Raw genomic sequence first — 117,686 nt, forward strand, 5'->3', positions numbered from 1 at the left:
CATAATATATAAGAAAATTTCAAGTGACATTTAAACACTGATTACATGAATAGATTTCATAATATGCCAAATAGATTCATTACTTTTTTCCTTTATTGTGGATATCTAGGAAGTAAATTTTTCCCTGAGAACAGGATAAAGGTCATTCTGGTCTAGGTGATTTGCACAATCTAATTTAATCTGGAAATAATATATACTTATACATCATTCATCTCCAGACAAATCTATATATAGTATCTTTTGTCTAGATTACTAGTTTATATAGGGACCCCCAAATTTAACTACTTCCCTGATCAGGGATTACTTCCAGTATTATAAACAATGCTGTGGTGAACAAGCATTCACACATATTTTTGTTCATTTGTCCCAATTTTCCTTAGGATAACTTCTTAAAAGTTGAATCACTGGCCTTTGAGACATGTTACTAAACAGCACTCATGAGTATGGCTGTTTTCCACTTCCATGCCTACCTTGGTATTCTACATCTTTTAAAATTTTCTCTTCCTAATTAAAAAAATTCATTTTAACTATTTCTTTTGAGATATTTCTTCTCACTAACTTGATTAAATTTGTGTGTTTATTAGCAGCATTTTTTCTTTTATTAGTTGCCTATTCATATCCTTTTTCCATTGCTATGTTCAACTGTTTGTTATTGCTTTCTTTCATTGCATTAAATAATATGTGAAAATTTGCAGTAAAGATACGAATACATTTGCAATTTCTTTTTTTTTTTTTGGCTGCGCATTGTGGCTTGAGGGATCTTAGTTCCCCAACCAGGGATCCAACCTGTGCCCTCGGCATGAAAGTGCAGAGTCCTAACCACTGGACCGCAATGGGAATTCCCTGCAATTTCTCATAGACTTTGAAGTCACTAAGAGAATGCCTTGTCCTGCCAGTCCTGAGTAGCACTTCACACTCAGAAACATCCCTGCTCATGGCAACAATGATGATGGAGAGTAAGTGTGATATTGTGATTTATAATAAGAAACATATATTTGGTCTTTTTCCTGTTTCTGGCACCAGAGCTCCTAAAACCCTTGGAATATCCTGTGCTGAAAGTGATCAAGATGTCTCTTGGTATGTTAATGAGGTAACTTATGGACCACACCTAAGGCTGGAGGCTGGTTGCCAGAAGAACCAACCATGTGATTAGTGGGTCAGAACTTTCAGTCCCACACCCCTGACCTCCAGGGAGGGGAGAAGGGCTGGAGGTTGGATCAATCACCAATGGCCAATGATTTAACCAATCATGCCTGTGTAATGAAACTTCCATAAAAACCCAAAAGGATGGGGTTCAGAGAGCTTCTGATTTGGTGAAAACGTGGAGATACAGGGATAGTGGTGCAAGAACACATGGAGATTCAGAGAGGGCATGGAAGCTATGTGCCCTTTCCCTATGCATCTCCTTCATCTGGCTGTTCCTGAGTTATATCGTTTTATAATAAACCGGTAATCCAGTAAGTAAAATGTTCCTGTGAGTTTTGTTAGCTGATCTAGTAAATTAATCAAACCCAAGGAGGGGGTTGTTCGAACCTCCATCTATAACCAGTTGGTCAGAGGCACAGGTGATAACCTGGATGCCAGATGCCTGCAACTGGCATCTGAAGTTGGGGGTGGGGAGGTGTAGGGCTGAGTCCTTAACCTCTGGGATCTGACACTATCTCCAGGTACACAGAGTCAGAATTGAGTCCAATTGCAGGACACCCGGCTGGTGTCCGAGAATTGCTTGGTGGTGTGGGGAACACACACACACACACACGCACACACACACACGCGCACACACGCACACACTGAAATTGGATGCAGAACTCTTTAGTACGCAAATATGAGGTTTAGTCTAGGCAATCTACACCTAAGGAGTGACCAGTGCAATAGTGCCCTCCCTCCCTGGACAGGGACCAGTAGAAATCCATTTGAGGATGCACACAAACTACCAGCACATCTTCTGTAATCAGAACTCATTCACCCAGCTATTGCCCAGCTTTGGAAAAGCTATTCTCTGGGCACCTTGTTTGCACCAATGCAAGTGGCACTATGAGTGTCAAGGCTCTGTAAAGAAGCAGAAGTGCTGGTCAGCAGCAGGCAAGGCAAACATTAAGCATTGGGAAAAATCAGATAGAGACTGACTTCAAAGAAAACTCAGTATTGCCTGATAAATTGTGTTATAATATTATCCTACCAATGGCTAGCCTTCATGCCATGAAGATGTATCCATTTTAACAATGTCACTATCTTACCTAACTGCAGATGATAGGTGACATGAGAGAAGACAACAGAAATGAATGTGAACTTAAAGGAAAACATCATACTATACAAAAATCTTCATCAAATCCAAATATTGTAAATGTACTTGAAGCAGAGTTCACAGCCATGTAAAACAAACTTATTAGCTGGCATTCTTCTTTTTCTCTTGTTTATGGATTTTAATTTATTTAATGGGTTATAATTAATTACGGAATTTATTGATGGCACAGGAAAAGAATTATTTCAAGTAGTTTTTAAACACTCTATAATTAAGAAGGATATACTCTAAAACAGGAGCCAGCAAACTTTTTCTGTAAAAGGCCAGATAGTAAATGCAGTCTATCTTTATTATTTGCAGATTCCATATTTGCAAACTAACCTACTTGCTAAAATTCATTTGTAACCCCAGAGTCAATACTCCCAGCACCTTTTTGGTCATTCGTTGGCATGTGAAAATCGATGACCAATGAGTCTCCCGACACACATGTTCTCAGCTGAAGTCAAATAGGGGACCCTCTGCCTTCTTGTTTCTGTTCTTTTTTTTTTTTTCTAATTAATTTATTTTATTTTATTTTTGGCTGCATTGGGTCTTCGTTGCTGAGCGCGGGCTTTTCTCTGGTTGCGGCGAATGGGGGCTACTCTTTGTTGCGGTGTGTGGGCTTCTCATTGCGGTGGCTTCTCTTTTTGTGGAGCATGGGCTCTAGGCGCGTGGGCTTCAGTAGTTGTGGCACACGGGCTCAGTAGTTGTGGCTTGCGGGGCCTAGAGTGCAGACTCAGTAGTTGTGGCACATGGGCTTAGTTGCTCCATGGCATGTGGGATCTTCCCAGACCAGGGCTGGAACCTGTGTCCCCTGCATTGGCAGGTGGATTCTTAACCACTGCGCCACCAGGGAAGCCCTTGTTTCTGTTCTTATACCATAAATACATATCCTTTTCTCAGTGTGGTATTACTTTTTTCCTCTCATTTTTGTGCTTTTTAAAAAATATTTATTTATTTATTTATTATTATTTTTGGCTGTGCTGGGTCTTAGTTGTGGCATGTGGGATCTTTAGTTGTGGCATGCATGCAGGATCTAGTTCCCCAACCAGGGATTGAACCCTGGCCCCCTGCATTGGGAGCACGGAGTCTTACCTCCTGGACTACCAGGGAAGTCCCTCATCTTTGTGCTTTTTGTTGGTGATTTTGCTGTTTAAAATGGCCCCCAAGTTTATGCTGAAGTGCTGTCTAGTGTTCCTAAGGGCAAGAAGGATTACAGAGATGTGCCTTACAGAGACAATACATATGTTAGATAAACTTCATTCAGGAATGAGTTATGCTGTTGTTGGCCTTGAGCTCAATGTCAATAAATCAATAACATATAAAAAGTGTCTTTAAATAGAAACACATAAAACAATGTTATGTATTGACTGGTTGAGGAAAATGTTGTAACCAGATGTTTATAGGAAACTAACTTTATATCTCTGCTAGGAGCAACAGTTCACTAATTCAGTGTTTGCAACAACTTTATAGAATATAACTACCATGAATAATGAGAAGCCACAGGCCATTCAGTCTACACTAACTACTCAATTCTGCCCTTGTAGTTCAAATGTAGCCATAGACAATACATAAAGGAGGATGGCTATGTCCCAATAAAACTTTGTGTAGGACACTGAAATTGAAATATATAATTTTCACACCTCATGAAATATTCTTCTTCTTGATTATTATTATTATTGATTTTTTTAAACCATTAAAAAAACAGACACCATAGACACTCACTAGCTATACAACAGGTGGCAGGCCAGATTTGGCCTGCAGGCTATAGCTTGCCAACCCCTGCTTTAAAAGAACTACAGTCTAAAATTATATTTACAGGCTTGATTGTTAGTAATAATATTGGTATTACAATTTTAAACTATTTTATAGCAATTCTAGGCTAAGGGAAATAAATAAATATGTTAATATTACTAGGAACTAGGATTTCTGTTAGAGAAAAGAAGCAGAAATATAAAATAAAAGGTAAGAATAAAACCCTGTAATGTTAAATTTGAATTAGTAATGTCAGTATGAACTCATGCTTTGAGTCTTAAACGAGTTTCTTGCCCTCCTTTAACAAAGGGAAAATAGTGTCTGATCCAGAACTCAAGATATCTGACTTCCTAATCCTGGACTGTCTGCTCTAGCCATACTGCTTCTCTTCTGTGTAAAGATGTTTTTTCATAGACTAGGGCTTCTTAAATCTTCCTAACAAAATCCCCTTAACACTATGAGAGAGGAAAAGCCCACTCATGGGAATTTGGGGCAGAAGCAAATCAACTACTCTATGCAGGAATTTCCTTTGAAATCTTATTTTTAAAGTAATGCTTATTTGCATTTTTCTCCATCAGAAACCTGTGATTAAATGTGAAATTATTTCCCAGAAAAGTCCGTTTTTGCACTAAATCCTTCAGTAAAGTTGATGCTCCTTGAAGATGCAATATTCCTTTCTCTGTTTCAGAGCTGAAGAGAGTGAGGCTCTTGGTCACATCCAATCATCCAGAGAGCCACCTCCTCACAGTCTTGCAGGAACATACCAGAAGCACACACACTCGCCACACAATCAGGCAGGTCGTTTCTCAGACACACACTGAGTGACTCACATCCAGGGTCTGCAGAGAAGGCCCAAGGAAAACGAATCTATCAAAACCGAGCCACATAAATGCTCAATTACAGACACGTTCACAGAAACGCAACCTCATGCACTCACAGTCAGCCCCACGATCTCACAGGCCCTCACAACATTCTCAGTCCGGCACAGCCCGACACAATTCCAGTCATAAAATCTTCATAAACCGCATTCCAATCCCAGCAGTCGCACCATCTCAAACACAACCAGCCACATTCAATGAAAAAAATCGCACCCAGAACCACTCCAAAGACAGATACACAAGCGCTGTCCTTGGTCACAGACCTCTCCGGTTGGCCCCACGGAGAGTCCTATTTTCGCATACACATCCCTCTTTAATGCGCCTGTCGTCCGTCCCCGCCCCGCTCCAGGCCCTGCCGCGACTTCCTCAGGACAAAGAGCCGAGAACCCCGCCCCGCTGGGGAGCGACTGGATCTCGGGCTCAGTCGACACATCCCACTCAAAGCAGCTCACTCACTGATGCCCCGCCCACTGGGGCTCGGCCGCGCCTGCGCACTCAGTGCGTGCAGCCTGCGCTCCCAACAAGCCCCGCGCGCGGCCCGTTAGGCCCCGGGGGCTGTGGACTTACCTGGGCTGTCGCGCGCTCTCTTCCACTGGGCATCACCGTGAGACGGGTTCGGCGCCCCAGGTGAGCAGTCCTGGCTCGGAGCATTTGTTCTGGCCATCGGTAGGAAAGGCGTTGCGGCCCGGCGATGAGGGAGAGGGAAGGGAAGCGCTGCAGCATCTCAGCCCCGAGTGGGCGTGAGAACCGCGAAGGTGTAACGGTGTGGTGTGTCTGTGGGCGTGACTGCACCGGGGTATGGCATCGGGACTATGTGCGGTTGTGAGGCAGGAACTAGTGGGTGATGGCGTTTGTGTGACTGAACGGGGTGCAGAGCCTCTTGTGTGACCGTCGGTTGCCGTGGACTGGGTGACTCCGACCCTAGCGTCACGGCTGAATCTTCTGCCAGCCGCAGAGAAATGGCCCCCAGTCAGATAACTGAGAGCCAGAGAAAAGACTCCCAGCAAAAAGACTCAGACCCGTCTTGGGATAAGAATGCTAGAACTGAACGTGCCCCCCAGGCTGGCTCCTGGGAGTATTCCCAGCGCACTACATCCTCCGGCGGGCGCGCGCGGACACACACGCACGGTTGCTCACACAGCTCCGCGCTTTCCACCTGCAGGTTTTGGAGCCACGGAATTCCCTCTCTGAAGTCCCAATTCCAGTCCCGCACAGCCGTGACCCTGGCTTTTCTCTAATACTGGGAAGAGTCAGTACTCTTCCTCTTGCTTACTCTGGGCGTGCGTGGGTGGTGGTTGGTGGGGACAGATGTGGGCGTGGCGTGCCGTAATTTAGCCGGCGTGGGAAGGGCTCCAAGAAAGGCCTATATTGTCTTAAGATTCCCTTCTTCCTCAGTCTTGTCAAACTAAGAAAAGGGCTCTGATGAGGAGGAGGAATGAATTGCTATTGCCCACTTCAAAGTCAAGTTCAAGACGAGTGGGTATTTCCTCTTGTTCTGTGAAATGCATTTTTATTTTTTAGGACCTGGGAACATTTGCTTCCTTCTGCTTAGTATGACCTGTCCATTAACTTGATATCTAGTTCCCCTCTCTAGTGCCTATATTGCATATATCCATGTGGCAGATACTTCCCCTTACTTCTGAGAGCTTTCTTTTTTTTTTAACTATGTGTAAAGGTCTTATAACAGTGCCTGATACTTCATAAGTACTTAATAAACATTAGCTATTTGTTGTTAAGTGGTGGTTTGGAGCAATTCCCCATCGGCCTCCAATAGATCAGGAAAAATGGAAATACCATGCTAATTGTGTTGAACATTTCCTAGTTTAAAAAAATGAGGTGCTCCAGGGAACTCTACTCAGTGCTCTGCGGTGACCTAAATGTGAAGGAAATCCAAAAAAGAGGGGATATGTGTATAGGTATAGCTGATTCACTTTGCTGTACAGTAGAAACTAACACAACATTGTAAAGCAACTATACTCCAATAAAACTTAAAAAAAAAAAATGAGGTGCTCAAATGGTTTGAATAGGAATTCTTAACTAGTGGTAATTTAAATCCATTTGGGGCTTTCACTTTACCAGAAACCCCTTGAGATTGTATGTAAAATTATAATAGTTGTTAATATGCCATTTTTCTGGGAAGGAAGTCCATAATTTAATGAGATTATCAAACATGACCCAAAAAGATTCAGATCCATTGGCCTAGAATCAAAGACTGTAATGTCTGAGAATGTTCTTTGAAATAAGAACTATATAAAATTAGTATCTATGGGAATTCCCTGGGGGTCCAGTGGTTAAGACTCCGCATTTTCACTGCCATGGGCCACTGGGTTCAGTCCCTGGTCAGGGAACTAAGATTCTGTAAGCTGCGTGGTGCAAACAAAAATAAATAAAATAAGGTAAGATAAGATAAAATGTGTCTAATAATAGGAAATTATTAAATAAATCACATTCCATCCATGTGATGCGATTTTATGCCGTTGGTATTGACTCATGGGAAGGAAAAGAAGTAAAATGATCAATTTTAAGCAATAGTTACAGTTTTGAACAAGATGACTCAAGACATTTTTAGTTATGTATGAATTCCTTTTAATAAACTAGGGATTTGTGTGACATTTTGCAAGGATATATCTAATATGAAAATTTAGTTATTGAGTGGAGAAAGGAGGAGATAAAGCATCTGTTGTATACCAAATACTGTTCTGTCTGCTTTGGTATACTCTTTCTAAATTTGGGAATGCTGTTTACCTTCATTGTGTTCAGTAACAGGAGAAGGATTGTGAAGATAGCTTATCGTTTTGATGAACAGTAAAAGAACAGTTATTTATTTCTGCCATACTAATTTGTGTGTGTGTGTGTGTGGAACCCTCTCAGTCACAGGCCTATGACTCACATTTCTCTAAACAACTGGAAGGTACTCCCTCTCCCAACTCTATTTCATTTATATGGAAATAGTAATTTAATTTTTGTTTCTGATGATAGAATTCATGCAGGTTTATTGTAAAAAGAAAAAAATACAGGAACCTAAGGAAGTTTTAAGAAGAAAATTTTAAATGCCCTTAGTCCCATCATCCAGAGTTAATGAATATTACAATTTTGATGTTTGTTTTTCCAAATATTTTTTTTGTGCACTTGTGTACGTATGTTTGGTTTGCAAAATAGAATCATAAAAATTGGTTATTTAAGGAGATAAAGACTCTCCAACACTTTGAAAAAGCAATCCAGTGCAGTCATAAGATTTATTATATTGTTATGCCTATGCAGGGTAAAGGGGAGTGCAATGGTTCCCCTCTAATTTGAAAAACTTTTCAAGAATTTACACTTCTTAGTTATGGAGATATTGATTTTTGTTAATTACTTTCTCAAGCCTAGTTCTAAAATTTATTGATGTTGTAAGAAAGACCAGTTGTGAAAATCTCAAAAAATTTACTGTTAAGAAAAAAGAGAAAGGGCATTCTAGTATTAAAATTATTAGAGGACTTCCCTGGTGGCTCAGTGGTTGAGAATCTGCCTGCCAGTGCAGGGGACACGGATTCGAGCCCTGGTCCGGGAGGACCCCACATGCCGCGGAGCAACTAGGCCCATGCGCCACAGCTGCTGAGCCTGCTCTCTAGAGCCCGCTAGCCACAACTACCAAGCCCGTGAGCCACAACTACTGAGCCTGCGTGCCACAACTACTGAAGCCCGCGCGCCTGGAGCCCATGCTCTGCAACATGAGAAGCCACCGCAATGAGAAGCCCGCGCACCGCAACGAAGAGTAGCCCCCGCTCACCGCAACTAGAGAAAGCCTGCATGTAGCAACGAAGACCCAATGAGGCCAAAAAATAAATAAATAAATGTTCCTAAAAAAAAAATTATTAGAGATGATTTATCAAAAATTTAAAATTTTTAATTAAAAATTATTAAAGATAATTTTTCTTTAATAAATAGAATGAAGGACATGTCATGTTTTTCATTTTATTCAGTGCTTATAATAAGCTGCTTTAAGTTCTTTATATGTATTATATTAACGATTCACAACAACCCTATAAGATACTGTTATTTTTTTGATGTGGTCCGTTTTTAAAGTCTTTATTGAATTTGTTACAGTATTGCTTCTGTTTTTATGTTTTCGTTTTTTGGCTTCCAGACATGTGGGATCTTAGCTCCCCGACCAGGAATCGAACCTGCACCCCCTGCATTGGGAGGTGAAGTCTTAACCACTGGACCACCAGGGAAGTCCCCTAGATACTGTTTTTTTTTAAAGAGATTGGAGTTTATTTATTTATTTATTTATTTATTTTTGGCTGTGTTGGGTCTTCGTTTCTGTGCGAGGGCTTTCTCCAGTTGCGGCAAGCGGGGGCCACTCTTCATTGCGGTGCGCGGGCCTCTCACTATCGCAGCCTCTCTTGTTGCGGAGCACAGGCTCCAGACGCGCAGGCTCAGTAGTTGTGGCTCACGGGCCCAGTCGCTCCGTGGCATGTGGGATCTTCCCAGACCAGGGCTCGAACCCGTGTCCCCTGCATTTGCAGGCAGATTCTCAACCACTGTGCCACTAGGGAAGCCCGATACTGTTATTATTCTCCAGTTTGTCTATGAGGGAACAGAGGCACTGAAAATTAGTAACGTGTCCAAAGCCTCCTAGCTGATAACTGTCAGAGCTTAGATTCACATCCTGGATCCTGACAGCAAAGCCTTTGTTTTTCATATGTGAGAGTCAGTCACCTCCCAACATTGTGCATATTCTTTTTAGTCTGCCTAGTGTACTTGGCAGTTTATCATGGATATCTTTCTTCATTAATTAATATGAACCAGTATCATCATTATTAATAATTGTATAATATGCCATCATACAGTGGAACATAATTTATTTAGCTTGTTGACTATTGTTAGGTATTCTTTTGGTTATAAATTATTCTTTGAAGAACTTCCTTGCATATACTTCTTTGTGTATACTTTTACAAATATTCCCTAAGGATAAATTCCTAGAATTGGAATTTCTAGGTTAAATTATCAGACATTTAAAAAGAACTCATATCATGCCAGATCCTGTGCTAGTGCTTGGGGAAAATACAGTAACTAAAATCCTTAAGTTGCTTTTTATCTATCAAAGTAGATAAACCTCTACAGGAGTAAGACTAAAATAAAGTCAATGAAGAAGTCTGATGGCATGGCTTGGGAGTTCCTGGAAAGGAGACATCATCTGATTATAGCAAGCACTATCAGGTTGTGACCAAATAGTACCAAACCCATCAGATTTCTGTGGAGGTCAATGGATTTTATGTAATAAGCTTTTTCTCACAGTTTATTTTTTCCTCATGATGTTGATGCAGGGCGAGACCAACAGAACAAAGACAATTCATTAGCTCTTTGGAGGGCATCGTGACTAAAATGACTAATTCAGAACCAAGATAAATTCATCAGTCAAAAAGTTATGAGAAGCAGCAGAAACTTAGAAATCATAGAGTTGGTTCAGATATTGGGAGCTGAAATAAATAAAAAAATAGCAGCTTTTTTCCTCCAAGTTCAAGGGATGACTGCTTTAAAAAATCCCTTTCACCTACTTGAAGAAAAACTTCCTGTTTATAAAATTTTAGAATATATATATATTTCAAGGGTATATATGGCCATATAAAATTATGAAGTAAATGTAAGCAAAAAGAAGAAAATTAAGATCACAATGTAGAAATAAGCAATCTTTGCAGATTTTTTTCTGTCGATGCCTGTTAGTACCTCTTTATGCCAATATATATGTATACTTTACAAATATAATTATAATATCCATTTCATTTTATTTTTCTAAAGACTGCATATCTTGAATATTTTGTATGTCTGTGTATTTTCTAAAGCTTAAACTTATATAATATTTTACATCAACTATGCCTCAATCGAAAAAATTATTTTAATAATAAAGGTTAGCATTTAGTGATTACTTTGCACATACATGAATATATAAATACATATAGGTGTTTTTACCTGCCATGACAGTATCACAGTACTCACAACTGTTGTTACCTGCATTCTTCACTCAGCAACATGTAGTAAACATATTTCCATCTTTCCTATTAAAGATCTACATCATAATTTTTATTTTTTTATTTTTATTTATTAAAATTTTTTTAAAAAATTTTATTTATTTTATATTGGCTGCTTTGGGTCTTTGTTGCTGCACGTGGGTTTTTCTCTGGTTGTGGCGAGTGGGGGCTACTCTTCATTGTGGTGCGCAGGCTTCTCATTGCGGGGGCTTCCCTTGTTGTGGCTCGCGGGCTCTAGGCATGCAGGCTCAGTAGTTGTGGCGCATGGGCTTAGTTGCTCTGGGGCATGTGGGATCTTCCCGGACCAGGGCTTGAACCCGTATCCCCTGCATTGGCAGGCGGATTCTTAACCACTGCGCCACCAGGGAAGCCCTACATCATAATTTTTAAATGGAAAGTTTTTTCACTCTATGGATGCTTTATAATTTATTAAATCTATTCCTACTGAAGGATGCTTCAGTTCTGGAAAGCTTTTTTCCCCTAGGAATAATGTCTGTCAGCACACTTTTACATTTTTGTCCATATATACAATTATTTAATATTTTCTTTAATCCCATAAGTTAGAATTTCTGCATCAAAGGGTTTTCATGGTTTAAATGCTGCTTGTACCTACTTTAAATTTTGTGCAGTCTACAGGTTAGAATGTTCATATCCTTACAAACTTGCTAATATAGGCATCAGTACTCTTAAAATGAGGTTTAATATCTTTAGGTAATTTGATGTGCTATTTCTATTTTTTAGTGAGTCATACCTGCTCATGTTTCTCTCACTGGGACAAGAGATTCTGGGTTTCAGGGGCAAGAGCTAGAGGTGAAAGAGAGCTGACTTTGTGGTTACAAAAATAAGGATTCCAAATGCAGCTTTGCTACTTATTAACTGAATTTCTGCAAGTGATTTCACTTCTTTTAGTGTGAATTTTCTGATCCATTGCATAGATAGGATAATTACAATACTACATAGCAATCCTGCAGATACAATTAACATATAAAATACCTATCATATAAAAGTCGTTTTTTTCTCTTCTTTTTTTTAATTGATGTATAATTGACATAGAACACTGTTTTAGTTTCAAGTGTACAACATAATGATTTGATATTTGTATATATTGCAAAATGATCACAGTAAGTCTAGTTAACATCTGTGGACATACATAGTTACAATTTTTTTTCTTGTGATAAGAACTACTCTCTTAGCAACTTTCAAATATGCAATACTATATTATATATATATATATTAACTATATCACCATACTATACATTACAACCCATGACATTAATTTTAAAACTAGAAGTTTGTCCCTTTGCCCCCCCTTCAACCATATCACCCTCTCCACCCCTCCCATCCCCCCACCTCTGGAAGCTACTAATCTGTTCTTTGTATCTGTGAGCTTGGTTAGAGCTTGTTTGTTTGTGTTTTTTAGATTTTACATATAAGCAAGATTATACAGTATTTGTCTTTCTCTGTCTGACTTATTCCGCTTAGCATGATGCACTCAAAGTCCGTCTGTGTTGTTGAAAATGGCAAAATTTTATTCTTTTTATGGCTGAATAATATTCCTGTGTGTGTGTGTGTTTCACATTTTCTTTATCCATTAATCCATCGATGGACATTTAGGTTGTTTCCATAATTTGGCTGTTGTAAATAATGTTGCAGTGAACATGGGGGTGCATAAATCTTTTCAAATTAGTGTTTTCATTTTCTTCAGAAAATACCTAGTAGTGCAATTGCTGGATCATATGGTAGGTCTATTTTTAATTTTTTGAGAAACCTCCATACTGTTTTCCATAATGGCTGTACCAATTTACATTCCTGCCAACAGTGCACAAAGGTTCCCTACTCTCCACATTCTTGCCAACATTTGTTATTTCTTTTTTTTTATAATAGCCATTCTAACAGGTGTATGATGATATCTCATTGTGGTTTTGGTTTGCATTTCCCTGACAATTAGTGATGTTGAGCATCTTTTCATGTACCTGTTGGCCATCTCTTATGACTTCTTTGGAAAAATGTCTATTTAGATCTGCCCATTTTTTAATCAAGGTTTTTGTTTTTTGCTATTGTATGGGTTCTTTATATATTTTGGAATTGATCCCTTATCAGATATATGATTTGCAAATATTTTCTCCTATTCAGTAGGTTGCCTTTTCATTTTGTTGATGATTTCTTTGCTGTGCAGAAGCTTTTTAGTTTGATGTAGTCCCACTTGTTTATTTTTGCTTTTGTTGCCTTTACTTTTGGTGTCAAAAAATCATCACCAAGACCTATGTCTAGGCACTTACCTCCTGTGTTTTCTTCTAGGAGTTTTACGGTTTCAGGTCTTAAACATTCAAGTCTTTAATCCATTTTGAGTTCATTTTTGTGTATGGTATGAAATAGTGGTCCAATTTCATTCTTTTGCTTGTGGCTGTCTGGTTTTCCCAACACCATTTATTGAGGAGACTGTCCTTTTCCCACTGTATATTCTTGGCTCCTTTTTGTAAATTAATTGATCATGTACACATGGATTTTATTTCTGGGCTCTCTATTCTGTTCCATTGACCTATATAGCTGTTTTTTTTTGGGGGGGGTCGATATCATATTGTTTTGATTACTGTAGCTTTGTAATATATTTAGAAATCAGGAAGCATGATACCTCCAGCTTTTTTCTTCTTTCTCAAGATTGCTTTGGCTATTTGGGGCCTTTTGTGGTTCCATACAACTTTTAGGGTTGTTTGTTCTAGTTCCGTGGAATATTCCAGTGGAATTTTGATAGAGATTGCATTTAATCTGTAGATTGCTCTGGGCAGTATGGACATTTTAACAATATTAATTCTTCTAATTTATGAACATGGAATATCTTTCTATTTATTTGTGTCATCTTCAGTTTCTTTCATCAGTGTCTTCTAGTTTTCAGTGTGCAGGTCTATTTAACCTCCTTGGTTAAATATATTCCTAGTTATTTTATTCTTTTGATGCAATTATAAATGGAATTGTTTTCTTAATTTCTCTTTCTTATAATTCATTATTAGTAGATGTAAATGCAACTGATTTTTATAAATTGATTTTGTATCCTGCAACTTTACTGAATTCTTTTATTCTAACAGTTTTTCTGTGGGGTCCTTAGGATTTTCTATATATAATATCATGTCTGCAAATAGAGATAGTTTTACTTCTTCCTTTCCAGTTTGGATGCCTTTTGTTTCATTTTCTTGTGGAAAGTCTTGACAAATAGATATGTGTTATTGTCTAACTGCTGAGAACATGAATCCACACCTCTTCAGCCTAAGTTGTAAGAAGCAGAATGACAAATGAAGTCATCCAGGAAAGCAATGTGGATGATTCTGATTGAAAATAGTGATGAGCCCAGAGGATTCTGGAAGTTATTGTTCTGACTGCAGGCAGGCAGGGCTGCCAGTGTAGTAATTTCTCAGTGGTAATGGCTGCTAGCATTAGTCCTATGAATTTCTCTCTTTGTATCTGTTTAATTTAAGCAGGCTTGTGAGGTTTTGAAAGAGATTCTGGTTTAGATGATGTGGTCCCTTATCAGCCCTGAAATTTATAAGTAGGGATTAGATTTGTCCATACTTCCTCAAATTTCCGTGTGTGTGTGTGTGTGTGTGTGTGTGTGTGTGTGTGTGTGGTGGGGAGGTCCAGGGAGGGGAAAGAATATATTAAACTGAGTCATTTTGAGAGTTCTGAGGCCTATCTCATGGCCCCCTTTTTCTCCCCCTAGCTCTGGCCTCTGTGAACTGTGCTTCTCCAGGCAAGTAAACCCCAAGGAGGACTGACCAGTTCTTGAATTTCTAAACCATGGCCCATGTAAGTTGCTGTTTCTTTCACCTTCTGGAAGTTAAGGTCCTATAAACTTTTCTTTATCCTGAAACTTTTTACTTATCAGAGCCCCATCTAAGGACCCATTTCCTCCAGATCCAGTGAGAGATGAGGCCAAATAAATAGTACAATGCCCTTCTTGTGAGTCCTCTTTTTTCCAGTCATTGTTCATGTATTCATTGAACAAATCGTTCAGCATCTCTTATATGTGCTCAGTCTTCTGCTAAAAGCTGCAGTGGAGCAGAAATGAAATCCCTTTAGGGAGACGTTTCACCATCTCTTTTGAGTAGTTGAGAGAGTATGGGCCCATTTGACTGCTCATGGGAAAACGCTAAATTTTTCCAAACTTGAGTTTTCCAAGTAGGTGAGATTTGCTGTTGGTTGACCTCAGCCTCAGTACATGGTGAGATCTCATGTTTTATGAGGCTTTTGGGACTAGGTAGGATTATGGTTGGGTCTTGCATGCAGAGAGTTCAAGTGTCTTCTCTGGAAATCCCTAAGAGTTGTATACCATTTATATTGGAACAGGATGAGCTAGTCTAGAATGACATCTTTGTGATTCTGGATCACCAGTATCCAGAATCTACATCAGTATCCTCTAACTCAGGAACAAGGAATGCATACAGTGAGGGATGGAAAATGATAGATAAGAAGATCATGCAGATATCTATTGCATAGACTATTATACAACCAATTTTTAAAATTTCATTAAAGAATTTGTCATAAATGGGGAAATGCTTATGATATGATCTGATTCAATGATGAACTTGGAAGAAATTTTTAATTGTATTTGGATCCTTTTCCAACATAGAGATATCATAGGAAAACTTTTTTAACAAAATCTGTTCTTTAAGGGGAAAGGGTAGAACACATTTTTTGAGAATTTGTGAGGGAGACATATAACAGGCAGAAGACTTATACACAGTATTTCATTTAATTAGAAAACTGAGGGACTTCCCTGGTGGTCCAATGGGTAAGACTCCACGCTCCCAGTGCAAGGGGCCCGGGTTTGCTCCCTGGTCAGGGAACTAGGTCCCGCATGCATGCCGCAACTAAGAGTCCGCATGCTGCAACTAAGAAGTCTGCATACTGCAACTAAAGATCCCGCATGCTGCAACTAAGACCTGGCACAGCATAAATAAATACATACATACATACTGATTATTTTTTTTCCCAGATGTGTTTGGATAGTTAAGATATGCTAGAGTATACAAGAGGCTGTATCTGTAACAACAGGATCCTTCAGGAACATATAGGCATCCTGCTTTAAGCACACTCATTTCCTAACTACTGTGTTACAGGCTTCCAGCCCAAGCCTGTTTGCTTGCTCTATGATCCATTTCCTGCAGTATCTCTTCCATTTTTTTCTCTTTCCATCTTAAAACAAATTTTCTTTAATTTCAGTTGTATGGTTTGTCATTTCAGGGATCAGTGATGTTCAGTGATGTGTCCATAGATTTCTCTCAGGAGGAGTGGGACTACCTGGACTTGGAACAGAGGGATTTGTATAGAGATGTAATGTTGGAGAACTACAGCAACTTGGTCTCATTGGGTAAGGTTATCTGCCTCCAGAAATTTAGACTCTGTTCTCTGCAAAATTAGCTTTCTTCTCTGGAAATTTCAGGAATATCTTTCAAGAAACTATCTAAATTTCTGCTCCCTGTTCTCAAGGGAATGGTTTGAGCTTTTTTTGTTTGGAAGTGAACACCTTCACTAAGCATATTCATCTTTCCCATCCTTATGTGGCCTTCAGGCCTTCCTTAATGATGAAAGGACTGGGTTTGAAATCTGGGTGATTTACAACCTTACCAGTGTCAAAGAAAGCAGGCTTCACTTTGTATCTGAACTCAGAATTGCTATAGGTGTTTTGTTGTTTGTTGGTATACCTATAAGGAAAATAGCTAGACCTTATATCTTGGTTTTTCTCTGACTCTCAGATGAACACATAATTTTTTTAGTGGTAAGTTGTATCAACCGGATTTATTTACAGTTCAAGAGAACTCATGTCTTATATTAATAAACAAACATATTCACTCCAACCTACTTTTATGATTAAAAGTTAAAAATCCAAGAACTTTGCATGTAACATTGTATGAATATCCTAAGAAAAAACAGTAAATGCCTCAGGAAACTTCTTATTTTCCTCTCATTAAAATAGCAATTATATGATACAGCCACTGTGGAGAACAGTATGGAGGTTCCTTAAAAAACTAAAAGTAGAACTACCATACAACCCAGCAATCCCACTACTGGGCATATACCCTGAGAAAACCATAATTCAAAAAGAGTCACGCACCACAATGTTCATTGCAGCACTATTTACAATAGCCAGGACATGGAAGCAACCTAAGTGTCCATCGACAGATGAATGGATAAAGAAGATGTGGCACATATATACAATGGAATATTACTCAGCCATAAAAAGAAATGAAATTGAGTTATTTGTATTGAAGTGGATGGACCTAGAGTCTGTCATACAGAGTGAAGTAAGTCAGAAAGAGAAAAACAAATACCGTATGCTAACACATATATATGGAATCTAAAAAAAAAAAAATAGAAAAGGTTCTGATGAACCCAGGGGCAGGACAGGAATAAAGATGCAGACGTAGAGAATGGACTTGAGGACACAGGGAGGGGGAAGGGTAAGCTGGGACGAAGTGAGAGAGGAGCATTGACATATGACACTACCAAATGTAAAATAGATAGCTAGTGGGAAGCAGCTGCATAGCACAGGGAGATCAGCTCGGTGCTTTGTGACCACCTAGAGGGGTGGGATAGGGAGGGGTGGGATAGGGAGGGTGGGAGGGAGATGCAAGAGGGAGGGGATATGGGGATATAAGTATACATATAGCTGATTCACTTTGTTATACAGCAGAAACTAACACAACAATGTAAAACAATTATACTCCAATAAAGATGTTAAAAAAAATAACAATTATAGTAAATAATAGCTAATAAAATATATGTAGCACTTAGTGTATATTCTAGGCAATGTTTAGGTATGGATATATATTAATATAACCTGCACAACAATCATGTATGATAGGTACTATAATTATCCCTATTTTATAGGTGAGGAAGATAAAGCATAGTGGTAACTTGTCCAAGGTCGCACTACTGGGTTATGGCAAAGGCAAAATTTGAACCCAGATGTCTATCAACCACTGTTGCTCTCAAGAAAAGGAGTACTTGTGTGAATATAAATGAAAATAAGACCTTTTCCCTCCCTCTGCAATCTCCATTTCTTATGTAATATTAACATGATGTTTTTTAATCATCTCACTTTTCTTTGTTCTGAAGGCTTTATCAATTACCATTTGACCTATAGTTTATTAAAAATTTAACCAAGACTGAATCAAAGTAATTTTGAATTTATTTTTTATTTCCATGTTACCTTACATTTCTTTTCTTCTGTCCAGGATGCTTCGTTTCTAAACCAGATGTGATTTCCTTATTGGAGCAAGGAAAAGAGCCCTGGAAAGTAGTGAGGAAAGGAAGAAGACGATATCCAGGTAAGTGAGGGCTAATAGGATAGGGGAAACCATCACCAGAGAAAACTGCCCTGCTAGTTAGGGAAGAGGCACACCCTTCTGATGTTGTTTAGAAAGCCCACTTTGAAAGACCATGGCCTAAGGAGAAAAGGTCTGAGACCCTGGGAGCAAATTAAGGACTTAGCTGGGGTTACTAATAGTACTACTGTATCCTATTTACCACTCTCCTTTTTTTATTGTTGTTGTTCTCTCTAATTTTCCTCCCCTTTGAAGGGGGCATGAGGTATGGAAAGGTGCTCTCTGTTCCCAATATTATTCTATCTATATTTTGATTTCTTCTTTTGCATGTATAGATAGATAGGCAGACAGACAGATAGATCGATCAACCAACTGGGCTCTGAGCCAGGCACTATGCTGGACACCATCAATACAGTGGTAAATAAAACCACTAGAATCCCTGTCCCTATGAGGATTTACCCTGATTTACAGAAACATAGTAACTGTAAGTAAATAGAAAATATGTTAGGTAATAAGGGAGTACTATGAATAAAGGTAAGCACAGTATGGGAATAGAGAATGGTATGGGATGGGAAGGCTGTTTTAGTTATGGTCAGGAAAGCCTTTCTTCCCTAACTTTTCTCATAAAATTTAAAATGGGAAATAGAAGACTATGGAGATGAGTGTGCTTGATGTGGTAATAATATCATACGTTTTATCAGCAACTGAAGTTTCATGTGAATTACTCTAGAAGATAGATCCTTAGTTTACAGAATATCATTTTTATTTACCTTTTTCCATGTATGTGTATATCTACCTTCATGTCAGGAAGAAACGTGAATGTAATAGACTATAGGGAAAATGATCCCTTGGTTTAGCTTCTACCTCTGTGCTATTTTCATCTCTCTTTGGACCTTTTGTTAAAAGAAGATCCTTAAAATTCTTGATATAGAGATATATGTTGTCACTTTATATTTTGCTCTGTGTTATATTCAGGTCTGACAGAGGAGGCTCATTTTAGGCTAAAAGTTCTTTTGTAACACCAGGGCCATTTCAGTGCCCATACTGTTTATAAGGTTATATCTTCTGATTCACTTTCTACCAAAGGAAAGAAAAATACGCTGTTTTTCCCAATCCTAACTTATTTTCTATCATCTGATTAAATGATATTTACAACTGTTAATACTACAAAAATAATGAAATACAGTGGTTCCAAGTGAATAAGATAATATCAGTTTAGTCAGGAAATATTTAGCCAAAATAACAACTGTTGATTCAAAGTTAGACATCTTAAACAAGGTCATTATTTTTTTCCTTTCCTTTTCTTTCTTTGTTTCTTTCTTCCTTTTAGTAAGTTTTATTGAAGTATAAATGCATATAGAAAAGTGGACAAATGAAGGAAGGTTTTTTTGAGGAGATGGTATTTGAGGAGAGATGTGAAGTAAGGGCTCAAGCCATTTGACTCTAGAGGAAGAGCATTCTGAGCAGATAGAAAAGGCCTAAGGAAGAAGTTAGCTTTGCATGTTTGAAAGCCATTATGGCTAGAACATGGGGGAGAGGAAGGGAAAGTAATAAGAGATGAGATCAGAGTTAGTCAAGGGCCATATAATATAATCATTAAGAGAAATTGGAAGCTATAGTCTGCTTTCTGTTTTAAAATGATCCCTCTGGTCAAGTGCAAAAGTAGGAAGGACCAGTGTGGAAGCAGTTTCAGTTCAGACTGGAAGTAATGGTGGTTTGGATAAAGATGGCAGCAGTAGGAGGTAGTAAGAAGCTGTTAGACTCAGGTTATGTATGAAGGTAGTGCCAAAAGAACATGCTGATGGACTTATAAATGCAGTAAGTAAGAAAGACATATCAAAAGAGGAGATAAGGGTGTTAGCTTGAACAGCTAGGTGAATGGAAGCACAATTTACTGAGGTAGGGAAGATAGGAAGAGCAGGATAGCAGGTAGACGTTGAGAGTTTCTGTTTTGGATATTTTAAGTTTGAATTGTCTTTTATTTTTCCAGTTTTAGATGTTGAGTAGGCAGCTGAATATGTATATACACATGGAGCTCAGGGAGAGGTTACAGCCTGATGTCCATCTGGGTGTCTTCACTTTATGGTTAAAATTGAAATCTATGGGTCTGAATGTGTTCATCTAAGGAACACATGCAGGTAGAAGAAAGCAGATAAAGAGAAGAGGCCTAAAGACTGATTCATGGGGTACTCCCCTATTCAGACGTTAGAAAGAGGGGGCCGCAAAGGACATGCAGAAGGAGCAGCCACTGATAAAAACAAAAGAAAATGTTTCAAAATGGACGGAGTAGAGAATGAGGACTGAGAATTGACCCCAGATTCTGGCAAGATGGAGAATGCTGGTGACCTTGTCAAGAGTGATTTTAGTGGAGTCAGGGTGAAAACCTGATTGGAGTGACTTAATAAGAGTAGGTAAGGCAGTCATGAGATGGGTGTAAGACAACTCTGGAAGAAGTATGTATGAAGGGAAGCTGGGAGATAGAGTTGGTAGTTACACTGGGGATTTGGGTTATAAGCAGTGTAGTTTATGGTATGCAATAATAGACCATGTTTGTGTGCCCATGGGACTGATTCTGTAGGTGGGGGAAATTGATGCAGTAGAGAGGGCATAAATTTGGAAACAGTGTCTTTGAGGTGGGGGTGGAGGAAGGGGTTAGGATCCAGGGAACAAGAGAGAATTAAAGGGAAAACAATGTAGTTATGAATGCAAGTAAGTTGGTCTGGGTAGTGGCGAGAGGACAGCATATTCTTCTATTGTTATTTCCTCAGTGAAATCAGAAAGATGATCATGAATAGAATGAGGATTATTCAATGGTAGCATTCACTATGGCCTTATGCAGGATGTGACTAAAATTGATAACTTCAGAAGTACAGTTCCTTGGATGTTAGGTTTTATTATTTTCAGATCTTTGTACTCTGTCCACAGTGTTGAAATGCAAATAGGATTACCTTGGAACCAAATCTTCTATATCCAATTTTTTTTGTATCAACAAAGCAAGGTGGTTAATAATAAAATGCCTAAACAGACGAAGTAGTAAGTTCAGGTAATTTATGTGACATTTTCCATTTAATTAAAGCTGGTTCTCTGAAACGGGGGAATCACATTTGTGATTTTTTATATTTATATATTTTTAACTGATCAAAGAAAGGGCTTATATTTTTCTATATTCTCATCAGCATTGTGTAATAGAATAGAAATCCTTTGGTCCAACAGAATTGGGACTGGTATTTGGTTTGTTTATTCATAAAAATGGGTTAGATATTTTATGTACATACCATAAAAGTAATATTTTTACTCTCAACATTAAAATGTAGCTCTTTGTCAATACTTTTGACATGTGTCTAAGGCTTTCTTTCCATTGTGTCTCTTATTTAATTTTTCATCCAAACCACACATACAATTTATAGTCTATTACTATTTCTAGTTAAAAATTTTTTAAGTAGAACAAGAACCAAATTTGCAACAAGTACAGAACACTTCTTGATTATTATGTTTTCCCCATCTTTTACTGTTGTCCCTCCCACACTTAGTTTTTGTTAGCCATATTTTGTTCTTGTTTTTTTTTTTTTCTGGCTGTGCTATGTGGCATGCAGGATCTTAGTTCCCCAACCAGAGCTTAAATCTGTACCCCCTGCATTGTGAGCACAGAGTCTTAACCACTGGACCACCAGAGATGTCCCTGTTAGCCATGATTTTTAACAATGTATTTATGACCAGTTTTTCCAAAGTGTTCAATTTCATTTTCATAGAACCAACCTCTTCTCATAGTTACTTATAAGTTTACATATTGTTTAATTAAATTGGGTACTTTCAGGAAAATGTGAAACTGGCCTAAACTTGTTTGGAACAAACAGAGTTAACTCTTGTGAGATAGGAGTGCTTTGTCAACTGGGCCTGTGGAGGTGACCATATCCCCTGGACGTGACCAGCCACTGGCCTGTCTCTCATGCCCTAGCCCGCATATCTGTTGCCTATTCTGCAGGCAGACAACAGAAGTTGCTATCTGGCCCAGGGGTGATAATCTGCAGGATTCGATATACCTGGCTACTTTGAATACAGAATTTACCCTGTTGTTTGCTATTGTCTCCATACCTGCTCAGCTTCTCAGCATGAACACCCTTGATAGACCGCTGTCCCCTTGTGCAGAGTAATCTCCCTCTTGTGATTTCGTGTGTGATATCTTTAGAAAATCTAATGCCGGATGCTTCATGAGTGTTTCAGTGTTTTCTTCATAAAGGTTATATATATATTTTAAGTTTACTATTGAAACTGTTGTGACTGGAATCTTTTTTTTCCTCCATCATATTTTATTATTAAATATATGTATAAAGGCTATTAGTTTTTTTTATATCCTCCTACCTTATTAAATTCTGTTATCATTTATATTATTTAAACCTCTTAAGTTTTCCAATTATGAATTATCATCTGAAAATACAGTTTTATCTCTTCTTTTAAATTCTTAAGACTACCACTCATTTTTTTCTGATATTTAAGTGTCTTGACTAATAACTCCAAAGCTGTCTTTTTGTTAAGGTAATATATATTTTATCATTTTAGGGAGGTAATTATTCCTCCTTTATTGTGCTTTTTTTAAAAATCAGGAATGTTTCCCTTTTTTAGTTGCCTTTTTAGCGTCTATGGAGTTGATCATGTGAATTAAAAAAAAAATATTGGGACTTCCCTGGTGGTGCAGTGGTTAAGACTCCACGCTCCCAATGCAGGGGGCCCAGGTTTGATTCCTGGTTAGGGAACTAGATTCCGCATGCATGCCACAACTAAGAGTTCACATGCCTCAAGTAAGGAGCCAGTGAGCCACAACTAAGACCCGGCACAGCCAAATAAATAAATATTTTAAAAAATATATTTATTTGGCTGTGCCGGGTCTTAGTTGCGGCATGCGGGATCTTCGTTGACACGTGCAGGATCTTTAGTTGTGGCATGTGGCATCTAGTTCCTTGACCAGGGATAGAACCCGGGCCCCCTGCATAGGAAGCGCAGAGTCTTAGCCACTGGACCACCAGGGAAGTCCCCGATCATGTGATTTTTATTTTTCCCTTTCCTCAGCTGTATTAAATGTGTTGAATTATCTTAATAGATTTCCCCATACTGGACCTCTTTAACATTCTTTGAATAAACGACTCTGGGTCTTTTGACACACTGTTTTATTAGATGCTTAGAATTTTTACATCAGTTTTCAGAAAACTGGTGTGTAGTTTTCTTTTTATGAACAGGATTTAGTATGATAATATTATATCATGAAAATAGTTTGGAAGTCCTCCTTCTTCTTAGTTCTCAGTCTAAACAGAATTTGTATGGCCTGTTCTTTAAAGCTTTAGTAACCTTTTTAAAGCTTTTTCCTTGAAGAAGGAGATGGTAAGTCTGACTACAATCTCTGTTTGCTTTATGGAAATTAATCTGTTGAAACATTGTATCTCTTTTGTGGTCAGTTTTGGTAAACTATATTTTCTTAGAAAATTATTCATTTTAGCTGTGTTTTAAAACTTATTGGCAAAGTAATCTTTCTTCCAACTATGTTCTGTATTTAATCATTATTTTCACTTTGCCATTTTTTAATTTCTATGTCTGTGCGTTCTTGCTGTTTTTATTATATTAACTAATGGTTATCTGTTTTGCTGATTCATTTATAAAAAAAGAATCTGGTTTTACTTTGTGTGTTAGTTCTTTTTTTCTGTTTTCTAACTATTCTAATTCTGCTTTTATATAGTTAATTTCTTTTTTCTGCTTTGCTTCAGTTTGCTTTTCTAATATTTTTGAGTGGGATTTTTAGTTAATTTTTTCTTTCATTTTTTTGCTGTATGTATTAAGATTTTTTTAAAAATAAATTTATTTATTTATTTATTTATTTTTGGCTGCTTTGGGTCTTCATTGCTGTGTGCAGGCTTTCTCTAGTTGCGGTGAGCGGGGGCTACTCTTCGTTGCGGTGCACAGGCTTCTCATTGCAGTGGCTTCTCTTGTTGCAGAGCATGGGCTCTAGGCGTGCGGGCTTCAGTAGTTGTGGCTCTCAGGCTCCAGAGTGCAGGCTCAGTAGTTGTGGCTCATGGGCTTAGTTGCTCTGTGGCATGTGGGATCTTCCCGGACCAGGGATCGATCCCATGTCCCCTGCATTGGCAGGTGGATTCTTAACCACTGCACCACCAGGGAAGTCCCATGTATTTAAGTTTTTGAATTTTCTTCTAAGCACTGTGGTTACAGTTTTACAGGTAATTTAATGTAGGTTTTTTTTTTTATTGTTACTATTGTTTTCTTTAAACAAATACCATTTGGGATCTTATTTCTCTATTGATCTAAGAGTTATTTAAGATAGACTTCTAAAATTCCAAGTGGATTTACTTTTTTGTTGTTATTATTAATTCCCAGTTTTAGTAGAAACTATATGATTTCAGTTTTCTTATACAGACTATATTATAATACTTGAAAGCATCATCATTTTTCTCTCTCATACACAGCTCATTCAGCACTTAAATTCCCCTCTGGCTATTTCTCCTCCTGGCTTACCATCCTCTGGTTTACATCTATCATGACCTTTGTTAGCAAGTTCTTCACACTCAAGTTACTACAAAACCCTTTGACCCTATTAGTGAGTTACTTACAAATTACGTCTTTTTTTTTTGCTAAGGATTTCATAAACTTCAGTAAGGTATAAACATGTTTTCCTGTCTGAAAGTCACATTTCTAGGAAATAAGGAATGGTCTTGCCTCTGAGGGGATGGAAGGGAGGAGACCAGAATAAGGGGATGAAGGAACAAAATCCACTGAGCATTTGCAAAATGGTTGAGTAATAGAATAAGCTTAAAGGGAGCTTAAGTACATAGAGTTTCTCAGTGTCTTTGTTGTGATTTGGAGACAAAGAAAGAGCAACCCATAGCTATGTGAAGGAGGGAATGGCAATGTAGAGAATACTGCATAAATAAGGGTATAAGCAATGGAAGGATGTACAGGAAAATACAACCACCATTTTTCATTTATATAGTCAGCTGGGCTAGCTTGAATGAATAAAGAAAATATTTAATCATTGTAGTAAGATGTGAGAGGTTAGAGGCAGAGAAATATATTCAGAATAAGTACATAAATATAGGAATTAAATGAGTGAACTCTATTTTGTGCTCTGGATTTATTATTTAATGGAGAGTAAAGCAGGGATTGTTTCTGCCCTTAATGAGGTTTAGGGGTAAGAAAATAAGCAGAATAACAATTGGAAAAATTAATAAATAGATAATTTCAACATAGATCTATGTTGTATATGAATATGTATAACAACAATGCAGATATACAGTTAACCCTTGAACAACACAGGGTTTAGGGTGTTGACCCCCCAGCGTACGCAAAAATCCACATATAACTTTTTAAAAAATATTTATTTATTTTATTTATTTATTTTCTTTCTATTTTTTTGGCTCCGTTGGGTCTTCTTTGTGGCACACGGGCTTCTCTCTAGCTGTGGCATGGGGGTTTTCTCTTTCTAGTTGTGGCGTGCGGGCTCCAGAGCACGTGGGCTCTGTAGTTTGTGGCATGCAGGCTCTCTTTTTGAGGCGCATGAGCTCAGTAGTTGTGGCACATGGGCTTAGTTGCCACGTGGCGTGTGGGATCTTAGTTCCCTGACCAGGGATCGAACCTGTGTCCCCTGCGTTGGAAGGCAGATTCTTTACCACTGGACCACCAGGGAAGTCCCCACATATAACTTTTGACTCCCCCAAAACTTAGCTACTTATTAGCCTATTGTTGACCGGAAGCCTTACCAATAACATAAATAGTCGATTAACACATATGGTATATATATTATATACTGTATTCTTATAATAAAGTTAGCTAGAGAAAAGAAAATGTTATTAAGAAAATCACAAGGAAGAGAAAATACATTTACAGTACTGTACTGTATTTATTGATACCATAAGTTTATGTTGTCTGTTTATAAGGTAAATTTTCTGTCAGTATCTACATCAATATTGTCTTATATGATAAACACAGAATGTATTATATGTATTACTAACACTGGACATCAGAAGTGAAAAGATAATGTGAAAAAAATTTATATTTATTTACAGATATAATGACTCATGCATTGGTAATGAAGAAGCAGCAACATGATTGCTTTACGGTAACCTAGTGTAATTGATATGAATGCTTCACGGTAGCCGAGCCTATACAGTAATGAATGAATCAGCATAAAACTTTTCTGGCATACAATATTACAGTCACATTTATAAAACAGTATTGGAAACATCGTTACATTTTTTTAAAAACCACTTACTGTGATGATAGGCTGATATGCAGTTTATGCAATCACAAGAGAGAGAAGCACACTGTAATGTAATTCTTTAAAAGCAAAGTTGTAAAACAGTAAGAAAGCTAACACATTATTAATTTTATATTGAATATCACTCACCTTATGCCTATGTAAGGATAGATTATCCACTTCAATACAAGTCTTGCACACGATGTTCTACACATATATGTTTGTATATTTATTGAAAAAAGTCCATGTATAGTGGATCTGCACAGTTCAAACCCATGTTGTTCAAGGGTCAACTGTATAATAAGCACATAGCTTTAAGTACTGTCAGTAGATTCAGCCTTAGAGTAAGTAACTTAATCTAAGACCTCAGAGTGAGAAGGAGCCAGCCATGCAAAGAGCCCAAACAGAAGATTTGTGGGGAAATAGAGCAGACTGAAAAGTCCAATGGAAGTAAGTGGGAACATGTTCTAAGATCTGAAAAGAGGCCTCTCCAGGTAGCAGTAAAGAGAACAGTGGTTTGAGATGATGCGTTACAGGTAAGCAGAGACCTTTTAGCAAGTTTGATTTTATTCTAAGAATAAAGAGAAATTGTTGAAAGAATTTAAGTATGAATTCTCAACCTTTCATGTCCATCAAAATCATTGAATGGAGAATATTAAATATAGGACTGCCCAGGACTGTAGAATCTGATCCAAGTGGTTTAGGTGGTGTCTAAATCATAGTATTTGTAACAAGCTCCCTTGTGATTCTGATTCACATTTCAGTTTGAGAACCACTGACTTAAAATATTTACTTAGGCACTAATCTCATTTTCCTGCATGAACTCTCTTTTTCCTGGTGTTGCCTTTTGCTTTTTTTTTTTTAGCTATGTAACTATATTTAGAATTTCATTGGGTAGTACTTTGGTTGTCTTTTATTTCTACTGTAGAAATTTTACTTCTTTTAGAAAAAGAAAACTGCATGTTTGCTCTCTTGTTTTCTTTCAGATTTGGAGACCAACTATGAGACCAAGAAGTTATCTTCAGAAAATGACATTCATGAAATAAACTTATCCCAGTGGAAAATAATGGAGAGAATTAAAAACCATGGCCTTAAGAGACTCATTTTAAAAAATGATTGGGAGTCCAAAAGAAAATTTGAAGGACAAGAGGAATATTTCAATCAAGTGAAAATTACATCTCAAAAAGTGTCCTCTTACCAAAAACACTCATCTTTTTCTTCACATCAGAGAATTCATTTTGTCGAGAAACCCTATGAATGTAAGGAATGTGGGAAGGCCTTTAGAGTACGCCAACAACTTACTTTTCATCACAGAATTCATACTGGTGAGAAACCTTATGAATGTAAGGAGTGTGGGATGGCCTTTAGACAGACTGCACATCTTACTCGACATCAGAGACTTCATTCTGGTGAAAAACTCTATGAATGTAAGGAATGTGGAGAATCTTTCATATGTGGCCCAGACCTTAGAGTACATCAAAAAATTCATATTGGTGAGAAACCCTATGAATGTAAAGAATGTGGGAAAGCCTTCAGAGTTCGTGGACAACTTACTCTCCATCAGAGGATTCATACTGGTGAGAAACCCTATGTATGTACAGAATGTGGGAAAGCCTTTAGACAGTATGCACACCTTACTCGACATCAGAAGCTTAATATTGCTGACAAACTCTATGAATGTAAAGAATGTGGGAAGGCCTTTTTGTGTGGCTCTGGCCTTAGAGTACATCACAAACTTCATACTGGTGAGAAACCCTATGAATGTAAAGAATGTGGGAAGGCCTTTAGAGTACGACAGCAACTGACACTCCACCAGAGAATTCATACTGGTGAGAAACCCTATGAATGTAAGGAATGTGGAAAGACTTTTAGTCGTGGTTATCATCTTATTCTACATCACAGAATTCATACTGGTGAGAAACCTTATGAATGTAAGGAATGCTGGAAGGCCTTTAGTCGTTACTCACAACTTATTTCACACCAGAGTATTCATATTGGTGTTAAACCCTATGACTGTAAGGAATGCGGGAAGGCCTTTAGACTACTCTCACAACTTACACAACATCAGAGTATTCACATTGGTGAGAAGCCGTATAAGTGTAAGGAATGCGGGAAGGCCTTTAGATTGCGCCAAAAACTTACTCTACATCAGAGCATTCATACTGGTGAAAAACCCTTTGAATGTAAGGAATGTAGGAAGGCCTTTAGGCTTAATTCATCTCTTATTCAGCATCTGAGAATTCATTCTGGTGAGAAGCCCTATGAATGTAAGGAATGTAAGAAGGCCTTTAGACAACATTCACACCTTACCCATCATCTGAAAATTCATAATGTAAAAATATAAGAAAGCCTTTTTAGTCTATGAATGTAGTAATTAGTTCCTTTTGCTTCCTCCATGCACCTGACTTGGCATAACGGGGTTTAAATCAGTAAAAGAATGTGTTAATTTAATATATTCCACCATCACTCAGACCTGAGAATCTTCACATTCATTCTAGAAACTAATCCTATTAATATAACAAATGTGGGAAAGACACTTATCATTTCTAGCCCATCACTTTCCTACCTGTGTTATATTGAACAAGATGTTTAACTGCTAGATGCTATAATTTCTTCATTTATAAAATTATAATACTGTGGCAGAATAAAGATTACTGCCGATTCTTTGGTACTCCACCCATTAAGACGTGGAATCCACATCCTTTCCCTTTGAATCTGGGCAGACTGTGACTACTTTGACCAGTAGAATAGCAGAAGTACTGCTGTGCTAGTACTGGACCCAGTACTAGCTGGACTAGTACTAGTACTGGATCCAGACTTTACTGGTAGATTTTGCCTCATCTCTTGGAATACTCTCTCAAGTTCAGACCTGAACTGTTATGTTAAAAAGTCTGGCTACTCTGCTGAAGAGACCACATGGAAAGGCCCTGAGACTACATAGAGAAGGAGAGGCACTCTGCTGTGCCCAGTCTTCCAGATTGCCCATGAAAACATCAGACATTTGAGTGAAATAGTTTTGGATCCTCCAAACCAGCCATCAGCTGAATGCCAGTGAATAACCTCAGTTGATGCCATGTAGAACAGAAAAATCCACCAACTGAGCCCCTGCCCAAATTCCTGACCCACAAAATCATGAGATATAATTAAATGGTTGTTGTTTTAAGCTACTAAATATTGTTTTATTATTATCATCATTAATATTACTCTCTTGAAAATCCATATGAAAGACTATGGGCACAGTGAATATAGAAATGGCTTCCACCAACACTCATCCATTATTGAATGTCAGATAACTTATTCTTGTTAAAATAGTGAAAGAGAGAAATCCTTTTTCAATTTTTTCATAAAAAAGAAGATATTCTACAATCTATACTCTCTGGCCTCAGTATAAATTTGATTTAAAATTAACAGAGGATGGATGGACCTAGAGATTGTCATACTAAGTGAAGTAAGTCAGACAGAGTAAGACAAATATTGTATCACTTGTATGTGGAAACTAAAAATAGTATAAATGAACTTATTTACAAAACAGAAACAGACTCACAGACATAGAAAACAAACATGGTTATCAAAGGGGAAGTGGGGGGATAAATTAAATTAGGAGTATGGTATTAACAGATAACATACTACCATATATAACATAGATAAACAATAAGGATTTACTGTATAGCATTGGGAACTATATTCAATATCTTGTAATAACCTATAATGGAAAATAATTTTTTAAAAGAATATATGTATATATATATATATATTTACTGTATGAATATATATATACACACTGTATGTATATATATACATATATGTGTGTATATGTAACCAAATCACTGTGCTGTACACCTAAAACTAACAATATTGTAAAGCAACTATACTTCAATTAAATAAATAAAATTAACAAAGAATAAGATAAAAAGAAACAATTTGGAAATTAAAAATCACCTATAAGTCCAGCATCAATTTTTAAAAATCCATTGTAGCCTTTTAAAAAAATGCTCAAATTGTCCTATATTTGGCCAGTGGGAATCCCCTCAATTTGGATCCTATGTCCTTTTGTCATGATTACTGTAGCCTGTGATAGCTTCTTTTTTTTCTAACAAAATGCATTGGTCAGCTACAGAGCACATTAGGGCATTTATTAATAAATAAAGGGGGAAAATGGAGCATTTATCCTGCCTTTCCTTTATGAACTATATTTCAAGACAACCAAAAGTTGGTGAAGGAAAGTTCTTTATTATTAGAGAATTCTAGCTAATAAAGGTCAAAGGAATGATAGAATCCAAAAAGTCACACTTTTTATTTATGAAATAATGGGTCTTTATGGTATCAGTGGATGTGAAAACCATTAGGTGAGAGATTATTCTAAGATTTTAAAGGACAGAGCAGAATGACAACCCGCTAACCTATAGTAACATCTCTAAATTAAATCAGCAAGGCTATGTGCTTCTTGATGTAATGCAATGGATGTATACTACCTGTGGAGTATTCTTGTCCAAAATATTGATTCAGAAGTGTAATTTAGTCTCTAAACCTACCAGTTTACAGGAAACTTGGGAAATAAATGAACAAATTCATGACACAAAGAAGCGAACAGCCAAATCCAGAATGTGGGAAATTCCACAAAATAAAAGCCCTAGTTTCTTAACCAATATATGTTAAGAGAATAAAAACAGAATTTTACAAATTAAAAGAGACTTGAGACATATTAATTAAATACAGTGTATGGAATGTATTGAGATGCTTGTGTTAAAATGTACCCAGGATTTGCTTTAATCAGGTATGGTAAGTCACGAAGACATGGAAATGATTATCATGAAGGAAGAAGCTTATACGCGGAGATTTCTGCAAACAGGAGGAACTGAGTACACATAGGAGAACATGGAAGGAGCACCTAGTCCTGTTAGGAGGCAGAAGGCGGAAGAGGGCAGATCATGACTCAGAACCTTTACTGGAGTTTTCCCAGGAAGGAATGGGTGACGTGATGCCAGGTAGGTACACTGAGCAAGTTTAAGACTGGGTAGATTGAATAATTTTGTGGGCTCTGAGCTTCAGTGGTGGTCCTCAGTTGTCCAGTACCTGGCCCTGGGGTGATTTAGGGCAGGAGGAATATTGGCTTGGTGTGTGAGAGTTTGATAAAGGAGATGTTTGATAAAGGGGTGTGGACTTTGGATTGGTTGGTTTGTATATCAACGGCATGCTTGCAGGAGGGTTGTTTGTCAAGGAATTGCGAGCCCTAGAAGTGGTAGTCTCTCCAAGATCAAGTCCCCAAATGCCAGAGCATCAAGAATACAGAAAATAAGAAAATACAGGCAATACAATCCTGATTTGGACAGATTAAAAGAAGACAACTTTTTACATTATTGTGAAAAAGTAAACCTAGAGTGGGTATTAAATTATATTAAATAATTATTATTCATTTGTTAGGCATGATGATGGCATGGGAGTGGGTGTGTGTATGTGTGTATAAATCCTTATGCATTAGAGAGCCATACTGAAGTATTCAAGGATGAAATTATATGTATGATTTGCTTTATAATACTAAAGAAAAAATGGGAAGGATAGATGAAACAAGATCGGAAAAATGCTGTAAATCGTTGAAGCCGGGTAATGGGTACATAGGGTTCACTGTGCTATTCTTGCTACCTTTGCATATATTTGAAAACTTCCATAATAAAGTTTTTGTTTAAGTAGAAAATCTGAAATTTTAGACTACTTAGTGATAAATGATAATTTGATCCCTACAGATAAAAATTTGTGGGAAGGGCTTCCCTGGTGGCGCAGTGGTTAAGAATCCACCTGCCAATGCAGGGGACTCGGGTTTGAGCCATGGTCCAGGAAGATCCCACATGCCACGGAGCAACTAATCCCATGCGCCACAACTACTGAGCCTGCGCTCCAGAGCCCGTGAGCCACAACTCCTGAAGCCCGGGCGCCTAGAGCCCGTGCTCTGCAACAAGAGAAGCCACCGCAATGAGAAGCCCCCGCTCACCGCAACTAGAGAAAGCCCGCGCACAGCAACAAAGACCCAACGCAGCCAAAAATAAATTAATTAAATAAATAAAATTTTTAAAAAAATTTGTGGGAGGCCACCAAAGCTCTACTTTGTAGGAAATTAACAACCTTAATGCATTTAGAAAACCTGGATTGAGCAGTTAGTTCACGACTCTGTTACCACACATACCGTGCCTGTCACATAGCAGGCAGTTGACAAAAGTGTTGGGGAAAAAAAGCATTAACATAAGCCAGAAAACGTTTTTTACATGGGCTCTCAGCAGTGAAAGCAGGGAGTCCTAACCACTGGACTGCCAGGAAATTCCCAGAAAACATTTATTTATTTATTTATTTAATTTATTTTTGGCTGGGTTGGGTCTTGTTGCTGTGCGCGGGCTTTTTCTAGTTGCGGCGAGCGGGGCCCACTCTTCGTTGTGGTGCGCGGGTCTCTCATTGCGGTGGCTTCTCTTGTTGTGGAGCATGGGCTCTAGGCACGTGGGTTTCAGTAGTTGTGGCTCGCTGGCTCTAGAGCGCAGGCTCAGTAGTTGTGGCGCACAGGCTTCGTTGCTCCCTGGCATGTGGGATCTTCCCGGACCAGGGCTCAAACCCCTGTTCCCTGCATTGGCAGGTGGATTCTTAACCTCTGCGCCACCAGGGAAGCCCCATTTTTTTTTTTTAATTAAGGTAAATAGGAAGTAATTCATACAATAAAAGTAAAAGTACAACTTAAAAAAAGTAGAAGAGGGACTTCCCTGGTGGTGCAGTGGTTAAGAATCCACCTGCCAGTGCAGGGGACATGGCTTCGAGCCCTGGTCTGGGAAGATCCCACATGCTGCGGAGCAACTAAGCCCAACTACTTAGCCACAACTACTGAGCCTGCACTCTAGAGCCCGCGAGCCACAACTACTGAGCCCGTGTGCCGCAACTACTGAAGCCTGCGTACCTAGAGCCTGTGCTCCGCAACAAGAGAAGCCACTGCAATGAGAAGCCCGTGCACTGCAACGAAGAGTGGCCCCCGCTCACTGCAACTAGAGAAAGCCCACACGCAGCAACGAAGACCCAATGCAGCCAAAAATAAATAAATAAATAAGTAAAAATTCTTTTGAAAAGTAAAAGAATAGTTAATAAAGTAGTAGATTTTATCCAAGAATATTCTCTTTGAAAAGACCATTAATATAGAATCAGCAGTTATTATTGAGGGACAAAAGATGATTCAATTACAGCTTTATGTATGGGAATGGTGAAATAGGTACATATATCAAAGAGATTTAAAAGTTTTAAAATTTATATGTTACTATATACATATATTTCAGTATGTATAAAAATATAGAGAGTGAACTATCTAGAGAAACCTAAATGATCAAAGTTGACTCAAGAGACTATAGAAAGCCTGAACAATCTATAGATTTTATATTTTATTTTATATTTTAAACAATTTATAATTTATAGATTTTATAATTTATAGTTTTATAATGTATGAGATCTGTAAACAAAGGAAATTTAAATGGAGTTCTTGTTTTTTTAAAAACTAGAATCGATAGTTTTTCAGGCAATAAAGTTTTAAAGAATAGATAACCTCTAACAAAATTTTGCAGGATCATTCTATAAGGCAGATATCCCAATAATAAAATTTTAGATGAGGGTAATCCCTAAAAGCAAAATCTAGACCAGTATCATTTAAGATACATGCAGACATTCCAAATAAAGTTCAGTAAATTGAACTCAGTGGTCTAAAAAAACAGTTATAAAACATAAAATGATTTACCAGGAATACCCAGGGCCTGACCTTTTGTGATTTAGTTAGGCATTTAGGTTTTCTAACTTGAGCAGTGTAACAGTGTTGGGAAAAATGACGTGATCCTGCCCCAATAATTTCTTTCGATTGTTTCTCTTCTTTTTCTCGTTTATTTTAGCTTCATCAATTTTATAAAAGGAATGAAAAATTATTTGAAAAATAGGCATTCAATACTTAAAAGTTATTATCTTCTACAAAAGAAAAACAAGTATTGCCACAGCACTTTATTTTCAACCAAATGAATGTCAGTGTCATACACTGACTTGTACCTCTAAGTCCATTTTGCTCAGAGTGGGCAGATTGGGCAGATGTCATTGAATAATCAGTCACCATCTAGAATAATAAATCTCTTCCACTCATGATTTCAAATTGCTTTTACTTTGTGGACATAACACAGTGTTTACACAAAAATGTAACATACACAATAAGCATTTTAAGTGCTATTATGTGATTCTTCTCCCTGGTAACATTTTCTTGTTAACTGAAGTCTTTTGGGGACAGTACATTAACTCAAAATTTCTTAAAGTATGTTCCACAAAACACCAGTACTTATTGGTTCTTGAAGAAAATGATTTTGTGGTCAAACAAGCATGTAAGCTCTATATTCTATATTTCTTGGGAGAAAAAAATCACATTAAGTGCCTAACAAAAGACTATCAAAAATGTTTCATTTTATCTAACTCAATGTATAGAGCTCCCATTCCCAATACCTATTGTAGGTGTAATTCCACTTTGGCAGATGTTGCCCTAACCAAAAGGAGAGGCTTCAAGGATGGAAATGTCAGCATTGTGGCAGGTGTATGGTTATCTAGCAAGGCAAGCAACTCAGCATGCTGTCCAACCAGCTGCTTGCTCTTTTTTGGATTTAACATGGTGCTTTTCAGTAGAATAAAAAACCCCTAGTCCTTTTCTTTATATAAATACACCATATTATTGAGGCCTTTTATTGGTCAATATTTAGGTTATATATAATTTCTCACTGAAAAATATCTTGTTGAATATCTGAGTTTCTTGCTATACATAACAAGGGTTTCTCTGAGGTATTTATCAAAAGGTGAGATTGGTAAGTCAGAGGTTCTGTTCATGTTCAACCTCACTAGATATTGCCGTAGAAGAGGAGAACATCCTTATGGTACCAATTAACAACCCCTTCAACCAGTGAAATATTATTTCCTTATATCCCCACTTCTGGTATGTGCTTTAATATTTTCCTGGTAAATAATGAGTTGAGCATCTTTTCACATACGTTTATTGCTAAATACTATAGCTTGCCAATTCATATGTATTGCCCATGTTCCTTTTTTAAAAAATCTTCATATAAAAATAGTGGGATTCTTAAAAATAACATTCTAGATAGTAATCCTTTACCTAGTATTATGATGGACTCACCTTCTCCCAGACTGTGGCTTATTTCTGTTTTTATTGTGATATTGTCATATTAAAATTTTAAATATGGATACAATCATCGCTTTCATTATTACCCAATAACCTTTCAAATTCATTTTTTACTAGACTCTTAATTTTTTAGGCAATCAGTTATGTCAACTACAAATAGATATGATTTTTCCTGAATATTTATAGTGATTATTTTATTATTCTTACTCTAACAGAAATAATTTCCAGAACAAGATTTAGTATTAGTGGTGATAGTGGGCATCTAGTTGTTTTTCCCAACTTAATGGAAATCACTTAGTGTGATGTTTGCTCTATGTTTGAGGTAAACAGACCTTGTGTGGTTCACTTGTTTCCTTCAGTCCCTATTTAGCTTTTTTTTTTTCAATTAAAAATGCCTGCTGAATATTGTCAGATGCCTTTTTGGCACACTGATATATTTTCCTTCTTGAATTTGTTAATGTGATAAGGTGTACTTTGGTCATTAAGACAACATGATACTGATGCAAAATGAACAAGTAGACCAATAGAACAAAATAAAGAGCCCTGAAACAGACCTACATACATGTGGTCATCTGATTTATGACAAAGGTTCCTCGCAGTGTGATTGCAGAGGAAGTGATGTTCTTTTCAATAAGTAGCACTGGATCAATTGCATATCCATATCGATAAAAAATTAACCTTGGCTCTTATCTTACACTTCACACAAACCAATTCCAGATGTGTTAATGATGTAATTGTAGACGATACGACAAAGGCTTTAGAAGAAAACATAGAATATCTTTCTAGCCTTGGGGTAGCAAAGATTTCTTAAACAGAACACAAAAAGCACTAACCATATGGAGAAAAAAAAGTAAATTTTACTATATTAAATTAAAAAATCTATTTTCATCAAAAGACACCATTAAAGTGAAAAGGGAAGCCACAGACTGGGAGACTATATCCACAATACATAAATTTGACCAAGAATATATAAAGAACCACTACAAATCAATAAGTGACAGACAACCAAATAAGAAATGGGGGTACTTCCCTAGCAGTCCAGTGGTTAAGACTCCGTGCTTCCATTGCAGGCCGTGCAGCACGGCCAAAAAAAAAATAAGCACTTCCAAAAAATGGATATCCAAATGGCCAATAAAGATATCAGACCGTGCTCATGTTCGTTAATTATCAAGAAAACGGAAAAATTAAAACTACAATGTGATATGGCTGTGCACCCACCAGAATAGCTAATAAAAAAAATGCTTGCAAGTGCTTGTGCATAATGCATACCTGGAGGGTGCCATGATGTGCTCTGGCTATTTCAATATGTTAGTGGATATTAAAGACAAGATCCCCAATCTCCAGGAAAATCTGGAAAGCTGAAAACCAGTGAGTACCTAACTAAGAAAACTTCACATATTGATAAGGGTCATGAAGAGAAAGATACTGGGAAGGAGAATTACTGGAGGGGGATAATTCAGTTAATCTTTTCATCTGAAGTGTATACAGTATCTATAGTGGTAGCAATACAGGTTTTATGTAAGTATAGCCAGGCTAACACTGAAAAAGAAAAGCTGCAAAGTGGTACTAGTCGAATCAGATAATTGAAAATACTAAAAAGTCCCTATAATCGAAACGATGTGGTACTCATGCATGAACAGACCTGTGGAATAGAACAGAATTCCATAAATAAACCCAAATACATAGGGGATTTTAGTACATAAAGGGACAGGGACATGACACATTCTTTTTATTTTTTGTATTTTTTTACTTTGGGGACCATATTAATGGTTCACAAATTTTAAAAGTCAATAACAGGGACTTCCCTGGTCCAGTGGTTAAGAATCCGTCTCGCAATGCAGAGGACGCTGGTTCGATCCCTGGTTGGGGAAGTAAGATCTTACATGCTGCGGGGCAGCTGAGCCCGCATGCTACAACTAGAGAGAAGCCCGTGCACCGCAACAAACAGCCCATGCGCTGAAGCAAAAGATCCAGCGTGCTGCAACTAAGACCTGACACAGCCAATAAATAAATAAATAAATAAATAATTTTAAAAAGTCAATAACAACCAAAGGGGAAAGTGGGGAGGGATAAATTAAGAGTATGGATTAACATACAACTATATATAAAACACATAAACAACAAGGATTTACTGTATAGCACAGGGAACTATACTCAATATCTTTCTTTAAAATAAATTTATTTTATTTATTTATTTTTGACTGCATTGGGTCTTCATTGCTGCACGCAGGCTTTCTCTAGTTGCGGCGAGCGGGGGCTACTCTTCATTTCGGTGTGCGAGCTTCTCATTGCGGTGGCTTCTCTTGTTGCGGAGTACAGGCTCTAGGCACGTGGGCTTCAGTAGTTGTGGTACGCAGGCTCAGTAGTTGTGGCTCGCGGGCTTAGTTGCTCCACGGCATGTGGGATCTTCCCAGACCAGGGATCGAACCCGTGCCCCCTGCATTGGCAGGCGGATTCTTAAGCACTGCACCACCAGGGAAGTCCCTATGCTCAATATCTTATAATAACCTCTAACGAAAAATAATCTGAAAAAGAATATATATGTATAACTGAATCCCTTTGCTGTACACTTGAAACTAACACAATATTGTAAATCAACTATAGTTCAATTTTTTTAAAAAGTGAATAACAGGAGAGAACCTAAATTGGAATATAAGCAAAAAAAAAAAAGTTTCCTTCACACTAAAGGGGGAAAAAAGACTTAGGCAAGCAACTTTTGAAGACAATTTGACCATATTCCCTCAGGCTATAAGCAGAAGAAGAAAAAAAAAAAAACCCGTAAACAAGTAATTAACTCTCATTAGTAGGATTGATTTACACAGTGATATAGATTAGTAATTCTGGAACTATTTCATGTATTCTAGAATCAAGCAAAAAAGTAGCTGTACTTGGGAGTAAGTAAATATAATGGGAGCCAAGTTTGTTGTTGCTGGAGAAGGGCGTTGCGATAGGGAGAGCAGGAGGCTAGGATGAACCCTGTGGTGTTGGATTGCAATTGGAGGTATCACTACAAAGTCGTGCTTTAAAAAAAAAATAAATTTAGAGATTCATATAAAGGTGTGTGTATGTATGCCCCCCTAGCAGAGAGGACATAGAAGCAATTACACCGCCGTAGCAATGAGAATATCCAGCACCCAGATCCCAGGAACAAGGACTCCTTGGAGAAATAGCATAAGACACTGAGCAGAGAAAACACACGATGGGATTGGAACATTCTGAGGGGGTAGAAAGTAGGGAAGTGCTCAAAAAATGGTTGAAATATGTTAAAAAGTCACAGTATCTCAAGGAGTTCTCACTGGCCAAATCTGGACAATCTGAGCATCAAAACAGGTCATAGTAGCAGATTGAGTAAAACCATTGACTAACACAGTGACTAAAAGAAGCATCCATGAAACATGCTTTATAGTAGAATGCCAACTTACTAATGTAGAAGGAATGGTGAAATTAGAAAATCACCATCAATCAACCATCACAGTAATCATTGATTCTGGTAAGAATCATCAATGTATGCCAAAACTAATGGGTGAAAATTTGATGAGAAACAGAATTTGATACCATCGTAAAGTCTCTCTCCACAAATATTAATTACAAAGGGAAAAGTAGTAACATTACAGTGAAGAAACCTGGCAGACAGCATCTTGACCAGTTATCAAAGTTAACATAACCAGTGTGGCACAAAATGACATCCTGTACCTCCAGAACAGAGCGACTCCTGTGATATTCCTGCCAAAAGGCATAACCAGAATTTAATCATAAGGAAATCACAGAAAAATGCAAATTGAGCAATGCTCTACAAAATAACTGGCCTTTGCTCTTCAGAAATGTCAAGGTCAAGAAGGACAAAGCTTGAGGAATTGTTTCAGGTTAAAGGAGACTAAAGAGACATGACAAGAGTAATATATGATCCTGGAACAGAAATTTTTTTTTCTGTAAAGGCTTTATTGGAACAATTGTGAATTTGAATAAGGTGAATATTAAAATAAAAGTATTATATCCATGTAAATTTCATAATTTTGATCATTGTAATTATGGAGATTATGGGAGAGAATGTCTTTGCTTTTAGGATGTATACACTGAAACATTTAGGGGTAAAGGAGCCTTACGTGGGCAACTGACTTTTCTGAATGAAATTCCAAGTGTTCAGAAAAAAATAGGATCGTAAAATAAATGCAGTAAATGTTAGCATTTACAGAATCTGTGTGAAGGGTATACAGGAATTCTTTGTGCTATTCTTGCAACTTTTCTGTACATTTGATATTATGTCAAAATAAAAAGTTTCATTAACAAAGAAAGCAGGTTTGCATTCTGCCTCCTCCATTAATTGCTCTGTGATGTTGAACAGGTTGCTTCACCTCTCTGTTTCTGTGTCTGTCACATGAGGATCGAAATAGTACCCACATGATGGGATTGTTATGAAAAATAATTAATGCATGTAACATTCTTAAAACTAGGCCTGGTAAAAGAAAGAGCACTTTAAATTTTAGCTTTTATAATTTTTACTTGAAAATTTGTCTTTTTTCACCTCCAAAAAATTTTCTCCGTCTTTTTTCTTTTTTTCTTAAAATTCCCTTTTCTTCCTTATTATTGGTTTCTCCTTGTAGAATTCCTATTAGACAGACATTAGAATTTCTGGCACTGCCTTTCACATGTCATTTTCTCTCATGTTTTCCACTTTTATCCTTTTGTACAGAATTTTGGGAGAAACTCTAAGCATGATTTTTCTATTCTTATAGTTACTCTTCCACATATCTCCAATTCTACTATTCAGCCAAGCTGTTGAGTTATTTACTTCATGTGTTTAATCTCAAGAAAGCAGATTGGTTTTAGAAAAGCCTAATCTGGTTTTATGCATACTCTTTCCTTTCTGGTATTTCAGAAGGTAAGGAGTGAGGTGGAGGGCGGTGGGGGGGGGGCAAGGCAGAGGCCTAATTGAGTTTTTAAAGTTCTGTTCCAAATTCTTGAGGTTCAGCCACTTTTTTGCCATTGGGATCCTTAAAACACTCTAGTATAGTAATATAAATCTCACTTTTCACTGTTACTCCTTAATTTAAAACATCTAATGCAAGTTTCCTGCACCCATTGTCTTGTTCTATAGTCTCATACTTTATTTTATTTTTAAAATTATTTATTTATTTATTTGTTTATTTATTTATTTATGGGCTGCATCAGGTCTTAGTTGCGGCACTCGGGAATCTTTCGTTGCTGTGCGCAGGCTCCAGAGCGTGTGGGCTCAGTACCTGCGGTGCGTGGGCTCTCTAGTTGTGGCTCACGTGCTCAGTAGTTGCGGCGTGCGAGCTTAGTTGCCCTGCAGCATGTGGGATCTTAGTTCCCCAAGCAGGGATCGAACCAGCATCCCCTGCATTGCAACACGGATTCTTAACCACTGGACCACCAGGGAAGTCCCTACTTTATTTTAAATAAGCTTTTTCTTTTAGAATGGTTTTAGATTTACAGAAAAGTTGCAAAAGTAGTTCAGAGTTCCCGAATAATGAACACCCAGTTTCCCCCTTTTTTAACGTCTTATACTACTATAGTACATTTGTATATTCTTATTAACTGAAGCCCATACTCCAGTCAAATTTCCTTAGTTTTTACCTAATGTCTTTCTGTTCCAGAATCCTATCCAGGATACCACATTACATTTAGTCCTCTGTGTCCTTATGCTCCTCAAGACTGTGACAGTTTCTCAGAGTTTCCTTGCTTTTGATGTCCTTGACAGTTTTGAGGAGTACTGGTCAGTTGTTTTATAAAATGTCCCTGAAGTTGTGATTGTCTAATGTTTTTTTCCTAGTTAGACTGGGGGTTTGAATTTGGGGGAGGAAGACCACACTAACTGCCATTCTTACAACATCATATTAGAGGTATATGCTATCAACATAATTTATCACTGATGATATTAGCCTTGAATTCCTAGCCAAGATAGTGTTTGCCAGATTTCTCCACTGTACAGTTACTTTATCCCTCTTCCCAGACTATGCTCTTTGGAAGGAAGTCACTATGCACAGCCCACACTTAAAGGGTGGGGAGTAATGCTTCAACTACTTGAGGAGGGATAATCCACACAAATTATTTAGAATTCTTCTATATGGGAGATTTGGTCAATGTCCCCCATTTATTTATTCAACCATTTATTTATGTCAGGATGGACTCATTGATATTTATTTTATACTTTGGGTTATAATTCAATACTATATATTTTTCTTTTTGTTTTTGTTTGTTTTTCTCAAATTGTTCCAGCTTTGGCTATTGTGAGCTCTTTCAGTTGGCTCCTGTGTCCCTTTGACATACTCCATCATTTTGTTTTTTGAAGCACTTCCTTTATTTTCTGGTACTACAAGACATTGCAGGCTCCTCTTGTATATTTCCTGCCCAGCCTTAGAATCAGCCATTTCTCCAAGGAATTCTGGTTCCTGTCAACCTAAATAAACCTAGGAGGCAATAATCAAGCAAAAAAACATTTATTTGGGATCAAAGAATTGCAATTTGAGGCACATAGATTCTGTTAACAACCCAGTGTCCCACTATGGAGTAAAAGTCAGGGACTTTCAAAGGCGAAGAAAGGAAGTTTGCATTACAGACCTTTAACTGGAATTGGAGGCAGAAGCTAGTTTTGGCTAAACATGATTGAGTGCTAAGGCTACCACAGCAGGGAGGTAAAAGTCCATTACTGTGACAAGTTGCAGGTGTTCTTGCAGAGTCCTTGGAATATCTGTGGTTTGGCCTCACCTGGCTCCACCTGGTGAGGACGTGCATAAGGTCCACCTTCTAATGGCCTTCTGGCTCCATTTTAAAACCCCTTGACATTAGTGACTCCATTTTATTTCACATTTCACACTTCTTTCATTGTTGAATGGTATTAGAAACCAAATGCTGGGCATAGGGATTGCTCATTTTTCCTGGGATTGCTTCTAGGCCCTCTCAGCAGACAGAGCTAGAGAACATATTTGTGTATACTAACCCAGGTATATATACAAATCTATATTATTTATATATGTGTATGTATTAAGCTAAATATGAATTCATATTGATTTCTCTGACTCTAATCCAGTAACAAATAGTTCATTCTGCCTTTTGTGATATTGTGTTATAATAAGAAATATATATTTGGTCTTATACCCCATTCCTGGCACAGAGCTTCTAAAACCCTTGAAATTTCCTACGTGATGAGAGTGATAAAGGTGTCTTTTGTTGTGTTAAGGAAGTGACTTTTGGAAAGCACCTAAGGATGAGATCTGGTAGCCAGTGGAGCCAACAGTGTGATTAGAGGTTGAAACTTTCAGTCCCCCTTTTCCTCTCCTTCACTACCGTCCCACCGCTGGGGAGGGGGGAGGAGCTGGAGATTGAGTTCAATCATGCCTATATAATGAAGCCTTCATAAAAACCCAAAAGGAGGGAGTTCAGAGAGCTTCTAGGTTAGGGAACCAGAATGCTTCCATGTGCCACTGTGCCAGGCCCCAAACTCCATGAGAATAGACGCTCCTTTGGGATGTTCCCCTCCATATCTCTTCATTTGGCTGTTCATTCATATCCTTCATAATAAATCGGTAATCTAGTAAGTAAACAGGTTTCCTTAGGACTATGAGCCATTCTAGCAAATTAGTCAAACCTGAAGAAGGGATTGTGAGAACATAACCAATTGGACAGAAACAGGTAACAACCTAGCTTCCAATTGGTCAGAAGCACAGGTAACAATCTGTGCTTGCAATTGGCATCTGAAGTGGTGAGGAGTGGGCAGTCTTATAGGACTGAACCCTCAGCCTGTGGAATCTGATGCTACCTCTGGGAAAATGGTGTCAGAATTGGGTTGAATTGTAGGACATCCAGCTGGTGTCCAAAAATTTCTTGGTGGTGTGTGGGAAACCCGCTGCACACATTGTAATTGGTAACTAGAACCCTCTTACCTCCCCGCCTTGGGTGGTCTGGAACTTCCCACTCCAAGACTGAGGAACCTGGCTTTCATTGTCTTTCATCCATTTATTTATTTGTTTACATGTAGTGGTTTCAGAATTGTTTACCCATACACCATTTATGTACACTTGTCTTTAGACTTACAGTTTCTACTCATTCCCAAAGTTACTTAAGTCAGCTTCTTTTTCCCCCCATATTCTTCAGTGAGGTTTATCATACATTTTTAATACAATTGGATTCTTTTATCATTGTCTGAATTTCATCCTGGGATCCCTCAGGGTAAACTTCCTAACATTTTTTAATGTGTAAACATTAAGGTTCACTATTTGTGCTGTGATGTTCTATGGATTTGGACAAATGCATAGTGTTATATATCCACTACCACAGTAACATACAGAATAGTTTCACCACTCTAAAAAATTCCCTGTGCTTCACATGTTCAACTCTTCCAAATCCCTAAACCTCTGGCAATCAGTGAACTGTTTAATGTCTTTATAGTTTGCCTTTTTCAGAATGTCATATAAAATGTATGTATGTATGTATGTAGCCTTTTCAGACTAGTACCCTTATAAGAAGACAGGAGAGCTTGCTTAAGCTCTTTCTTCTCTCTGCCATGTGAAGATGAAACAAGAAGATAACCATCTGCAAACCAGGAAGCAAGCCCTCACTAGACACTAAATCTGCCTATGCCTTGATCTTGATCTGCTGGCTAGCCTCCAGAACTGTGAGAAATAAGTGTTTGTTGTTTTAGCCACACAGTCTATCCTAATTTGGTTTTTGTTTTTGTTTATTATTTTATATGGAGCAGCTGTTTTATTTATTTATTTATTTTAAGATTTTTTTAAAAAAATTAATTAATTTATTTATTTTTGGCTGCATTGGGTCTTCATTGCTGTGCGTGGGCTTTCTCTAGTTGCGGCGAGCAGGGGCTACTCTTCGTTGTGGTGCGTGGGTTTCTCATTGCACTGGCTTCTCTTGTTGCAGAGCACGGGCTCTAGGCACGTGGGCTTCAGTAGTTGTGGCACTCGGGCTCAGTAGTTGTGGCTCGCAGGCTCTAGAGTGCAGGCTCAGTAGTTGTGGCGCATGGGCTTAGTTGCTCCGCATCATGTGGCATCTTCCTGGACCAGGGCTCGAACCCGTGTCCTCTGCATTGGCAGGCGGATTCTTAACCACTGTGCCACCAGGGAAGCCCCTTATTTTTTAAAAAAATATTTAATTAATTAATTTATTTGGCTGCGCCGGGTCTTAGTTGCGGCACGCGATATCTTCGTTGCCGCGTGCGGGATCTTCATTGTGGCATGTGGGATGTTTAGTTGTGGCATGCGAACTCTTAGTTGTGGCGTGTGGGATCTACTTCCCTGACCAGGGATTGAACCCGGGCCCCCTGCATTGGGAGCATGGAGTCTTAGCCACTGGACCACCAGGGAAGTCCCTATCCTAATTTGTTATAGCAGCCCAAACTAAGATAGTAGTGATATCTCATTGTTTTAATTTGCAGTTCCCTAATGACAAATGATGTTGAGAATATTTTCATATGCTTATTTGCCACCTGTATATCTTCTTTGGTGAGGTATATGCTCAAAGCTTTTGCCCATTTTTCAAATGGGTTATTTTCTTATTGTTGAGTTTTAAGATTTTAAAAATATATTCTGAATACAAATCTTTTATTAGATATGTATTTGCAAATATTTTCTTCCAGTCTATGGCTTGTCTTTTCATTCTCTTGGTGTCTTTCACACAACAAAATGTTTTTGATTTTTAATAAGGTCTAACTTATTGATCTGTTCTTTCATGGCTCATGCTTTTGTTGTTGTACCTAAAAATTCATCAACCATCCAAGGTCACACAGATTTTCTCTTATATTTTTTCTAAAAGTTTTATAGTTTTGTGTTATATATTTAGGGCTATGATCCATTTTGAGTATCAAGGTTTTGTGATATTTTGCTTTTGTTCTTTTTGCATATGGGCATCCAGTTGTTTTGCACCATTTGTTGAAAAGATTATCCTTTCTCCATTGAATTTCCTTTGCTCCTTTGTCAAAGATTAGTTGACTATATTTGTGTGGATCTATTGCTGGGCTCTCTCCTTGGTACCACTGATATTTTATCTATTCTTTTACTGATACCATGCTGTTTTAATTGCTGTTACATTATAGAAAGTCTTGAAATCAGTAATATGAGTTCTCCAAACATTATCTTTTTATATAACTCCATACTTTTGGTGGGAACATATATATTTCTTGAAAAAATCATACTTGTGCTTTAAGATTCAGTTCAAACATAAGGTCTAGAAACCATTTACCCATCATTTGAATTCTCATTGCATCCTGTACTTACCTTGATTATTGTACTTATATGAATATAATCTCCTTCTATAATTTTTATGCCCAGAATCTACCAGTGTTATCAAAATCAATAGTCAAGAAATATCTACTGTTCTCTGTGGAACAAACTGCTATCTGAATTGTGTATGTAAACATTCTCACCCAATAATTGGCTATACTATATACTCAAATCTTAAAAGGAGATTTTTATACCCTAGTGTCTCCATGTGTTCATTTTTCATATGTTTAAGTGCTTGATATTTGCCAGGAACTAGGTGAGATGCTGCTGATGAAATGGTGAATAAGAGTCCTGATCAAGCCAGCCTTGTCAGATTAATTTTGTACTTAACATATTGTGTTAAAATGGGCATTTTTCAGGGACTTCCCTGGTGGTCCAGTGGTTAAGAATCTGCCTTCCAATGCAGGGTATGTGGGTTCGATCCCTGATCAGGGAACTAAGATCCCACATGCTGCAGGGCAACTAAGCCCGTGTGCCGCAACTACAGAGCCCCTGCACTCTGGAGCCTGCATGCCACAACTAGAGAGCCCACACACCTCAACTACTGAGCCTGTGCACCACAACTAGAAAGAAGCCCACACACCACAACGAAGAGCCCTCGTGCCACAATGGAAGATCCCACATGTCACGATTAAAACCTGATGCAGCCAAAAATAAAAATAAATAAATAAATAAATATAAAATGGTCATTTTTCAGTTCTTGGCTGTGAGCTCATTGAGGGTAGTAACTGGGCTTTTGTGTGTGATTTTACTTATTAATTAATTAATGTATCTGATGCATAATAATGCCTGGTTGGGATCTCCCTGGCAGTCCAGTGGTTAAGACTCTGTGCTTCCAGTGCAAGGGGCATGGGTTCGATCCCTAGTCTAGGAACTAAGATCCCACATGCTGCGCCACACAGCATGGCCAAAAAAAAAGAAGCCTGGTCTATGTGTATGATAAGTATTTGGTGAATAAATTATGAAGGACTTTCTTTCAGTTAAATGTGACTAAGAGAAAGTATTAACATTTTAAAAGTAACACCTAAAGACAGGGTGGTACCAAAAGCCTAATTGTCTCATTAAAGTAAAAGAAAAATGCAGCTATCTTAGATTTAAAAAAATAAAATACAATCACTGCAGGACACGGTTTCATTTTTCCACTGAGATTCCTGAAATTGCAGATTCTTTTTCTTGAATCCAATCAAGTACATCATGAGCACTGTAATAAAAGCAATGTATTCCTAAGTGCTAGACAGGTCAAATGTACTAAAAACTTAATTAATTAACTTACTTAAGGTTGTGAACTAGCAAAGGATGTTGGTTCAGTCTCCAACCAACAATCCTAGTGAACTAGAAATACAAGAGAGGTATGGATTCCAGGAATTTAAAAAATTTTAAAGCCTCCTGACCATGATGGAGTAACTGATATCAAACTAGGTTTCTTGCCAAAAACAATCATAAAACTAGGCAAAATATATGAGGCAATGGTTTTCAAACTTTGGACAATAGGCAGTGCAGGACTATGATCACTGATAGAAGAGAAAAACATGAAGTAAGCCCATGATTGTCTCTGCTTTCTGCCTGGGGCTACTTTCTGGAGTATGGTATGGAGAGATATAGCTCAAGTAAACTCAGTCTCACTGAGCGGAGTAGGCTAAGAATTTGGCCTAAGACTAAGAGTTTGGGGATGCTAAGTGGCTGGAATTAGTGGGGTAGAGTCAAGAGAATAGTTTTCTGCAAAGAAGGAGTCCCAGAACTGTGCCTAGGGATCTTCTTACATTTTTAATTAATACTAATCTGTGCATGTACAGGGAGAGACTCCACAAAGCCTAGCAGAGAACAGCTGCTGGGGAGTTATGAGCTGAACAGAGATTCTAGAAGTGCTGGGAAAAAGGAAATTCCAAACGTTTAGAGTGGACAGACATTTCTGAACACCCCCCAGTCAGCTCACACCCTAAAAAGGCCACACCTTTAGAGTACGGTTATGCTAGCCCTAAGCAAAGGCTACTCTAGATCTAAGGGAAGAAAGTTTTAAAATAGGCCTTGAAGGGATCAGACTGATCTGCCAGTAAATTAACTGGCTGCTATAAAAAAATCAATAATCTTTAAAGAAAGATAACAAAATCTGAACTCTCAACAACATAGCATCCACAATGTACAACATACAATCAAAAATGACTGCTCATTCAAAAAAGCAGGAAAATGTGATCCATAAGCAGGAAAAAAGCAACCAATGGAAATAGAACTTGAGATTACCCAGATACTGGAATTAATTAGGAGGTAGTATAAATATGTTTATTGACTTAATGGAAAATATAGTCATAATGAATAAGTGGACAGGAACTTCAGCAGAAAAATGGAAAGGATAAAATAGAATTGGGAATGAGAGTTTTATAACTGAAAAAACAAACAAAAATTTCACTGAATGAGCATAACAACAGATGGGTGGCATCAGAAGAAATGGTCAGTAATCTCCATGATAGATCAGTAATAATTATCCAATCTTAAGTACAAAAAGGAAAAAGATTGAAAAAAGAAAGATATTTATGGAACAATATTGTGACCTACTGTACTTGTAAATAGAGTCCTAGAATGAGAGGATTGATAGAATGTGGTAGAACAAAAACTATGACTAAAATCCCCCAAATCTAATAAATAGAAAATCCTGTAATCAGATAGAAAAAAACAATACATAACATATTGGGAAACAAAAATATGAATAATGCTGACTTAATCAGAAACAGTAAAAGCCAAAAGACAATGGAATAACATCTTTAAAGTACTAAAGAAAAAAATGTGAATTCAGAATTCTATCCCCAGAGAAAAAATCCTTTTAAAATGAAGATGAAATGAAGATATTTTCAGATAAATGAAGATTTAGATCATAACCAGTAGAACTGTAGTATAGAAAACACTAGAGGGAGTTCTTCAGGTTGAAGGGAATTGCCATTGGGTGAAACAGGAAGGAAAGACCAACAGGTAGGAAAGAAGAGTATCAGAAATGGAAAATATGTGGGTAACTATAAAATTTGTTTTCTTTCCTAAATGTTATTAAAATATATGACTGTTTAAAGCAAAATAATGTAACATGGTACGGTGGGTTTTATAAGGTATGTAGTTGAAATGACAACAGTAGGACAAAGAATAAAAAGTTCAGGGACTTCCCTGGTGGTTCAGTGGTTGAGACTCCACCCTTCCCCTAGAGGGTGTGGGTTCGATCCCTGGTTGGGGAACTAAGATCGTCATGCCCCATAGTGTGGCCAAAAAAAAAAAAAAAAAGAATGAGGAGTGCAAATGAAATGATATTGTTACAGGTTCTTATATTTTACATGAAGTGGTATGATATTAATTCTAGTGTAAACTATATTAAAGATGCATATTTAATCCCTGGAGCAACCTCTAACAAGATGCATAGAGGTATAGCTGAAGAGCCAACAGAATTCAAATATATCAGAAAAAATTAACCCCCCGCCAAAAAAAAGCAAGAAAGGAGAAATAGTTAATTTTTTTTAATGTGGCAAATAGAAATCAACAAAATAGTAAACATAAATCCAAACAAATTAATAATTACATCAATATAAATTGATTACATATTTCAGTGAAAAGCCCCAAGACTGCCACACTGGATAAAAAATGTGAAACCCAAACTACATGCTATCTACCAGAAATGTATATTAAATGTAATCACAGATGGGTTCAAGGGAAAAAGGTAGAACAAGATATACTTGTGCACACAGTAAGCACAAGCAAACTAGAGTGACTCTACTAATATTAGATAAAACAGATGTCAAGACAAGAGACACAGAGAAATGTTTCATAATAGAAGGGTCAATTCATTGGGAAGAAACAATCATAAATGTGCATATACTATAATAACAGCTTCAAAATACATGATGCAAAAACTGAATGAACTAAAGGTAGAAATAGACAAATCCACAATCGCAGTTTTCATGTATCTCCTACTTCATACATATTCTACTGTTCGAAAAATGAGCTTTAAGATTAGCTTAGATATTTTCAGATAATTTCTAAAGTTTTTTGAGAGGAGAAAACTCCTTCCATCTATGAACTAATACATAAAAAATTTAAGATGGGGAGGATGCTGCAGTGTGGTCGCTGGCAGGCTTATCCGGTTTCTTTCCTGAATGAACTCAAGACAGGACAAATCCAATTATTATTCATCTGGGAGACTTCTGAAGACACCCTCCCTAATGTTTACTTTTAAATCCTCCTCATCGGAAAACAATCAGATGTATGTACTTAACAGAGCTTGAAAATACTTGAAGCAAAACTTAGTAGTACTAAAAGGAAAATAGAAATAGCCACACCTATCTCAGGAATTACTAGAACTAGATTTTTAAAAATCAGTAAGGATAAAGAACATCTAAGTGACAATATCAACCACCTTAAACTAAAAGACTTTTATAGAACTATACGTTCACAAGCGCAGGGGTGAGAGAGGGAAAAAACCCAAAGAGAGGAAGGAGGGAGGGAGCGAGAGCGCGAGCAATCTCTGTGGGTCCAGGTTCTGCTAGGGTTTGGGGGATATTGAGACTTGATGTATACCTACATCCTGCTTGGGTATATATACTGAGCACCTGCCGTGTGCCTAGTACATATATTAGGCGCCTGCTGGTGCCAAGATCTCTCTAAGCCCTAGCAGGGGTTCCTCAGGGACAAAGCAAATCCAAGCTGCCAGCGTGTGCCTCGTTCAGCCCGGGGCAGCTTCGAAACCCCTCCCCCAGTAGCCCATCTCCAAGTCCGGAGGTCCACCGCCCGCTCCCGCCCCAAGCGCTCGCGCCCGCGCTTGCGCATTCCTCTCAGCCCGTTGGGGCGAGGACCAGGCCCTCCCTACCGGGACTACATTTCCCACAAGCCTCTGCACCTAGTTTCCTTCCGCCTTCCTTGCTGGTGTCGGCTCGGAGAGGTGAGTTGGTCTGGTGCATTGAGGAAATGGGCGCGGGGGCGGCGCGGGGGCGGCGCGGGGGCGGCGCGGGCCTCTGTGTGCACTGGGCTGAAGTGACTGTGTAGTTTGTGACGCTGACTGGACACTGGGCGCCCTGGTGCGTCCTCTGTCCTCCTGCTTCAGGGCCGCACAGATGCAGCGGCCCAGAATGGCTCCGAGTTAGATTTATGAACCTCACAGTGAAGGCCCCTAACAAAAAGACGCAGGAGAACAACAGCTCTCAGAACCACAGCTTAACCAGAGCTCCCTCCCAAGGCAGCTTGTGAGAACTCAGAGACATATTCCAGCCCTGGTCTTTGTACTCTGGCCATTCTCACCCGGAAGGGTCAGCTTCTCCCCAAGCTCCCTCTTAACTTCCATCGGATTATGTGTGTGGTGGATGGCTGGAGCAAATGTGGTAACGGGGGTGTGTCCTTAATCTGGACAGGCTGAGCTCCGAAAAAGGCGCAATGTGTCCAGATTCCCGTCTCCTTCCCCCAACCTGCTGATCTTTAGGAATGGAGTCAGAAAGGGGAAAATAATTATATATATACAATTATATATGTGTGTGTATATATATATATATAATTATATATATGTTTATCTTTCCTCTTTGTTCCATGAAATGTAATTTTTATTTTTTTCTAGACGTGGGGACGTTTGCTTCTCCTGTGAAAGAGTGAAAAATCAGGTCGGACTGAAAAAAGAAAAAGCGGCCCTGCCATTAATCTGGATGGGAGAGAATAGACAGATAAAGCAAGCTGCAGAGTTAATAGAAAACATTATTTCTGCCCAGGTCATGCAGCAGTTGTAAAATGCCATAAAGACTCCCTTTTGGAGAGCTTATAGCTTTCTTACCAGTGTTGTTCCAGACCTGCCTTGCTGATTTTATTTTATCACTGGGGATACCCAGTTGCTAAATTACCCTCACTTCACTTTCTAGCACTCAATCTCCAAATAATCCCTGCCTCTCCTATTCTCACCTCTGAAACAGCAGTCACTGAAGAATGGTTCCCCACTTCCTCAGAATCCTTCAGCTGGAATTCAGCTCTTTACAAAAGAGCTTTTCTTATCCCTCTCCTCCATCACATTCCAGCCATTCCTGTGGAATTTCCTCCCTCTCTTGAGTCAATAAATCTTATTTTGTTGGACTGTACAGGATTGTTACAGGTAGTCTTTAGCTGGTTAGGCTTTAACACTGGAATATCCTATCCATTGGCATGGTACTTTGTTCTTCCTTCCCAGTGAATGGTGGAGAGGTTGAGGGTAGAGTCCCCCACCTCCACCAAGGGTATCCTCTCCTCTCCAGTGGCTATTCAGATGAACATTTGGCAGTCATTTAATTCCGCCTGTGAGCTGCTGCTTTCTAATAATTTGAATGGTCTGCAGGTAAACCTCATGCAGGGACGCTAACTGTAGAGCTTTATTTTAGGCTGTGATTTATTGTGATTTATTTATTACAGTTTAGTTGGAATCATACACTAGGTGCTTTGATCTTTTCCACTACCCTGAGGTCAAAAGCAGGGAAAGATAGGAGATGGTTTGATGGGTGACAGGGTCTTATGCTTTTGAGGCTTTTAGGAGTGGTAAGGTGATAGATTTTTAACAGAGAACTCTGTGTTAACAAGACAAGGGATTACTAGTGGGAGGGAAGGGAAACATCAGTAGAAATTTGAAAAGTGGTTTGAGGTTTTTGACGGCATGAGTTTGTTTCAGGCCACATATTTATGTGGTCTTATGACAGGCAGTTTAGTATAGTTGCAATATGGGTTATGGAGCTGAATTATCAGGGTTCTAATCCTAATCCTTCACCCTTAGAGCTGGGTGAAGTTGGGGCAATTTATTTCATCTCTTTGTGCCACAGTTCCTTCATCTGTAAAAGGAGGATAATAATAGAACCTACTGTATAGGGTTGCTAAGAATAGGTGAATTAATATATGTAAAGTCCTCAGATAATGCTTGATACATAAGTGCTCAGTAGATTTAGTTGATATTAAAGTGTGATCCATGTTTTTCCTCATCACCCAGATCCAAAAATTATGAGGATTTTGCCATGTGTGCTTCATCCATCCACATACCCTCCCTTTGTAAATTGTTGTTAATCAAGAGGAATTGCCTATCAGTCTGAAGCTCTGAAATTTATTAGCATTCTAAGGAAGAGCGGGGCTGAGAAGCTCAAATTTTTTGTGGAAGAAAAAAGAAAGCGCAGAAGAGAATTTTCTTTAATAACTGTGGGAAGCAGTATGTAGTATTCTTCATCTTCAGTGATATAGCTGACATTAATGTTTATTTGCTACTTTAGTGTGTTATTATATGTAGTGTCTTATTTAATACTCATAACAATGCTTTGGGATAGAATCTATAGTTATCACCATTTTATATAGGAAGAATCTAAGGCTGAAAAGTTAAGTAACATGTCCAAGGTAACACACTTAATAACTGTCAGAGCTGAGATTTATATCTTGGAAGTTTGACAGCAAAGCCTATGTTAGTAATTACAACAGTATACCGAATCTCGTCATCACGTATACTTGAACAAATCCTTCCCGCCTTACTCAGTAATCCATCATGAGGGGGGTGATATTAAGCTGACGACAGCAAGCACTGTCAAGTTATGTCCAGGTTATAGCTGTGAGGTCTCTGTAAAAGGAGAATTTCATACAGTAAGATTTATGCCTTACAATTTTTATTTTAATAATGTTACATGCAAGGTTAGACAAATAGGACAAGAAGATCTAATAGCAGTTGGAGGGCTTCATAGGCATCTTAGCCCAAAGGATTGGTTCAGAAGCAAAAGAAACCTATTTGTCAGGACGCTGTGAAAGGAAGCAGCCATGAGACTGCCATCAGTGCCTAAAAGATATCAGAGACTTTGTCATCCTTTTCTAGGTAGTACTCTAACATATGGGTAAATTAAATCATAGAGTTGGTTCATGATTAAATCATGAATTAGACGCTGAAGTAAAGAAGAAAAGCCACTCCGGAAAAACAACAGCTGTTTTTAGAGTATCCTGAACTTTTTTCTTCAGTTCAACAGAAGACTGGAAGAAAACTTGAATTGGGAAAGTCTTTCCCTTCTTTGGAGTATTTGCATACTTTAGGGTCACACTGTGTTTAATATGGTGGTGAGTGTTGTGAGCTACCACTGTAAACATTTTAACTGGTCCTTCTAGGCATACATGTGATTTTTTTTTTCTGTCAAAATAGTTTAAGGCCACACATGCTGGGGGGTTTTTGTATTTAACATACTGGCTTTACCCATTTCATCAAAGTTAGGGCAACATCATCACTTTTTACTCTTTGCATGGTTTTCAGTGGTATAGATGCAGTACAGTTTATTTAATCATTCCCCAGTTTAATTATTTTCAGCTTTTATTCATTAAAAACCAAATCTGTTCGCATATCTCTGCAAACATCTCTATATACATGTGCAAATAGTTCCTTTAGTCCCAGAAGTGGAGTTTCTGGTGTACAGCGTTACGGGGTTTAAATACCGTTTCACACATTTCTAAATTTGGACCAACCAAGTGTGCTGTCACCTTGCTAATACAGCGTATCATCAGTCTTTTAGATCTCCCAATCTAGTCGCTGTAAAGAGGTATTTTTTGGTTGCTTTAACACATTTCGTTAACTAGTAGTGAGGTCTAGTATCTTTTGAAAGGTTATTTCTACTTTTTAGTGAATTGCCCTTGCTCAGGTTTCTCTCAGTGAAGTAGAAATTCTACCCTTCAGAGGCAAAAACCAAAGTTGAAAGATGGCTTTTTAGTTAGAGAAATGTGAACTCAAAACAAAGCTCTGCCACTTAATAACTGTGAATCTGGGCAAATGATCTGACCCCTGAGCATCAGTTTTCTGAACTATGGAAGGGAGAGAGGAACTACTTTGCAGAACAGTGCTGAGTCATGTACCTAAAGCAGGCATCACATGAAAGTTCTCAATGAATGTTTGTTGTTGACTAACTGCAACAATCATGAATCCTCTACTGAAAGAGAGGGGGTGGAAAAGGACGTCATGGTATGAGAGGTTCTGATTGGGAAACAGAGTAGTGAGTTGTCCTGGCTGGGGAAAGGCCAGTGCAGCTTTACAGTGGCAGGAGCTGCCAGGCCCAATCTGTGTGGTTTTCAGTCTTTGTGTTTAGGAGGTTCAGGCAGGATCCTGGGGCTCATAGGGGGCTCTGTGTGGATGGTGTGGCCCTTTCTCAGCCCTGAAAAATTGAACTGGAAAGGGGAGATGCTGCTCAGGACAAGTCTGAGGAATCCAGTGTCAGGACCAGATCCACACTGCCAGACGGGAAACTGGATAGAAATCCTCCCGCTGAAGTATCTGGGCTCTGCACAAAGATCATCATTGTTTAGCTGAGTTTCGTCAGGGCTTGGATTTCTTCAGACTCCCTATACTCTCCTCCAGTTGGGTATGAGAGCAATGAGGGTATAGCGGTGAGGAGTAGTTTGGAAGCAGGAATGGAAGAGAAAAAAAGCTCATACTAACATAAGTCATTTTGGGAGCTCTGAGGCACATCTGGTTTCATGGCTGCTTTTTCTTCTTCCAGGTCTGGCTTATCTGGACTCTGTACTTCTCCAACAGAGAAGTCTTGAAAAGGACTGACCGGTTCTTGCAGTTGGAAACAATGGCCCATGTAAGTTGGTGTTTCTTCTTCGTTTTTGAAATATTGCCAATTTCTAGGCCATGTTTCAGGATAAGGAATTCCTTATCCTGAAACTTCCTATTTAACAGAACTCCATCCAAGAACCCACTCTAGTTCCTCTCATTCCTGTGAGAGTTGGGGACAATAGCCCAGTATCCCCTATGTGCCCCCTTCCCTTTTTTCCACTAATGTGGACCATCTCCTATCTACAGAATCTTCTGTCAATAGCCATCAAGGAGCAAAAGTGAAATGCCTTGAGAAGAATGTGGGTATTCTCTGCAGTGTCCCCCCGTTAACATTTTTGATTTTAGCTTTTGATTTTAATACCTAAACTTCAGAGAAAGCATATTTCTCTGAATTACAGTGATTTTGGGTCTAGTTTTATATGGAAAAATTTACATCCCCAATACACAATTTGACATCTTTTAAAAGTTTTTTTAACTTTGTTTTGCTGTATAACGTACATAGAGAATAGTGCACAAATCAGAAGTGTGCAGCTGAATGAATTTTCATAAATTGAGTATATCTATGCTGTCAGCACTCAGGTCAAGAAAGAGACTATTACTAGCATTCACATGCCCCACTTTCAGTCACTTTCTACCTACCCAGTGCAAATGTAACCAAATGTAATCCTGACATTGCACACCATACAATAATGTTGCCTATTTTTAGAACTTTATGTAAGTGAAATTGTATAGTTCAATGTAACTTTTTTTTAAACAAAAAACAATGTGTAGGAAGTCTTGTTATATTCCAAATACAATTGCTGGATCATCAGAACCATCTGCAGATGTTTCGAAATGCATGCAGATATCATTAAAGGGGATGTGTATAACTGGTACTGCTGGTGATAAGGGGGGCCTCAGAGCATCATACAGAGTGTGAGCCAGGCCTGCCATTATGTTCTCCTTGGAAATGCATTTGCAAAGTGCACTTCACATGTAGCCCCTGTTTTTGTCATTTTGTAAAATGAGTTCCTAAGAAGTTGGAAAAGTATTGAAGAAACTTGTAGAGAAAGAAGCAAAGCAAGTGAGAAAAAAAAATTTGGTAAAAGAGACAGTGAAAGTACTAAAGCCAGAGATATCACGTGTGCACTGACCCACGTGTACTCTAATTCTGTCCTGGGGGAAATGTGAAGCTAGTTGGAGGGTTGGCATTGATGTATAATGCAGTATAATTCTTTGCTTTAAAATGATGGGAAAATAGGCACCCACCCAAAATGGTGGGAAAATAATGTAGTGTTAGAATGTCTTGATTTTCAGGAATGGATTATTAATATTAAGTGGGAGATCCCTGTTTTGAACTTTCCTTGATGATCTTGTGCTTTGATGAAAGAGAGAATTTGGTCTTATTTGACTGCTTATAGGGAAAACTCCAAACTTCTCCACAGACCTGAATTTTTTAAGTACGTAAGATGAGATTTAGTATTGGCTGGTCTTAGTCCCTGTATGCGTTGAGATCTTATGGTATGTAAGGCTTTTAGGATTGGGTGGATTAGGTAGGGATATGATTGCGGCCTTGTATTGTGAGGCCTAAAAGTTCATATGCTGCCTTGATATCTTATCAGACCTAACCAAGAGTTCCCCTGCTCTCCCCAGATGTGGCCCCCATGCAATGGAAAAGACTCTTTACCTGGCTAGTTTCCCTATCACCTAGCTAAACCCCTCCTAGTCCTCAACCTAATAGGTTTCACCTCCTTGCCAGCCCACAGAATTATTCAAACAGGCCCATCACATCCTCCTGCATTGGCCAGGGACCCCTCATCCTCTTTTTACTATAAAGCCTGCCTCCCACAGATCCTGCTTGTTCACCCTATTCCTGAGTGCAACCCCTGTGTGGCCCTGCATGACGTGTGGTGTCTTCCTCTCCCGGGCTGTGAGTATATGTGACTAATAACCTGCTGTCAGTCTCATCTGTCAGGTGTCGGATATTCAGTCATCTCATACCATTTAGGGTGAGGGATCCCTCCTTCAGCTATGGGGTGAGTAGGAGGTGATCGGAACAGAACTGCAAATAGAGATGAAGAATCATCTCCAGGAACCCCTGAGAGAAGGATACTAGGAGCAGAGTCCATCGTGTAGTTTTGCAGGATGCTCTGGTTTAGAGCAGGGTTTCTCAACCTTGGAACTACACTTGACCTTTGAACAATGCAGGGATTAGGCACACTGACCCTTTGTGCAGTTGAAAATCTGGCCCTCTATATATGCCGTTCCTCCATATCTGGAATTCCTCATTATATGCAGTTCTGCATCCACAGATTCAACCAACCGAGAATTGCATAATACTGTAGTATTTACTATTGAAAAAAATATATGTATAACTGGTACCACGCAGTTCAAATCTGTGTTGTTCAAGTTTCAACTGTATTAATATTTTGAGCCAGAGAATATTTTATTGTGGGGGATTGTCCTCTGCATTGTAGGATGTTTAACGGTATCCCTGGCCTCTACCAGTTAGACGCTTCTAACACTCACACCCCTTCTCCCTAGTTGTGCCTATCAGAATTGTCTCCAGACATGACCAGATGTCTTCTGGGAAGTAAAATCACTCCTCATTGAAAACCACTGGTCCAGGGTGATACCTTTACCATTCGGTATCCTCTAACTCAGGAGTGAGGAAAGGTGTTCAGTGAGGGATGATGGATGATAAATAGTAAGAAGATCATCCAGATGCATAAGTAATAGATAAAGTAGAATGTGAGAGTTGAGGAAGATTTTTGAGACTGTATTGAATCCAGACATCTAAAGAGAGAGGAAAAAAAGATTGGATTTAATACATTGGAAATGTGAACTGGCATGTAGCAAATTTTAAAAAATTTACTAAAGAATTGGTCATAACAGGGAAGATGCTTATAATAAAATGTGACTTTATGGTGAACTTGAGTCTATTTTCTTAGAGATTTCGTAGTACATTTCATGTTTATCAATGTTTTTTCATGATCAGTAAAGGGGAAAGAAGGTAGAAGACCTCATATTTCTTAAGAATTTGTGGTGGAGATACAGCTTGCAGAGGGTTTGTGTGCACTGTTTCATTTAATTGGAACTTCTTTTGGTTATTTTATTCCTTTCCAGATATTTTTGGGTAAAAATTTAATCTTATCTGCACTCACAGGACTGTTCAAGACATGTAGCACTATGCTTCAGTGATACTAATTTTCTTACTGTTCCTTACACATGTCATAAATTTGCTTGCTGTGTGCTCCCTCCCTCTCTGCAATGCAATCATTGATCTCTCTTTCCATTTAAAAAATATTTCATTTATTTTCACAAGTTATCCATGAGTTTTATTTTTTCAGGGTTCAGTGACATTCAGAGATGTGGCCATAGACTTCTCACAGGAAGAATGGGAATTCCTGGACTCAGCTCAGAGGGACTTATATAGGGATGTCATGTGGGAGAATTATAGCAACTTCATCTCACTAGGTAAGGCTGTTTATCCCAAATTATACTGGCTTTCTCTTCTGTCAATATCAGGACTATGTTTTGAGAAACTAGATAAAATTTTTCTCTCTGTTCCAAAGGCATGGTTCAAGCTTTTTTAGGTTGGAAGTAGGCCCCTCCTTTTAACACTTCATCACTCTCAGGTTCCGCAGGCTAGGTCCTTCAGACTTTCTTCAGGCTCTGTTGTTTCCATGTTTCCTTAGTATCCAAGGGGCTGGGTTTGAATTCTGGGTTTTTTACGACAGAAGCATTCTCCAAGAAACCAGACTTCACTTTGTATTTGAGCTCGGAATTGATGTAGATGCTTAACCCTCCTTTATAATCCACCTGCAAAGAGAATACCTAGACTCAGGGATTCTGAGTCTCTTTAAAAATCAGAGGAGCCTGTAGAACTTACATAGTATGAGGTGGATCCACAAAGTTCATCTAAAACTCAAGTAAGTGCATTCTGTTTCCTATAACAGACATATTCAGTTCTACTTGCTTTGTGGTTGAAAGTTAAAGTCTAAGAACTTTGCATTCAACATTAAATGAATATCTTAGTAAGGATATGAGGATGTCTGAGGAAGCTTCTTATTCTTCTCTCAGCAAATTGATAACAATAAAAATTAATAGCTAGTATACACACATATTATGTGTATATATACATATAACTACATATACTTAGGTACTATTCTGAGCATTGTACATTATTAATTAATCCTCACAACAACTCTATGAGAAATATGCTATTATTATCCTTATTTCAGATGAGAAAATTTAGGCACAAAATGTTAATAACTTGCAGAGGTAACATAGCAACAAAGGCAGGATATGAACCCATGCAGTCTGGATCCATATTCTGTGTTCTCAACTATTACAAAAGACTGCCTCTCAACAGAGCTTGTATGAGGTATGAGTTTAAATTGTTTTAAGGCCTGTTCTTACCCATCTGGTGTCTATTCCTTGTGGTCCTGAGGTTACCCTAGTATGAGTGTTCTTCAACTCCCTAGCATTTCTTTGCTCTTAGGCTTTATAAAGTACCATTTTGATCTATCGTTTATTATAAATTTAACCAAATCTGAACCTAAGGACTTTGGGGCTTATAATTTCATGTCACATTATCTTTTAAGCAGGACCTTCCATTTCTAAACCAGATGTGATTACCTTATTGGATGAAGGGAAGGAGCCCTGGATGGTTGTAAGGGAAGGGACAAGAAGACATCACCCTGGTGAGTGAGGGCTTAGCAGGCATGGGGAAGTCATTACTGTAGGTAATAGCCAAGTATGTTAGGGTAGAGACATACCCTTGAGATGTTACACATCTCTCTTCAAAAGCCCATAGCCTGTAGAGAAAAGGCCTGAGACCTAGGAAGCAAATTAAAATCTTTTAAGCCTGGGCTAGCAAAGGAACTTCCTACTGGCCTTGATTACAACTCTGTGTTTCTTGTCTCATGTTTCTCTCCCACTTCAAAGAGAGAAGCTGTTCTCAGTAGAAGGAAAAAAATGATAATAAATATGAGTTAAAATCAACAAAATAGAAAAAGAAAAACAGTGAAAATTAATAAAACTTAGAGTTGATTTCTTGAAAAGATCAACAAAATTGATAAACACCAGCTTGACTAATCAAGAAAGAAAGAGAGACAACATAAATTACTAATACCAGGAATGAAAGAGAGGTTTTCACTTCACATTTTACAGCCATTAAAAAAATAATAAGAGAATACCATGAATAACTTTATGCCAGTAAATTTGACAACTTAAATGAAATGGAAAAATTCCTTGAAAAATACAGCTTACGAGACCTGACACAAGAGAAGAAAGAAAATATGAATAACTTCATATCTGCTAAAGTAATTGAATCCATTATCAGAAGTCTTTCCAGAAAGAAAATGCTAGGCCCAGATGGTTTCACTGGTGAATTCTATTAAATATTTAAGGAAGTAATATTACAGTATTACACAAATTCCTTCAGAAAAAGAAAGAACTCCTTCCAACTCATTTTATGAGACTACTATAACTCTTTTACTAAGTTCATGAAGGATATAAGTCTATAATTTTTTTCCCTTTGGTAATTTCTATCCTTTGTGAATATAGATGTAAAATGCTTAAAAAATATCAGGAAATTAAATCCAGCAATATATAAAAATGATGACCAAGTAGGGTTTATCCCAGGAAAACCCTAGCTTAGTTTAACATTAAAAAATTAATCAGTGTAATTTATCATATTAACAGAAATGTGAGAAACCATGTGATCATCTCCATAGATGTAAAAATAGCATATGACAAAATTCAACATCCATTCATGATAAAAATTCTCAGGAAACTAGAAACTGAGGGGAGCTTCCTCAATCTGATAAAGGACATCTGCTGAAAAAATACTACATCATAAACTTCATCATACTTGACTGAAGAGTTTCCCCCAAGATTGTGAACAAGGCAAGGATGCCCAGTCTCCCCAATTCTACTTAACATTGTATTGAAGGTTCTAGCATTGCAATAAGGCAAGAAAAAGAGATAAGAGATATTATAAAGATCAGAAAGGAAGAAGTAAAACTATTTGGAGACGGCATAATTATATACTTAGAAAATTGTAAGGAATCAAAATAACAGCTGCTCAAAGCAGTAAGTGAAGATCACAGTAAGATCACAGGATACAAGGTTGAGCTACAAAAATCAATTGTGTTATTATAAACTAAGAGTGAAAAAAATTAGAAAATTAAGGTCAATTAAGAAAAATTAAAGTCAATTAAGTCAATTTACAGTAGTGTCAAAAAAACAAAATACTAAGGAATAAATTTGACAAAATGTGTAAAACCTCTATAATAAAAATGATGGAACATTGCTAAGAGAAATAAAAGAAGACCTAATGAATAGAAAGATACCATTTTTGGGATGGGGACTCGGTATTGTAAAAATGTCAATTGTATAGATTCAACACAATTCCAGTCATAATCCTAGGAACCTTTTTTTTTTTTTTTTGTAGACATTAACAAGCTGATTCTAAAATTTATATGGAAAAGCAGTGGACTTAGCATGTCTAAAACAGTCTTGAAAAAGGAAGAGCATATTATAGAACTTAGACTACATGACTTCAAGATACTTCAAGATATATTATAAAACTCTAATAATCAAGACATTATGGTATTGGCTAAGGATCAACAAACAGAACAGAGACCCTAGATGTAGACCTCACGTACACTTAAAGGGTCATTTATTTATTGACAAAGGCATCAAAGCATTCTAGTGGAGAAAGGAAAGTCTTTTCAACAACTGATGCTGGAATAGCTGGAAAAAAATCTTGAACTCTGTCTCATTCCAAAATTAATTTGAGATGTATTTTAAACATAAATATAAAAACTAAACATTAAAAAATCTTAAAAACCAAATATAAAAGCTAAGTATAAAAAATAAAATGAAAATTTAAGAACTAAGTATACATTTTATATATGAGAAATATAAAGCTTTTAGAGGAAAACATAGGGGAATGACTTGGTAGTAGGCAAAGGTTTCTTAGGAGAAAGCAATAACCATAAAAATTAAAAATTGATAAGTCACAATTTATCCAAATTAAAAACTTTGTCTCATCAAAATATACTAATAAAAAAATGAATAGGTAAGTCACAGACTGAGAGAAAATAGTAGTAAAACAAAGGACCAGTATCCAGTCTCTACACTACAACTCAACACTATAATGATGAACAACCCAATTAAAAAATGGGTAAAAGGTACATCCATACCATGGAATAATACCAACAAAAAGGAATACATTATTAATTAATTTTATTTTTGGCTGTGTTGGGTCTTCGTTTCTGTGCGAGGGCTTTCTCCAGCTGTGGCGAGCGGGGGCCACTCTTCATCGCGGTGCGCGGGCCTCTCACTGTCGCGGCCTCTCCCCTTGCGGAGCACAGGCTCCAGATGCGCAGGCTCAGTAGTTGTGGCTCACGGGCTTAGTTGCTCTGCGGCATGTGGGATCTTCCCAGACCAGGGCTCGAACCCGTGTCCCCTGCATTGGCAGGCAGATTCTTAACCACTGCGCCACCAGGGAAGCCCAGGAATACATTATTAATACACACAACGACTTGGATGAACCTCAAGGAAATTACGCAGAGTGAGAAAAACCAATCACAAAAGGTTATATACTGTATGACTCTAATTGTCTAATATTTATGAAATAATAAAATTATAGAGATGGGAAATGGATTAGTGGTTGCCAGGGGTTAGGAATGTAGGTAGGGGAGGAGTTGGTTGGGCTATAAAGGAATAACACAAGGGAGTCTTGTGGTTATGATATAGTTGAGTATGTTCATTGTGGTAGTGGTTATGCAAGGCTATACATGTGATAAAATTGCATAGAACTATATACATACACATACGTGATGGCATGTATAACTGGTGAAATCTAAGTAAGCCCTATGGATTATACCAAGGGTAATTTCTTGGTTTGAATATTGTACTATAGTTTGTAAGATGTTAACATTGAAAGGGGCTGGGTGAAGCCTGCATGAGAGTTTCCTGTACATTTCTTTGCAACCTCCTGTGAATCTACAGTTATTTCAAAATAAAAGTAAATAAAAATGTCCTGTTGGGGGTGATAGGTAAAAGATTTGACAAAGAGAGGAGCTACTCTTTTTTCTTGATCAATGACTACAATTCATCTATATCTAAATCTGTATTAGGCAGCTCAGGCTGCCATAACAAAATACCATGGAGTGACTTAGACAACAGAAATGTATTTTCTCATAATTCTGGTGGCTAGAAGTCTGAGATTAGCATCTCGGGGCCTGACGAGGGCTCTCTTCCTGGCTTGCAGATGGCCCTGTTCTCACACTGTCCTCACATGGTGAAGAGAGAGAGCACAATCTCTCTCTTCCTCCTGTAAGACCACCAGTCCTATCCTATCCTATTCTACCCACCAGTCCTGTGAATTAGGACTCCACCCTTACTACTTCATTTAACCTTAATTGCCTCCTAAAAGCACTTTCTCCAAATACAGTCACATTGGGTGTCAGGGCTTAAATGTATAATTTTGGAGGGACACAATTTGGTCCATAGCAATATCTATATGGGATCCAGTTTCTTTCCAGTCTAACTAGTATATATATATTTGCTTGCCTAAAAATATGTTCATTCATTTATTCGGCAAATACTTGTGTGCCCAGTCTGAACCAAGCACTGTCCTAGACACCAGTAGGACAATTGTGAGCAAGAGTGGTAGTTCCCAGCAGTCTTGTTGTTTACATTTTAATAGGAGAAGGGACATTAAGTAAACAAGTAAATGAATAAACAGTATTATATAGTGACAAGTGTTATTAAGAAAAGTGAGAAGAACAAGGGATAGAAATTGGCAGGTGTAGACAGGTTTGTTTTAGGGTGGTTGGGGCTTTTTGTGGAGGTGATATTCGAGTGGAGACATGAAAAAAGAGCTCAAACCATATGAATATCTAAAGCAAGAAGCAAGAGCAGTCCTAATGGAACAGTAAATGCAGAGGTCTTGGGTCGGAGGAACAAAGGCTTTGATGTTTGAGGAACAGCAAGAAGACCAGGATGATTATTCAAAAGGTAAGTGAAAAGTAGAGTAACAAGATGAAGTCAGAAAGTCAGGCAAGGGCTAAATCGCGTAGAAGTTTGTATGTCATAGGGGAAGGCATGTGACTTTATTTTTATTTTTTGCCCTGCTGCACTGCTTGCCGGATCTCAGTTCCCCAACCAGGGAATGAACCCGGGCCACAGCAGTGAAAGCCTGAAATCCTAACCCCTAGGCCACCAGGGAACTCCTGGCATGTGACTTTTAAGTGTGATAGAAAGTCATTGGAGATTTCTGAGCAGGAGAATGACATGAGCTGATCTGTTTTATAATTATCACTCTATGGAGAATAGATCGAATGGTGGAAGATGGATAGTAGGAAGACCAATTGGAGGCTATTTCATTTGTTCCAGTGGAATATGGTAGTGGTTTTTTTTTTTTAATTTATTCATTCATTCATTCGTTTGTTTATTTATTTATTTATTTATGGCTGCGTTGGGTCTTGTTGCACGTGGGCTTTCTCCAGTTGCGGCGAGTGGGGGCTACTCCTTGTTGCGGTGCACGGGCTTCTCATTGCGGTGGCTTCTCCTGTTGTGGAGCACGGGCTCCAGGCGCGGGGGCTTCAGTAGTTGTGGCACGCAGGCTCAGTAGACGTGGCTTCTGGGCTCTAGAGTGCAGGCTCAGTAGTTGTGGCCCGTGGGCTTAGTTGCTCCATGGCATGTGGGATCTTCCTGGACCAGGGCTCAAACCTGTGTCCCCTGCATTGGCAGGCAGATCCTTAACCACTGTGCCACCAGGGAAGTCCCTGATAGTGGTTTTAATTTGAATGGTACTGGTGGAATGACAGATACTAGATTCATGGTGGGTTTTCCCAGAAGATGCTGGGCTGCTCCTCTGTCTGGATCCTCTCCTCTTCTCACTGGAACTCCCCAACAACCTGTACAAGGCTCCCCCCACAAGTGGATGTCCTCTTTACCCGGATTGGACTCCTCACACAGCCTCCTCCCCCCTATGTAGATAAGGAGCATCTTTGTCTTTTAATTGGTGTATTTTATACATCTACATTTAAGTAATTTTCTTATATATTTGGGTTTAAATCTACTGTCTTCCTAGTGTTTTCTGTTTGTTCAACATGTTCGTTCTTCCTTTTTTCCGTCTCCTGCCTATTTTTTGATTAATCAAGTATTTTTATTTTAGCTTTTGCCTCTTGAGTGTGTTAGTTATACATACTTCTATTTTTCCTAGTTGCCCTAGAGATTAACACATGCATTCTTCACTGACTACATTGTACCTTAAATTAGTTCCTTTATATCTTTCCCAATATTGTAGAGATATTAAGAACACTTAAATTCCTTTTATGTATCCTCTACTTTTTGTACCGTTGTTGTCATGTATCTTAATTCTATATACATTTAAATCCTCACAGAGTATTAATTTATATAATATTATCAGTATTGATTTAGATTTACCTACACACATACCTTTTACAGTGGTCTTTTTTCTTTTCTGCATTGTAATGCTTCTGTTTAGAATCATTTTCTCTGTTCCTGAAGAACTTCCTTTAGTATTTCTACTAAGTCTAATCTGCTGTTAAAGCTATCTGTTAAATTTTTTTTTTTAATCTTTAGGCTCTGTGGTTAGTCAAAGGGATTTTTAAAAAAATTTATTTATTTTTTTGGCTGCTCTGTGCGGCTTGCAGGATCTTAGTTCCCCAACCAGGGATTGAGCCTGTGCCCTTGGCAGTGAAAGCATGGAGTCCTAACCACTGGACTGCCAGGGAATTCCCATAAAGCTATCTGTTAAATATTTAATTTTAGTTATTGTATTTTTAAGTTATAAAAATTCTATTTGGATATTTTTAATGAATTCCACTTCTGGTTAAATTCTCCATCTTATATCTGTTTTCTTGGAATTTTTGAAAAATATTTATTTGGTTGTGTGGGGCCTTAGTTGTGGCAGACGGGCTCCTTAGTTGTGGCTCGTGGGCTCCTTAGTTGCAGCATGTGGGCTCCTTAATTGTGGCAGGTGGGCTCCTTAGTTGCAGCTCCAGGGCTCATTAGTTGTGGCTCTAGGGCTCCTTACTTGCGGTGCCCCAGCTCCTTAGTTGTGGCACATGGGCTCCTTAGTTGCGGCTCACCAGCTCATTAGTTGTGGCACGCGGGCTCCTCAGTTGTGGCATGCGAACTCTTAGTTGCAGCATGCATGTAGGATCTAGTTTCCTGACCGGGGATTGAACCTGGGCCCCCTGCATTGGGAGCGCGGAGTCTTAGCCACTGCGCCACCAGGGAAGTCCCTGTTTTCTTGGAATATTAATCACAGTTTTGGAATAGCTTGGGTCTGTTTCTGTTGTCTGCTTAACCCCTTGGTTTTTTAGTCATTTTTCTCCAGTCTTTTATACCTGATTATTTATAGTCAAATTCTGGACATTGTGTTTGAAAATTTTTAGAGGCTCTGAATGATACTGTTTCTGAACAATATGTTGTCTTTCTTCAGAGATGATTTAATTTGCCTCTGGTAGGCATACAGAGCATGGGCTGATCAACTTCATCCATTTAAGAATAGTCTGTTTACTGCCTGTTTGTAGCTCTTCTGGGGTCTCAGCTGAAAGTCTGGGATGATTATTAGGAAACTTCCTCTTTAGGGGGATCTGGACTCTAATTTCTGTCTCCCCAGCACTTTGAGACTGCCAAAATCTCTACTTGGACCTTTAGCCTTTTAGAAGTTACTTTCTGCTTAACTTCATTGCCGTGATTGATGCTCAGTTTGAGAGTCAGCAAATACCTCAGGGGAAATTCCATGCAGAGTGTTGGCTTAATTCAACATATTTGCTTTCTCTCCAGGACGTTGGCTGTCTAGTCCTGGCTGCTTTCGTTTTTAATTATTATCATCAAACAATTATTTTAATTAACCATTTCAGTTGTCTTGGGTGAGTTAGTCTAAAACTAGCTTCTCCGTCATAGCCAGAAACAGAAATCTCCTTTCCCACCTCTTCTTATAGTATTTCTATATTTTAGAGCAAATAACATGTAAATCATGTTCTGTAACCCTAATTCTCACATTATTAACACATTTTGTTAATATTAGTCATAGAGTTAAAAAGGTTCAATACTCATACCAATTGTTATGACTTAGTTTTGTTTTTTCTTCTTTCCAGGTCTCTCTTGCTTTTCTTAATTTATTCTTTATTGAATTCCTCAAGAAAGGCTGATGGGGCCTAATGAAATTTACATATCTCCTAATTTACTTTATTTAAGTACATAATATTGTTATCAACAATATTTTTTATCATTTTTTTTTGAATTTTTGAATTTTATTTTATTTTTTTATACAGCAGGTTCTTATTAGTCATCCATTTTATACACATCAGTGTATACATGTCAATCCCAATCTCCCAGTTCATCACACCACCCCCCCCACCCCCCGCTGCTTCACCCCTTGGTGTCCAAACATTTGTTCTCTACATCTGTGTCTCAATTTCTGCCCTGCAAACCAGTTCATCTGTACCATTTTTCTAGGTTCCACATATATGTGTTAACATGCGGTATTTGTTTTTCTCTTTCTGATTTACTTCACTCTGTATGACAGTCTCTAGATCCATCAACGTCTCTACAAATGACCCAATTTCGTTCCTTTTTATGGCTGAGTAATATTCCATTGTATATATGTACCACATCTTTATCCATTCGTCTGTCGATGGGCATTTAGGTTGCTTCCATGACCTGGCTCTTGTAAATAGTGCTTCAATGATCATTGGGGTGCATGTGTCTTTTTGAATTATGATTTTCTCTGGGTATATGCCCAGTAGTGAGATTGCTGGGTCATATGGTAATTCTATTTTTAGTTTTTTAAGGAACCTCCATACTGTTCTCCATAGTGGCTGTATCAATTTACATTCCCACCAACAGTGCAAGAGGGTTCCCTTTTCTCCACACCCTCTCCAGCATTTCTTGTTTGTAGATTTTCTGATGATGCCCATTCCAACTGGTGTGAGGTGATACCTCATTGTAGTTTTGATTTGCATTTCTGTAATAATTAGTGATGTTGAGCAGCTTTTCATGTGCCTCTTGGCCATCTGTATGTCTTCTTTGGAGAAATGTCTGTTTAGGTCTTCTGCCCATTTGTGGATTGGGTTGTTTGTTTTTTTACTATTGAGCTGCATGAGCTGTTTATATATTTTGGAGATTAATCCTTTGTCCATTGATTCATTTGCAAATATTTTCTCCCATTTTGAGGGCTGTCTTTTCGTCTTGTTTATGGTTTCCTTTGCTGTGCAAAAGCTTTTAAGTTTCATTAGGTCCCATTTGTTTATTTTTGTTTTTATTTCCATTACTCTGGGAGGTTGATCAAAAAAAATCTTGTGGTGATTTATGTCAAAGAGTTTTCTTCCTGTGTTTTCCTCTGAGAGTTTTATAGTGTCCGGTCTTACATTTAGGTCTATAATCCATTTTGAGTTTATTTTTGTGTATGGTGTTAGGGAGTGTTCTAATTTCATTCTTTTACATGTAGCTGTCCAGTTTTCCCAGCACCACTTATTGAAGAGACTGTCTTTTCTCCATTGTATATCCTTGCTTCCTTTGTATATCCTTGCCTCCTTTGTCATAGATTAGTTGACCATAGATGCGTGGGTTTATCTCTGGGCTTTCTATCTTGTTCCATTGATCTGTATTTCTGTTTTTGTGCCAGTACCATATTGTTTTGATTACTGTAGCTTTGTAGTATAGTCTGAAGTCAGGGAGTCTGATTCCTCCAGCTCCGTTTTTTTCCCTCAAGACTGCTTTGGCTATTCGGGGTCTTTTGTGTCTCCATACAAATTTTAAGATTTTTTTTTTCTAGTTCCGTAAAAAATGCCATTGGTAATTTGATAGGGATTGCTTTCAATCTGTAGATTGCTTTGGGTAGTATAGTCATTTTCACAATATTGATTCTTCCAGTCTAAGAACATGGTATATCTCTCCATCTGTTGGTATCATCTTTAATTTCTTCCATCAGTGTCTTATAGTTTTCTGCATACAGGTCTTTTGTTTCCCTCGGTAGGTTTATTTCTAGGTATTTTATTCTGTTTGTTGCAGTGGTAAATGGGAGTGTTTCCTTAATTTCTCTTTCAGATTTTTCATCATTAGTGTATAGGAATGCAAGAGATTGCTGTGCATTAATTTTGTATCCTGCAACTTTACCAGATTCATTGATTAGCTCTAGTAGTTTTCTGGTGGCATCTGTAGAATTCTCTATGTATAGTATCATGGCATCTGCAAACAGTGACAGTTTTACTTCTTCTTTTCCAATTTATATTCCTTTTGTTTCTTTTTCTTTTCTGATTGCCGTGGCTAGGACTTCCAAAACTATGTTGAATAATAGTGGTGAGAGTGGACATCTTTGTCTTGTTCCTGATCTTAGAGGAAATGCTTTCAGTTTTTCCCCATGGAGAATGATGTTTGCTGTGGGTTTGTCATCTATGGCCTTTATTATGTTGAGGTAGGTTCCCTCTATACCCACTTTCTGGAGAGTTTTTATCATAAATGGGTGTTGAATTTTGTCAAAAGCATTTTCTGCATCTGTTGAGATGATCATATGGTTTTTGTTCTTCAATTTGTTAATATGGTGTATCACATTGATTGATTTGCATATATTGAAGAATTCTTGCATCCCTGGGATAAATCTCACTTGATCATGGTGTATGATCCTTTTAACGTGTTGCTGGATTCTGTTTGCTAGTATTTTGTTGAGGATTTTTGCATCTATATTCATCAGTGATATTGGTCTGTAATTTTCTTTTTTTGTAGTATCTTTGTCTGGTTTTGGTATCAGGGTGATGGTGGCCTCATAGAATGAGTTTGGGAGTGTTCCTTCCTCCGCACTTTTTTGGAAGAGTTTGAGAAGGATGGGTGTTAGCTCTTCTCTAAATGTTTGATAGAATTCACCTGTGAAGCCATCTGGTCCTGGCCTTTTGTTTGTTAGAAGATTTTTAATCACAGTTTCAATTTCATTCTTTGTGATTGGTCTGTTCATATTTTCTATTTCTTCCTGGTTCAGTCTTGGAAGGTTATACCTTTCTAAGAATTTGTCCATTTCTTCCATGTTGTCCATTTTATTGGCACAGAGTTGCTTGTAGTAGTCTCTTAGGATGCTTTGTATTTCTGCGGTGTCTGTTGTAACTTCTCCTTTTTCATTTCTAATTTTATTGATTTGAGTCCTCTTCCTTTTTTTCTTGATGAGTCTGGCTAATGGTTTATCAATTTTCTTTATCTTCTCAAAGAACCAGCTTTTTTTCTTTTTCTTTTAAGAACCAGCTTTTAGTTTTATTGATCCTTGCTATTGTTTTCTTTGTTTCTATTTCATTTATTTCTGCTCTGATCTTTATGATTTCTTTCCTTCTGCTAACTTTGAGTTTTGTTTGTTCTTCTTTCTCTAGTTCCTTTTTGTGTAGGTTTAGATTGTTTATTTGAGATTTTTCTTGTTTCTTGAGGTAGGCTTGTATAGCTATAAACTTCCCTCTTAGAACTGCTTTTGCCGCATCCCATAGGTTTTGGATCGTCCTGTTTTCATTGTCATTTGTCTCTAGGTATTTTTTGATTTCCTGTTTGATTTCTTCAGTGATCTCTTGGTTATTTAGTAACGTATTGTTTAGCCTCCATGTGTTTGGTTTTTTTTACTTTTTTTTCCCTGTAATTCATTTCTAATCTCATAGCATTGTGGTCAGAAAAGATGCTTGATATGATTTCAATTTTCTTAAATTTCCTGAGGCTTGATTAGTGACCCAAGATGTGATCTATCCTGGAGAATGTTCCATGCACACTTTAGAAGAAAGTGTAATCTGCTGTTTTTGGATGGAATGTCCTATAAATATCAATTAAATCTATCTGGTCTATTGTGTCATTTAAAACTTGTGTTTCCTTATTAATTTTCTGTTTGGATGATCTGTCCATTGGCGTAAGTGAGGTGTTAAGCTCCCCCAGTATTACTGTGTTACTGTCGATTTCCTCTTTTTAACAGCTGTTAGCAGTTGCCTTATGTATTGAGGTGCTCCTGTGTTGGGTGCATATATATTTATAATTGTTATATCTTCTTCTTGGATTGATCCCTTGATCATTATGTAGTGTCCTTCCTTGTCTCTTGTAACATTCTTTATTTTAAAGTCTATTTTATCTGGTATGAGTATTGCTACTGTAGCTTTCTTTTGATTTCCATTTGCATGGAATATCTTTTTCCATCCCCTCACTTTCAGTCTGTATGTGTCCCTAGGTCTGAAGTGGGTCTCTTTTAGACAGCATATATATGAGTCTTGTTTTTGTATCCATTCAGCAAGCCTGTGTCTTTTGGTTGGAGCATTTAATCCATTCACATTTAAGGTAATTATCGATATGTATTTCCTATGACCATTTTCTTAATTGTTTTGGGTTTGTTTTTGTAGGTCCTTTTCTTCTCTTGTGTTTCCCACTTACAGAAGTTCCTTTAGCATTTGTTGTAGAGCTGGTTTGGTGGTGCTGAATTCTCTTAGCTTTTGCTTGTCTGTAAAGCTTTTGATTTCTCCATTGAATCTGAATGAGATCCTTGCCGGGTAGAGTAATCTTGGTTGGAGGCTCTTCCCTTTCATCAGTTTAAGTATATCATGCCACTCCCTTCTGGCTTGTAGAGTTTCTGCTGAGAAATCAGCTGTTAACCTTATGGGAGTTCCCTTGTATGTTATTTGTCATTTTTCCCTTGCTGCTTTCAATAATTTTTCTTTGTCTTTAATTTTTGCCAATTTGATTACTATGTGTCTTGGCATGTTTCTCCTTGGGTTTACCCTGTATGGGACTCTCTGCGCTTCCTGGACTTGGGTGGCTATTTCCTTTCCCATGTTGGGGAAGTTTTCAACTATAATCTCTTCAGATATTTTCTCGAGTTCTTTCTGTCTCTCTTCTCCTTCTGGGACCCCTATAATGCGAATTTTGTTGTGTTTAATGTTGTCCCAGAGGTCTCTGAGGCTATCTTCATTTCTTTTCATTCTTTTTTCTTTATTCTGTTCCACAGCAGTGAATTCTACCATTCTGTCTTCCAGGTCACTTATCTGTTCTTCTGCCTCAGTTATTCTGCTATTGATTCCTTCTAGTGTATTTTTCATTTCAATTATTATATTGTTCGTCTCTGTTTGTTTGTTCTTTAATTCTTCTAGATCTTTGTTAAACATTTCTTGTATCTTCTCGATCTTTGCCTCCATTCTTTTTCTAAGGTCCTGGATCATCTTCACTATCATTATTCTGAATTCTTTTTCTGGAAGGTTGCCTATCTCCACTTCATTTAGTTTTTTTCTGGGGTTTTATCTTGTTCCTTCATCTGGTACATAGCCCTCTGCCTTTTCATCTTGTCTATCTTTCTGTGAATGTGGTTTTTGTTTCACAGGCTGCAGGATTGTAGTTCTTCTTGCTTCTCAACAATATGTTTAACCTGAAATTTTAAAAATATTTTAATGCAGTTTTTTGTCATCAGTGTCAGTATTATTTTATTTATTTATTTATTTATTTATTTAAATATGTATTTATTTTGGTTGCGTCGGGTCTTAGTTGCAGGCACACAGGATCTTCGTTGAGGCATGCGGGATCTTTTTTTGGTGGCACGCAGGCTCTTTGTTGTGGCACTTGGGCTTCTCTCTAGTTGTGGTGCGCAGGCTGCAGGGTACGTGGGCTCTGTAGTTGTGGCGCGCAGGCTCCAGAGCGTGTGGGCTCTGTAGTTAGTGACACACGGGCTCTCTAGTTGAGGCGCACGAGCTCAGTAGTTGTGGTGCACAGTCTTAGTTGCCCCGTGGCATGTGGTATCTTAGTTCCCTGACCAGGGATCAAACCTGCATCCCCTGCATTGGAAGGTGGATTGTTTACCACTGGACCACCAGGGAAGTCCCTCTATAATTACTGGAGCTTTTTAGTGTGCCTCTACTAACCTTTGGGGTATTCCCTTCTTATTACTCTTCTTTTCCAGTTTTTAAAAAATTCTTGGTTATTTCTCCATATGGATTTTTGAATTAACATGTCTAATTCTAGAAAAAAAATTCATTGGTATTTTTAATTTGGATTGCATTAATTTCATTCTACCTCTCTGTTTGCATAAAATGTTGGATCTTACAGCAAGATTGCATTTCTAAGGAGCATTATAAGAAAGAAGTCAATCATTTGACTGGCATATTATTCTGATAAAAGACTAACTTTCTAGTTCTAGAGGAGAATAAATTATTTTCTTCTTCCGCTTGTTGAGTAGAATTTTCCACTGGGATTCAGAATCACAGAGTATCAGTTAAAACTGCAAGCCACCTTATGGCCACCCCTCTTATGCTTTTGGGATCTCTCAGGAAGGAACCACATGGTGCTGATTTCTCTGAAAGCTGCTTTCTCCAAAGCAGGAGCAGCACTTCATCCAGGAGGTCTCAGAATTTTGCAGCTCAGGTGGAGTCATATCCTGATCTCTTTGGTTGCCCTGCTGAGACATCCTCCAGACTTTCCATGTTTTGGGGTCTGCTTGTGTTACCTAATAAATAGGGACTGCATAGTGTAATCTCGTGGAGGTTGACCTGGATTTAGGGCGTGAGCTACCCCAGTTTATCAGTGGTACCTATGTATTTGTGTAGAAAGCCCCAAACAAAAATATTTCGCTAATCCTTTAAAAACATATACTTAAGGGCTTCCCTGATGGCTCAGTGGTTTAGAATTCACCTGCCAATGCAGGGGACACGGGTTCGAGCCCTGGTCCGGGAAGATCCCACATGCCGCGGGGCAACTAAGCCTGTGTACCACAACTACTGAGCCCACATGCCACAACCTCTGAAGCCAACACGCCTAGAGCCCGTGGTCCACAATAAGAGAAGCCACCACAATGAGGAGCCCGCACACCGCAACAAAGAGTAGCCCCCGCTCGCCGCAACTAGAGAAAGCCCGCTCACAGCAATGAAGACCCAAGGCAGCCAAAAATAATTAATTAATAAAAAATTTTTAAAAAATAAACCATATACTTAAAAGCCATTTACACAAATGGATTTAAAGTGTAGTGTTGATCCTTAATTCGAATCACTGTAGCATTATTGCATTGCATTAGGCCACTTATATCTCTGACCTACAGGCTTTTTCCATTCTAGGTGATAATCTGGTGACTAAAGAAAGCCATTACAAATTAATTTTTGGAACAGAGTTTGGGCAAAAAGAAAAATGACTTTTAGAGTTCATAATTAAATATTTCAGAACCAGAAAAAAGAAGTAGAATATAGGTGAGTTAGCGGGACAAGACACTTCACACTCATTTTTTTGAAATAGACTTCATTCATAGACAGTCTCCGTTCACAGCAAAATTGAATGGAAGGTACAGAAATTTTCCACATACTCCCTGAGGATTGCATTATTTTTATAAGTTAGTGGGAATCTGCATCTTTTTTGTGTTTACATTTTTAAAATACTTTAAAAAGTTCAGTTTATTGATGAATATATAATTGACATACATTAAAATTCACTCTTTTTAGTATCCAGTTTTAGGCATTTTAATAAATGTATATAGTTATGTAACTACCACCACAATCAATTGTTAGAACAGTTCCTAAGTCTCCTCATGCTCCCAGTGTTTCTCCACTAGGTTAAATCTAGCTTTTGGGCTAAGAAATGTATTTTTTATCATGTTAAGGAAGTAACTGTGTATTCCTTTTATTTTGAGTGCTTTTTTATAAATGATGAGTGTTGAGTTAATGTCAGATGGCTTTCCAGTGACTTCAGAAATAAGTGTATAATTTTAATAGAATAATTAATATTATAGGGATTTCCTTGACAGTCCAGTGGTTAAGACTCCATGCTTCCAATGCAGGGGGCGTGGGTTCAATCCCTGGTCAGGTAACTAAGATTCCACATGCCGTGTGGCCAAAAAAATAAAATAAAATAAAAATAAATTTAAAAAAAGAATAATTAATATTATAAATTTTTTAGTAGATTTACTAATGTTGAACTGCCCTTCCATTCTCAGGGTAAGCCACAGTTAGTTATGATATATTTTCTTTTAGTGTGCTATGAGTTTTGGAATGAATTTTTATAAGTGATATTGGCATATAGCTTTCCTTTACTAGGTTTAGATTTCATTTTTAAACTCACTTAAAAATAATTTGGGGGGCTTCCCTGGTGGCACAGTGGTTAAGAATCCACCTGCCGCTGTAGGGGACACGGGTTCGATCCCTGGTCCAGGAAGATCCCACATGCCACGGAGCAACTAAGCCCATGCGCCACAACTACTAAGCCTGCGCTCTAGAGCCTGTGAGCCACAACTACTGAGCCTGCGAGCCACAACTACTGAAGCCTGAGCGCCTAGAGCCCGTGCTCTGCAACAAGAACAATGAGAAGCCTGCACACTGCAACGAAGAGTAGCCACTGCTTGCCGCGACTAGAGAAAGACCACGTGCAACAACGAAGACCCAACGCAGCCAAAAATAAAATAAATAAAAATTTTTAAATAACTTAGAATTTTTTTCTTTTTTTTAACATGCTGGGCTACTTTAAATATTGGGCTACATGCTTTCTAAAGTTTTGATAATCTTCAAGATAGTTTTTGGAGAAGGTCTTTGACTACTTTCTCTGTATTTTCTTAGAAAATTACTCTTTATTGCCATAGTAGTTCCTTACGATTTTCAAAATATTCTGTTTTATTAATAATTTGTTAGTGTCAAGAAGTGTAAAGGGTCTGAAATTTTACCCTACTTGCAAGCTAACAAGTAGCCTACAGCAGTGTCATGGTTGCTGGCAGAAGACACAAGACTCCTAAGCCAAAGGCAAAGGATTTTATTGCTCAAAGCACAACAAGCAGCATGAACATCAACATATTTGCCTTGTTCCTCTTTGCCCACAAGTTCCATGGGGGGGATACGGATGGTCCAGGTAGATACCTGAACATTCAGTGAGCTGCCTTATGGGAGAGGACCTGGAGTTTAGAGAACCCAAATCTTTCATAATGGGCAATACACACGCATGACCTTTGCTTTGAGGGAGATACTACCTTTATTATTTTGAACAGTTAGCAAACCTGTATGTTGATTTACAGAGAGTATTTCTACCTTCCAAGTGTATTTGTTATACAAACATTCTCAAAATGATAGTCCAGAACAAAGGTAGTCAGTGCTTCTGCTTGCAAGATGTGCTCTGATACCTAGTTGCTATTTTTTATTTTGTTTGAATGCTTTATTTTTTTTCTTTAAAAAAAATTTTTTTTTAATTTATTATTTTTGGCTGTGTTGGGTCTTTGTAGCTGTGCGTGGGTTTTCTCTAGCTGTGGCGAGCGGGGGCTACTCTTCGTTGCGGTGCATGGGCTTCTCGTTGCGGTGGCTTCTCTTGTTGCAGAGCACAGGCTCTAGGCGCGCAGACTCAGTAGTTGTGGCTCGTGGGCTCCAGAGCGCAGGCTCAGTAGTTGCAGTGCACGGGCTTAGTTGCTCCATGGCATGTAGGATCTTCCCGGACCAGGGATCGAACCTGTGTCCCCTGCATTGGCAGGCAGATTCTTAACTGCTGTGCCACCAGGGAAGTCCCTCCTGTTTTTTCTTATTATCTTAGCAGATGGTTAATATATTTCATTTAATTTTTTTCAAACAACCTGGGTTTTTCACTTGCATATTAATTTCATTATTTTTCTGTTATCTAATTAATGAAATTCTGCATTTATTTTAATTTATTCTCTCCTGGGTTCCTCAGTATATTTTGTTGTTCTTAACTTTTGAGTGGGATACTCATATATTTTTTTCTTTCATATCTGTTGCTCTAAGTATTTAAATGTATTGATGAATTTTCTTCTAAGATCTGTAGCTATATTTCATAGATTCTTGATAATGTGGTGTTTTCAATATTCTAGAAATTCTTCAATTTTTTAAATTTAGTAAATAGTTTTAAAATTCGGAAGTGAAGATGTCTCTTGGTTTTATGATTTTATTTCTCATTTTGTTTCACAGTGATCAGGCTATGATTTGAGTCATTTCAACAGTTTTATACATTTATACTGTAGTCGCAGAAAAATACTTTCCTATCTCTCCTATCCCATCTCCTCCCATCTCTTTTCTTACTTCATTTGCATTTAGATATTCTTCACTCAAGTCCCCCATCTGGGTCACTGTCTTCATGCTCACATCTAACATAGCCTTTATTTTTACTCTCTTGCACTCAGGTGATACCAAATCCCATTCCATAGTTGACAGCCATTCTGCTGTACTCAATATCTACACATGCCTTTTTGCTCAGGATTTAATAAGCCTGTCAATATTAGCATGATTGAAAAATATTTGAGATCGTTCTCTGGGAAGTATGAAAGTTGCTGCGGCTATGTGGGATTGGAGAGGAGCACCTAGGGAAGATATGGAGGAGCAAGTGTTTGAGTAAATGTAGCACTGATGTAGTAATCGTATGAACTCTGGTGGAGATAAGCAAGTCATTGTAGTACAGTATAAAAGATTAGAGGCAGGGCCTCCCTGGTGGTGCAGTGGTTAAGAATCCACCTGCCAGTGCAGGGGACACTGGTTTGAGCCCTGGTCTGGGAAGATCCCACATGCTGTGGAGCAGCTAGGCCCATGCACCACAACTACTGAGCCTGCACTCTACAGCCCACGAGCCACAACTACTGAGCCCATGTGCCACAATTACTGATGCCTGCATGCCACAACTCCTGAAGCCCGCATGCCTAGAGCCTGTGCTCCGCAGCAAGAGAAGCCACTGCAATGAGAAGCCCACGCACCACAACAAAGAGTAGCCCCTGCTCACTGCAACTAGAGAAAGCCCGCGCGCAGCAACGAAGACCCAACTCAGCCAGAAATAAAATAAAAAAAAAAAAGATTAGAGACAGATATACATATTTGTTAGTGATTACATAATTGTGGGAATTAAATGAGTAACATCTATTGTGAATTTGAGGTTGCTTATTCAATAGTAAGTGAACTTAGAATCGTTTCTGCCACTGGGAAAACTTAGGGGTAAGAGACTAACAAAATAACAAGTGAGAAAATTAATAAATATGTTATTCCAAAATTGAGAAAAGTGTTATAGAGACGAGCAACACGTTGCTGGGATAGAGCATAAAGTGCTTAGACTTAAATAGGATCAACAGGAATATCTTTTCTGAAGAAGTGATTTTTGATTAGAGATCTGAGGATGAAGAGAAGTCAACCACGCAAAGTCAGAGGATGTCTCAAAGAAGGAGCAACCTGTCAAGAGCCCTATTTAATGGCAACAGTTGCATTAAACATTAAACAGTGCATTTTGTGAGCTGAAAAGAGGCCTTTATGGCATGAACAGAGAGAGTAAATGGGAGAGGAGTTGATAAGCAGAAGCCTTATTATTCATGCTCAGGTATTTCTATTTTTTTCTAATTGTAAAGAGAAATCATTAAAAACGTTTAAGTAGAGAGACTCAAACATTGATCAGTAATGGTCATTTATTGTCAGATATAAATAAGAACAAAACAAAAACGTGCAGGAACTAGTCCTGTAGATCTTGTTTCAGTCAAACATATCTCTGTATAGTTTTAACAGACCTTTAGGTGATTCTTACACACACTTAAATCAGGCCTCCACTGATTTACCTTGTTTCCCTAATCACCAACCTCACCTCCATTCCTGAACTTTCTTTATTCTCTGTTTCCTTTGCCTTGTTTTGAAATGTATGAGAATATAGTCTGTTCCATAATACAGTTAATAATCTGTAATACAAATTAGCTTAGTAATGATATGAAGTGGAGAATGATATCAGTATAATGTGGAACTTAGTTGTTTCACAGGTAATTTTCCTAGTTGAATAGTAGAATAGTACTATTCTGCCAGAATAGTAGAAATAGATTTATAACATTCATCAGGAAAGGGAAAAGCCTTTAATTTGATACTTTATTGTTAAGAGCCCTTACACCTCTATATTAAGAAAATTAATAATAAATGCCTACATTCAGGGCTCCCTCCCCAGACATGGATACCATCAACCTTGCATGTCTCCTAGCTGATGACAGGTTTCACTTCATTCCTATTTCCATCTTAATGGTAGCCTCACTGGCTCAGGGCTTTATTTTCATGTACAATGTCTCAGCACCTGAAATCCAGTGTTTTCAGTTTTTTGTGTGTGCATTTTAATATCCATGATGCAGCCTTCAGCTGTGTTGAGCTGCCTTTCAGGTTATCTCTTGAGATATCAATTATTATATTTGTTAGTGCTCTGCCAATAAAATTGCATAGATTTGAGTGTTCTTCTCCAGCCCTGTTTTCCCCATAAACTCTAATTTTTGGTGTGTAATTTTACAGAAGATAGGTTTTTTTAGGTACACATATGTGTTATTGTAGCAGGAATGCCTATCTTCTAGAGATGTCTAATCCATTCACTGGTAATGATGCTGAAAATTCAGCCTTTGTGCACCAGTGCCGAATTGAATCTCGGAGATGGAGTTTTGGGTGAAGTAGAAAAGAATAGCTTTATTGCTTTGCCAGGCAAAGGGGGACACAGCAGGCTAGTGCCTCAAAAACTGTGTGTCCCAACCCAGGAGGATTTGGTGAGGAGTTTTATAGCAGTGGTTCAAGGGTGGGGTTGCTGATAAGGATCACAGTGTGTGCAGGGCCTGTATTCCTTTAATCTGGCCTCAGGTTGTCTCCTGATGAGCTTCTCGAGGTTATCAAACTGTGACTTTCTCTCTGGAACGTCTTCCGTTTGGTAGGGGTTTTAGTTCTGCAGAAGAGCTCAAAGTTACTGTTATGTGTACCCCTTGAGGTGGAACCAGGACCTCCCCCCCACAAGGCTGTACTGTTGTTTCTTGACTGCTCCTTCCTTGTTTGTGCATCCCCTCCCTTCCCTGATTAGCAGCTGTTCAAATCTGCCCTTTGGAACTCAGGGATGGTCATGGAGGCTGGAGTCTGTTCCCTGCAAACAAAGAAATGGGGGACACAGAAAGGCTTCCGTGCCCAGGAGCCCCACAGGGTCCTGCTCAGTTTCAGTAATAGGCATTATTTTAGGTGCTTTTTATTTCTGGATAGTTTTCTTTCTTCTGGAACCGGAAAACAGCGTGTATTTGCTTTCTTGTTTTCTTTCAGACTTGGAGTCCAGATACAGGACCAATACTTTATCTCCAGAAAAGGACATTTATGAAATATATTCATTCCAGTGGGAGATAATGGAAAGAATTAAAAGCTATGGCCTTCAGGACTCCATTTTTAGAAATGATTGGGAATGCAAAAGCAAGATTGAGGGGCAAAAGGAACCACAAGAGGGATATTTTGGGCAAGTGAAAATTGCTTCTGAAAAAATGTCCACTTACAAAAGGCATAATCTTCTTGCTGAGTATCAGAGAATTCATAATGGAGAAAAGTTATATGAATGTAAGGAATGTAGGAAGACCTTTATTCGTCGCTCAACACTTAGTCAACACCTGAGAATTCATACTGGTGAAAAACCTTACAAATGTAAAGAATGTGGGCAGGCCTTTAGACAGCGTGCACACCTTATTAGACATCACAAACTTCATACTGGTGAGAAACCCTATGAATGTAAGGAATGTGGGAAGGCCTTTACAGTCCTCCAAGAACTTACTCAACATCAGAGACTTCATACTGGTGAAAAGCCCTATGAATGTAAGGAATGTGGAAAGGCCTTTAGAGTACATCAGCAGCTTGCTCGACATCAGAGAATTCACACTGGTGAGAAGCCCTATGAATGTAAGGCATGTGGGAAGACTTTTAGGCAGTGTACACACCTTACTCGACATCAGAGACTTCATACTTCTGAGAAGCTCTATGAGTGTAAGGAATGTGGGAAGGCCTTCGTATGTGGTCCAGACCTTAGAATACATCAGAAAATTCATTTTGGGGAGAAACCCTATGAATGTAAGGAATGTGGAAAAGCTTTTAGAATATGCCAACAGCTTACTGTCCATCAGAGTATTCATACTGGTGAGAAACCCTATGAATGTAAAGAATGTGGGAAGACTTTTAGATTAAGGCAACAACTTGTTCGCCATCAGAGAATTCATACTCGTGAGAAACCCTATGAATGTATGGAATGTTGGAAGACCTTTAGTAGTTACTCACAACTTATTTCCCATCAGAGCATTCATATTGGTGAGAGACCTTATGAATGTGAAGAATGTGGGAAGGCCTTTAGACTACTCTCACAACTTACTCAACATCAGAGTATTCATACTGGTGAGAAACCTTATGAATGTAAGGAATGTAGAAAGCCTTTTAGATTGCTCTCACAGCTTACTCAACATCAGAGTATTCATACTGGAGAGAAACCTTATGAATGTAAGGAATGTGGTAAAGCTTTTAGACTTTATTCTTTTCTTACTCAACACCAGAGAATTCATACTGGTGAGAAACCCTACAAATGTAAGGAATGTAAGAAGGCCTTTAGACAACATTCACACCTTACTCAGCATCAGAAAATTCATAATGGAATTTAATACAAGAAGGCTTTCAAATGTACATTATGTTACAGAACATCAGAAAATTCATTTTTGAGAAAATTTATTTCATGCTCATACCTCAGCATTAAAAAGTTTATATTTCAGAAAAAATTGTTGCTTTAAAACCTTCCACCACCATTCAAACATTGTTTATCTTCAGCAAATTTATATGAGGAAATAGTATAATGAATGCAGGAAAATCTTCAGCCTTATCTATCATTATTGCCATTTCACCCCTTTATTACCAGCGTGTTATTAGATAAGGTACTTAAATTTCTGTGCCTCATTTTGCTCACTTGTAAAATGGTGATAGTAGTACTTATGTATATTAGTTATTTATTGCTGTGTAATAAATTACCACAAACTTAGTAGCTTAAAATAATACACATTATCTCAGTTTCTGTGGGTCAGGAGTCTAGGCATAACTTAGTTGGGTCCTCTGCTTCAGGGCCTCTCACAAGGCTAAAATCAAGATTTCAACCATGGCTGAGTCTCATCGGAAGGCTCAGCTGGGGAAGGGATCCACTTCCAACCTCATGTGGTTGTTGACCAAATTAATTCACTGAGGGCTGTTGCGCTGAGGTCCTCAGTTTCTAGCTGGCTGTTGGCTAAAGTCTGACTTCAGTTCCTTGCTACATGGGCCTCTTCAAGGTGGCTGCTTACTTCAGAGTGTGCAAGCCAAGGAAGCAAGAGGCTGCTAGCATCAAAGAAGCTATCATCTTGTGTAATCTAATCATTGAAATGACATTATTTCATCACCTTTGCTATTTTCTTTTGGTTAGAAGCAAGGAACTAGGCCACCCTACACTCAAGGGAACAGGCTTACACAAGAGTATGAATACCAGGAGGAAGGGACCACTGGGGCCAATTCAGAGTCAGCCTGCTACATCATGTAATAGAATTGTTGTGAGGAGTGAGTAGTTAATACTTGGAAAAATAGCCACAAAGCATGTTTTCTGTAAATATTACCTATAGTTGTTATTAACATCATTAGTGAATTCATATGAAAGGAATATCCTATAGAAGTAATAAATGTAGAAATGCCTCCTGTCACTGCTCAGCACTTACTAAACTTAAGATAATTTATTCTGGATAAAATCTAGGAGGTTATATTGAATGTGAGAAGTTTTTCATCACTTGAGCTGCATCCAAAATTTCATGCTAAAAAGAAACCTTATGAATTTCATGAATATGAGGTTGTTAAGAGTACAACTATTAGAAGAATCAAAGAGAAATATGAAATTATTTTCCCATAATAAATTCCAAAGAGTAAATGTTTTATAATCCCTCATCTCTGACCACCATTCAATTAATTAGAAATTATCAAAAAGGTGGCATAAAGGAACTAACCACTTGGAAATTTAATTGTGTGTGTGTGTGTATGATACTCTTGTATAAAAGAAAGAAAACATTCCATTACAGTCAATATACTTTTTGATGCTCAAATTGCCCCATCTTCAGCCAGTGGGAGTTGGGTCTTTTCACATGACCCCAATAGCAGTTTGATAGTTTACTCAGTTATGGCTGTTATGGAAAATGCTTGGGTACCAACTCATCATTCTGAAAACCAATAAATAAAGGGAAAAATAAGTATTTATTTTGCTTTTCCCATGTGAATCAACTTTCAGAGTCACCCAAAGCTCATCAAATTAAAATTTTTTTTTAATTTAAGAAATCTCACCAGTAAATACAGAAAAATTGATAGGATTAGAAAAATTTTCTAGTTCCTAATGGAATAATGGGTCCAGAAAATGATCTTCAGTGGATATTAAAACTATTTGGGAAAAAGTTTATAGTGAGAACGTTATATTGGATTTATCAAGCTGACCACCTCTGAGCCCTTTATTCAATTTTAACCTCTATAAAGGTGGGACTATCAGACAATAGGCACCTCCTGATACAATGCAATTAGGAAGTACATACCACTACCTATGAAGTCTTATTGCCAAAATAATGAACTGAAGGAATCAAACCTTTAAATCAAAAAAAATTTTAAAGCCAAGAATTTGGGAAATAGATGAAAAAGTAAATGGCACCGCAAGGAAGCAGCCAAGCAGATCCAGAATGTGTAAAATTCTACAAAACAAATGACCTGATTTCTTCAACTAATGAGTGGCATGAAAAAGAAAAGAAGGGCACTGTTAACAGATTTAAAAAGACAAGAAGCATATCAACTAAATTCAATATGGGGGTATTATTTGGACCCAGATTGAACAAAATGTAAAACAACATTTTGGAGACTGGGGGAAATGTGGACATGCACTGAGTATTAAATGATTTTTAGAAATATTAGTTTTGTTAGGGATGATAATGTCAATGTGGTTATTAAAAGAACATCCTATGTGTTAGAGATACATATATATGAAATAAGATACCCAGATTTGCATTAAAATAACTCCAGCAAAAGAAAAAGAAAGTAGCAAATTGGCAAAGAGCTAGAAAGTAGATTAGCAAAATGTTGATAATTACTGAAGTAGAGTGGCTGTTTATGGAGGGTTCATTGTTCTAACATTTTTACTTTTTTATGTATTTGAAATAATAAAATATTTAAAATCAAAGCTGAAATTATACACTACTTAAGAAATGATTGTTAATGAGATGCCTGCATATCTAAATTTGTCAGATATAACCAAAGTTCTATTCAGTGAGAAATGTGTGGCCCTGAATGCATTAAGGAAACTTCATTTGTGGACCCAGTCTTCGTCTTCTTCACTTACCTGCAGCAATCAGTGCTGGGCCTGTCACGTAGATAAATGTATTAAAGGAATGAATAAGCATTTATGTCAAGAAACAAGAAACAGAACAAAGTAAAACCAACACAAGAGAAGCAAAGTACAATTGAAAGTAGAAATTAAGAGATTAGACAGTAGTAGACTTCCAATGTTAATGACTGTATCTTGGCAGGTCTAATCAAGGAAAAGAAAATGAAATATAAACATTCAGCATTAATGATAAAAGTGATTACAGATTATCAATAAATTTTCCTTTTAATTATAAGGTAACACTGTATGTACTATATATATTCCAATATGTGTAAAAATATAGAGGGATTACATTTTCTTCTCTAAGTATGTTATCACAATTGACTGTGCTCTAGAACCCACAGACCAACAAATAAATGTGTCTGTGAATGAAGTTCCTGTTTAAGGAAAAATTGTGATAGTTATGTAGGTAAAAACCTTAAGAATAGATAATCCTTAACAAGATTTTACCAATTAATTTTACACAGGTGAAATAATCTGATACAAAACTAGATGAAGATAAGGAGCAAAATCTAGACCAGCTTCACTTATGAAAATTCTATTCTTCATGATTCTAAATAGTTATATTTAGAATTTCTTACAAAATCAGTCTTCACTAATAGGCCAGTGTTTTGCCTTTCCCAAGTACAAAGTATCTCCAGAAGACCAGTGTTTAACCAACATTCTCCACAAGTTTGTTTCAAGGAATACTAGTCCTTGATGATATTTGAAAAAAGGTATCTTGGGAAAAAGTGTAAATGAAACGAAGGATAAAGTATCTACTTCTGGGGGAAATCCAAGTACACGTTATCAGCTTGTCGAAAGATGTATTAAAGAAATTTTCATTTAACATAGTGTATCTCAAATTTACTTCATTGTGCACTTCTCACTCCGAATACCTTTTAACACCTTTAGAATGTGAACCACTTTGGTAGATGCTACCATAACCACAATGAATGTCTTCAAGGATGTCATTTCAGACATGGTGAGTGATTGTGTTGGGAAGGGGTGAGGAAGGGCACTTTTCTTTTGCAGCTCACATTATACTCTGAAAGCAGCTTCCTGCTTGAACGGAAGGCTAGTGATTTTCTATAGAATGGAAAAGATTCCAGCCTGGTGCTTGATAATGTATGTATTAAACATGCTTAAATATTCTATTAAACAGTGATTAGGACAAAATGATTTTTCATTGTAATAAAAATGCTATATTGAATACCATTTTGTGCGTTTTCTTTTTTTTTTTTCTTATTTTTATTTTTTAGAATCAAGCCATTTTATTGAGGGGCTTTGGGGGAGGGTCGAAAGCCTGGGAGGATAATGAGATCCGATGTCCTTCTCCCAGCCGGGACCTCCCCAGCTTCACAGTCGCTGAAAGCCGTTTTCTTATTTCTTTGAAGAGTTGAGACTCAAAGGTGCATATCTAGAAGTGCTGTGTATACTGTGTTTCATATATTGCTAGATTGTTGCTCCATCATTGCACCAATATTGAATCCCTTAAGTTATTGAATATGAGTGTCTGTACTTCCCTGATTACAAGTGAATTGAGCACATTTTTTCATATGTGTTTATTGGCCAATGATGTTTCCCTTAGTGCTTTTTTTATTCACACATTTTCTCTCTTTCTTTTTGGGTTATCTCATTGATTTTTTTAAGATTCTTAAAATAATCCAGGTATTGATAATTCCAGATGCTACACATTTATAAATGTTGGACTTATTTTCTCTCAAGGTGGCTTGTGTTTTAACTGTGTTACGGTGTTTATTGTTTTGCTAACATTAAGTTTAGATACAATTTTCATTTTAAGCCATACCAAATAATTGTATTCTTTTTTCTTTTTTATATTTTATGTTTTCTGCCATGCATCTGCAAATAGAAATAAGTTCCCTCAATATTTTTTATTATTTATTTTATTTCTATTTCTTATTGCAGTAGCCGGAGTTTTCAGAATAAAGTTGAATACTAGTGGGAATAACTTCCCTCATTTTTCCAATTTAATGGAAATCACGTATCTATTTAAACATTTAGTGTAATGCTTATTGACTTAGAGTAAATAGTCTGTTATATGTAAGTAGTTTCATTCAGTCCCTGTTCTACTTAATGCCTGTTAGATTTTGTTGGGAGCTATTTTATCATCTGTTGGTGTGAACCTGTTTTTTCTCCTTTAATTATCTGATGTGATGAATTATACAGATTTCTTGACAAATTCAGGGGTTCCTATAACCATTCTTAGGTTGAGTAGTTCACCACAACAACTGACTGAACTCAGGAATGTAGTGCAGTTATGATTAGTTTTATTACAATGAAAAGATACAAATTAGAATCAGCTAAAGGGAGAGATGGATGCATAGGACAAAGTGTGGGAGGGATCCAAATGTGGAGCTTCTCGTCATCTTCTCCTTGAACACAAGGATGATATTACCTCCTCTTGGCCATGAGTTGTGACAATATGCACAAGAAAGCTTGCCCAAGCCTGTGGTCTCCAGATTTTTTGTTGGTGCTCACATTCTGTCCATGAGGTTAGGCTGATCTTTAGCCTTCAACTCCTTCAGAAGGTTCAAGCTCACACCTTTCAAGTATGAGCGTCAAAGTTTCAAGTCTCCAGTTCTTCCAGTGGTCAGAACTGATATGGTGTGTCCCAAAACCTCTATCATAAATCACATTGTTAAGACTGGTGGCCAGAGTCCCCAAGCAAACAAAGACCCTCCTATCAGGCAGGACATTCTATGGGCCTAGAGATTACAAGTCTAAGGACATGTTGCCTGTAAGTAAAATTCTATATGTATATCCCACATGCTCAAATGCTTTGTATTTAACTTGATGTCATCACATTAGGCTGACAACGAGAATCTTTGTAATGTGGGCTTAATAGCAGAGCTGCAAGTCAAAGTGAATTTTATGTTTACCTATATTCTATTTTACCAATATACAAGAATAACACGATGTCTTAAAGGGTGCAGGTAGTTCAGAAGAAGTATTATTGGAAAAGGAAAGAAGAGTAAAAATACCCTACTATACCAAGGGATGGAGAGAAACATGTTATTGTTTATTTTATATAGGTAACATCTGTTTAATTGGTCCTATTATATTTCCATTCTCTTTTTTAAAAAGTCTTACCTGTATGTATCTTAAGAATACACAACAGGGGCTTCCCTGGTGACACAGTGGTTAAGAATCTGCCTGCCAATGCAGGGGACACGGGTTCGATCCCTGGTTCGGGAAGATCCCACATGGCGCGGAGCAACTAAGCCCGTGCACCACAACTACTGAGCCTGCGCTCTAGAGCCCGTGAGGCACAACTACTGAAGCCCACGTGCCACAACTACTGAAGCCCGTGCGCCTAGAGCCCGTGCTCTGCAACAAGAGAATCCACCACAATGAGAAGCCTGCGCACCGCAACGAAGAGTAGCCCCCGCTTACCGCAACTAGAGAAAAGCCCACGCGTGGCAACAAAGACCCAATGCAGCCAAAAATAAAATAAACAAAAATAAAATAAATATTTTTTAAAAAAAAGAATACACAACAGGGACTTCCCTGGCGGTCCAGTGGTTAAGACTTCACCTTCCAATGCAGGAAGTACAGGTTCGATCTCTGGTCGGGGAGCTAAGATCCTACATGACTCCTGACCAAAAAACCAAAACATAAAACAGAAGCAATATTGTAACAAATTCAATAAAGACTTTAAAAATGGTCCACATCAAAAAAATCTCTTTTTAATAAAAGACTACACAACAATATGGCCTACATAATTTAAATATTAAATAGAGTTAAATTGCTGAATCAGAGACAAAGTTTATTAAAAATAGTTATATTTTCTTACACATTTAATTTAGTTAGTCCTAATAATTGCTACTGTTAACTAGTCCTGTTGTTTAAATGATAGCCTGTATGTAACAGAAAATTAAATTGTGTGGCTGAACCACACTAACTCTATTTTGTCAGCCCCATCTTAGGCCTGCAGCCCTACCCGCTCCCCTTTCTGCATAACTGAGCTTTAGCCTACTTACAAGGAATGCACCCCAGCTAAATGAGTTCCCTATCAACTTTTAAAATTTTTAATAAATTTATTTATCTATTTATTCATTTTTGGCTGCGTTGGGTCTTCGTTGCTGCGCGCAGGCTTTCTCTAGTTGCGGCAAGTGGGCGCTACTCTTGTTGCAGTGTGCGTGCTTCTCATTGTGGCGGATTCTCTTGTTGCCAAGCACGGGCTCTAGGCGTGCGGGTTCAGTAGTTGTGGCTCGTGGGCTCTAGAGTGCAGGCTCAGTAGTTGTGGCACACGGGCTTAGTTGCTCTAGGGCATGTGGGATCTTCCTGGACCAGGGCTCAAACCTGTGTCCCCTGCATTGGCAGGCGGATTCTTAACCACTGTGCCACCAGGGAAGCCCCAACACTGGATAAGTTTAAGGTGTACAGCATAATGATCTGACTTACATCTATAATGAAATGATTACCATGGTAAGTTTAGTGAACATCCATCATCTCATATAGATACAAAATAAAAGAAAAAAATATTTTCCTTGTGATGAGAAAGAACTCTTACAATTTTACTGTTAGTCCTTTAACAGGTTTCATATATAACATACAGCAGTGTTAAGGATATTTATCATGTTGTACATTATATCCCTACTAGTTATTTATCTCATGACTGAAAGTTTCTACCTTTTTACTACCTTCATCCAATTGCCCCTCTCCCAACCACCACCTCACCTCTGATAACCACAAATCAGGTCTCTTTTTCCATGAATATGTTTGTTTCTTTGTTTTTGAAGTATAATTGGCCTACAAGACTATGTTAGTTCCTGTTACACAACATAATGATTCGCTATTTCCATATATTTTGAAATTATTACCACAATAAGTCCAGTTACGATATGTCACCATACAAAGATATTACATAGTTATTGACTATATTTCCCACAAGGTACATTTCATATCCGTGACTCATTTACTGTGCAACTGGAAGTTTGTGCCTCTTAATCTCCCTCACCTATTTCTCTACTTCCCTCAACCCCTCCCCTCTGGCTTGTTTCATCTCTGTATCTATAAATCTGTTTCTGTTTTGTTATGCTTGTTCATCTGTTTTGTTTTTTAGGCTCCACATATAAGTGAAATCATAGAGTATTTGTCTTTCTCTGTCAGACTTATTTCACTTAACATAATACCATCTAGGTCCATCCATGTTGCCACAAAGGGCATTATTTCATTCTTTTTAATGGGTGAGTAATATTCCATTATAATAAATACCACATCTTCTTTATCCATTCATCTGTTGATGGGTATTTAGGTTGCTTCTATGTCTTGGCTATTGTAAATAATGCTGCAGTGAACATTGGGGTGCATGTATCTTTTCAAATTAGTGTTTTCATTTTCTTCAGATACATAACAAGGAGTGGAATTGATGGATCATATGGTTGTTCTATTTTTAAGTTTTTCAGGAATCTCCATATGATTTTCCAGAATGGCTGCACCAATTTACATTCCCACCCACAGGGTTCCCTTTTCTTGACATTCTTGCCAACACTTATTATTTGTCGTCTTTTTGATAATAGCCATTCTGACAGGTGTCAGAATGATCAGGTCATTCAAGATGGCTGTTCTCTTGCTCTTTGTGAATCCCCTACTCGACCAGTTCCTCCTTCACCTGTAACCTACTCACGTGAACGTCTTTGCCTCCTGCCCCAGCTAGTGATGGTTCTAATCCTCAGGCCAGAATGGCTCCACCTGCTACTTTATTAAAGGGAAACATCTGCCCTCATGATGCATGTTAATCTGAGGGGCTGTGAAGGACGTGCTCCAGCTGCTGGTTTCCCTGGTAACTGATGAGCCAAGCTGATGTCATTTCCCCCTATAAATTGTAGCCTCCTTCTCTCCTGAGTAGTAAGGACTGCTGCCATGTCCTACTCGCTGTCTGATGCACACTGTGGGGTATCACTCCAGGACCTTCTTTCAGGTATGTAAGATCTTCTCACCCAATAAACCATTGATGTCTCTGTTGCCGTCTCTGGGCTCTTTCTTCGGTCTTGAGGCTGGGCAACTACAAGGCTTGCAGTTCTGTGGGGTACAGCCCAATAATTGGCCAGCCAGGAGGCCGAGGAAACTCTCACAAGTGCCATGAGGTCAGGATATAAAGATGGGGAACACAAAGTTATGGGGGTGATCCTGAGGTGGCTGTCCACTAACATGTGGGGCCCTGTGGCAGCTGACTACTATGAGGCATGTCTTTCTCTTCCATTATATCAATGATATCCTGTTAACCTCAGAGTCTCTTTCCAGTTTAAAAGTAGCAGCCCAATGCTTATGTCTTATCTGACTGCACATGGATGGCTGATGAATACAACACACAAGGACCTGGATTATCTACAAAAGACAAACATCATCCCCCGACCCCTCACCCCTAAACAATTACAGACACAAGCTTTAGGGATATTACCTCAGGGATAGGCTTGTGAATTGGACGTGGCCAGTTACCCGGAAGGGTTTGGTTGGGGCCTGTGGCAATGGCAAAATAATAGTAACCTTGGACTTCTGGTCCCAGCTATGGAAGAGGGCAGAGCAATGATCTAGTGCGATGGAAGAACAGCTATATGCATTGCAAAGGTGGAAGACATTACCAAAGACCTACCCGAGTCATCTAACAATGCAAAAAACCCCCACTATTTGGGGTCTAGAACACCTGTGTGCAACATATAGGACCCCCATGGACATCAGGAAGGAAGGAATCTTCCTTCATCAAGGAATCTACTTTACCAGCCATGATGTTCAGGAATGGGCTGATTAAAAATGACATACGGGCTTCCCTGGTGGCGCAGTGGTTGAGAGTCTGCCTGCCAGTGTAGGGGACGCGGGTTCGAGCCCTGCTCTGGGAGGACCCCACATGCCGCGGAGCAACTCGGCCCGTGAGCCACAACTACTGAGCCTGCGCGTCTGGAGCCTGTGCTCCGCAACAGGAGAGGCCGCGATGGTGAGAGGCCCGCGCACCGTGATGAAGAGTGGCCCCCACTTGCCACAACTAGAGAAAGCCCTTGCAAAAAAAAAAATGACATACGCTGGCATTTCCACCTGCCCTCCAACCTCACTGCTGCCGGGCTAATGGAAAGAATAAATGGACTCCTTAACAACTGATGATGGAGACCCATGCTCTCAATATGCGGACCAGAGGCTAACTCAAGCCCTAAGGACTATAACTGAACATCTCAGGAGCAATTGTCCCAATGACCAAGCCATATTAACCCAGAGACAACTAGTCAATGCAATCTGAGTTCAACAGTTGCCCACCGAAGGACTGTTGCCAGCTATTGGTCAGGACGGTAACTCACTCTGGCCCTTGCCACAGGGTCTACCTCCAGGGGAACACGTTATAAAATGGCCCTGGGACTGGTAGGTAAGTCCCGGGTGTTTGGGGTTTGCTGCCCCACGGGGGACAGGATTAGAAAGGGACTGACAGACTTCACCTGTCTCCTACTCAGCCTACCTAAGACTACTAAGGTAATTACTCCGGGCCCCTTACTAGAGAAAGGTGCCATCATATTAACCCTGTGGTGGGTTGTTACACCACCTCTCCAGTATTCGGCACCAGCTGTGGGGCTAAGGGTGGACTGGCGGAATGGTACTGCAGGCCAGGACCACAGGCAGAGGTGGTATTATCTCAGAATGTGATTACTGCTTGTATTTTGCTTAATGGTCACGACCTTCCCTGTGTTGTGCCTGTTAAACATCTTACATTTTGTCCCTAGTCTGAGGGGAGGGAATTTGTTCGTGGAGTGGGCCACAGTGGAGGCCTCACTGTGAAATGAGTCTGATTGCTGGGTCTACAGTGACAGGCTGTTGGTGTCCTCCTGGACTTCCATGAAAAATTGACCTGATAAGCGTCTGGCTACAAAGTTTTTCCACCTCTTGGACTCTTGATATCCTTTAGATGCTGTTGTCTGTATTGCATATGTGATATTTGATTGCAGTGCACCTCTACATACCTGACCCCAGGGATATCTCGGAAGAGGGGTGGACCAAAATTGTAAGGGTCGTGCAGGGTATATAGGGGTGGAGTGTTTGGTCAGGTCACGCAAGGTGGCTGTTCTCTTGCTCTGTGCATCCCCTGCTCGATCAGTCCTTTCTTTTTAAAAAAAAAAAAATTATTTATTTTTGGCTGCGTTGGGTCTTCGTTGCTGCACGCAGGCTTTCTCTAGTTGTGGCGAGTGGAGGCTACTCTTTGTTGTGGTGCGCGGGCTTCTCATTGCGGTGGCTTCTCTCGTTGCGGTGCACGGGCTCTAGGCACGCAGGCTCAGTAGTTGTGGTGCATGGGCTTAGTTGCTCCGTGGCATATGGGATCTTCCCGGACTAGGGCTCAAACCTGTGTCCCCTGCATTGGCAGACGGATTCTTAACCACTGCACCACCAGGGAAGCCCTCGATCAGTCTTTTCTTTACCTGCACCCTACTCACGTGAATGTCTTTGCCCCTTGCCCTAGCTATGAATGGTTCTAATCCTCAGGCTGGAATGGCTCCACCTCCTAGTTTACTAAAGGGAAACATCTGCCCTAGTGATGCTTGTTAATCTGAGGGGCTGTGAGGGATGTGCCCCAGTTGCTGGTTTCCCTGGTAACTGATGAGCCAAGCTGATATCAATCCCCCTATAAATGGTAGCCTCCTTCTCCCCTGAGTAGTGAAGACTGCTGCAATGTCCTGCCCACTGTCTGTAAGATCCCCTGTCCAAAAAACTATTGACGTCTCTGTTGCTGTCTCCAGGCTTTCTTTGGTCTCTAGGCTGGGCAACTACAAGGCTTGCAGCCCAACAGTGTGCTACTCCGGCCCATTTACCAGGTGACCTGAAAATCTGGTGGTTTTAAGTGGGGCCCAGAACAAGAGAAAGCTCTGCAACAGGTCCAGGCTGCCATGCAAGCTGCTCTGCCACGTGGACCATATGATCCAGCAGACCCAGAATGTTTGACAAAATATCTTGGCACCATGGTCCAGCCATATTGACACACAAAATTAACTATCACAAAGATATTAAAAACTATAAACAAGTAAGCTTCATTCAGTAGGTTATTTTAAAAGTCAACAAGGACTTCCCTGGTGGTGCAGTGGTTAAGAATTGTGTTGGTTATTCTGAGGATTTTACTTTTCCTCATAAACTTCAGAATAATTTTGATATCTACAAAATTTCTGGCATTTTGATTGAGAATTGTATTGAATCTACAGATCAAGTCTGGAACAGTTGACATCTTCACAATATTGAGTATAAAAATTTCTTTTTTGAATTTTATTTTATTTTTTTATACAGCAGGTTCTTATTAGGTATCCATTTTATACATATTACTGTATATATGTCAATCCCAATCTCCCAATTCATCACACCACCACCACCCCCCGCCACTTTCCCCCCTTGAGTATTCAAATTTATGAACTTGATTCTCTCCATTTATTTAGATCTTTGATTTATCTCATCAGAGTTTTATAGTCTTTCACATATAGATCCTATATATAAATAAATACATATATATACACACACACTTACATTTTGCTATGAGTCTGTCAAATTAATACTTGTTAAGTGGAGCACAGGGCCAGATAGCTATGATTCAACAATAGACCAAAGAGAAATTGAAATAGGGAAGTTTACTCACAGGTCCTGGAGAAAGTACCCAGCATGCATCAAGGGGACATTGGGGGAGGTCAAGGCAGAGTGCAGACAGAGAGATAGGACCTGAGGCGCATACCTTTATTAGGGTCATGAAGGAAAGCTTCGGGGTTCCTGGGCTAAGGCTGGATTGGCAAACTCATATCAAAAGAGAGCTTTCACAAGCCCCACAGGGGCTGCAGAAGACTAAGGGGTGCACAAGAAAGTGCTGGGAGGCAAGGGAGATTGTTGATCACAAAGGTATTGAGGAGGTCATATCAGGAACTTACATTTGCTAGTGACTCTGCAGACTGTTATCTAGGGCATGTGCTAGCATGAGGGGGCTAGTGTCAGTTGATGGTCCCTGCAGGCTGCTTGGCCAAACAAAATGGATGCCAAGACAGCAATACTATGAGTAGCTTACCTAAACTCTCGACAGATTTATACCTTATTATTTATTTTCATGCTAATATAAATGGTGCTGCATCTTTAAATTTCAAATTCCTATTGTTCATTACTGGTATATAGGAAAGCAGTTGACTTAGTATCCTGTGACCTTGTTATACTTGCACGTTAGTTCCAGGAATTTTTTCTTGATCCTTTGGGATTACATAGACTATTGTGTCATCTATGACCAAAGAAAGTTTTATTTCCTCCTTCCAATCTGTACACATTTTATTTCATTTTCTTACTGAACTAGTTAGGACTTCCTGTCTGATACTGAATAAGAATAGTGAAAGAGGATATGCTTGCCTTGTTCCTGATCTTAGGAGAAAAGCATCCAGTTTCTCACCATTAAGTATGACGTTAGCTGTAGGTTTTTTGTAGATGCTCTTCATCATGATGAGGAAGTTCTCCTCTTCTCCAAATTATCTGGGAATTATTTTATCATGAATGGATTTTGGATTTTGTCAAAATCTTTTTGTGTCACTGATATAATCACATGCTCTCTCTTTTGTCTGATGTGATGGATTACATTAACTTTTTTCTTTTTTTTAATGTTGACAGCCTTGAATAGCTGGAATAAATCCCACTTGATCGTGGTGTATAATTCTTTTAATATATTGTTGAATTTGATTTGCTAATATTTTTGTGAGAATTTTTGCATCTGTATTGATGAGAGAGATTGGTCTGTAGTTTTCTTATAAATTTTATCTGGTTTTGGTATTAAGATAATGCTGGCCTCATAGAATGAATTATTAGTGTTCTCTCTTGCTTCCATTATCTGGAAGAGATTGTGGAAATTGGTTTCGTTTCTTCCTTAAATGTTTAGTAGCACTCACTGTTGAAACCATCTGTGCCTGGTCTTTCTTCTTGGGGGGTTATTAATTATTGATTCAATTTCTTCAAAATAAAGGGCTACTTGGTTATCTGTTTCTCATTGTGTGAGTTTTGGTAGTTTGTGTCTTCAAGGAATTGGTCCATTTCATCTAAATTATCAAAGTCGTAGATGTAGAATTGTTTATAATATTCCCATATTATTCCTTTAATGTATATGGGATCAGTACTGATGACCCCTCTTTCATTTCTGATATTGGTGATTGGTATTTTCTTTTTCTTTTACCTTGGCTAGAGATTTATCAATTTTATTAATCTTTTCTAAAACTTTGCTTTCATTGATTTCCTCTATTCTGTTTTCAATTTCAATGATTTCTGCTCTAAATTTTTTTTTCTCTTACTTGCTTTAGGCTGAAGTTACTCTTCTCTACTTTCCTATGGTGGAAGCTTAGGTTCTTGAGTCTATATCTTTCTTCTTCTCTAACATATGCATGTGATGCTATAAATTTCCCTCTAAGCACCGTTTTCACTTATTACCACACACTCAATGGCTTAAAACAACAGTAAATTATTCTCTCTCAGTTCTGGAGGCTAGAAGTCTGAAATCAGAATAACTGGGCTGAAATCAAGGATTCATGTGTCATGCTTCCTCCAGGGGTTCTAGGAGAAGATCCCTTCCTTGCTTTTTCCAGCTTCTGGTAATTGCTGTAATTCCTTTGGGTGATTTCACTTTAGCCCTCGGAACTGACATCTTCAAATATACCTTGGCTGTGTCTTCACATTACCTTTTCTTCTGTGTGTGTCAAATCTCCCTCTTCCTCCTTTTTTGGGCCCAATCAGGTAAACCAGGATAATCTCTCCATTTCAAGATCTGTAACTTAATTATATCTACAAAGACACTTTTCCCAAATAATGTAACAATCACAGGTTTAGGGATTAGGATGTGGATATTATTGGGGGGAGTACATTTTTCAGCCTATTACAGTTGTATTTTCTTTTTTTTAGTTTAAAATATTAAAAATGTCTCAAGAATTCTTTCATCCATCTGTTATAAAGAACTGTGTTAAATTTCCATGTACTTGGAGATTTTTCCAGCTATCTTTCCAATTCCTAGTTTAATTCCATTGAGGTCTGAGGATATATTTGTATGATTTCTACTTTAAATTTGTTAAGGTGTGTCTTGTGGCCAATAATGTAGTCTAACTTGGTGAATGTTCCATGGGAGCACAGGAATGTATATTCTATTGTTGGATGGAGTATACTATAAAGGTACAAACTTCCAATTACAAGATAAATACACTGGGCATGTAATGTACGACATGATTATAGTTAACACTGCTGTCTTGTACATTTGGAAATTGCTAAGAGTAAATCTTAAAAGTGTTCACAAGGAAAACTTTTTTTTGATACCTATACAAGGTGATGGATTTAACTGACCTTATTGGGGTAATCATTGCACAGGATAGTATGTCAAGTCACTACATTGTACACCTTAAACTTGTGCTGTATGTCAGCTCAATAAAACAAAAAACTCAAAACAAAAAAAATGAATTCAATCATGCTGAATTGACAGTAATGCTGTTAAGGTCAACCATATCGTTACTGATTTTCTATCTGTTTGATCTATCAATTACTGACAGGAGAGTGACGTCTACAACTGTAACTAGTGGATTTGTCTATTTCTCCTTTCAGTTCTATCAGTTTTTGCCTCATGTACTTTGATGTTCTGTTGTCAAGTACATACATTTAGGATTATCTTCTTGGAAATTGCCTCTTTATCATTATGTTGTGCCCCTCTTTAATCCTGATAATATTTGTTCTGAAGTCTGCTTTGATGCAGGTATAAACAGATCTTGACCGTGTCCGAGTTTGCCTGTCTCTCTAGATTTCAGGATAGTGGATTGCCCGGCAACCTGTTTTCTGATGTGTCCAAGAGAAGTTTTGTTTTTTAATTTGTCCAGCTTTTTCTTGTTTTGAGATGGGAGTGATGACTTCCAAGCACTTTAAATCTCAGCACCGAAACCAGAAGTTCCTGCTCTTTTTTTTCTGTTAAACAGTTTTGTTAGTCAACTTCACTTAATCTTTCCTCTATCACCTTCATTCTGATATTGAGCCCATATGGTGAACTATGAGTTATATTTTTCAGTTCTAAAATTTTCATTTGGATATTTTTTACCCAGAGACACCCTCCTCCCTGTCCTCTGGTAGGTAAGACAACTTGCTTTTCTGTTCTACCATGCATTTCTTGTGAACCTCTAGGGCCATGCAGTAAACAGATATAAAGAAAGCAACAGGATTCCCCACATGTTTTTGGAAACACAGTTCCTCTGGTCGGAGAGAAAGGTTTTCCTCCCTTCAAATTTTTGGCATTGTCCCAACTGCCTCTGCTGTCACCACTATTGCTGCCATGGGACTGCTGGAGGCCTTTCTGGTATTTTGTGGTACAAAAATCTCACTTCGAATTTCTCTTCAAGACTTCTTCATTAAGCTCCCAAGCTTGTGGTATCAGTTGATATTCTCCCATATGCTTTCTTTCTTTCTTTTTTTTAAAAAATAAATTTATTTATTTATTTATTTTTGGCTGCATTGGGTCTTCGTTGCTGTGCGCGGGCTTTCTCTAGTTGCAGCGAGCAGGAGTACTCTTCGTTGTGGTGCGCAGGCTTCTCACTGCGGTGGCTTCTCTTGTTGCGGAGCACAGGCTCTAGGCACGCGGGCTTCAGTAGTTGTAGCACGCAGGCTCAGTAGTTGTGGCTCACAGGCTCTAGAGCACAGGCTCAGTAGTTGCAGCGCACGGGCTTAGTTGCTCTGCGGCATGTGGGATCTTCCCGGACCAGGGCTCGAACCCGTGTCCCCTGCATTGGCAGGCGGATTCTTAACCACTGTGCCACCAGGGAAGTCCTCATATGCTTTCCATCTTCTAAAAATCTGTCATTTTTTCTATTAATTCCCCTTTCATCCATCCTCTTTTTTTTTTTTTTTTTTTGGCTGTGCCGCCTGGCTTGTGGGATCTTAGTTCCCTGACCAGGGATTGAACCCAGGCTACCTCAGTGAAAGCGCTGAGTCCTAACCACTGTACCGCCAGGGAATTCCCTGTTCTTTTGATTTTACACTTGACTGTCATTTTAACGGAGAAAGCAGAAATAAGCACTGTATGTAATCACAAGTCTGTCTCTTCTCTGGTCATTCTGTTCCTTGTTTAGTTATCCTATGTGGACCCTCCTAGTTTTATGCCACACTTTCACTGTAATTGTCACAATGTTTTCTGCAATGTGCTAAGTTATCTTTAAAAGCAATCAAGGCTATGGATAACTGTTATTGTTGGTTTCTACCCATACTCAAAGGAGCTTCCCTCTCAAATGTTAACCAACAGAACACATTTCCACTTTGGATTTCTCTCCTAGGAGAGTAGGTCTGAAACCAAGACTCAATTCCACAATAAAACACTGCTGAAATTATATGAATTTACTGTAAAATAATAGAAAATTTACAACTGTTGAAGTTAGTAATAAATTGCAGCTAATATTTACATAACAGTATGTGTATTATCTTCATCAACAGTTAACAGGTCAATTAATATCTGTTCTAAACACCTTGCACACTAATTTGTTGAACTGATGATTCTTGGTACAACCTTTTAGAAGCAGCCTGAGAAGCTCATGAATAGTGATTCGATGGATGGGCATTTTTTCACGCAAGCACAGAACTTTTATACAAATTGAGAATATTCTGAGCCATAAAACAAATTTCAACAAATCTCAAAAGGATTAGAATCATAGGATATGACCATCATAGTAATGATTCAATGAAGAATCATCAATGGATATTAAACCTTTAATGGAGAACAATTATTTTAATAATCTAAAAGCATCTCCCCACATATTACATATTAACTACAAAGAGAAAGATATTCTTTCCAGTGGAGAAACCTGGAAAACATCACCTTAATCAGGCGATTAAGTTACCATCACCAATAATAAGATAGTCGCATCATGTATTCCTTCACATAATGTCTGAAGAGAGATTAGTGTTTTCAAAAATTCATAAAACTAAAGATGCATATTCTGAACTTAATCATGAGGGAACCCTTAACAGACTCAAATTGAGTAATCCATCACATTAACAGCTAAGAAAAAATATTTCGATAAAGATAAAATTGAGAATACTAAAATAGACACAAATCAGAAAAGGAATGCAGGACTTCCCTGGCTATCCAGTGGTTAAGACTGCGCGCAGGGGGCACTGGTTCGATCCCTGGTAGGGGAACTAAGATCCCGCATGCCACACGGCACGGCCAAGAAATAAAATAAAGGTGTATTTTTTTTAAAAAAGGAATGCAAAAAGAGTATTGAATAGGTCATCAGTTTTATATGCTGAGGGCCTGCAAAGAACTTAAAGCACCCCAGCAGAAAACTAGCAAGTGCAGGGAGCAGTGTGGCAGGATCACCATTATCATGCAAATAGGAACTTGACTCTCCAATACTTAAGCTCCATAAAGGAAACAATCAGAAACTAGGACAGCTGGGAGATGAGGAAAAAAACGACATGGATGGCTTCTGCCTTTCCAGTCTCCTTCTCAGCTGCCATCTTACCCACCCTCCAACATGCCTGAGGTAAGGGAGGGAGAAGCCCACCTGTAAACGATGTTTAAGTAAGTCAGACAGAGAAAGGGTGGGGAGGAGGGATAGATTGGGAGTTTGGGATTAACATGTACACACTGCTATATTTAAAATAGATAACCAATAAGGACCTACTGTTAAAAAAATAATAATAATAACTAATTAATTAAAAACAAAGGTTTTGCTTTCTATACATGGTCTGCCCATGATTTCATCCGGGGTCAGAGAAAGTACTTGTTCTACCAAATTTAAAGGGACAGTGTTAAATAAGAATGAATCTGCCTTGTCGTCCCCCAAGTTGTGATTACTCATTACAATTCACATGCTTCACCTGGACCCCACTGCAGCTGGGAGCTGGCATGCAATTCCCTGGCTTCTACCAGGCACTACCTGAACACTGGAGGTGGAAGACATGAGTATAATGAGGTGGTGGCAGCATATCCAGGGGTAGGACCCACAGTGGCAGGAGTGACTGGTTCTCCTGAGGCAGCTATGGAAGTTTCTAGCATCCGTTCCCTAGAACAATAGGTGATATGTAGTAAGTAGCAGCAGCAGTTTTCCTTAAACACAGTACCATCCAAATACTGTTCAAGGAACAGTGTATCTGAGCCTTTATCAGCGCTTCTGTGCTATATTTGGGCCTCATTCTTACTACTTTTTTCTGGATGGTGCGCTCCAAAGGCCCGATTCCTTGGCTTCCTGAAAATTCTTCAAATTACAAAATACCTCTTCAAATACAAAATAAATCCATTGCTGCTTAGAATAGAATGGATTTTTATCTGCAATTGTTTTTCTATATTTTATCAGTAAAGAGACCGATAAATGCATAAAAATACAACAGCAAGTAAAAGAATTAGATCAGTATTTTTCAATAGTTTTAGATCCTACTAAAATACTGTCAATAAAGAAAATTACAGCTGTATCACTGCTTGTGTTACTTAGGTGGTACCTCATACTATGCGTTTCTATGTGTACACCAAGTGTTGGTTTTCTATTGCTTCTACAGACCCAGGAAGAAAAGCAGGACTGAAGGGAAAAGACTTGACCTATTTCTGAAATGATTTATAAAATTTTAATCAAAAACAATGAGGGGGACTTCCCTAGTGGCACAGTGGTTAAGAATCTGCCTGCCAATGCAGGGGACAGGGGTTTGAGCCCTGGTCCGGGAAGATCCCACATGCCGCAGAGCAACTAAGCCCGTGTGCCACAACTACTGAGCCTGCGCTCTAGAGCCTGTGAGCCACAACTACTGAGCCCGCGTGCCACAACTACTGAGCCCGCATGCCGCAACTACTGAAGCCTGTGCGCCTAGAGCCTGTGATCCGCAACAAGAGAAGCCACTGCAACGAGAAGCCTGTGCACCGCAACAAAGAGTAGCCCCCACTCGCCGCAACTAGAGAAAGCCTGTGCACAGCAACGAAGACCCAACACAGACAAAAATAAATAAAAACATTTTTAAAACAAAACAATAAGAGGTCTAATTATTAGGCAGTAGTTGCTATTGTTTTGTATTTTATTTAGTCAAGAAGATTTAAAAGCATAAAATAAAATGGAAGAAAATTTGGAAAAAAATGAGATGAAAGACAATTCAGGAACAAAACTAGAAAAACGAGATCTCATATAGCAAAAAGATAAAACAGGCATCAACAAATGACAACCTGTAGGCCAAATGTGGCCTGTTGTTTTTCTGAATACAGTTTTATTGGAACACAGCCATGCCCACTTGCTTACAGGTCAGGATTTCTAAACTTCAGCACCACTGACTTTCTGGACCAGATAATTCTGTTGGCGGGGGGCGGGGGGGGGGGGGGGGGGGCGCGCGGGGAGGTGGGGTAGAATGTTTAGCGCATCCGAGATGCCAGCAGCACTCCCTTTCATAGCAATAACCCAAAAATGTCTCTTTAATTGCCAAATGTCTCTGGGGGTTGGGGGTAGGGAAGGCAAAACTACCTCTGATTGAGAACCGCTGGTTTATTATGTGTTTTCATATTACAAAGGCAGTAGAGACTGTACGACCACAAAGCCTAAAATATTTACTGGCTGGCCCTTCACAAAAGTTTGACTTTTTGTCACAAAAAGGAAGATACATGCTAGACTAAGAAAACAAACTACAAAATATATGACAAAACAATCTCCTTAACAAAATTGCTACAAATTGCTTTTAAAGCTAGTCTAATTAAAAGGCATAGATTAAAAAAAGCAATTCACAGAAATAAAATTCAAATGACTCAGGCATGGTAGATGCTCAACCTCATTGGCAGTTAAGAAAATGCAAATTGAAGGCACATTTTTTTTCTTTATCCAATTTAACAAAAAAGGTTCAGTCCTGGTTGAAGTTAGGTTGGAAATAGATATAAATTCCTGTAGAGTTTAATGGCAAGTTTCACCAAAAATAAAAAAAATTTAAAAATAAATAAGGCATTAACTACATTTTAAATATACTATGTTGTCAGGCAAGGAATCCAACTGATAGGAATCTACCCACTTCCAGAAATTAAAAAAGCAACATCAAACAATACATGTGCAGTAAAATTGTACAGTCATTTGTAAAAATAACAAACCTGGACTTTCATTGGTAGAATAGGGTTTGTCTTTATTATGTAATCATTTAAAAATTTTTAAATTTTATATTGGAGTACAGTTGATTAACAATGTGTCAGTTTCAGGTGTACGGCAAAGTGATTCAGTTATACATATACATATCCATTCTTTTTCATTTTCCCATATAGGTTATTACAGAATATTGAGTATAGTTCTCTGTGCTATACAGTAGGTCCTTGTTGTTTATTTTATATACAGTAATGTGTATATGTTAATCCCAAACTCCTGATTTATCACCCCCCCCCATTTCCCCTTTGGTAACTATAAGTTTGTTTTTGAAGTCTGAGTCCGTTTCCGTTTTGTAAATAAGTTCATTTGTATCATTTTTTTTAGATTCCACGTATGTGATATCATATATTTGTCTTTCTCTGACTTCACTTAGTATGATCTCATCCATGTTGCTGCAAATGGCATAATTTCATTCTTTTTTATGGCTATTATCCCATTGTATAAATATACCACATCTTTTTCCTCCATTCCTCTGTTGATGGATATTTAGGTTGTTTCCATGTCCTGGCTATTGTAAGTAGTGCTGCAGTGAACACTGGGATGCACGTAATTTTCCAAATTATGGTTTTCTCCAGATACATGCCCAGGAGTGGGCTTGATGGATCATATGGTAGTTCTATTTTTAGTTTTTTAAGGAACCTCCATACTGTTCTCCATCATGGTTGTACCAATTTACATTCCCACCAACAGCGTAGGAGGGTTCCCTTTTCTCTACACCCTCTCCAGCACTGTTTGTAGACTTTCTGATGATGGCCATTCTGACTGGTGTGAGATGGTACTTGCGGTTTTGATTTGCAGTTCTCTAATAATTAGCGATGTTGGGCATCTTTTCATGTGCTTTTTCTATGTAAGCATTTAAAGCTAACTAGTTACATCTGTAGGTTTTGATTGGAAGGAAGTCCACTGGTATGTTATCGAGTGAGAAAAGGAGGCTGTACTTCAATGTGTCAGCACAATCCCATTCAAACTACACCGCTCCCAGCCATAACCCCCATCACGAAAATAAAGCTCCAATGTGGGTATGAGAGAGTATGGAGAAAAGGATGAAAGGCTTTTGATGTTGGCACTTCAGAAAATAGGTATAGATAGCTCTTCTTTTTGTTTTGTTTAAACCTTTGCAGTATATCTCATTTTTGGCAAAACATGTAACATAAATTTGGAATAGAACTCTCAAATCTTGAAAAGAGAAATATGTATACATGGGCAAAAAATCAGAATCATTTCTTTTTTAAATTTTTTATTGAAGTATAGTTGAATTACAATGTTGTGTTAATTACTGCTGTACAGGAAAGTGACTGAGTTATACATATATTTTTTCATATTCTTTTCCATTATGGTTTATCACAGGATATTGAATATAGTTCCCTGTGCTATACAGTAGGACCTTGTTGTTATCCATTCTATATATACCAGTTTGCATCTGCTAATCCCAAACTCCCAATCCAACCCTCTCCCATCCCCCTCCCCCTTGGCAACCTCCAGCCTACAGAGAATCATTTCTTGACATTCATTATAACTATAACATTTATTATAACTCAAAAAATGTTAGAAATTGTAGAGAAAGTATAGATAAAATTCAGTAATCATTTCCCTCTTTTAAAAAAAATGCTCAAATTTTTGTTATAAATTGTCCTCCAATGGGTTGATTGATATTTAGCTATGACCGATTTAATGTCACATAATACATGTTTACATTAAACTTAGTATGTAATATTTTTCTAAAGTGTGGGGCAAAGGTGGAATATACTGGATGGTGATTATTCCAAATGCTGTGACTGACTACACCCCATGAGGTGTGATTAAGAGGACAATGCAGTGACCTCACAGCAGTTGAATATGCATATGCTGTTAATAGTTTACTACTTTCAGTGGATAAGTTGTTTTAGTGTCTAGTTTTCAACGTGCAAACACTACATTTATACATCACATTTTTTACAATTGACAGATCAGGTCATGAACCATTTTATTCTAGACAAAACAACCCCTCTGTTTTCTCTTAATAGGCTGCTAGATTTGACTTGCTATTTTAATTGGAATACTCATATACCATGAGTACAATGGATTATTTTTATAGCTGATTTGAGCTGGATGCTGTCCTTTTCCAAATTTGGTACAGGGGTTGTGTTAGCCTCATAGCTGATACTCTTTATATCTTAAAGACTTAGATTTTATCTGTAAGTTACTCTAGTACTAGAGGAATTATTTGGTGTAGCTCTTTAATTAGTTTTTTCTTGGTTCTTACTATATTCAGGAAACTACTACTTTTCCTGGATTTCAGACATACTAAAAAAAATTGCATATAAACATATACTGTGAGATGCTGAATGTAAACAGACATTTCCTACATCTTAACAAATCAAAGTTGTATATATATACACACACATATACGTTTAAGAAAATAATGCTTTTTCTATAATTTCACATACACTATAAAAAGCTGCATATAAACATTTTCTCATCTTACTAAATTAAAGTGGAATAAACGTGTATATATAGGAAAATATTTTTTTCCAGGACTCGAATATATAAAGTTGAATATAAACTTATAACAGATAGGAATTTCTTAGTTCACACCCGTCCGGGCACAGGGCAGTTCTGAATTGTTTCATCATCTCAATAATGTCAAAGACACAAGTTATTCCTGTGCCAATCTCAGTTTCTCGCCTCCCCTGGTTGCAAAATGGCCATAATTCCAGGTATCACACAGACACAGAAACATGCATCCTGTATATAGGAATACCATTTCCTCCTATTTTGTTAGTAAAGAATATTTAACTGAAGCTCACCTGCAGACTTTTTGCTTAGATCTTCTACGGCCGGGACTGTTACACACATGCCCAGCTGCAAAGCAATTAGGAGGGCAAGCATCTGGCATTTAGACTTAGGTGGGCAGCAGGCAATCCTGGCAAAGGGAGAATGGTTAATACCAATGGACAGGCAACCAACAGTGTCGGCCACAACAATATTGGCTTATTTCTTCATCTCCTTCATTTCTGTAGTTACATATCCTTTCTCACTTATGACACTTGAGTTTTTTCTTTCTAGGGTGCAATCTTTTTCACTTCAAAAAGTTTAAGGTTTTTTTTGGGCTTTGCACTTATTTTGTTAGAGCACCTCAACATACTAGAGTTGGATGCTTATTCATTCACTCTCTCGTTTCTCTGATCAACAAATGTTTACTGGGAACCTACCAGGAATAGGCAGTGCACTAAGTATAAGGAAGTGAGAATGAATCCTCGCTTTGAATTGTCCCTGTTTTCTATATATATTGAAAGAAGTTAAATTCCCTCAGAGTAAAGCTTTGGTTGCGTCCTACAAATTTTAACATGAAGTTGTCTCTTTGTCATTCATTTGAATGACAATCTGCCTAATGATAATTTGCCTTGATTTCCTTTTTTAAAAAATATTTATTTATTTATTTATTTATTTATTTATTTATATTTTTGGCTGCGTTGGGTCTTTGTTGCTGCGCGTGGGCTAAGCGGCGAGCGGGGGCTACTCTTCGTTGCGGTGCCCAGGCTTCTCATTGGGTGGCTTCTCTTGTTGCAGAGCACGGGCTCTAGGCGCACAGGCTTCAGTAGTTGTGGCACTCGGGTTCAGTAGTTGTGGCACACGGGCTTAGGTGCTTGGTGGTATGTGGAATCTTCCCGGAGCAGGGCTCGAACCCGTGTCCCCGGCATCGGCAGACGGATTCTTAACCACTGAGCCACCAGGGAAGCCCTGCCTTGATTTCCTTTTTAATGTAAAAATTATTTATACAAGTATCTTAAATTTCCTTGTGGAGAAATGGATTTTGGCTGAGGCTTTATTTTCTAATTCACTAAAAGAGAGGCCAGAGATCATGGCATATGTCTCTTGTTTTTTGGAAAGTCTTAAAAAAAATTATCTAAGTCTTCCCTCTGACCTCACAGCACCCCACTTTTATTCTCCTGGGGTTCTTTACATTATGAATCCCCTAATGGGGAAAAGGGCAACCTATGAAAAGCTTCAGTTTTAAAATTTTTCTGCAGAAGGAACTATCTAACATTCCATGAAGAAAGATGATGTAAGATGTTCATATAGTCACTGCACACATAAGGCCTTCTTCTCATATGATCTTTAATACACAATTAGGAAAACAAATTTAAGAATAAAGCCCCTCTTATTTAACACACTTTCAATATGAGCCAGACACTATTCTAAGGGATACAATATACACAATGCTACTAAGAAATATGGTGCTAATATTACTAATTGATAAATGAGAGAATTTGGTTAAGTAATTAGCCCTATAAGAAATGAGTAATAATGGTGAAGCCAAGTAAACAGTAAATATTGGTTAAATCCTTTCCCAGTCTGATTCAGTGCAGATTAATTTTAGAGAATGAGCTTGCAAACATTTAACAAGAGTTGAATGGAATGGAAGAATCTGCTGCATTTTTAACAATGTAGCCTTCCTCTAGTACGAATTATCAGATGAATAATTAGTTAGCTAAAGCAAATTGGTGCTCCATATAAATATTTATATTATGACTCCTGATTTCCCATAAGGGCTAATGACCCTTGATGTTGAGAAAAGTTAGAATGATTAATGTCTCTAACACTGCTTTCCTAATAAGCCTTCCCACTTTCCTTATATTCATGGAGTTTTTCACTTTTTCACCAATTGATTGAACTCTGATGTTTAATAAATTCTGAAACACAAGTACACCCCTCCCAATTCATAACATTTATAAGGTTTTTTATCAGTAACAAATGTCAAATTCTGGACTGCCTCACATCCACAGTATGAACTCTGATATTGTTATCCTTAAATGCTTTCCCACATTCCTTACAATTACAGGGGTTTTTGTGTTTTACTAGTATGACTTTCCAGGTGTCAATTAAATTCCGAGCTTCCCACATGTCTTCATTCACTCCTCTGTCCTGTATGAATTCTTTGATGTTGACTAAGGTGTGAGCCACGAATAAAGGCTTTCCCACATTCCTTACATTCATAGGGTTTCTCACCAGTATGAATCTTCTGGTGTCGACTAAGTTCTGAGCCACGACCAAAGGCCTTCCCACATTCCTTACACTCATAGGGTTTTTCACCACTATGACTCCTCTTGTGATGAGTAAGTTCTGACCTTCGAATAAAAGCCTTCCCACATTCCTTACATTTATGGGGTCTCTCACCAGTGTGCACTTTTTGATGTCGGATAAGTTCTGTGCTACAAGTAAAGGCCATTTCACATTCCCGACATTTATAAGGTTTCTCACCCGTGTGAGCTCTCTGATGTCTGGTAAGTTCTGAGCCACGACGAAAAGACTTCCCACATTGCTTACATTTATATGGTTTCTCACCAGTATGAACACTCTGATGTCGGACAAGATGTGAATCAGAGATAAAAGCTTTCCCACATTCCTTACATTTATGAGGTTTCTCACCAGTATGAATTCTTTGATGTAGATTCAGTTGTGAGGCACAACTATAGACCTTCCCACATTCCTTACATTCATAGCGTCTTTCACCAGTATGAATTATCTGATGAAGACTAAGTTGTGTGTCATAACGAAAAGCTTTCCCACATTCCTTACACTTATGGGGTTTCTCACCAGTATGGATTCTCTGATGTCGAAGAAGGTGTGAGGGACGGGTAAAGGCTTTCCCACACTCCTTACATTCATAGTATTTCTCATCAGTATGAATTCTCTGATGTAAATTAAGTTGTGAGGTAGATGGAAATGCCTTTCCACACTCCGTACACTTATAGGGTTTCTCACCTATATGAATCCTTTGATGTTTACTAAGTTGCGAGTTAGAATGAAAGGCTTTCCCACATTCCTTACATTTATGAGGTTTCTCAGCAGTATTAATGCTCTGAGATTTAGTAATCTGAGTGTCACGAATAAAGGCACATTTCTTATTTTCATCACTTTTTTTGCTTTCATGAATTCTCTGATGCTTAATCAAGTCTGACCTACTATTAAAGGCTTTCCCACATTCTCCACATTTAGAGCCTTTTTCCTTATTATGACTTCTTTCATGTTGACTATGGTGTGATTGGTACCTGAAAGTCTTACATTCCTTGGATTCACAGGATTTTGCTCCAGTATGAGTTGTCTGAGGTGTTCTATGATCTGTGTGCTGAATGGAAGTGGATCTTTCTTCAGAGGTTATTATGGCTTGTCTGAAACGTCCTTCCTGTAGCCTCTCCAAGTGGCATCTGATTTCTCTGTTACTTCTGACCCTAGTGCACTCAAGGGTAGAGCTTGTAAGTCTTTTTGTTATCTCTGGTTGCAATGATTGAACTTCATAACTGTCCTCCTTTAGCATCTTGGTTTCTCTTCTAGACTCCCAGTCTGTAAGATAACAAAGAAAATAGTGGGTATTTTCATGTTGCAGGAGAAAGGAAAGTTCTCAGGTAGAAATGACAAACTAAAAATAGTGAATAATGTAAACTGCTCTTAACACTGCATTGCAACTTGAAAAAAAGGGTAGGGGGGAATAAGAACAGAGAAAATGAGGGGAGCTTGTGAAGGAAGTGACTCTTCGCCTCTGGTAAGAATCAGAATCAGCTGGGGAACTTGTTAAAAATATAATGTCCAGGACCCAACCAACTAAATGAGAATCTAAAGGAGTAGGACATTATCTAACAGCAAGTCCTCTCATCTCTAGCCTCAAATATATCCAGGTTTTGACTACTTCTACTAGTATGTCTAGTAGCGATCACCTTGTCCAAAGCCATCCCTCACCAAGATTAACAAAACACTATCCTGGAGTATCTCCCTACTTCCTCCTTATATTCCACACCCAACACAGTGGCTGGACTATTCTTGTTCAAATAAGCTAGATCATGCCATTCTTCTGCTCAAAATTCTCCACTGTATTTCCCTCTCATGCAGAGTAAAAGTCAAAATCCTCCTGTGATCTACAAGGCCTTCCCTGAACTTGTCCTGCACTACCTCATTCTAACCTCACTGCCTATCTCCTCCCCTTAGCTGACTCTGTTCCAGCTCCCTGACCAACTGGATGTTCAAATTTGCCAAGCACACCTCTCCTTCAGAATCTCTGCCTGCAAATATCTTCCCTAAGATATCAATATGGCTCGTTCAATTCATTCTGACCTCTATGCAAACACCGACTTAAAGAGATCACTTTTTTTTTTTTTTTTTGGCCATGCCCCACGGCATCTCACTTCCCCAACCAAGGATTGAACCCAGGCCCTGGCAATGAAAGCACCGAGTCCTAACCACTGGGCCACCTGGGGATTCCCCAAGAGACCACGCTTTACAAAACAGGACCCTCATCACTCTACTTACCGCATTTTTCTGCAGTACACATGTCATTTAATCTATTTCTCCAACATTATTATGAAAACTTTCAAACGTAAAGAAAAATGAAAAGAATCAGACGGGGAACCCCCATATTCCCACTAGCTAGATTCTACAATAAACATTTGGCTCTACTTGCGTTTTCACACATCTATCTACCCCTCCATCCATCAATCCATCTTGCAGACATTAGTATACTTCACCTCTAAACTCAACAGATTATATTTTAACTTGTTTACTTCTGTATTGTCTGCTCTTCCTTCACTGTACCTATACAGAGTAAATACTCAATGACTGTTTGGTGAATGAATGGCCATTCGTATTTTTTTTTTTTTTAATCTCCCTCACTGATTGAGGCAACTCAAAGTGTGGCACTCACTGTTTAAATACAGTGCCTTTCCCACTGCACTTAAAAAAAAATACAAAATTCCCTACCAGACCTGCAAAATTCTATAGTATCTGGCCCCTGCTTCCCTATTCACTTTCATTTTGAGGTGCTCTCACCTTGACTCACCATGAGCTCACTATACTGGCATCCATTTGACTCCCATATCATGCCAATTACTTTCTCATCTTAGACCCTTTCAGGAAGTGTTTCATCTTCCATGAATGTTTTGTGTTCCAGGATCTCTCCATGGCCAGCTTCTCTCATTCTAAATATCTTAATTTTCTGTCATGTATCCTGTTCTTTGCCCTCGATCTTTTTCTCAGTTCTGGAATTACATATTTGTTCATCAGTTTATCTACTGGTATAATTTCTCCCTAAGTGGCCTAGAACTAACATAATACTTATTTTATACTCTGTGATATAACCAACCCCAGCATACAGTTCAATTAATGTTAAATAAACTAATCAGTAGATGAAGCGTATTCAGATGGAAATAAAGAGAAATATGCTAAAGATAACGAGATTAGGAGAGTGACTTGAGATTCACTTATCACTCCGTGCTTCTAATTATTTAACAGGTGATAGAGGTGTCTTCCTGCCTCTGATTCCTTCCCAGCTTCAATATGCTCTCCCTACATCACTTCCGATGCATATGGCAGTTAACGCAGAAGCAAGCCTGTCATTAGAGCAAATCTGTTCATGTGCCTACACCAGTGTCCTAGAATATTGACAGTTTTATACAACAATAAAAATCTATGTAATCCTACTCAATAACAGCCCAATCAAAAAATAGGCAGAAGACCTAAATAGACATACAGATGGCCAACAAGTACATGAAAAGATGCTCAACATTGCTAATTATTAGAGAAATGCAAATCAAAACTACAATGAGGTACCACCTCATACTGGTCAGAATGGCCATCATCAAAAAGTCTACAAATCACAAATGCTGGAGAGGGTGTGGAAAACAGGGAACCCTCCTACTCTGTTGGTGGGAATGTAAATTGGTGCAGCCACTATAGAAAACAGTATGCAGGTTCCTCAAAAAACTAAAAATAGACTTGTCATATGATCCAGAAATCCCACTCCTGGGCATATATCTGGAGAAAACAATACTTCGAAAAGATACATGCACCCCAATGTTCACTGCATTAGGTGAGTTCCATTACTCACCTGGGCACCATTCTTTTGTCTCCTTGCTGTTAACCATCCAAGGTTCCTTCCCCTGCTCCAATAAGGAGATCACATCTGGCTTAGAATCAGAAAATCCTGTTTAAGAAAGAAAAAAAGGACCAAGTTATATTGTGGGTGTCCCAGAATTAAAATCAGTCCATGATTATCAGGAAAGAGGACTAAGTAAATTAAGGGTCAGAGGAAAGGCTGAAGAAGATAAAGTCCGATGGAGCAGCCAATTTCTAACTTCACAAGGCACAAAAAGCATTCTTTGGTAAGCAAGAGTCATTAATTCAGTCAAGCACTTGGGAGGCACTCACAAGAAATTTATAACAATAAACATAAAAATTCCAGAAGGCCAATTCTGAATTTTGGAGAGCAGGTAAACTTACCCAGTGAGATCAGGGCATTATAATTCTCCAACATCACATCTCGGTACAAATCCTTTTGAGCAGAGTGCAAGCACTCCCACTCCTTTTGAGAGAAGTAAATGGCCACATCTTTGAACTTCAAGTCCTGAAACCACAGATAAAAATACACAGAAATTAACGGGCAAAATCTTTACAATAAAATAAATTTTGAGAAAGCAATTCAATAGGGGAACACCGTTGGGAAAACAGGATGTGCTGGACCTTTCAACATGAGTAAGTCAACAGCTCAATATCAAAAACAAACAACCCAATCAAAAAATGGGCAGAAGACCTAAATAGACATTTCTCCAAAGAAGACATACAGATGGCCAAAAGGCACATGAAAAGATGCTCAACATCGCTAATTATTAGAAAAATGCAAATCAAAACTACAATAAGGTATCACCTCACACTGGTCACAATGGCCATCATCAAAAAGTCTACAAAGAATAAATTCTGGATAGGGTGTGGAGAAAAGGGAACCCTCCTACACTGTTGGTGGGAATGTAAATTGATACAGCCACTATGGAAAACAGCATGGAGGTTCCTTAAAAAACTAAAAACAGAGCTACCATATGATCCTGCAAGCCCCTCCTGGGCATATATCCAGAGACAACCATAATTCGAAAAGATACATGCACCCCAGTGTTCACTGCAGCACTACTGACAATAGCCAAGACATGGAAGCAACCTAAATGTCCATCTACAGATAAATGGATAAAGATGATACAGTACATTTATACAATGGAATATTACTCAGCCATAAAAAAAGAATGAAATAATGCCATTTGTAGCAACATGGATGGACCTAGAGATTATCATACTAAGTGAAGTAAGCCAGACAGAGAAAGACAAATATCATATTGCTTATATGTGGAATCTAAAAAAAAAAGATACGGGCTTCCCTGGTGGCACAGTGTTAAGAATCCGCCTGCCAACGCAGGGGACACGGGTTCGAGCCCTGGGCTGGGAAAATCCCACATGCCACGGAGCAACTAAGCCCGTGCGCTACAACTACTGAGCCTGCGCTTTAGAGCCTGTGAGCCACAAATACTGAGCCCACATGCTGCAACTACTGAAGCCTGCGCGCCTAGACCCCATGCTCTGCAACAAGAGAAGCCACCGCAATGAGAAGCCTGTGCACTGCAACGAAGAGTAGCCCCCGCTCGCCGCAAGCAGAGAAAGCCCACATGCAGCAAGACCCAACGCAGCCAAAAATAAAAATAAAATAAATAAATTTATAAAAATAAATTAATTAATTAAAAAAAGATACAAATGAACTTATATACAAAACAGAAATAGACCCACAGACATAGAAAACAAACTTATGGTTAACGAAGGGGAAAGGTGGGCGGGGGAGAGCTAAATTAGGAGTTTGGGATTAACATATATATCCTACTCTTTATAAAATAGATAATAAGTACCTACTGTATAGAACAGAGAACTATACTCAATATTTTGTAATAACCTATAAGGGAAAAGAACCTGAAAAAATATATGTATAACTGAATCACTTTGCTGTACACCTGAAACTAACACAACATTGTATCAATAAATTGATTATACTTCTATTAGAAAAAAAAAAAGAAAGAAAACATGGATAGGTCAGTGTGGAAACAAGGATGATCACAGCACATGTTCTTGGTGCACACATCATTCTTTTATCTTTTTTTAATTGAGGTACAGTTGATGTACAAATTATATGTTTCACGTATATAACAGTGATTCACAATTTTTAAAAGTTATATTCCATTTATAGTTATTATAAAATATTGGTTACATTCCTTGTGTTGTACAAATCATTCTTAAACATGCTTGCTACTACAGATATAACCTCTGGGCATTATCCTCTTCCATTATCCACCCAGGCCTGGGAATAAACGAAGTCCAGATAATTGGTGTCTTCCAATTAAATGAAACTGTACATACATGTACATAGCACATGCTATGTTCAGCACATAACATTGTGACCATCTCCTTCCATTCTCTCATTTTAAAAACTTGTTTAAAAGTCTGAAGAATTCGGGAATTCCCTGGCGGTCCAGTGGTTGGGACTCAGCGCTCTCACTGCCAAGGGCCTGGGTTCAATCTCTAATCGGGGAACTAAGATCCCACAAGCCACAGGGAACGGCAAAAAAAAAAAAAAAAAAAAAAAAGTCTGAAGAATTCAAAGATATCTTTAAAAATCTCTCTTATGATTTGCATATAACTTATGTGATTTAATTTCTTAAAAACTCAGGCTCATATTTAATCCTAGCTCTTTTCCATGTCACTATAAATAGACATCATTTTCATTGGCTGTATGATGCCCCATCTTATGTATTCAATGCTCTTATTTTGCAGCACTAGCTTAGACAAGTTCTCTTGCGGTTACGAGAGTCGTTGCTTCTCAATAACTTATGCATCTGGTTAAATTGTTCCTGTAACAATAAGTTGTCCCTAACTATACTCTCCTTGTTTCAGAACTACCAGGACTGATGGAGTAAGATCCAGACTCACATTGATGTGACCTAAGATAAGTATACACCACACAAGTTCAAAATGGACCCACGGACTCCTTGGAATATCACATAACTTCATATACTGAATCTATCATATCTCCTATCATATTCCCAGTCAAAAAAAATCTCAAAGCTAAAGATATGGGCAAATACTGAGAATGCAACAAATCAGTGTCAATTACCTTCTTGTTTATCTGGAAAACCCAAGTTTGCAACATGGAATCTCACTTAATGACTCACCTCCACTTCAACAAAACACAGCTCTAACAAGGGAGGTACAAAATTTTCAGCAAGGGTTGATTTTCCCATTCCATCCGTACTCCTGGTGGAAGGATAGCACTCATGGAATGCTAAGGGGTTTTCTGAATAAATAGCTAAACATTTGTTGGAGAACAGAGAGACACTCATGGGACAGCAGCCTTTGGTAGCATCACTCATTGGAATAGGAAGAAGTGGGGAACAAGTCCCTTGGAAAGGCTCAGGGAGGCAGGCAGTTTCAGGAAAAAGAAATCCACTGTTCAAATCTTCCAGAATAAAAAATGCTTTCAATGAAGGAGAGAAGAAACATCAATTCATATAAACAATGGCTTTTAGGGTTGCAAAACCAGATCATTTATATCCTGGGCTCATCTAAGAGAAAAGCAAGCTTAAAAAGGCAAAGGAAGAAGAAGCAAGAGCAGCCCTGAGTCACCAGACTGACCTCAGAGTTCCCAAAGGACTGAAAATGAATTTTCCTCTCTCCTCCTCTGTTCCTATCTTCCTGCTTTTGGCAACCCAGTGCATACACACACACACACACACACACACACACACAGAGTCTCTTTCTCTTTCTTGATTTGAAGGAGAATAACAAATCTTTGCTTTCCCTGAATCCCAGGGAATCCAACTGTCCATAATGTATTCAGAAGAAATAACTTTCCCACTGTCAGGAGCTCATCTGAGCCCAAAAGGGCCTGCTCTAACCTGCCCTGGGTAGACCCTTGTTCTACCTGAAAGACACTGAGCTCCTCAGCCATGGAGGCATCTCAACGACATGACGGCACCCTCAGGCCCAGGAGCACAGGATATTTAGGAAGGCCCAGCCCTGGACGGTTTCTGCGACAGAGGTCTCCAGCCTCCTCCAGGCCTAAGACTCAGGTACCTCCTTGGCTTTGTTTCCATAACCCAGAACTAGGGCCCTTAGAACCCAAACTGGAACCTCTTTCCACAAAGACCCTATCCAGAATCACCAGTACTGAGCCAGTACATGAAACCGTAATTCTCAGAATCCTCGTGGCCAGTACATTCTGGTTCCCAACCAAGATCACCCATGGCTTTCCTGCCTGACATTATTCCTTCTCACCCCACCCTCAGCCTTCCTGCTGATAGGCAGTGTTCACTGCATCTCGAGCACAATTATCGCGCATTAAGCACTTTAAGTTCCTGGTGCGTTGTATGTATTAATCCTCAGGAGAGGCCTATGAATCTTAACTCAAAGGAAACTTTAGGTTAGAGAAGTGAAGTCATTTATTCAAATCTGCAGTAAGCAATGGCATTGCTGGGCTTTAAATCTAGATTTCTCCAACTCTATAGCTGAATGCCTTCCACTTCTGACTCTTGCAGATGCAGCCAGGGTTTTCCTGATCCTTTGCAAGAACCCCGAGCTGGACTCTGCACTTAGGGGAGCAGAAAATGCTTGGTCTGCTCTGTTTGTCACTGCTGAGCACAGCACTCTATGAGGAAAAATCAAAGGTAGAAGGGAAAATCAAAGGTAGAAGGGAAAGGGAGGAAAGAAGCAGTTCTGCAAACAAAATTCCTTTATCCAAAAATTTCAACCAAAATCCCCCATGACTCTGGCTCTGTGTGGGCACTGGGGACATGATGAGTCTGACCCAGCACTTGTCCTTAAAAAGCTCAGAATCAGGGAGAAAAACAGAAAAATAGAGACAATCACCGGACATCAAGCTCTGTGGGGGACTGGTTACCACGACCAAATCACCAGCTGAAAAACAATGTACTGAGTATTAAAAAGATTTTAACGGAATGTAATGATGAACTGGCAAAGACGGAAAATAATCTCGAGAGGCTAAAACTAAGTCAAAATGGGAACCAAGAGGAGTGTGCTGAGCCACTGAAGCTTATTTTACCAGAGAACCTCTGCTGAGCCCAGATGACCATAAGCTTTGATATTCATGACCTTAAAGGGCAGGGAGAGAGGACATCAAGCCTACAGCTGGCGCAGATGGGAGTCCAATTGGTTCTGCACTGCAAAGACCTGGGACCTCTAGGACCAGGCCCTCAGAGTAAGGGAAAAGTAGAAGCAGCACTCCCATTCTCAGGGGCTACAAGGAAAACTGCCTGACTTGAACTCTGGCTGCTGGTGGAAGGAAAATATTCTCCCCTGAGGAACTGTAACCACAAATTAGCCCTCACACAGGTCTCAGCTCACATTCCTATTACTAAAGTGGATCTAAAAAACCTACCATCTATGTATGAATCTACTTTAACGTGGTTCTGGTTTGGCAGTGCTCCTGGAAGAAGCAAGCCCAGATGTGTCCTACAGGAACAACCTTCATCCAGACCTCAAGAATCCATGGGTAGAATTCCAAGGAAAATGACCAAAGAGTCAAAAATAATAAAACAACACAACATTGTGAATGAACTAAATGCCACTGTACTGTACACTTTAAAATGATTAATTGTATGTTATGTGAATTTCACCTAAATAAAAAATTAAATAAAAATGAAACATGCAAAGAGGCAAAATTCCATGATCCAAGAGTCAGGAAAATCAATTGTTTCAACTTTCATTATATTTGAAAATTTCCATAATAAAATGTTGGAGGGAAAATATCACACCTGCAAAAATTTACATATTACGCAGATAACGCAGGTATATGTTTTTTAGAAAGGGGGTAAGGTATTAAGAAACAAAACTCCACGAAAATAACAGGTAGATTTAAAAGAAAAAAATTAAAACTTCTAGAATAAAAAACACAATACCTAAAATTAAATCATACAATGGCTGGAATAAATATCTCTGAAGAGAAAAATTACTGGACTGAAATATTTAAAAAGAAATTACGCAGAATGCTATCAAAGACAATGTGGGAAAGTGTAAGAGGTTAAGAAGATAAAGTAAGAAGGTTTAACATATCTAATTAGAGTTCTAGAAGAAAAAAGGAGAAAGGACTGAAAAAGGTAGTAATTGAAGACATAATGGCTAAGAAAT

The 117,686-nt window shown here is 38.4% G+C and overlaps 2 protein-coding genes across 2 annotated transcripts in view; one reads left to right on the top strand and one right to left on the bottom strand.

Moving 5' to 3' along the window:
• Positions 1-5,442: 5,442 nt before the first annotated feature.
• LOC133077663 (uncharacterized) lies at positions 5,443-81,847 on the top strand. Its single transcript, XM_061172448.1, has 13 exons — positions 5,443-5,541; positions 14,638-14,723; positions 16,161-16,287; positions 18,155-18,247; positions 27,485-28,830; positions 31,348-31,483; positions 50,569-50,835; positions 50,998-51,136; positions 51,502-51,544; positions 55,403-55,489; positions 58,794-58,920; positions 60,051-60,149; positions 80,481-81,847. The coding sequence occupies exons 2-13, from the start codon at positions 14,715-14,717 to the stop codon at positions 81,845-81,847; spliced, it is 3,840 nt and encodes a 1,279-aa protein (XP_061028431.1). The 5' UTR covers positions 5,443-5,541; positions 14,638-14,714.
• A 22,132-nt stretch (positions 81,848-103,979) lies between these two features.
• The window catches only part of LOC133078906 (zinc finger protein 568-like), a 23,291-nt gene continuing 9,584 nt past the window's right edge, over positions 103,980-117,686 (bottom strand). Inside the window, exons 3-5 of the mRNA XM_061174110.1 lie at positions 111,957-112,080; positions 111,565-111,660; positions 103,980-109,031 (exon numbers count right to left, since the gene is read on the bottom strand). Coding sequence (XP_061030093.1) covers positions 107,596-109,031; positions 111,565-111,660; positions 111,957-112,080 — 1,656 coding nt within the window. The 3' untranslated portion in view covers positions 103,980-107,595. The remainder of the gene's footprint in view (positions 109,032-111,564; positions 111,661-111,956; positions 112,081-117,686) is intronic.

The sequence above is a fragment of the Eubalaena glacialis genome, chromosome 18 (assembly GCF_028564815.1).
Source record: "Eubalaena glacialis isolate mEubGla1 chromosome 18, mEubGla1.1.hap2.+ XY, whole genome shotgun sequence".
NCBI classification, from domain to species: Eukaryota; Metazoa; Chordata; class Mammalia; order Artiodactyla; family Balaenidae; genus Eubalaena; species Eubalaena glacialis.

Excerpts from the sequence above, each read along its gene's own strand:
- LOC133077663 (XM_061172448.1), top strand. Across the intron at positions 51,137-51,501 it reads GCTCCCTCCCAAGGCAGCTT|ACGTGGGGACGTTTGCTTCT; the intron begins GTGAGAACTCAG and ends ATTTTTTTCTAG. Across the intron at positions 55,490-58,793 it reads AGTTGGAAACAATGGCCCAT|GGTTCAGTGACATTCAGAGA; the intron begins GTAAGTTGGTGT and ends TTATTTTTTCAG.